At 36.1% G+C, this 135,014-nt stretch overlaps 3 protein-coding genes across 5 annotated transcripts; 1 reads left to right on the top strand and 2 right to left on the bottom strand.

Annotated features, from left to right (window-relative positions):
- Positions 1 to 51,383: 51,383 nt before the first annotated feature.
- LOC110731908 lies at positions 51,384 to 52,432 on the bottom strand. Its single transcript, XM_021911827.1, has 2 exons — positions 52,042 to 52,432; positions 51,384 to 51,940 (listed from the first exon to the last, which is right to left on the bottom strand). The coding sequence occupies exons 1-2, from the start codon at positions 52,430 to 52,432 to the stop codon at positions 51,384 to 51,386; spliced, it is 948 nt and encodes a 315-aa protein (XP_021767519.1).
- A 16,675-nt stretch (positions 52,433 to 69,107) lies between these two features.
- Positions 69,108 to 80,980, top strand: LOC110731839 (actin-related protein 2/3 complex subunit 1B-like). Its single transcript, XM_021911731.1, has 16 exons — positions 69,108 to 69,622; positions 70,378 to 70,503; positions 73,348 to 73,433; positions 74,125 to 74,201; positions 74,348 to 74,442; positions 75,400 to 75,469; positions 76,553 to 76,622; positions 77,598 to 77,671; positions 77,746 to 77,788; positions 78,806 to 78,887; positions 78,971 to 79,059; positions 79,160 to 79,245; positions 79,519 to 79,582; positions 80,243 to 80,346; positions 80,460 to 80,518; positions 80,619 to 80,980. Exons 2-16 carry the CDS (start codon positions 70,434 to 70,436, stop codon positions 80,678 to 80,680), a joined length of 1,131 nt encoding a protein of 376 aa, XP_021767423.1. The 5' UTR covers positions 69,108 to 69,622; positions 70,378 to 70,433; the 3' UTR covers positions 80,681 to 80,980.
- Positions 80,981 to 87,221: 6,241 nt separating this feature from the next.
- LOC110731841 lies at positions 87,222 to 97,287 on the bottom strand. Of its 3 annotated transcripts, XM_021911734.1 has the most exons (9): positions 96,992 to 97,287; positions 92,663 to 93,904; positions 89,291 to 89,506; positions 89,066 to 89,203; positions 88,813 to 88,891; positions 88,629 to 88,700; positions 88,455 to 88,530; positions 87,773 to 87,835; positions 87,222 to 87,704 (listed from the first exon to the last, which is right to left on the bottom strand). In XM_021911734.1, exons 3-9 carry the CDS (start codon positions 89,492 to 89,494, stop codon positions 87,635 to 87,637), a joined length of 702 nt encoding a protein of 233 aa, XP_021767426.1. In that variant the 5' UTR covers positions 89,495 to 89,506; positions 92,663 to 93,904; positions 96,992 to 97,287; the 3' UTR covers positions 87,222 to 87,634. The 3 variants fall into 3 exon arrangements, with proteins under 3 accessions (XP_021767426.1, XP_021767425.1, XP_021767424.1); XM_021911733.1 differs by lacking the exon at positions 92,663 to 93,904 and having other exon boundaries at positions 89,291 to 89,509; XM_021911732.1 differs by lacking the exon at positions 92,663 to 93,904 and having other exon boundaries at positions 96,992 to 97,282.
- Positions 97,288 to 135,014: the final 37,727 nt, after the last annotated feature.

Genomic DNA, 135,014 nt, shown 5'->3' on the forward strand with positions numbered 1-135,014 from the left:
GATGATGAGTACCTTTCACGTCGAATCATAATCGAATGAAACGAAAGTGTGAAAAGGTCAAGTGTTGCGGAAAGTTTTATTTCTTTTCTTTTCTCTTCTTTCTGTTTTTGAAAACTTTATTCTAAGAAAACAGCCAATCCAGTTTGGTTGGTCCATGATATGGGTCCAATAGTGGTGTAGTTGGATGGGGTTTTCAAAGACCTTTCCAACGATATATTATAAGCCCAATTCCGATGAATATTGAGGAATTTATGGCCAATTTATTAAAACTGGGCCCGGTTTGAGTTTTAAGTACGGCCCAATGATCTAGGGGAGGGCCTAATATGATTTATCATTCCTAATGTAATTAGGAATGGTTTTGGTCTTCTAGAACATTCTAGAAGGTCTTATCATTCTTAATTCAATTAGGATTCTTTAGAGTTTTAATCAAGATCAAATAGCATTTTCGACTGAAATTATATTATTTTATCTTCCAGTACGGTAAAATTATCAGATTTTCGAAAACGCGTTAAAAGCCGGTTTGGCGTCCAACCCCAGGCCTTGGCGCCTGGCGCTAGCCATTGGTCCTGGCGCCAATGAGCCAGGGCTGGCGCCAAGTTAGTTTTGCGGTCTTCAGACTCTGTTTTGATAAATTATCTTTTTTGGATGTTTTTCTCTATAAATATCGTATCAAAAACTCCGTTTTCATGGATTTACAATCATCATCATCAACAATCTCTTTATGAATTACCAATAATCAACTCTCTTCATTCACAAAATTATTCATCAAATCTCTTTATTCATCAATTCAATTCATTCATCAATTTTCAATAACAATAATTCTTAACATTCATTCATTCTTTCTTTTCTAAACTTTGCTTTTTCTACAAAATTCCGCATTCACAAGATCTAGAAACACCTAGCCATATTCGAAGTTGCCTTCGCCCTAGACGTGAAAGGTTTTAATTTCTGAGGGTTTGGTCCCAAATCTCTCTTTCAATTATTTAATTTAATTGTTTTGTTTATTATTTTCCTTGAAGTTACTAACGTGTGTATTTTGTAATTAGAAAGAGGTACGAGGCATCCAAGTAAGTACTTTAATTGATTAATTGATTTCATGATGTAGATATCATGCTTAGATTGTTATTTATGATTCCTAGTATCATGTCTAGGGTATCTTTGATATTAAGTATGATTAAAATTATGATGCTTCCTATGTTCTTCCTAATGATTATGATTATGATTATTTATTATTATTATTTATTATGTTGCTTGATATGTATATTATTTTATATTGTTATTGCTTGATCACCTTTTATTGCATGTTTAAAGGGAATTGGTATTTACAATCACGCTTAATAAGATAATTTAATAATCTTGTTAGGTTAATTGTGATTATAAATTCAATTGATCGCCAATAATAGTTTATTTGTGCATTAAATTCAACCAACATAGATTAAACAGGCTTAGGGTTGATCCTATTGATTGTATGTTAGTCAGAAAGCGCACATGAATACGATCAAAATAAAGTAGAGGCCTATTATTAGGGCAGGTTCAATCTCTTTTAGGTTTGATTTGTACCTTCATCCCCGAACCCTTATTTGGTTCATGACCTTATGGAGTTGATGATCTCTTGGATCGTTAAGGGGTGTAACCTTCACCTCGTGAACGGTTTACAAGTTCCTTAAAAACTTGTTGGCGACTCTTTTGCTCTATCTTCTTCCCTTTTGGACGCCACCTTACTTTAGTGTATGATCACAGTGGGGTTCAAGCTAGTGGGATTTTTAAAGGCTTGAAATTATTCCCTACAGACCCAGATCCGTTGGACCTGTCAGATCTGGATTCGGGTCTCCACTTTCTAGACCCGACGGATCCAGGTCGGATCTGGATCCTTGTTACGAAAACGGATCTGGATCCTAGTCCATCTGGACCCGGTCCAGATTCGACCCGTTACCATCCCTAAGTTGGAGTTCTAGAAAGAATTACGAGTCATACAACCTATAGATCTGTAGCCCCGAGTTTTATCTTTCATTTGACGTTGGTTTAGTTCAATTCAGAGTCATAGATAAAAAGTTATGACTAAAATACTACAACCTATCCAGTTTTAGTGCACATACGTGAAGTCTTAGCTTAGTCCTTAATTAAGTCTATTCACATAGTCTAGTCCTATGGTCATGACACGAGTCAAACATGTAACATACACTCACTAGCCTTAGCACACACTTTGTGTATATGTCATCATGACCATGTCTTAGGTTCATGCATTAGACGATTTTTCCGTCATTTGATTTGGGGGTACATTATACTCCTAATTTTTTCATATCTCTCCATCTACATCGTCTTTACACTCTCTACCTGATTTCTCCATACCTATCATTCTTCTATTTCTTCCATGATCTTTTCCCATTTATAGTATGTTGAATAGATCTTGAGTCAAAAAATTAACAATAAGTATCCCCGATTTTTCTTTCTACGGTACTTGGTCAAGGAGAGAAGGGAGATCAATCAAGGACAACACCTTTGTTAAAGTACTACTTTTTGAAAAAACCAATTAGTTGGAAAAGAAAAGCTAATAAGATAATGACGTCTTAGGAAGTAGTCAACAAATTTAGGAAGGACGTGTCCAACTTAACTGAATTGATGAATAGTATGGCTCTTCAAATCAATGACCTGTGAAGCAACAACAAATGGAGCTCATGCAAGAAAGCTTGAGCAAAATATCCAAAGATTATAGATTCTAGGGCATTAGATCACAAGGGGTCTTAGTGGATAAGGAACTTCTTCCGCAGAAGTTCAGTGCCAATGACATCCCTAAATTCAAGCCAACTGACAATCCTTACTTTCACTTAAGAGCTTTCGAGACTATAATGAACATTAAGGGAATTGATAGGAAGATTTTTCATTCTTTGTTCTCATTATCTTTAGAAACTGGTTGTCAACAACGGTTCTTTTCTCTTGAAAAACAGAAAACCTCTTCTTGGGATTCCATGATAAACTCTTTCATAGTTAGATATAAGTGCAACATTCAAGATGAAACAGACCATGGACAACTTGAGATGCTAAAGCAAAAAGAAAACGAAGAGTTTACTTCTTTCTTCAACAAATGGAGAGAAACTTTTGCTAATATGGTTAAGGTTCCGACTGAAACAGAGTATGTAGGGGTGTTCATCAAGAATCTTCAAGAAAAATATGCAAAACACTTAAAATACCAACACAACTTGAATACTTTCAAGGCTGTCTATAATATAGGCATTAACATTGAAGACGATCTTTTTAAAGATAATAATGCGAAAGGAAAGAAGAACGACCATCCTTTTTCTTCCTCCCCCATTAATGAAGCACATGCTACGAACACCTCTAAACAACAAATCCAAAGGTTGAAAAGAGTGTTCACTCCACTTGGTATGAGTTATGAGGCAACTTTTATCACAAAGGACTAGTCATGCCCATAGGACCCATCAAAGACCCTGTAGACACCCATTTGTGTCTCCCCAAAACCAAACCCAATGATGAGTACCTTTCGCGTCGAATCATAATCGAATGAAGCGAAAGTGTGGAAAGTTTAGTGTTGTGGATAGTTTTAATTTCTTTTCTCTTCTCTCTGTTTTTGAAAACTTATTTTAAGAAAACAGCCAATCCAGTTTGGTTGGTCCATGATATAGGTCCAATAGTAGTGTAGTTGGATGGGGCTTGCAAAGACCTTTCCAACGATATATTATAAGCCCAATTCCGATGAATATTGAGGAAGTTATGGCCAATTTACAAAATTGGGCCTGGTTTGAGCCTTATATGCGGCCCAATGATCTAGGGGAGGGGCTAATATGATTTATCATTCCTAATGCAATAAGGAATGGTTTTTGTCTTCTAGATTCTTCTAGAAGGTTCTTTTCATTCCTAATTCAATTAGCTTTGATAAATTGACTTTTGTTGACTTTTCAGAGTTTTAATTAAAATCAAAGAGCATTTTTGAGGAAAATATACTATTTTGTCCTCCAGTACGGCAAAACATATCTGATTTTCGAAAACGCGTCAAAAACAGGCTTGGCGCCTGACTCCAGGCATTGGCGCCACGAGCTAGGCTTGGCGCCTGGCGCCGATCTCATTTTGCATGCGCCAGACTCTGTTTTGTTTATTTTATCTTTTTTGGCTGATTTCTCTATAAATAATGTCGTAAAACTCCGTTTTCGATAACCAGAATTCATCAATTCTTATTTCAATTCACCGATTCTCATCAACATTCAATTATAATCACCTACAACCAGTTTTCATTCTCTAATTCTTTCTTAATTCATTCATCTCTCTCTTTTAAAATTAGTCTTTTTTATACAAAATTCCCCATTCACAAGATTTAGAAACACCTAGCCATATTCGAAGTTGCCTTTGCCATAGACATGAAAGGTTTAATTTCTGAGGGTTTGGTCCCAAATCTCTCTTTCAATTATTTAATTTAATTGTTTTGTTTTATTATTTTTCTTGAAGTTACTAACGTGTGTATTTTGTTATTAGAAAGAGGTACGAGGCATCAAAATAAGTACTTTAATAATTTTTATTGATGTTATGATGTAGAAATCATGTTTATATTGTTATTATGATATTCCTAGTATCATGTCTAGGGTAATTTTAATATTTAATATGATTGTTACGATGCTTCCTATGTTCTTCCTAATATTTATGATTGTTAGTATCATGTTAGGGTTAAAGCTTTGATTTTTATTGTTTAGTGACATGCTAGAGTTCGTTATTAATCTTGTTAGTATCATGCCTAGGATCTTGCTATTTTTATTATGCTTTAACATGATTATTATTATTTTTGATTATGATTATTATGATTATTATTATGATTATAATTATTATTTTGATTATTATTATTATTATTATTATCATGATTATTTATTATGTTGCTTGATATATTTTATTGTTATTGCTTGATCACGCCTTTTATGCATGTTTAAAGGGAATTCGTACTTGTAATCACGCTTAATAAGATAATTAATAATCTTGTTAGGGTTAATTTGATTATAATTCAAGTGATCGTCAATAATAGTTTTATTTGTGCATTATATTCAACCAACATAGATTAAACAGGTTTAGGGTTAATCCTATTGATTGTATGTTAATCAGAAAGCGCACATGAATACAATCAGAATAAAGTAGAGGCCTATTATTAGGGCAGGTTCAATCTCTTTTAGGTTGGATTTGTACCTTCATCCCCGAACCCTTATTTGGTTCAAGACCTTATGGAGTTGACGATCTCTTGGATCGTTAAGGGGTTTAACCTTCACCCTGTGAACGGTTTATAAGTTCCTAAAACTTGTTGGCGACTCTTTTGCTCTATTTTCTTCCCTTTTGGACGCCACCGTACTTTAGTGTATGATCACAGTGGAGTTCAAGCTAGGGGTTAACGCTTGAAATTTATTCCCTACAGTTTTTTGGCGACTCCACTGGGGAGGATTTCTATTTTAATTTCTGAATTTGTTTCGGTAATGATTTAGAATGAGTGGATGAGATTCAAAGCGTTCTAAGTATTTCATGTGCGTAATTTTGATTAACATTATTGTCATATGCATAAAAAAGATCTTATTGGAAAGACCATCCGTAATGAGTTAAAAACATAGGATTTTACACGTAGGAAACTTGAGAAATATCTTTTACAACTAGGACCGAAATAACACCGCGCAAAACTGGAAAATTTTATCGAGCACAGAAAGCTGTTGAGGCATGTGGGAAGTAGCGTCAGGGGCCAGAGCTTGGCGCCAGCATTTTAGTCGTAGCGCCAGACGCCAGTATTGGCGCCAGGCGCTACAGTTAAAAGCTGGCGCCAGTCTCTGTTTGCTGGCGCCAATTTCCCCCAATATCGAGCCAGAAATATGCATTCTAATTTCGACCGGTTTTTCGTATTGTTTGCTCGATCCTATTTCCTGATTGAATTTTTTTTCTCACTTTTCTGAAACCCATATGTGTTCTACATATGGACATAACCCTCTGGGAATTCATGCTCCATCTACCCGATTGAACGCTCCGTGCAACAAAGGGTACATCCGAGATGTTGAATTCACCTAACCATGGAAGCGAGTTTTTTTATAAAGCTCGCGGTGTCCTATCCACTCGCGCCAACCTTTCACGGTTAGGCTTCCGCGTGGTGCATCCGGAAAATTAGCCATGGACCCTCTATTGACTAATACATATCCCGAACTTTAGAGAACTAGAGCCATGGTTAGGTTGCAAACTCATTGCATCATATTGTGCCTACTTGACTAATTGTGCATTATTTGTTGTGCATACTCTGTGTGATTTTTCCTAACCGTTTGTTTGACTTGTGTTAAGACTAAATAAACTGATTAATGACTAAAGGACTTTGTTTAATTAATTAATTAATTAATTTGAGCTAATAAATAAACATAAAATCGAGTCATTGTTCCTTTAAGTCAACCCGGATTTTTATTCCCGTATACTGCACAAACGTCAACTTGTTTTGGTCATAACCGGAGTTCTAGGAAGAACTGCGAGTCGTATGACCTATGGATCTGTAGCTCCGAGTTGTATCTTTAATTTGGTGTTTGTTTCATTCAAATGAGAGTCACAAATAAAAAGTTATGACTAAAATACCACAATCTGTCCAGTTTAATGCATTTACGTGAAGTCTTAACTTAGTCTTTGCTTGAGTCTAGTCACATAGTCTAGCCACATGGTCATGACAAGAGTCTTAACATGTCACCTACAATCACTAGTCTTAGCACACACTTTGAGTACACATCACCACGACCATGTTTTAGGTTCATGCATGAGTCGATTTTTTCCGTCATTTAAGTTGGGAGTACATTCTATTCCTAATTCTTCATATCCCTCCACCTCCATCATCTTTTTCTTTTTTCACTTTCTATTCCAATCTTTCTTCACTTCCTCCTCCATTGCATGTTGAATAAAGTTTGAGTCAAATAATTAACAATAAATACCCCCAAATTCCTTTTCCATAGTACTTGGTCGAGGAGAGAAGGGCGATTAATCAAGGACAACCTCTTTATTCAGGTCTCGCTTTTTGATAAACCGATTCGTCAAAAGAGGAAGGCTAAGAAGATAATGGAAACTCAAGAAGAAGTCAATGATCTAAGGAACCAATTGGTTACCGTGACTGAGACACTGAAGCTACTCACACTCAAGATCAATGATCCCGTGAAGCAACAACAAATGAACCTCATGCAAGAAAGTCTAAGCAAGCTATCTAGTGACTATAAATTTCAAGGCATGAGTTCACAAGGGGTCTCGCTGGACAAGGAAATTCTTCCGCATAAGTTCAACACCACTGAAATCCCTAAATTCAAGGCAACAGATAACCCTTACTTCCATCTAAGAGCTTTCGAAACCATAATGAACATTAAGGGTATCGATAAGAAGGTTTTCCCCTCTTTGTTCCCACTATCTCTCGAAACCGTTTGTCAACAATGGTTCTTTTCTCTCGAGAAAGAGAAAACCTCTTCTTGGGAGTCGATAACAAACGCTTTCATAGATAGGTATAAGTGCAACATCTAAGACGAAACAGACCATAGACAACTTGAGATGTTAAAACAAAAGGAAAACGAAGGGTTCACGTCTTTCTTCAATAAATGGAGGGAAACTTCCGCTAATATGGTCAAGGCTCCTACCGAAGAAGAATCTGTGAGGATGTTTATCAAGAATCTCCAAGGGAAGTATTCAAGGCACTTAAAATACCAACACAACTTGAATACTTTCAAGGCTGTTTATAATATAGGCATCGACATTGAAGATGACCTTCTGAAAGATAATAGTGCGAGAGGAAAGAAGAACGACCATCCTTCTTCTTCCTCTCCCATTAATGAAGTACATGCTACGAACGCCTCTAAACCACGAATCCAAAGATCAAAAAGAGTGTTCACTCCACTTGGTGTGAGTTATGAAACAACTTTCGAGAAGCTACATCACAAAGGACTAGTCATGCCCATAGGGCCCATCAAAGATCCAGTTCCAGAAGCCAGGCCACCTAAGTGGGACCCTAACAAGCACTGCAAATATCACCAAGGAAAGGGTCATGACACTGAGGAGTGTTGGAAACTCAAAGAAGCTATTCAAGATCTGATCGATAACAATGAAACTTCCGAGATTCTAGCCATCGAAGATGACTAATTATCCTTCGATCCATCACTTCTTATCACACCTGTAGGAGAGCCCATGATCGAGATAGATTATATGACCTCTCTCGATGAAGTGGCCATAATTGAGGAGGATGAAAGTCTTTTCTTAGATAATACCAGGGAAGAATCGTCAAATCTAAAAGAGAACGTTCGAAAACTGCAAGATGTCGTTGCCATGCTCTTGAATGTTGTAGAAGGATTAGCAAATCGGGTGATGGCCATCGAAAAAAATTCTCGCCAAGAGTTTAATGAAGAACTCAATGCTCCTAATCCATGGGAAAAACGGACCATTGAAGGATACAAACCAATAGAAACGACTTACAATGAAGCTTTTGGCTGTCTACATGATCAAGGTCATATTCGCTCCATTGGTCCCAGTCAAGACCCTCCATCTGAAAAACGTTTTCCCAATTGGGATCCAAATTCCTATTGTCGATACCATAAAGGTCGCGGTCACACTACTGAAAAGTGCCTCGCCCTCAAGGATCGTGTTCAAGACTTCATTGATTCAAATCTCCTTCATGTTCCTCCGCGCGATAAGAAGGCCAAGATTAGTAACAATAGTAACAGTGGCTGTAAAGGGAAAAATAACGACTATCCTTCTTCTTCCGAAAACACCTACTCTAGTAATAGTGTTGGTACTTTCGACCTTAGTGAGATCCTAGCCATGGGTAATCGACTGAGAAAGGATTTCACCCCTATTGGAATTAGCTACGATAATGCTTTCGATCGACTCCATGCCAAAGGACTCATTACTCCCATTGGACCTATTCAGGATCCCCCACTTTAGAAAAGATTTCCTAGTTGGAATCCAAACGAACACTGCAAGTACCACCAAGGTAGGGGTCATGCTACTGAGAGCTTTTGGAAGCTAAAAGAGGCTATCCAACATTTGATTGATAATAACAAGCTTCCCATGCCTCCAGTTAACAAAAAGAGCGAGTGATGATAAAGAAAACAACACAAGACAGGAGGCGAGCTTCAACGACAAGATTTCGTGACCTCTTTTTTCTATTTCTTTTTTATTTACCCTTTTCCCCAATAAGTCTAGCATAGGCACCTTTTTATTCTCCTTAGATTTATTTTGTAGGATCATTATATATTTTCTTTTAATAAAAATGAGCATTTATTTCCTTACATATGATCATTTCATTATATTGCATTTAAAAAAAAAAAAAAACATGTCAAACTAAGCACAAGGTATACGAATGATTTAAGGCACCCCTTGTAGCCACATCATATTACCTTTAACCTTTCAATTTTACAATCCTTTCTTCATAAACCACTTTGAGCCTCGTCTAACGATAGACCCTTCATTTTTTTCAACCTACATCTACCTAACCTTGCGATGGGATAGTGTGCAACTTATGCAATTCTAAAAAGGCTTGAGTGATTCAAAAGATTAAAATAGCAAAAATAAGCACAAACAAAAAATAATAAAAGTGTACAAAAGGGCAAGTGTTCCAATGTTTTGATATGAAAATATCTTTGATATGAACACGTCTCAGATTGCGTCTCCTATCGAGTGCTTGGTACCGTGCCTGAGAAACATGAATGCCAAGTGAGTGATAGACCGCATGATCGGGATTGCCCACACTTATAAAAATAAAATAGATGCTAAAGCAAAAGATAAAAGAGAGCTAAAAAAGAGTAGAAACTCAAGCATAAAAATATAAAGATTCAAAAGCGAGGTTGCACACCTTGGGGGCTTATCGAGGGTCTTGAGCTTTTATCCCCTTCTTTTTCAAGCCTTTAGCCTAACCGCGTTACAACCCTTAAAAAGACCTTTTTGAGGTATACATACACTTGTGCGAGGTTCGGCTAGAGCTACATTCGGCCTGATTCCTAACGGATACGTAGGAAACCTCACATCGAGGTGCGGCTGTAATAAAAATGCATTCATATTCACATTCACACACTTACACCATTATCATATCAAGGGATCTCCTATGCTCATCCCTATTTACTTAGAGCTAGACTTGGGGGCTTGGTCCTTATATCATTAGCTTACCTAGCCTAAGAGTCACCACCATTTGACTCTTCTAACAAATAATATTTTCTCCACACACTTAGCTCTTGCGGCCTAGCTTTAGTGTCACTTTCACACACTGCACGCATACATGACCAAATATACTTCCCTTAGGAACCCTTTGTCATGAAATCATAACGATGAAGTATGCCTTGCCATATCAACATCGCTCATCAATCATAATTGTCATTGCATCACGAAGTACGAAGTGCTTAGCCTCCGTGCCTAAGTTACCCAAATACTTTCATCATGGAGTCAACCATTGAGATAGTCTAGGATGGATTAATCCTTGCACCTTGAGAGATAATATCAAACAACATTTGACTAAGCTCATTCAACATGCACCTTCAAAAACTTCGTTTCTTTCTTTTCGCGTCTTTCTTTTTCGGGAGAAAGTCGGTACCCTCCACAAAAATGACGGAAAATTTTTGCTTTTTTGCATTTTCGAGTCACTCGATCACATTACAATGCACACACGGGTCATGAGTCACACGTGTCATTTCGCTTCGAGTCGAGTCAACCTCGAGTCAATCACAGTGAGTCAAGTTTACACTTTGAGTCGTGTCAATGAGTCAAGCAACGTTAAACCTTAGGTCAACCCTAAGATAATTAAAGAGATTGACAAAATTCTATAGTCAAAATAAATACAAGTGCAACAGAATAGGGAGGACCCTATTTCAATTCTTGGCGCCAGAGATATTTCAGCAACGACAGAGCTCGAAGCCTCTTAGAAAGGTGATTTCGACCTCATACGGCAATTTCGGGTTCCTTGGTACGCTAGTTAGCCCCTATAAGAAATTTGACATGATTAAGTAGTCAGTTTGATTACAATTACAATAAGTGGTCGACCTGATGAACGATCGTCTCACTTAGCTTAAAGCGCCTAAGAATTGGCTCATCACGGAAACACAGACATACTGGTTTTAGCGGAAGAAAAGTTCAGGCGAGCTTTAGAGATCGACAAACGTTAGTCTTCGGAAATTTGACTTCAGAATATTATCGCAACAAACGTTCAAGTACCGAAGCTCTATTTTCCAGAGACGCGTGGGCATATTATTCAAGCTCTTTTGTTCAGAGACGCGTGAACATCTCTATCAAAGCTCTTTGCTCCAGAGACGCGTGGGCATATTATTAAAGCTCTTTTGTTCAGAGATGCGTGAACATCTCCATCAAAGCTCTTTGCTCCAGAGACGCGTGGGCATATTATTCAAGCTCTTTTGTTCAGAGACGCGTGAACATTTCCATAAAGCTCTTTTGTTCAGAGACGCGTGGACATATCATCAAAGATCTCCTATTTTCCTACAAGCTCTTTTGCTCAGAGACGCGTGGGAATCCTATTATCAAGCTCTTAGTTCAGAGACGTGTGGACACATCATTCAGAAGATCATATAAAAAAGAAGCTCTTTGTTCAGAGGCGCGTGAACATATCCGAAAAAAAAAGAAGCTCTTTGATCAGAGACGAGTGAACATCGAAACAGCAAGGTGGCGTTCCCTAGATTGTGGAGAGTTGTCCCAAACAACTGAGGATTGTTTCAAGAGAAGCAATCTTCGATAGTATTCCCTTGTATGTTGAATATTATCAAAGCGGAGGAGGATCGTTTCAGGCGAAGCAATCTTCCAAATTGGAAGCAGTTACAGGCGTAGCGGTTTTCAAGCAGGATGGCAATCTCTAGCTTGCAGGAGGTCATCAAAACAATCGGTTACTCTCAGAGACGTGTGCTCGACGATGCAAGATACGCATTTCTTAACTCTTTTATCTGTTTAACTAACGCTAGTTTTGCAGGTATCGGCGTTACAAGAATGATTTAGGATCGCAGAACATTCTGAATCATTCTCCGTCCCTATCGCTACTTTAGCTTTCGTTTTTTGAAACTTGCGTTTCTCCAAACTCAGTCAAAGTGGGGGCTTCTGTAGACACCCATTTGTGTCTCCCCAAAACCAAACCCAGTAATGAGTACCTTTCGCGTCGAATCATAATCGAATGAAGCGAAAGTGTGGAAAGTTAAGTGTTGCGGATAGTTTTAATTTCTTTTCTCTTCTCTCTGTTTTTGAAAAGTTATTTTAAGAAAACAGTCAATCCAGTTTGGTTGGTCCATGATATGGTCCAATAGTAGTGTAGTTGGATGGGTCTTGCAAAGACCTTTCCAACGATATATTATAAGCCCAATTTCGATGAATATTGAGGAAGTTATGGCCAATTTACCAAACTGGGCCCGGTTTGAGCCTTATATGCGGCCCAATGATCTAGGGGAGGGCCTAATATGATTTATCATTCCTAATGCAATTAGGAATGGTTTTAGTTTTCTAGATTCTTCTATAAGGTTCTTTTCAATCCTAATTCAATTAGCATTGATAAATTGACTTTTGTTGACTTTTCAGAGTTTTAATTAAAATCAAAGAGCATTTTTGAGGAAAAAATATATGATTTTATCCTCTAGTACGGCAAAACTTATCTGATTTTCAAAAACGCGTCAAAAACAGGCTTGGCGCCTGACTCCAAGCATTGGCGCCAGGAGCTAGGCTTGGCGCCTGGCGCCAATGGCCAATGGCTAGCGCCGATCTCGTTTTGCGTGCGTCAGACTCTGTTTTGTTTATTTTATCTTTTTTGGCTGATTTCTCTATAAATAATGTCGTAAAACTCCGTTTTCGATAACCAGAATTCATCAATTCTTATTTCAATTCACCGATTCTCATCAACATTCAATTATAATCACCTACAACCAGTTTTCATTCTCTAATTCTTTCTTAATCCATTCATCTCTCTTTTTTAAAATTAGTCTTTTTTATACAAAATTCCGCATTCACAAGATTTAGAAACACCTAGCCATATTCGAAGTTGCCTTCGCCATAGACATGAAAGGTTTAATTTCTGAGGGTTTGGTCCCAAATCTCTCTTTCAATTATTTAATTTAATTGTTTTGTTTTATTATTTTTCTTGAAGTTACTAACGTGTGTATTTTGTTATTAGGAAGAGGTACAAGGCATCAAAGTAAGTACTTTAATGATTTTTATTGATGTTATGATGTAGAAATCATGTTTATATTGTTATTATGATATTCCTAGTATCATGTCTAGGGTAAATTTAATATTTAATATGATTGTTACGATGCTTCCTATGTTCTTCCTAATATTTATGATTGTTAGTATCATGTTAGGGTTAAAGCTTTGATTTTTATTGTTTAGTGACATGCTAGGGTTCGTTATTAATCTTGTTAGTATCATGCCTAGGATCTTGCTATTTTTATTATGCTTTAACATGATTATTATTATTTTTTATTATGATTATTATGATTATTATTATGATTATAATTATTATTTTGATTATTATTATTATCATGATTATTTATTATGTTGCTTGATATATTTTATTGTTATTGCTTGATCACGCCTTTTATGCATGTTTAAAGGGAATTCGTACTTGTAATCACGCTTAATAAGATAATTAATAATCTTGTAAGGGTTAATTTGATTATAATTCAAGTGATCGTCAATAATAGTTTTATTTGTGCATTATATTCAACCAACATAGATTAAACAGGTTTAGGGTTAATCCTATTGATTGTATGTTAATCAGAAAGCGCACATGAATACAATCAGAATAAAGTAGAGGCCTATTATTAGGGCAGGTTCAATCTCTTTTAGGTTGGATTTGTACCTTCATCCCCGAACCCTTATTTGGTTCAAGACCTTATGGAGTTGACGATCTCTTGGATCGTTAAGGGGTTTAACCTTCACCCTGTGAACGGTTTATAAGTTCCTAAAACTTGTTGGCGACTCTTTTGCTCTATTTTCTTCCCTTTTGGACGCCACCGTACTTTAGTGTATGATCACAGTGGGGTTCAAGCTAGGGGTTAACGCTTGAAATTTATTCCCTACAGACCCGGTTCTAGAAGCTAGGCCACCTAAGTGGGATCCTAATTAACAGTGCAAGTATCACCAAGGAAAGGGTCATGACACTAAGGAGTGTTGGAAACTCAAAGAAGCTATTCAAGACCTGATCGATGACAATAAAACTTCCGAGATTCTAGCCATTGCAGAAGATCAAACATCCTTCGATCCTTCTCTCCTTATCACACTTGTAGGTGAGCCCATGATCGACATAGCTTATATAACCTCTATTGATAAAGTGGCCATGATTGAGGAGAATGAAAGAATCTTCTTCGATAATACTGGGGAAAATTTGTCTAGTCTAAAAGAAGACGTTCTAAAACTGCAAGATTTCATTGCGATGCTTTTGAATGTGGTAGAAGGACTAGAAAATCGGATGATGGTTATCGAAAAAAATTCTTACCAAGGATTTAATGAAGAACTCACTCAATGCTCTTAAGCCACGGGAAAAACAGGCCATTGAAGAATACACACCAATAGAAATGACTTATGATGAAGCTTTTGACTATCTTCATGATCAAGGTCTCATTCATCCCGTTGGCCCCATTCAAGATCCACCACCTGAGAAACGATCTCCCAATTGGGATCCAAACTCTTATTACAAATATCATAGAAGCCATGGTCACACCACCGAAAAGTGTTTTACCCTCAAGGATCTCATTGATTCAAATCACCTTCATGTTCCTTTGAGCAACAGGAAGACCAAGAATAGTAACAATAATAATAGTGGCTGGAAAGAAAAGAAGAACGACAATCCTTCTTCTTCCAAAACTACCCACTCAAACAACGTTAGCACGTTTAACTTGGATGAGGTCTTTGCCATGAACAAATGAGGGAAAAAGAGAAACTACACACCTATTGGCATAAGTTATGACACAGCATTCGATAGCATTCATTCTAAGGGTCTCATAACTCCTATTGGACCATTTGAAGATCCACCAGTCGAAAGGAGGACGGCTAGCTGGAACCTCAATGCACACTGAAAATACCATCAAGGTAGGGGTCATACTACTGAGAGTTGTTGGAAGCCAAGGGAGGCCATCCAATATTTGATTAATAATAACAAGTTTCCTATACCTCCAGCCGGCAAGAAGACCAAGTGATAATAAGAGCGCAAGATATGAGGCGAGCTTCAATGACCAGATTTCGTGACCTCTTTTTCTATCTTTTTTTTATTCCGTTCCCCAATAAGTCTAGCATAGGCACCTTTTATTTTCCTTAGATCTTTTTTGTAGCGGTTTTCCTTTTTACCTTTTAATAAAATGAGCATTTCTTTTCTTGCATATGATCATTTCATTACATTGCATTAAAAAAAATCCATGTCGAACTAAGAACAAGGTATACCAATGATTTGAGGCACCCCTTGTAGCCACATCATATCACCTTTAACCCTTCAAATATGCAATTCTTTCACCCTTCAAACATGCAATCCTTTCTTGATAAACCACTTTGAACCTCGTCTAACGATAGACCTTTCTTTCTTCGACCCACATTCTACCTAACCTTGGGATGGGATGGTGTGCAATTTATGCAATTTTCAAAGAATAAAAGCTTGAGTAATTTCAAAAAATTAAAATAAGCAAAAATGATAAAAGTGTATAAAAGGGAAAGTGTTCCAATGTCTTTGATATGAATATATCTTTGATAAGAACACATCTCATATTGCGCCTCTTATCGAGTGCTAAGTACCGTGTCTGAGAAACATGAATGCCAAATGAGTGATAGATCGCAAGATCGGGATTGCCCACACTTATCCCTTGGGGGCTAATCTAGGGTCTTGAGCCTTTATCCCTTTCTTCTTCCACGTTTAGCCTAACCACATTACAACCCTTAAAATACCTCTTTGAGGTATACACAAACTTGTGTGAGATTCGACTAGAGCAATGTTCGGCTTGATTCCTAACAGATACGTAGGCAACCTTACATTGGGGTGCGGCCGTAATAAAAATGCATTCATATTTACGTTCATAATTGATCATATCAAGGGATCTCCTATGCTCATCCCTATCCTTTTAGAGCTAGACTTGGGGGCTTGATCCCTACATCATTAACTTACATAGCCTAAGAGTCACCATCATTTGACTCTTCTTGAAATAATATCTTTCCATACATTTAGCCTTTGCGACCTAACTTTAGTATCACTTTCACACACATCACAAATACATGAAAAAATAATCCTACCTTTAGGAACCCTTTATCATGAAATCTTAACACAAACGTTGAAGCGTGCATGCCTTGTCATATCGAAATCACTCATCGGTGTAATTATCATTGCATCACAAAGTATGAAGTGCTTAGCCTCCGTGCCTAAGTTACCTGAATACTTTCATCATCAAGTCAACAATTTAGATAGCCTGGGATGAATTAATCCTTTCACTATGAGATACAACGTGGATGTATACATTTGACTAAGCTCATTCAACATACCATCCAACACTTTACTTCTTCCTTTTTGTGTCTTTCTTTTTCGGGAGAAAGTCAATACCCTCCATAAAAAATGACAGAAATTTTTTGCTTGCCTTTTTGCATTTTTGAGTCGCACAATAACATTATAATGCACACACGAGTCATGTACGTTGAGTCATGTCACCTCTTGCGTCTAACACATGTGTCAAAACACATTAAGTCACACAAGAGTCACACACGTGTTAAAACACATTGAGTTAACCTCAAGTCAGTCAATCACCTTAGGTCAACCCTAAGAAAAACACCAGCAAAGTCTTTTGCAATCTTTTGATTTTTACAGGATACAACCATTCCACAAAGCTCCTGTTCGCAGCCAACCGGACGATCTCAGAAAACATTCAAGTATCAAAGCTCTTTTGTTCAGAGACGCGTGGACATTCCTATCAAGCTCTTTTGATTAAAGACGCGTGGGCATCCTATTTAAGCTTTTTTGTTCAGAGACGTGTGGATCTATCAAAAATCTCTTTTACTCAGAGACGCGTGGGCATATCATTCAAAGCTCTTTGTTTAGAGACGCGTGGACATTTCTTTTCAAGCTCTTTTTCTCAAAGACGCGTGGGCATCCTATTAAAGCTCTTTTATTCAGAGACGCGTGGACATTTCTTCCAAAAGCTCCATTTTTCAGAGACGAGTGAACATCCCTCTAAAAGCTTCATTTTTCAAAGACGAGTGAACATCCCTATAAAAGCTCCATTATTTAGAGACGAGTGAACATTCCTAAAAAAGAAGCTCTTTTGTTCAGAGACGAGTGAACATCAACGGCGAATGTAGACACCCATTTGTGTCTCCCCACAACCAAACCCGGTGATGAATACCTTTCACGTCGAATCATAATCAAATGAAGTGAAAGTGTAGAAAGTCTAGTGTTGCGGTTAGTTTTTAATTCTTTTCTTTCTCTCTATTTTTGAAAACCTATTTTATGAAAATAGCCAATTCATTTTAGTTTGGTCAATAGAAAGGGTCCAATAATAGTGTAGTTGTATTGGGCTCTAGAAGAGCTTTCCAACGATATATTATAAGCCCGATTCCGATGAATAATGGGAAAGTTATGGCCAAATTACTAAACTGGGCCCGGTTTGATTTTTATATGCGGCCAAATGATCTAGGGGAGGGCCTATTATGATTTATCATTCCTAATGCAATTAGGATTGATTATAGTCTTCTAGAATCTTCTAGAAGGTTCTTTTGAATCCTAATGTGATTAGCATTGATAAATGAGTTTTAAGAGTTTTATTTAGAATAAAAGAGGTGTTTTAAAGGAAATTATAGTTTTACCCTTCGTACGCTTAAATTTTATCAAAATATGAAAACGCGTGGAAGAACTGGCTGCAGCACCACACTACAGGCTGTCGCCTAGCGACAGGCCTGGCGCTGCGGCGACACGTCTGTCGCTTGGCGACAGGGGCGTATGTGGCGAAAGCGTCGTGTTTTATTCTTTTCAAAACTCTGATTCTTTTTTATCATATTCCGGCTGATTTCCGTTATAAATAGCCTCCTAAAACCTCCGTTTTTAATCACCAACTCTCATCGAGAAATTCTTGATACTCTCTCTCTCTTTTCTAAACTAGCCTTTTCTCAAATACAAAATTCCGCATTCACAAGATCTAGACACACCTAGCCAAGTTCGAAGTTGCCTTTGCCCTAGATGTGAAAGGTTTGATCTCTGAGGGTTTGGTCCCAAATCTAGTCTAAACTTTCTTTAGATTTCTATTTCAATTATTTAATTTAATTGTTTTATTTTTTATATTTTCCTTGAAGTTACTAACATATGTATTTTGTTATTAGAAAGAGGTACGAGGCATTCAAGTAAGTGCTTTAATTGTTTTTAATTGATATTTTTATATAGAAATCATGCTTAGATTGTTATTTTGATTCCTAGTGTCATGTTAGAATGCTTTCCTTAGTATGATTTTTAGGGTGACAACAATAAGTTCCTAATATCAATTATGATTTCTATGATTCCTCCTATTTTCTTTCCTTATAGCATGTTAGTATCATGTTAGGGTTAAAGCTTTGATCTTTATTGTTTAGTGACATGATAGGGTTTGTTATTAATCTTGTTAGTATCATGCCTAGGATCTTGCTATTATTATGCTTTAACGTGATTATTTTAATTATGATTATTATTTTTATAATTACTATTGTTATTAATTATTATTGATTATTATTATGTTTCTTGATATATATTTATTCTTATTGCTTGATCACGCATTTTATGCATGTTTAAAGGGAATTTGTACTTATAATCACGCTTAATAAGATAATTAATCATCTTGTTTAGTGTTAATATGATTATAATTCAAGTGATCTCCAATAATAGTTATATTTGTGCATTAATATTCAACCAACATAGATTAAACAGGTTTAGGATAAACCTATTGATTGCATGTTAGTCAGAAAGTGCACATGAATACGAGTAGAATAAAGTAGAGGCTTATTATTAGGGCAGGTTCTTTCTCTTTTAGATTGAATTTTTACCTTCATCCCCGAACTTCCAGTCTTGGTTCCAGACCTATTAGAGTTGACGATCTCCTGGATCGTTAAGGGTTGTAACCTTCACCCTGTGAACGGTTTACAAGTTCCTAAAACTTGTTGGCGACTCTTTTGCTCTAGCTTCCTTCCCTTTGGACGCTACTTTACTTTAGTGTATGATCTCAGTGGGGTTCAATTTTGGAGTAATGCTTGAAATATTCCCTACAGCGACAAAGCACGCCACAACATCAACAACGGCAAGATGACGTTCCCTAGCTTGTGGAAGGTTGTCACGACAACAATGCAACAACAAAAATTGGTTACTCCAGAGAAGTGTGCTCGATGGTGTAAGATATGCGTTTCTTAACTCTTTAATCTGTTTAACTAACGCTAGTTTGCAGGTATCGGCGTTACAAGAATGATTTAAGATTGCAGAATGTTCTGAATTATTCTCCGTCCCTATCGCTACTTTGACTTTTGTTTTCGAAACTTGCGTTTCTCCAAACTCAGTCAAAGTGGGGGCTTTTGTAGACACCCAAATGTGTCTCCCAAAAACAAAACCCAGTGATGAATACCTTTCAAGTCATTTGATTATCGAACGAAGTAAAAGTGTGAAAGGTCTAGTAATATGGATGTTTTTATTAAAATATCTTCTTTCTGTTTTAAAAAATGTTTCTTCTTTCACTCTATTTATGAAAATGTCAAATCCAATTTGGTTTGTGAAGGTTCAATGGGCACTCAAGAGGGGGGGGGGTGAATTGAGTGTTAAGTAATCGTTGGCTAATTTTGCTTCTTTTCGGATTATGTGTGAGGAACCAGTTGTGCTGGTTCCCGTACGCAGCGGAATATAAATAAGCAATAAAGAAGACAACAAATTTAACGAAATAAAACAAAGCAATAAAGAACACAACAAATTTAACGAGGTTCAGCCAACTCAGGCCTACGTCCTCCTATCCTAAGTTCTTTATTAATCTACTCCGAAAAACAAAGACAAAGAACACTCTGCTGTTCCCTACTCCGGGAACCAGCAAACCCCACACTCTACTCCGAGTGTGCTCTCGACTTACACTCGTAAGCCCAATGTGTTTGAACTCACAAACACTCACCCAGCCTTTAACCCCTTTGTTAAAGACTCAATACAAGAATCAAGAACTCCCCTTTGATCTCACTTCTACGAAGCTAATTAAGAGAAAATATTTAAGTACTAGAATGCTCTTGTATATGACTTGATGAATGGGATTAGTGCTTAAGTATATGCTCTCAAATAATTGCTCTTTTGATTTCTGGAGAGGCACACGAAATATGTGAAATAAGATGAGTTTATATAAGCTTAGATTCCTAAAACCTAGTTTCCTTAAATCACACAATCTTAGAGAATAAGATATAATGTAATTTTAGGAAAGTTTTTATCTTATTTGATTTAATCACAAAGATAGAATCAATTAAGATAAATACTCCTAGTTTTTAGGTAACCAAGAATATTTCATCTTATTTCCAGCTGCACAAAATATTTTCAAGATAATCTTTTCGAAAAAATCTTTTTGTAAAATCTTTTTCCAAAACGGCAGCTCGAATACAGTGAACCTGGTTCCCCGACCTGGTTCCCTGAATTGAAACATGTTATGAAACCTGTTCCAACTTTGTACCAGATTTCATATCATACTTCAATATATTTTTAAGCACTTATATAACCCAAACATGCAAGCATACTACGGAGCATATTACATGAAAACCTAGATAACATATTAAAGCATAAATCGTCTTTTCTTCATGTAATCTTCAAGACTTGAATCTTCCTTGAATACTTCTATTATGAGCAAACAATCTTTCTTCGAAATATCTTCGAAAGGCTTCTATGCTCCAAGTCTTGGAATCAACTCAACTACTGCACATGTAACATGGTTAATGCACAATAAAGAGTATGTGACTGCTTTACCACGTAGCAACCATGGAAACAGTACATACTGGTTCCCTACCAGTACATAACACTTTTATCATATAACTGTTCCCTGTATAAAGACAAGTTAGTTCAATAAGAAAACTCATGTAAGTAATAACTTGTCTGGGGAAACAGTGTTCTATGTTAGCTGGTTCCCCCAACTGTATCGAACACTTTCAAGGACCTGTTTCCCTTAGCTGTTTGTCATCATTCAAAACTATCAATCAAAACCTAAGGGACTCAACAAATTCCCCCTTTTTGATGATGACAAACTCTTGAAGTTCTTGAACCTGTGGACATACTCAAAAAGAAAACCGTCAAAAACTTCAAGGACTCAAAACTCTTTGGAACAAGTCAGTTAGGCTAACTGGTTCCCTAAACAGAAAATAGAAAATACGAAATAAAAAGACTCAAACTGACTCAATCTAAACTAGCTAAACCTTAGGCTTCAACTTCAGACTACTTCCCCCTTTTGGCATCATTAAAAAGTATCCACAAGTAAAAGCAATGTGCACAAGTTAATGTGCTTATCCATACAATGGCATCAACCACCATTCAAGCATTATGCTGCAAAAAGAGATTAGTCAAACAGTTCATACCATAGCAGAGTTAGTAGTTCATACAAGCCAACAAAGTTCAACCAAAGAAGCCCAAATCCATCCAAAAAGAAAGTTCATGGAATGGAGAGAAGTAGACAGACCAACAAAATCAGTTATTTTAGAATAAACATGAGGGTGAGGAAACAAGAACAGAAACAGCATCACTCCTCATCATCATTCTCGTTCCCTTCCTCCTCCTCGAACTTTGCAACATCTTCTGTATTATCATCTGATTCCTCTTCATCCTTGTCACCATGCTCTGCTTAAACCAAAATCATTATATTGCTAAGCATATTCTTGTGATTCCCCAATCTGTTTCAAAACCACTTCCTGACCTGCTGGTTCCTCTATTTTTTTTTTTTTTTTTTTTTTTTTTTTTTTTTTTTTTTTTTATAAAACATGAGAGATATGTACTGATTCAGAATGTTCTCCTTGTTGCATAACGAGTGCAAAACTGTTCTCCTTGTTGCATAATGAGTGCAAAACTAGCATCACATCAATCAAGCAAAGAGGTTCTTGCTGGTACCCTTTTTCTCTTGGTTCCTGGAACAGCATCAATGGACTGTTCCTCCTGCACCTTCTCAGTGAACTTCTTTAATTGAGTTACTCTACTTCGTACCATGGTCTTAGCAATGGGTGTTTCCTCATAATAACCAACAATCTCTATTTCATCCTCTTCACTCTGAATTTTCTGAATTTCCTCCAACTTCGGGCTTAAGGACACTTATGCTTCCATCTGATGTTCCCCCTGAGACTGAGCTGGTTCCTTGAGTGAACAGTAACCAAATGAACAATGATGAATTTAAAGCATACGAGAGAGAGAAAGAGAATTTCGAGTGATGATGATTGATGATCTGCACAAAGGGTTAGTGTATATTTTTAACAATGAAGCACAAAGAGAGAAGAAGGAAAGAAAAGAGTTAGTTGAGCCAATAAAAAGCAACTGTAAAGGATATTTTTAAATTGAAATCAAAAATTTGGTAATTATCTTTTACCATAATTATCTCAACCAACTATAAATAAGGCATATGATATGTTTGCCTTTTATATGGGATTAAATAACTGAAATAAGATAAATTCCTTCCAAAAGGAAATATCTTATAGTAATCTTCCGAAAATAAAAGATATTATCGGATGACATATCAGAGCTGGTCTGCTGTTTCCCTTTGCTGGTACCTGTATAGAACCATGTCACGCTGTTTCTGGCAATTCAGCCTGATTTCACCTGTTTCTTACAACAATGATTCTCAATCCTTTTGAGATTTTGAACCATCTACACAACACTTGAAAGATATCAACATAAGTATGTACACACACTATACAAGAGAATACCATTCTAACCAATCATTGAAGGAAGTAATTGAAGCCAATACCTAAAGTCTAACTAGACCTAAAAGGACTCTTAACCTACAAAAAGACTCTCTACACAAAGGCTTTGTGAAGATATCAGCAATTTGATCTTCACTTTTACAAAACAACATCTCCACCAATCCTTTTTCCACATTGTCTCTTAAAAAATGGTGTCTTATTTCAATGTGTTTTGTCTTGGAGTGTTGCACAGGATTCTTTGAAATATTGATTGCACTAGTGTTATCACAGAAAATAGGAACACTTTTATAAATAACACCAAAATCTTTCAGCTGGTTCCTTATCCACAGTAGCTGGGAACAGCATGAAGCTGCAGCTATATATTCAGACTCTGCTGTGGATAGGGCCACTGAATTTTGCTTTTTAGAACCCCATGAAATTAGACAAGAGCCAAGAAAGTGTGCCATACCTGATGTGCTCTTTCTATCAACTAAGAAACCAGCATAATCTGCATCTGTGTATCCAATAAGATCAATGGTACTGCCTTTGGGGTACCACAATCCCAGATTTGCTGTTCCTACAAGATACCTAAGTATCCTTCTAACAGCCTTCAAGTGAGATTCCTTTGGATTGCTTTGAAACCTAGCACACAAACCAACAGAAAACACAATGTCAGGTCTACTAGCTGTTAGGTAAAGTAGAGAACCTATCATTCCTCTATAAAGAGAAGCTTCAACATCTTTTCCCTTAAGATCAGCATCTAATTTTGTAGATGGGGGAACAGGTGTATCATAAGCTTTGCTGTTCTCCATGCCGAATTTTTTCAGCAACTCTTTTAAGTACTTTTGTTGATGGATCATTATTCCATCATCCATTTGCTTAATCTGCAGCCCTAGGAAGAATCCTAGTTCTCCCATCATGCTCATTTCAAATTCACTCTGCATAAGATTAGCAAATTCATCACATAAAACCTGATTAGTAGCACCAAATAAAATATCATCAACATAAATTTGTACTACAATCAAGTGTTTCCCCCTGGTTCTTATGAACAAGGTCTTGTCTATTGTTCCCCTCTTGTAATCATTTGCCATCAAGAAATTGGACAATCTTTCATACCAAGCCCTCGGAGCTTGTTTCAACCCATATAATGCTTTGTCCAACTTGTACACATGTTGGGGGAACAGTGCATCTTCAAAACCAGGTGGCTGCTCCACATATACTTCTTCCTTTAAATATCCATTGAGGAAGGCAGTCTTTACATCCATCTGAAACAGCTTAAAATTCATGTGAGCAGCATAAGCAATTAAAATCCTAATAGCCTCTAGCCTAGCTACTGGTGCAAACGTCTCATCATAGTCAATTCCTTCTTGTTGATTGTACCCTTGCACCACTAGCCTTGCTTTGTTTCTGACTATAGTACCAAGGTCATCTAACTTGTTTCTAAAGACCCATCTAGTGCCAATGACTGATCTTTCCTTGGGACGGGGAACCAGGTGCCAAACCTGGTTCCTCTGAAACTGATTTAACTCATCTTGCATAGCTAGTACCCAATCAGGATCAGTCAATGCCATTTTATAGTCAGTAGGCTCTACATTAGACAAGAAAGAATAGAAAGCACAAAAGTTTTGAAAAACATTTGTTCTCGTTTGAATCCCCTTATTTATATCACTAATTATTTGATCAGTGGGATGAGAAGATTGATATCTATAACTTTTAAAATTAAGACTGTTTTGTGCTTTCTCATTAAGTTGGGAACCAGCATGTTCATGGATCTCTCCTTCTTCTGAGGAGCCAGGAGGATTCACATTCATGCTGTTTCCTCTATCATTACTTACCTCAGGTTCAGGGGTGGTACCTTCTTCTGTTCCCCCTGAACTCATTACCTGTCTATTATTTGAGGAACCATCAGGACTTGGTTCCCCTTCAGAGTCCTCATTATCTTCATTTTCTTCTCTAGGCACTTCATCATTATCATCTGGTGGAGTATTTGGTAGGCCTAGATCTGCTTGCACTTCATCCGTGGGACCAGTATACTGGTTCCCCGTGAAATCCATCAATCCAATCACTTCATCAGGTTGTACCTGCGCAATCTCAGAAGACATGTTAAATTCATCAAAAATGACATGGACACTCTCCTCAACACGAAGAGTCCTTTTATTAAAGACTCTATATGCTTTGCTGTGAGAAGAGTATCCAAGGAAGATTCCCTCATCACTTCTAGGATCAAATTTATCAAGCTGGTCCTTCCCATTATTATGCACATAGCATTTACATCCAAAGACACGAAAGTATGTGATGTTGGGCTTTCGACCTTTAAGAAGTTCATAGGGAGTCTTATTTAACTTTGGTCTAATGAGACCTCTATTCAATATATAGCAAGCAGTGTCAACAGCTTCTCCCCAAAAACTCTTTGGGAGACCACTCTCAATGAGCATCGTCCTCGCCATCTCCTCAAGAGTTCTATTCTTCCTTTCTACAACACCATTCTGTTGAGGTGTTCTAGGGGCTGAGAAGTTGTGATTAACTCCATGTTCCCTACAATAATCAATAAAGTTAGCATTTTCAAATTCAGTACCATGGTCTGATCTTACCGAGACCAGCTTGTGGGTGAGCTGGTTCTCCACTTGTTTCACCAATGTTACCCATTCTTCAAACGTTTCATCCTTTGTGTGTAACATCATTACCCAAGTGTACCTGGAATAATCATCAACCATAACACAGACATATCTATGACCTCTTCGACTTTGTACTCTCATGGGACCACACAAATCAATGTGTACAAGTTCGAAGGGTCTGCTGGTACTCAAAACAGTTTTAGACTTAAAAGAATTTTTGACCTGTTTCCCCCTTACACAATCAGAACAAACTTTATCAGCTTCATACTTAATGTTAGGAAGGCCTACAACTAAGTCACGTGTTTTAAGTTTGTTTAGAAGTGTTAGGCTAGCATGTCCAAACCTCTTATGCCAAATCCATTGATTATTGTCAGAAACAGCTCTCAAACAGATGGACTTGTCTTGAGAGATTTTATCTAAGAAGGTAATGTAAACATCATGCTTCCTGGTTCCCTCACATACAAGTTCTCCTGTTTGTGAGTTAACTATGTGACATAGGTTGGCTTGAAACTCAACTATATTACCTTTGTCACATAATTGAGAAATACTCAAGAGATTATGTTGCAAGCCTTCAACATAATAAACATCATCTATTGCGTTAGAAAGTGTCTTACCAACCTTACCTAAACCAGTGATGGTTCCCTTGTTGTTATCCCCAAAGGTGACACTTCCTCCATCAAAGGCCACTAGTGAAAGGAATTGATCTTTATCCCCGGACATGTGTCTTGAGCAACCACTGTCCAAATACCAATAGGTGTCTCCCTTCACTCTAGCCTGCAAGAGCAAATCAAACATTAGTTTTAGGAACCCAAACATACTTGGGTCCCTTTTCAACAACATTAACATCTTGTTGATCCTTTCTTCTCCACACATATTTTACACCCTTGCTGTTCTTATTAGCACTAATTTTCTTAGCTGGACATTCATGTATCTTATGTCCATTTTTACTACAATGAAAACACACATGCATTTCTTTAGTCATGACATACTTGCCTCGTTGATATTCTTTGATCCAGGTGGTTTCTCTGGGAGACCAGTTAGTCCTGGTTCTCTGTCTAGTATAACCAAGACCAACTTTTCCTCTGTTTCCTCTTGATGAAATCAGGTAATTTAAGGATTCTTGAGCATTCAATAATTTGTCCACATGTCTATGACTATCATTAAGTTCTTTTTCTCTGGTTTCAAGTGTTTTAGTTAACAATTCGTTTTTCTCTTTAAGAAAATCAAAGTTACTTTTTAAAGCTTCGAATTGTAGATTAAGTTTTGAAACCATAGAGTCAATAGACATGTCAACAATCACTGGTTGCTTGTCCTTTTTCAGTTGATTGATTTCCGCATGCAAATCACAAATATTACTTTCATACTTATCAATCGTATTACTGACATCTACACTGGTACCTGTAGGGGAAACAGTGAACTGTGCAGCTTTAAGTGAAGCAATTTCCTTGTGAGAGTTTTCCAGGTTGTAAGCCAATGTTTCAAAGGCCTTCAACAAGGAAGTTCTAGTACACGAATTTGCTTTACTTATAGCTACTGAAAAATCAAGAGTATCACTAGTGGTTGATAAGTCTCTAGGGAACCAGGAGGTCAGATCCTCTTCTCCATCAATTGGTTCAAACGATCTTTCCTTTTCTAGTTCCACTTTACACTTGTCCAATTCAACCTCTAGTTCTGCTACTTGATTTTTTAGTTCATAACAGACTCCTTCTAGATGATCACAACTAGCAATAGCAATATTACATTCACCACGTTTTTCTTTTAATTCTCTTTTGCAAGTTATGTATGTTTCACTTAGTTTATAGCATTCATCTAGTAAGGAATCAATACAAGCAAGCATATTTTCTCTATCATATTCATGCATATCTTCTCTAATTTGCTCTAAGCTTACCTTGCGTTCATGTAGTACATCCTTCTTTGCCATAAAGCATTTGTTGAATGTACTGGTTCCCCCTCTGGTTCCTGGACCAGTGCTGTTTTCCTTGATGTTTGTAAAGGCAGTTAGGCAAACATCTGAGTTGGGTGATCCTTCTTCCTCATCTGACCCTGAGTCAGAGTCTCCCCACATGGAAGCTATCATGGCATTCTTGTATGCTTGTTTATCTCCGGATTTAGACTGTTTGTCATTCCACTTAGGACAATCTCGAATAAGATGTCCTTTTTCTCCACACTTGAAACATCCTGTAGAAGAAGAATTAGAGTTAGATTTTTTATAGTTTTTAAAATGCTTACCTTTGAAATTCTTTCTTTGATCTCGAAGAGATCTCTCAAATCTTTTTGCAATCATGCTAATTTCATCTTCATCATCTTCTACTGTTCCCTTAAGCGCCATGCCTTTTGCTGGTTCCTTCTCAGACTTAGAGTCAATCAGCATCTCATGAGTCATAAGGGAACCAATCAGCTGTTCCAGAGACAAGGTAGACAGATCCTTTGCTTCATATACTGCTGTTACCTTGGCTGTCCATGCATCTGTTAAACTACGCAATAATTTTCTCACAAGATCCTCGTCAGATAAATTTTTACCAAGAGATCTAAGATCATTTACAATAGTCATAAACCTACGAAAGCAATCATTGATTTTTTCATTTTTATTCATGGCAAACAATTCATATTTAGACATGATTAAATCAATTTTAGACCGTTTTACCTCACTGGTTCCCTCAAACGCAAGTTCAAGGGTGTCCCATATCTCCTTAGCACTACTGCAGCCAGATATACGATTTGTTTCGGTCTCACCTATTGCTTGTTGTAGTATTGACATTGCCTTAGCATTCTTCTCCAGCAACTTGTAATCAGCAGTGACCAATTCGCTATCTTTCTTGGGAACCTGGTTCCCCTCAACATCTGTCTTGAGAATGATATTAGGACCATTTTTAACTACGAGCCAGCATTCATAATCAATACCCATGATAACATTCTGGATCCTGTTCTTCCACCAAGCATAATTATTTCCATTAAACTTGGGTGACTTGTTGTCATAACCGATTGCACTTAATTCTTGAGTACTCATTCTTAACTCCTCTAGATGTTACTCTTTCGAGAAGCTTAGGCTCTGATACCAATTGAAGGTTCAATGGGCACTCAAGAGGGGGGGGGGTGAATTGAGTGTTAAGTAATCGTTGGCTAATTTTGCTTCTTTTCGGATTATGTGTGAGGAACCAGTTGTGCTGGTTCCCGTACGCAGCGGAATATAAATAAGCAATAAAGAAGACAACAAATTTAACGAAATAAAACAAAGCAATAAAGAACACAACAAATTTAACGAGGTTCAGCCAACTCAGGCCTACGTCCTCCTATCCTAAGTTCTTTATTAATCTACTCCGAAAAACAAAGACAAAGAACACTCTGCTGTTCCCTACTCCGGGAACCAGCAAACCCCACACTCTACTCCGAGTGTGCTCTCGACTTACACTCGTAAGCCCAATGTGTTTGAACTCACAAACACTCACCCAGCCTTTAACCCCTTTGTTAAAGACTCAATACAAGAATCAAGAACTCCCCTTTGATCTCACTTCTACGAAGCTAATTAAGAGAAAATATTTAAGTACTAGAATGCTCTTGTATATGACTTGATGAATGGGATTAGTGCTTAAGTATATGCTCTCAAATAATTGCTCTTTTGATTTCTGGAGAGGCACACGAAATATGTGAAATAAGATGAGTTTATATAAGCTTAGATTCCTAAAACCTAGTTTCCTTAAATCACACAATCTTAGAGAATAAGATATAATGTAATTTTAGGAAAGTTTTTATCTTATTTGATTTAATCACAAAGATAGAATCAATTAAGATAAATACTCCTAGTTTTTAGGTAACCAAGAATATTTCATCTTATTTCCAGCTGCACAAAATATTTTCAAGATAATCTTTTCGAAAAAATCTTTTTGTAAAATCTTTTTCCAAAACGGCAGCTCGAATACAGTGAACCTGGTTCCCCGACCTGGTTCCCTGAATTGAAACATGTTATGAAACCTGTTCCAACTTTGTACCAGATTTCATATCATACTTCAATATATTTTTAAGCACTTATATAACCCAAACATGCAAGCATACTACGGAGCATATTACATGAAAACCTAGATAACATATTAAAGCATAAATCGTCTTTTCTTCATGTAATCTTCAAGACTTGAATCTTCCTTGAATACTTCTATTATGAGCAAACAATCTTTCTTCGAAATATCTTCGAAAGGCTTCTATGCTCCAAGTCTTGGAATCAACTCAACTACTGCACATGTAACATGGTTAATGCACAATAAAGAGTATGTGACTGCTTTACCACGTAGCAACCATGGAAACAGTACATACTGGTTCCCTACCAGTACATAACACTTTTATCATATAACTGTTCCCTGTATAAAGACAAGTTAGTTCAATAAGAAAACTCATGTAAGTAATAACTTGTCTGGGGAAACAGTGTTCTATGTTAGCTGGTTCCCCCAACTGTATCGAACACTTTCAAGGACCTGTTTCCCTTAGCTGTTTGTCATCATTCAAAACTATCAATCAAAACCTAAGGGACTCAACAGTTTGGTCCTTGATAAGGGTCCAATAATGGTGTATTTGGATTAGGCTCGAAAATACCTTTCCAACAATATATTATAAGCCCAATTCCGATGAATAATGAGGAAGTTATGGCTAAAATACTAAATTGGGCTCAACCGGATTTTACCTATGGCCCAATGATCATGTGGAGGGTCCAAAGGTTTAATACTATTCCTAAACTAATTAGGATTTATTAAAATCTTCTATGAGTTTCTAAAAGATCTTAATTGTCCTTTTTGAAAAGATAAAATCAAAGAATTTGAAATTCAATAAAACTTTCCTTTTTTTAAGTCCTGATTCTATTCAAATTTAAAGATGTTCAAAGAAAGTCTTATATTATATTTCTGCCTAATATATTTATCCAAATCTTATATGGTTGCATAGATCTTGAAATTATCTTTCCATTGATATATTATAATATTAATTCCGAGCTATAACGAAAAAGATATGAAAGAAATACGAAACTCTACAAAACTGACACCCTTCTAATATTTCGGCCATATCTTTTTATCTATTAAATATTTTAATTTGATTATAATTGTGTTGGAAATTAGACTTCAAGATATTTCCAAAGACATATTATATGACTTATTTGGAATTTTGGATCAAAAGATATGATAAAACAAAATCCACAAAAAAAAAAACAGTCCCAGCGCCAAACGACAGGTTTGTCGCCTAACGCTGATACCTGTCACCTGGCGCTGCTCCTGTCGTCCGGCGCTAACTCTTGTCGTTGACGACAGGAGGTCTTTTATTCCAAATAGGACTCGAATTGTTTTCTATCATATCCCGAGCTATTTTTTCGATAAATAGGGGTCGTAATTCCCCTTTTTAATCATTCACAATCATCATCTCTCTCTATTCTCTCTCTAAAAGCTAGAAACTTTCTCTCTATCTATTCTTATTCTAAACCTTCCCTCTCTAAAAATTCCTCATACATTAGTTCTAGACATACCTAGCCAAGTTCGAAGTTGCCTTCTCCCTAGACGTGAAAGGTTTAATATTTCTGAGGGTTTGGTCCCAAATTTCTATTTCAATTATTTAATTTAATTGTTTGATTTATTATTTTCTTTGAAGTTACTAACATGTGTATTTTATTATTAGAAAAAGGTACAAGGCATCGAAGTAAGAAATTTAATTACTTTATTGATTTTTTGATATAGAAATCATGCTTAGATTATTTTGTTGATTCTTAGTATCATGTTAGGATGTTTTATTACTTCCTAGTATCATGTTTAGGGTTAACTAATATTTTTGATATTATGTATGTTTATGATGCTTCCTACTTATTTCCTAATATCATGATAGTGTCATGTTAGGGCTATTTGATCTTCAATGTTTAGTGACATGGTAGGGTTTGTTATTAATCTTGTTAGTAACATGCATAGGATCTCGCTATTATTATACTTTATTGTTAACATGATTATTATGATGATTGTTATTATGTTGCTTGATATTATATTTATTATTATTGTTATTGCTTGATCACGCCTTTTATGCATGTTTAAAGGGAATCATGCTTAATAAGATAATTAATAATCTTGTTTAGGCTAATATGATTATAATTCAAGTGATCGCTAATAATAGTTTTGTTTGTGCATTAGTATTCAACCAACATAGATTAAACAGGTTTAGAGCATGTTAGTCAGAAAGCACACATGAATACGAGAAGAATAAAGTAGAGGCCTATTTTTAGGGCAAGTTCAATCTCTTTTAGGTTGGATTTGTACCTTCATCCCCGAACTTCCAGTCATGGTTCCAGACCTATTAGAGTTAACGATCTCATGGATCGTTAAGGGGTGTAACCTTCACCCTATGAACGGTTTACAAGTTCCTAAAACTTGTTGGTGACTCTTTTACTCTAGCTTCTTTCCCTTTGGACGCCACCATGCTTAAGTGTATGATCACAGTGGGGTTCAAGTGTCGGATGCTTAAAATATTCCCTACATACTTTTTGGCCGATTTACTTCCTGATTGAGTTTTTCCCTCTTTTCTAAAACCCATATGTGTTCTACATATGGTCATAACCCCCTGGGAATTCACTCTCCATCACCCAATAGAACGCTCATTGCAACGAAGGGTACATCCGAGATTGTGAATTCACCAAACCTTGGAAGCAAGTTTATCTTGCGGGGTCTCATCCATACGCGTCAACCCTTCCAAAGGTAAGACTTTCGCGCGATGCATCTAGACCCATAAACATGGACCCTTTTTTACTACCCTAATCCTTGAACTTTAGAGAACTAGAGCCATGGTTAGGTTGCAAACTCATTGCATCATGATGTGACTATTTGACTACTTGTGCATTATTTACTTGTGCATATTTATATGGGATTAAACTAACCATTTGGTTTGACTTGTAATTATAAATATGCTTAAATAAACTAACCAATGATAAAGGACTTTGCTTAATTAATTTATTAATTAATTTGAGCAAATAAATATGTCTAAAATCAAGTCATAGTTCCTTCGAGTCAACCCGGATTTTTATTCCCATATACTGCACAAGCGTCAACTTGTTTTGGTCATAACCGAAGTCCTAGAAAGAATTACGAGTCGTAAAGTCTGTGGATCTTTAGCATGAGTGTTATCATTCATTTAGCGTTGGTTTTGTCCAATTCGGAGTCACAAATAAAAAGTTATGACTGAAATACCACATTATGTCCAGTTTATTGTATATAGATGAAGTCTTAACTTAGTCTTTGTATGAGTCTAATCACATGTCTAGTCACATGGTCATGACACGAGTCTACTATAAAGAATATTTCAAGCATTACCCCTACCTTGAACCCCACTGTGATCTTACACTAAAGTACGGTGGCGTCCAAAGGGAAAGAAGATAGAGCAAAAGAGTCGCCAACAAGTTTAAGGAACTTGTAAACCGTTCACGAGGTGAAGGCTACACCCCTTAACGATCCAGGAGATCGTCAACTCTAATAGGTATGGAACCATGAGTGGTAGTTCGGGGATGAAGGTACAAATCCAACCTAAAAGAGATTGAACCTACTCTAATAATAGGCCTCTACTTTATTCTGATTGTATTCATGTGCACTTTCTGACTAACATTCAATCAATAGGTTAACCCTAAACCTGTTTATCTATGTTGGTTGAATATTAATGCACAAATAAAACTATTATTGGCGATCACTTGAATTATAACCAAATTAACCCTAAACAAGATTATTAATTATCTTATTAAGCGTGATTACAAGTACCAATTCCTTTTAAACATGCATAAAAGGTGTGATCAAACAATAACAATAAAATATAATCAAGCAACATAATTATCATCAATAATAAAAATAATCATAATAATAATAATCATAATAATAATTCAAATTAATAATGATAATCATCATCATAATCCAAATGATCATAATCATAATAATAATTCAAATTAATAATGATAATCATCATCATAATCCAAATAATCATAATCATCAAAATAATAGTCATGTTAAAGCATAATTTAAATAGCAAGATCCTAGACATGATACTAACAAGATTAATAACAAACCCTAGAATGTCACTAAACAATAAAAATCAAAGCTTAGCCCTAACATGATACTAACATGAATATTAGGAAGAAAATAAAAAGCATCGCAGGAATCATGATTGATATAAGAAAATCACCCTAAATATCATACTAAATAAAACATCCTAACATGATACTAGGAATCAAAATACCCTAACATGACACTAGGAATCATAACAACAACCTAGACATGATTTCTAAAAACCATAAAATCAATCAATCAATTAAAGAACTTACTTAGATGCCTCGTACCTCTAACAAAATACACACGTTAGTAACTTCAAGGAAAATAATAATTAAAACAATTAAATAAAATAATTGAAATAAAGATTTGGGACCAAACCCTCAAAAATTAAAACCTTTCACGTCTAGGGCGAAGGCAACTTCGAACAATGTTAGGTATGTCTAGTGCTAATGTATGAGGAATTGTGTTTGTAAAAATCTAGGCTTAGAAAGGGAGAGAGAATCAAGAATTTCTTGATGAGAGTTGGTGATTGAAAAAGAATTAGAGAATTGATTGAGAGAATTGATGGAGAATTGATGATTGAAAACAGAACTTTAAGAGGCTATTTATAGAGAAAATCAGTCGGATGGATAAAAAAACGAATCAGAGTTTCAATGAGAATAAAACTTGATTAGCGCCAGACGCTGGACATTAGCGTCAGGAGCTGAAGGTTAGCGCTAGGCGCTAATGCTTAGCGTCAGGCGCTAATAATCAGTTTCATGCGTTTTGTTTTTATCATATCTTTTGATACAGAAGTCCAAATAAGGAATATAATATGTAGTTGGAATGCTCTTAAATTCTACTTTACAACCTAGTTAAAATAAGATTAAAATCTTTTGTAGATAAAAATATATGGCCGAAATAGTGGAAGGGTGTCAGTTTTGGATAGAGTTTCATGTCTCATTCATATCTTTTCCGTTATAACTCGGATTTAATATTATAATATATCATTGGAAAGATAATTTCAAGATCTATCCAACCACATGAAATTAAATAAAGATTATGAGGCACGAAAAAAAAATCTTAATATATTCCACTTCGTACAAAACAAGGATTCTAAAAAGGAGTAGTTTTATTCAATTTCAAACTCTTCAAAACATAATTATCAATCCTAACTCCATTAGGATTTAAAAGAACCTTCTAGAGTATTCTAGAAGAATATAATCAATCCTAATAGCTTTAGGAATGATAATTAATAATAGGCCCTCCTCTAGATCATTGGACTGCATATAAAAACCAAATCGGGCCTAGTTTAGTATTTTGGCCATAACTTCCTCATTATTCATCGGAATTGGGCTTATAATATATTGTTGGAAAGCTCTTTTCAACCCCATCCAATTACACCATTATTGGACCCTTATCATGGAACAAACTAAACTGGAATGCACGTTTTTCAAAGATAGGGTAAGAAAAGAAATATTTTCAAAAACAGAAAGAAGAGATATTTTAATAAAAACATCCTCATCACTAAACTTTTCACGCTTTTGCTTTGTTCGATAATTAAATGACGTGAAAGGTATTGATCACTGGGTTTGGTTTTGGGGGGACACATTTGGGTGTCTACACTTACACTCACTAGTCTTAGCACACACTTTGTATATACTTCCTTCACACCATGACCATCGTGTACTGTCTTAGGTCCATACATGAGTCATCCTTTCCGTCATTTGAGTTGGGGGTCCACTCTATTCCTAAACTCTTCTATATCTCTCCATCTACATCTTCTTTCCACTCTCCACATGCTTTCTTCATACATATCATTCCTCTCATTCTTCCATGATCTTTCCTCATACATGCATGTTGAATTGAGTTTGAGTCAAATGATTAACAATAAGTATCCATAAATTCCCTTTCTACAGCAATTGGTCGAGAAAGGAAGGGCGATTAATAAAGGACAACACACACCTTCATTCAAGTACTACTCTTTGATAAACGAACTGACCCCCCCAAAGAAAGAAAGCTAAGAATATGGCTACCCAACAAGAAGTTGATGAGTTGAGGCAAAACATAAAAAATAAAAAAAAAGGTTGAGGCAAAACATGAATAATATAATCTAACTGAGATATAAAGACTCTTGTTCTTCAAGTCAACGATCCAAGCAAGTAACATCGAAATTTTTAACAATAAATTAGCAACATCAAAATCCCAAAATCAACACCAAAACATAATAAAAATCACGTCTTTAAAACAATAAATCAATAGAATAAATTTTAGGATTAAAGAAGTTTATATATATATATATATATATATATATATATATATATATATATATATATATAATTTTTTTTGTATAAAGTGGGGGGGACAGCTGTCCCCCCTTATACCCACCTAGCTCCGCCAGTGCCGGCGGTCGCTGATGGTGGTGGTGGTGCCGGTGGCCGGCCGTGCCAAAAAGAGGGAGAAGGAGAGAGGAGATGCGTGGGTTTTTAGGCGAAAAGAAGAGGAAAAATAAAGAAAAATAAAGGAAAAAGGAGAGAGAGAAAATAAAGAGAAAACCTAATCTAACAATTATGAAATTGTGTGGTAAAATCTTGAGATTTTAAGCTATTTATACTCTCCTTTTAAAATTAAAACTCATATTTACAACTTTGTCATTACTAATTCCAAATCCCTTACCATTGTCCCTTTGGGCCAATTTTTTGGGCCCCTAAATTCCCAATAATTTAGTCCACCTTTTTAAATAGGTTGAACCAATCAAAAATACTTTTATTGCCTCAATTCATGATACATTTTATTTACACACACTTATGATTTATTCAAATAAATAATATTTTTTTAATAAATAATTTCATTTTAATAAATAAAATAATTATATATAAAAAAAATATAGTTAATATACGGAGTATTACACTAATGGTGATTGATGTTATAAGGGGGGACAATGTTGAAAAGGAAAAGGTAGATTAGAATTATTTACATGATTGAATTAACATATTCATCAATCTTCCGACTTGTTAAAAACAAATAGGTATTTAGGTTTGGCTTGTTCAAATATAATCAAAATTATAACTTATTTTTGGCAAATCCTTTATGTTGAATTATTTTTAACCATTTTCCTATATTTTATATATTAATTTACATATATTTTAGGAATATGTTGAAAATGACAAGGTTGAATTGAGCATGATGTTATATTGCACCAACCTATATGATGTTTTCACAATTGTCAAATTTAATACAGGTGCTTTTATTGAGGAAATAGTTTACAGGAGTTTTTTGCTCACTTCCCTAACAAAATGGTTAGTATCATTAAAATCTCTCTATTCTATTGTATTTTAAATTTACCAAATTAATTTGGAAAATTCTCAATGGTAAACCTTAACTTATTACTTTTCTCAGTGGTAAACACTACTTTTTTAAAATATCTATCGTAAACCTCAATTTATATTGCTAAGCTAATGGTAAAATTATTGACATAATTAGGCAATTTATACTCTAACCCTAGTTAACTATACAGGTAATGATTGATTTAACCTTAATACACATTTTCCTCCAACTGTAAATACCCATTTCCCTCTTAAATCGATTCCCCTAATTTTCCCCCAATTTTCCCCCTTTTATGAACCCTAATTTTTCAATTCCAATTACTTTGTCGAATTTGTGCAAATCCCCAATTGAATGAGCATGAAAACTTCGCGTTCTTCTGACTCCTCTTTGAAACCAGTAACCGTGGAAGATAGGATAGGTTGGGGGAAGCTTATTCGATGTCAGTGTGTTACCCCCAAAATCGCTGTTGTGAAGGTCTCAGAGACTGCAAAGAATCCTCGAAGATTATTCTTCAAGTGCAGGAGTTGTGATTTCTTTGCTTGGGTGAAGGAAGAGGACATAATTGACATGGTGCTACTGAATTTGGGGCTGAACAAGGTGGTGTTGTTGCTGTTATTGGGAGGCTTGATGAATTGGTTAATTTCATCAAAGTGATTGTGACAGTAGCTCTTATTATGTATTTCATTTTGTTTTACGTTGCGATGTAATCACTAGGTGATAAAAGGGGTTTAGCAGCGGTTCAAACCCGGTCTAAGGCACCGGTTTGAACCACTGCCTATGTGGGGGGTGCCAAAAACCCAATTTTTGGCACCGGTTCAAAACCGGTGCCATAGGGTCAAATAGGCACCGGTTTACCGGTGCTATATGCCCAATTAGGCACCAGTTAACCGGTGCCTTTAACTGCTCTCCCGCCAATTTTTTTTTTGGTGGTAGCTATTTTAGGCACCGGTTGGTGCCTAACCGGTGCCTATTCACCATTTTTTTTTTTGTTTTTTTTTTCCAATTTTCGTTCAATAATATTTTTTAAAAAAAAAACTTATTTCCAGCAATAATAATAACCTGTAAATCCAAAAATTATATTAAATATAATAATTAATAATAATATTATTATTATACTAATAATAATAATATTATTAATTATTATATTTAATATAATGTTAAAAAGAAGAATTCAATTATATATATAGATATAAATATTTCCAAACGCAATTCCAAAAAAAAAAGTTGCTTACATATACAAATAATAGTAAGTAAATATGTAATGAATAATAAGTTATATACTTCAAAAGTTAACATAAATAATTTACAATTACAATGCCATTTACATGTTGAAAGTGATAAAAGACACCAACATGTCACGAACTTCATTAAGCTCCTTGATTGTCAACGGACCATCCTTTTGGACCTTGAAAAACTTGAAATACAAAAATATTATGTTAAAATTAATTAATTAGGCAAAACAATATGTATTTTATCAAATATTACCTATATGACTTCTATGTAGCCCATTTCCTACATTACTTATCAAATGAACTATTTCTTTCTCATAACATGTCAATGTTGGGTAGTTGTATGTGTGTAAGCCCTAAAATTATATAGGAGAGCATTTTATTAATGTTTATGACGCTTTTTACTCAAAATGGCCCGAATATGGCCTATATGACTTTACTTTGCCCATTTCCTACATTTCTTATTAAATGAACTTTATTTATCTCATAACATGTCAATATTATCTAGTTATAGGTGTATAAGGAAAGAAATCACATCAAAAGAGCATATTAACACAAAATGGCCCAAATATGGCCCATATGACTTCTATTCAACCCATTTTCTACTTTTCTTGTGAAATGGCCTTTTTGTTTCTCATAACATGCCATTGTTGGGTAATATTAGGTTTCTAAGGCTAAAAATCACATCAATATAGCATTTCAATAAGTTTTAGGACTTACCTCATTAAGCTGTTGAGTGTCCGTGCAATGAGTCACAATGTCAAGCATGAATCTCATCACATACAAAGGACAATCAAGTCCATTCTCTTGTTGTGCGCACTAGCATATGACAAACAAATCACATCAGTGAAACATGCAAAGGAAATGAGAAAATATTTACTAACATAGATTTTCAAGATAATCACAATATCATGTAAATTACCAATGGTGACTTCCATGTTGGACCCTTTGGAGCACGACAATGTAGCTTCTTCATAACACTGTAGTAAAAAAAAAGTACATTCAAATTTGATTAGTCTTATGATTACTAAATTAGTTATTATTAGCAATAATCATCACTAGGTTGCTATATATATTTACTTTTGCAATATAGACTTCACGAACCACTTCTCCGATGATCGAGCTGAATCAAGGTGATAAATTGTGTTAGTGGAATTACAAATCACCATGAGGCTCCAATGCTCCCTACATAAGTTCACAATAGACAAGCAAATTAATATTTAGGATTCAACATATAATGAGGCCAAATCGATTGAATTTGACATGGTTAGACTTACTCTCTATAACATGGGGCGAATATGAACTTGTCTCCCGCACGCGGTGATTCCCTGATACTCTTTTCAACATAGTACAACATGTCATGGGGGTTGCCTATGATTCTAGTAGTGGATAACTACTCGGGGCATAACCACCCAACTTTACAAGGAGAATCAGTGTCAGTTAAGTGCTCCTGTAGTGCTCTGCGTGCATGAACATTGAATAATTAATTAGATGTAGGATAATCACCATCAATTTGAATAACTTGAAAAAAGTATAGATTATGTGGGCATTGAAGTACCTCATGAATGTTTGAATGAGGGAAATGTTAAGCTTTGCACCACGTAGAAATTCCTTCACATCTTCTTTGTTGATCCATGCAAGTGCATCCTCATCATAGTGGAACATTGCCTTAGGAAGTGCAACTTCCATGGGATCCACCAAATGACAAGCACGGTTGTGAAGAAAGGCCATGTCAGCAGAGAGCGATTGAAGAACAATGTCTTCAACAAGTGGAGTAGGTGGCATGGGTGAACCTTTTGAAGAGTGCAACTTCGACGCTTGTTCACTCTTGGACCGTTGTTCACTTAGATTCTTCTTAGGTTGATCAATTCTTTTAGGCTTCTCCACCCTCTTTCTCTTTGAAGTTTTGCTTCCATTCTAAATCTGAAATAGTTTGAGAAAGAATAAGTTTATAAGTTGAGAAATGAAGAAAATGGCTTTATTTTGATAAAATGGGCCCAAAAAAATTAGAACTTTGCTTCTTTTATGCAATTTCAACTCACAATCACTTATACATATGTAATTATGATATGTTTTGAGAATTTATAAGTTTATTAGTTGAGAAATGAAGAAAATAGGCAAGTGAGTAGCCATTTCGGCTCAAAATGGCTTTATTTTGATGAATTGGACCCAAAACCTTAGAACTTGGCTATTTTTATGAAATTTAAAATGACAAACACTTATAAATATGTGATTATGAGTTTTTTTGAGATGCAAGGAGTTTATAAGTTGAGAAATGAAGAAAATAGGCAAGTGAGTAGTCATTTCGGCTCGAAGTGGCTTTATTTTGATGAAATGCGCCAAAAAAATTAGAACTTTGCTTCTTTTATGCAATTTCAACTCACAATCACTTATACATATTTAATTATGATATGTTTTGAGAATGTATAAGTTTATTAGTTGAGAAATAAAGAAAATAGGCAAGCCATTTCGGCTCAAATGACCTTGATTTTGATGAATTGGACCCAAAACCTTAGAACTTGGCGGTTTTTATGTAATTTCAAATGACTAACACTTGTAAATATGTGATTATGAGTTGTTTTGAGATGTAAGGAGTTTATAAGTTGAGAAATGAAGAAAATAGGCAAGTGAGTAGCCATTTCGGCTCGAAGTGGCTTTATTTTGATAAAATGCGCCAAAAAAATTAGAACTTTGCTTCTTTTATGCAATTTCAACTCACAATCACTTATACGTATGTAATTATGATATGGTTTGAGAATGTTTGAGTTTATTAGTTGAGAAATAAAGAAAATAGGCAAGTAAGTAGCCATTTCGGCTCAAATGACCTTGATTTTGATGAATTGGACCCAAAACCTTAGAACTTGGTGATTTTTATGTAATTTGAAATGACAACCACTTATAAATATGTCATTATGAGTTTTTTTGAGATGCAAGGAGTTTATAAGTTGAGAAATGAAGAAAATAGGCAAGTGAGAAGCCATTTCGGCTCAAAATGGCTTTATATATTTTAAATTGCTTAAAAAAAAATTTAAAAATATGCAACTTCCGCCGCCCCCGCTGCCGGAACAGCGAAGGCAGCCCGCGCCAAGGCCACAGCAGCCCCGGCAGCCGCATGCCAAGGCTGTAGCAGCCACGGCAGGTGGCTGCCAATCTGCTGCAGCCTCGGCAACAGCCTGCCTGGGCTGCTGCAGCCTCGGCAAGTGCAGCAGCCATGGCAGCCGCCTGTCGAGGCTGCAGCAGCCCAGGTAGGTGCAGCAGCCATGGCAGCCGCCTATCGAGGCAGCAGCAGCCCAGACAAGCTGCTGCTGAGGCTGCAGCAGACTGGCAGCCACCTGCCGTGGCTGCTACAGCCTTGGCATGCGGCTGCCGGGGCTGCTGTGGCCTCGGCGCAGGTTGCCTTCACTGTTCCGGCAGCGGGGGCGGCTCCCTCGGGTGTCCCGGGGCGGCGGAACTTGCATATTTTTTTAAAAAAAAAAATTGTGCAATTTTAAATCAACTTGGCGGACCTTGCATATTGTAAAAAAAAAAAAAAAAAAATTGGCGGTTTTATTTTCAGAGTGCCTAACGGTTTAACACTTACAAAAATTGAGAACTAAATAATTTACCTCCTTATTAATCAACTTCACCCATGCACGTGGTCAATCAACGAAGCTACCTACAACTTGCCAAAGCATTGTAATTCCAACCTCCTCTATCAGTACGGGTAGTGGGATGTCTTCGAACCCCGCAACCACTGAATCGATCCCAACCGAGTAATGATGTGGCCCTGCCATATCACCCGTCGTCAGTTGGGCACTACCATACGCCACCCAACTCAACGCCGTACTATTTGCATGCCCCGGGGCTAGAAGTGCACACCGAGTGTCTTCCTACACAAGTATTTATATAAAAAGAAGATAGTTAAATAGGACTTTTACAACAGCATAGATAATATAACAAAATTCATTAAGGTAGAGGGTTACAAATCACCTCTAACTCTGGAAATTCATGCGGTGTTGGATTTTCAAGCTCCCTCGAGTCCGCATGTGTAGGAGTAGGAACCTGCAACAGTACATCAATCATTGCACCTCAAATCTCAATTAACTCAGTATTTTAAAATTTTTAATAACCCAATTGATATTACCTCAGGTGGCACATCTTCACCACGTATCTCATCTCCTCCATGTCTATCACCTTCTCCTTGTCCTTTTGGTTCAGAACATGAGTCGACCGGGGTACTCGTGAGGAATGGCAAAGTCAGTAAGTTCATCAGCTTCGCCCAAGCATTCAATTCACCAACTAACTCGTTGCGTACTTGTTCCTTAATTGATGTCACCTTGGCATCCAACTCCCCCGGTGAGTTAACACTGGCTCGAGATCTACCCAATTTTGTGTATTCGAGACCCATCACCTTATTCCATCCAAGCAATGACCCTCCCGAACCTACTACTCGTCTTGGATGGTATGGCCTTCCCAAAGCAATGGTGAAAGGGTCATTCTCCACACTTGGTTCAAATTTGCCCTCCACCATCTCTTGAGTGTGCTCAAGCTATAGCATAAGGAAAAATGAGGTCAGTAAAACAGTTAATGGTTTGTACAGGGATTTAGATGCAAAAGTGACTTAATTTCAACAATTCATAGGTAATTTACAAGCTTATCCGCTAGTTTTTTGGCTTCCGGACCCTTGATGACCCATTTTTCGGTTTCCTTATCAAACGTATGGAGAGAACAAAAGAAACCACCGACACGACTCACCAATGTAGTGATCGTGGAACTAGAGGGTTCCTTCGATGCCACTAGAAGCGCTTTAGGGTATAAACCCGAAACGACCCACTCAGGTCTCTTTTCACCAAAAGTCTTAGGACCCATACGATGGACGTATTCCTTCTTTTCTGCATTCGCTTTATTTTGCTCTCGAAGTTCCTACAAAACAAAAAATGTTAGTCTCATTGCTACAAAAAGTGTCAAGCTATTATTCAATTGAGATCAGATTTACACAAACTTACAATGGCTTTCTTTTGAGTCTTCGTTGTAACGAACTCTTCCCAATCATCTTTTGACACGGTCGGCCATATTTGCCACGGGAAACGGTCATCCTCATCAGCATTCTTCTTCTTTGTTTTCTTCTTCTTCTTGTAGATCCACCAATTAGTCAACTTGGTCTTAAAGCCTCTGAATCTTTCCGCTAATAAAGATTCAAACACCCTTCTCTTCTCGGGATCATTAGGAATAGAAAACAGCCTCTGCAAGCACAAATTAAAACCGATTATTAGTTTCTATTTAGTAACAACCATAAGGTTAAGGTATCTTAAATTGTCTAAATGTGCCAAAAACACACTTACCCTTGTATCATCCCAAAATGTTTGAATCAAACCCGGAGGTACTTGCCGCATTACAAGTGTAATGGGGATTTTTCGCGAACATATGTCAACTTGATTAGCATATTGTCGACCCCATTTGGGCCCGGGTTGGCCTTTGTTGTCATACTCTAAGACCATGGGACCGTCCGGTTTCTTAAAGCTTCTCGTCGGACCCCTTCTTTTTCTTTGAGCCGGTGCCTTTTCCCCCCCTCCACCACCTGTGTTGTTTTCATCTTGTCCTTGGCCTTGACTTTCAGGAGTCGGGTTCTCACCAACAATCTCACGTGTTGTATTTACAATAGGCGGTGCACGTTTAGCTGAGATTTCAAAATCGTCAAGCCTACGCTCGAACTCATCTTGAGCCTGATCCTCTGGCTCACCCAAGTCATCCTCCTTATTCACATCATAAGGCACATCATCATCGTCCTCGTCCTCATCCTCGTACTCGTCCTCATACTCATCATCGTCAATGTCCTCTCCCAAATGAGGATCATGATCGTCCGCCATGAGATATAAGCACCTGTCAAAGCAATCATAAAACAATATTAGTTTATAGTAAAGTATATGCATGATAGTTATTATGGTTAAGTAGAAGCTATTTAAGCCATTTTCACCTACTTATTATGGTCCTATAACCTTGTATATGCATGATAATGAGTACAAAATGGCAATTTCAATCTACAAACATGTTAAATATAATGAAAATAGGTTGTTAGAATGAATAAATGTTAGTTCATACACAAAACAAAGGAGTTGGGTTAAGTAGAAGATATTTAAACCATTTTCACCTACTTATGGTCCTATAACCTTGTATATGCATGATAATGAGTACACTTAGGCAATTTCAAACTATAAACATGTTAAATATATTGAATATAGGTTGTTAGAATGAATAAATGTTAGTTCATACACAAAACAAAAGAATTGGGTTAAGTAGAAGCTATTTAAGCCAATTTCACCTCCTTATGGTCCTATAACCTTGTATATGCATGATAATGAGTACACTTAGGCAATTTCAAACTACAAATATGTCATTTTTGCCTACTTATGCTCCTATATACATGATAACTAAACTATATTTGCAATGAAACCATTACTAACTTTTAATCAAACTACCTCATTCTGAAATTCCTTCGTTGTGGTCTGATCGCATATAACCTGCTTCGTTGTCTATGTCATTTAGTACAACACGTCTAGGAACAGTGAAAGGTGCTGAATCATCAAACGCATCATATTCTTCCTCATCCTCAACATCTCCAATGCCTAGGATTCTTCTTTTGCCAGCTAGCACTATAGACCATTTTGAATCCATTGGGTTAGTTACGTAGAACACTTGCTTAGCTTGAGATGCAAGGATAAATGGTTCTGCACTATCATTCAAGTGGCCAAGATCTACAAGAGTAAAGTCCTCATATTTGACGTTACGCCTGATATTATCAACCCACTTACACTTGAAAAGAGCAACCGTGAAGTCACAATAATCAAGCTCCCATATTTCTTGAATTCTACCATAGTATGACAACTCTGCATCGACAGGTGATTTATCCTTAGAACTTGCAAACTTCCTTGACGATGCCACAAGAGTTACACCACTGTTTTGGGTGGAGGAAGATTTCAAATCACGACCCTCGGTCCAAAAAGTGTACCCATTGATGTCATATCCCTCAAATGAACGGACATCATCCCTAGGACCGTACGCAAGTCACCGTACTGTATTGGTCACATTAGTATCATTCAATCCACTCATTACTCGATCACGAAACCACTTATTATGCAACTGCATAAGTGCCCTTTCACCTTTGGATGGAAATTCGTCACGCAAACTAGCCATGTGATCGTCTAAATATGGGTGCACATCTGAAACATGGTGCAACACGTAAAGGTGTGCTTGTAAGAACTGATCTCGGTCTGGTGACATTCGTTTCGACCCAATTGTGCCATGACCATCAAGTCTACCTTCATTTCGAGAAGTAGGAAGACCAATAGGTTGAGCAAGGGCTATGTAGTCCGCCACAAAGTTACCTATCTCCTCACCCACGATCCCTTGCATCATACTTCCTTCAGGGTGAGCCCGGTTCCGTACTTTATCTTGTAATGTACCCTTGTGTCTTTCAAAAGGGTAGCACCACCTCATGAACAATGGACCACACAACTTAATCTCACTCACCAAATGAAGAACCAGATGAACCATTATGTCAAAAAATGAGGGTGGAAAATACATCTCAAATTTGCACAAAGTCACAACCACATCTGCTTGCAAAGCATCTAGTGTACAAGGATCAAGAACTTTGCTACAAATTGTATTGAAAAACGAACAAAGGCTTGTAATCGCTTCCCTCACGTGTTTTGGTAGAATACCACGGATTGCAATCGGTAGGAATACTTGCATCATAATGTGACAATCATGGGATTTCATACTTGTCAGCTTCAATTCTCCATTTAAGGTTACAAATCTTTTCATGTTAGATGAGTACCCTGATGGAACCTTAATGTCGTACAGACATGCACAAAACATACGTTTCTCTACCCTTGACAATGTATAGCAAGCCGGGGGTAAATAATTCTTTTCATCCTTCCCTTTACTCTTAACTTTCTTCTTTGACGCATCTTTGGCCTTTCCCTTTCCCTTGCTCTTCTCCTTCCCTTTTTTCGAAACAATTTCATCTTCTATTCTCGGCTCCTTCCCCTTTCTAACCTTTTCTTGAGGCCACAATTTTGGACGAATCCCCATCTCTTTCAAATCTAACCGTGCACCCTTTCCGTCCTTCGTTTTGCCTGGGATATTCATAAGCGTCCCCAAAAGAGCATCACACACATTCTTCTCTATATGCATCACATCAAGACAATGTATAACGTCATGTTCTCTCCAGTACGGAAGCTTCCAAAAGATTGATTCTTTCTTAAACAGAGCAGCTGAGACCACAGTTTTTTCTGATTTTCCAAACACCGTTCGTATCCCTTTCACCCGAGCACTAATCTCAGCACCAGTCAATGGTCTAGGCGCAGTATCTTCTTCCATGGTTCCATCGAAAGCCTTTTTCTGCCTACGGTACGGGTGATCACGCCTAAGGAACCTTCGAGTCCGTAGGTAGACATCTTTGTGAGAATGAGTCAGGTATACGCTTTATGTGTCATCAATACATATGGGGCATGCTTTTTTCCCTTTGACCTTGTACCCACACAAGTTTCCATATGCATGGAAGTCATTCATGGTCCACATAAGGGCTGCACGTAATGTGAACATCTCGTTCTGATGAGCATCGAAAACAGAAACCCCTTCATCCCACATCTTTCTCAAGTCGTCAATAAGCGGCGCAAGGTAAACATCTATGTCGTTTTCAGGTTGCTTAGGACCAGTTATTAGCAATGAAAGCATTACATACTTACGTTTCATGCACAGCCAAGGAGGCAAATTATAAATCACTAAAAGTACCGGCCATGTACTGTGTTGGGTACTAAGAGTACCAAATGGATTCATCCCGTCCGTGCACAACCCAAGCCTTAAATTTCTGACTTCATTACCAAATTCCTCAAACTTCAAATCAATGTTCTTCCACTGTGGAGAGTCAACTAGATGCTTCAGCCGTCTGTTTTTCTTTCTTCCCTCTGCATGCCACCTCAAGTTTTTAGCATCTTTTGGTATTGAGAACAGACGCTTAAACCTTGGAATAATGGGAAGATACCACAACACCTTAGCAGGAGGTCCCTCCGTGCCAGGATTGCAACTCATTCGCTTATACCGCGACCGCTTGCATCGTGGACACTCCTACAGTTGTTCATACTCATTTCGATACAAAATACAGTCATTAGGACATGCATGTATCTTCTTATACTCCAAACCAAAGGGACACATGAGCTTCTTTGCGTAATAGTAAGACTTCGGAATTTCATTCCCATCAGGAAACATATCACTTAATGCGGTTAACAAAGAAGTAAAACTGATGTCCGTCCACCCATGCTTCGACTTAATGTTGAAAAGTGTTAGCACGGCCGATAGTTTGGAGTATTTTTTGCACCCGGGATACAAAGGCTTTTTGGAAGCCTCCGATAATAACTCAAACACTTCACCTCCAACATCATGCAACATCTCATCCACTTGTTCATCCTCGACCTCATCCGCCTGATCATCATCGGCTCCATCCTCACCATTATCAACAATATAGTCATCATTCTCGTATTCCTCGTCCACATGAATCTCATTGCTTCTAACACGCACATCATTCTGATCAAGATCCCCACTGTACTCTCCACTTTCTCTGTGCCAAATCCACACATGGTATAATTGCCTAAACCCACGACATAATACATTATCTCTAATGATTTCAACACTATCGACCACATTCACATTATTACAATCAACACAAGGACAATAAAGGCCTTTGCCACCCAGTTTGCGTTGATAAGCTAAATCCCTCTCACAAAACTCTTGAACCCCATTCCAAAATTCCAATGTATCGCGTCTACCACACATCCAACCACGATCCTTCTCCATTTAGTAAATTGTCTCTAAACATATATAGCACCATATAATTTATAATGTGTAAGTGCTACATATTTTATGTAAATCAAATTCAAGTACAAAACGTGAATATACCATTCATATAGTGAAAAAATGCATGTTTCCAAAGGGTCCTTATCACTCCAACCTAACCCATCCTTAAATGTCTACTCTCACTAGTGAATGTATGTCAACTTTCCAATTTTAAGGAAAATCCGGCATCATTTCCCCCTAGTTCTCCAAGTACACGATGTAGATAATTAATTACCCACATATGTACCCAGAGAACATAGTGAGGAAATGGTAAGCCAAGATGTTCCTTAAAATCGAAAAGAAAACATACATTCACCACCTAAGTGAGAGTACACATTCAAGAACAGTCCCAACCGGGGACTATTCAAGACTTTCTCCTAATGAGAAAGCCTTGAACGGGTATCTAGGCATATGATGATGCAAGTATTCTATATATTGTTGTATTTATTTGCAATTAAACAATACACAAGTTGCAATTTCATGAATAAACTTTTATTAAATGGATAAATAGAAAGAAATATAGCTAAGTAAAGTTTATAAGCCATACCAATATAGCAACTACCCACTTGAGCTCAATATGTAGTCCTCAAGCTAATTAAACTCGTGCTTCAATTCACATATGAATCTATATATTAAAAAAACAAAAAACAAAAATTAGGTTAAATATTATGTATGTACTTCTCATAACATGTCAATTCACTAATTTATTTCTAAGCTAAAACACATCATTCATCGAACTAACAATTGCTAAACTATGTATCCACTACTTAAATTTGTTCAAAATTCATTTTTATTATTCAAAATTGCTAAACTAAAAAGGTTACTAATCTCTAATTTTTTTCATTTTATTTATTCAAAATTGCTAAACTAAAAAGGTTACTAATCTCTAACTATTATACCAAACCAAAATTCAACTAATTAAGTAACAAGGCTAATATTCTCTACTTTATTCAAAATTACACATCAAAACAAATTAAATTAACCATTAAAACATACTAATATCCAACTAAATGAGTAACAAGGTTACTAATTTCTAATATTTTCACAATTTTCCAATAAAAAAAACCAATTATTGAAACAAATTGAAGTAAAATTATATTCTAACCTAAATTTTAATTTGCCTAACAATTCTTTAACATGCAAAACAAATTAATATAAGTTCATAAATGGGAAATTATTGAGAATAAAAAAAAATTATACCTAAAACACTCAAATTGAGATTTTAGTGGTCAGTGGTGCGGTGGTCAGTGGTGCGGTGGTGCGGCGGCAACCTTCAGCAGGGCGGTGGTGCAGCGTCGACCTTCAGGGCAGTGGCGCAGGAAACGAAGAGATGAGGTCGGCGTAGAGGGGGTTGAGCTGAGGGGAGAAACACCACGGCAGGGGAGAAAGAAAATGCCAGGGGAGAAAGTGAAGGCCAGGGGTGGCGGCGGTGATGGTGGCTGGCGACTGTTGCGGCAAGAGTGCAGGTGAGGTGAGGGGTTTCGAGAATGGAACAGTGAAGAGAACGAATAGAGCAGTGACTTGAAGCAGCGAAAATGAATGAAAGAGAAAGAGAAGGAAGAAGGAAAGAGGCGGGTTTTTTTTTTTTTGAATTAGGCACCGGTTCATTTGGCACCGGTTCAAACCGGTGCCTTTTACATTTTTGGCACCGGTTCAGGCCAAACCGGTGCCTTTTCTCTTGTTCTAAAATCCCGCCCATTTCTAGATCGGTTTTGGCCACTGGTTTGGCCTGAACCGGTGCCATATGGGGGCTGCCTAATGCAATTTTTCTACTAGTGAATGTAGTTTGGTTATGGTTATGTTTGAAGAAGGAATGTAATGTATCCATTTATTAATGAATAAGATTCCCATTTCTATCAATGGTTGTTTGATCTGTGTCCAAAATAGCATTGCTTGAACAACATATTCATATACTTCAAAGACCAAAATAGCATTGAAGGAATGTAAGGCATAACAAGTAGCACATATATTCCATATACTTCAAAGACCATAACTATCACATATCAAACAATTCTGTCCAAAATAGCATTGCATTAAGACTAATACATGTCCAAAAAAGATACCACAGTGCCACTATCATCTAATACATGCTCAAAAAAAAAACTAGACTATTGAGATGAATATGACATGATCAAACAGGTTGTGATGCTGAAACTCTTGTTCTTGCCTTCTTAGTCCTAGGGGACATCCTTATGGGCTGTGAGGAATTAGCATCAGTTGTAGGGTCTGGTTGGCTTGCTAAAACCCCTTTTGACTTCCTATTTGTTTGCTTCTTGGCCTGAGCACCTGATTCATGACCCAATGCAGCCTTCTCCTTCACAGTCAAGCCACCTTGGCAAGTTTGTGAGTTATGCCCAAACTTTTGGCATTTACTACATCTGACAGTCCTAGATCTCTTGCCTTTAGCTTGCTCTCCTTCTTCTCTTCTTCTGTTTCTAGCAGGCCTTCCAATCCCTCTTGCCATAGCTGGTGGGGCTAATTCTGGGTACTGAGTTTCAGGCCACTGTTCTACATCAGGTACAGCCTTGATAGAGCTTCCATAAGTGAGCTTGTACCTTCTGATTGAGTACCACTCACTGATGTACTGTCTGGGGTCATCATTAGCATGTAGTATGGCCCTCATTGCATGTTTGCAGGGCAGGCCTGACAGTTGCTATGCATTACAGGCACAAGTCAATTCCTTAAGGCTCACAGGAAGAACTGACTTGCCATCCAAAGCCTCATACTCACCCTCTCCAGATTTTAGGCACTTGCAACTCCTTGACTCATGGATTATCACTTGCATCCTTTTCAGGATGTTAGGACAGATATCATCCACCCATCCCTCACAATTCTCCCTTCTTGTTGCCATCCTCACCATTGTTAGCCTCCTAATTCCTGCAATGAGTTCATAGAACAAGTACATAACTGGAATGAAATTCAATGAGAAAATTAACCTTCTTGAATTGTAACAAGTACCTTCAAGGAGAGTCAACACTGGTCTGTATCTATCAACTCCTAAAGTGGAATTGAAGCTTTCCAAAAAGTTAGACTTGTTTGTGTCACATTTGATTGCTGGATTGAATGCATGTTTTGACCAAGTTGATTGTGGTCCAACTTTTGATAGCCATACAAGTGCATTCTTATTAGCTTTTTTTAGGCCTTCCATTGCTTTTTTGAATGTAAATGGGTTGTAAGCCCCAGCTGCTTTCCAAAATAGTTGGAACATCAAAAGTCCAGGGAAGGGAACTGTACTTTAAAATTCTTCACCAAATGCTTACAACAATACCTTCTTCCCACTTTTGGCCACAACTCATTCAAGGCAACATCAATACCCTGAACATCAAACATGAACCAGTGTTAGGACAGATGTCAAATTCTTATTTTAATAATGAACAAAATAGGACAATCAACAATTAAGAAACTCATACCTTTTGCCTATCAGACATTATGCACCATGCATCACCCCTGCCTGAGTCTTTTGGAGCATTCTTGAGGTGCCAAATGAAAAATTTCTAGCTATCACTGTCTTCTTTTCCCACTATTGCCCATGCTATTGGAAATATCTCATTATTTCCATCTAAGGCAACTGCAAAGAGTAACACTCCCCCATAATTACCCTTCAGATGAGCCCCATCTACTCCAATTAAGCTTCTACATCCAGCTGTCAACCCATCTAAACAAGCCTTGAAGCATATGAAATTGCTACTGAACTGAATTGGCCTCTCTGGACTTGGTTTTCTCCATGCACAGTAAGAAACAGAGCCTGGGTTTAATTCCTTGAGTACATCACAGTATGTGGGCAAATCCTTGTATGACACATCATGGCCACCATGAATGTCAATCAATGCTTGTGTTCTGACCCTGTACAAGGTGCTGAGAGCCATCTGAACTCCATATCTCTGAAATAGCAAATCATTCAGAGACTTGGCAGGGATATCATTATTTGCCCTGATGTCTTCCAACAACATTCTCTTAGCCCATCTAACATTCACCATGTTATTTCTGGAGTCCAGCCCTTGACATGTATGTTCTGGGTTGTGAATGGTTTTGATGGCCCATGTTATACCATCTGCAAGAACCGATGCATGTAACTTCCAGCCACAATGCACATCTGAACATCTAGCACCATACCTTAAGTTGCTAGCATAGTCCACAATCACAGCAACCCACATTGGATGCAATAATCTCTAACAACATCCCTAAGATGTTGCTTATCAGTGAACAACTGCCACTCTTTAAGCACAATCTTCCCAAATCCCTCATCTTTGTACACTTCACCATTGTTATATAACCTGGTCAAGTAATTATCTTCATCGTTCTCACACTCAAAATCAAGATCCTCAAATGGATCATAACTATCTTCAATCTTAGGCACATCATCATCTTTCTCAAATATCTCTTCTTCTTCAACACTCTCATCATCTGTCTCAGGTTCCATGTAATCATCTGGGTTGTATGTGTCATCTGCATCATCACCCTCACCATCCTCATCATTTAGCAAAAGCAAACTTCCATTCTCATTGTCCTCTCCTAAATTAATAGACACTTCTCTCCCTCCCATATTATTCACATCACTTTCCCCTCCACTAGTGCTTGTGTTGATCACAATGCCTCTCCTTATAGCAGTGATCCTAGGAAGTCTTCTCCTGTTATATTTATATTAACTTGTGCGCCAAAAAATTGAGAATGAGACAATTTTAGTTGTATTTTTTAAACTTCTTTTTTTATTTGGCTTGTTTACAAGAGTATTAAAACTTATTTTTGCTTTATTTATACCAATGTTAATTTATATTATTATTATTTGAATTTATCTCATCCTTTTGTGTTTGAAAATGAATTAGTATTTTGAACAAAACAAACCTGGCCAATTAAGTGTCAAATATGTCGATATAGATAATGTTAATGATTATTTTTATTGTTAAGTTTACGAGTTTAGATATTGGTTTTTTATTAACTCAAATTTATTTTTATTGTTCAAATATATTGAACAAAATTGCTATTTCCTTATCTATAGGGTAGCTAACTAGCTACAACCACATATTTGTTTCTTTTATCAGTGGCTTTCAGTTTGTCATATATAAAGGTGGATTTAATTTTAAAACAACGGGGTTAATTAGCTCAATTTATCTTTAACTAAAATTATTTTTAAAATATTTATAAAATGAAATTTATTTAGCATTGAATTATTTAATATGAGAATCATAACATGCAAATTTTAAATAATGTATTAATACACATATTAAATGAGTAATTTCACGTAATTTGTTAATGTTTAAATAATTTTAATATTATTTGTTTGTATTAATTTTTCAATTATTATTAATAAATCAAAATTGTGCTCATAATTATTTTCATAACAAAATACATTGTCGTTTCTCATTAAATTATATTTGTTTTGTATGTCATTTGAAAAATGCATTTAAATACTTTTTTTTTTAATATTACCTTTGTCAACTGTTATTTGCAACAAATGGGATAGCATGGTCTCTAAGGCAAAAGTTTATAAACATGATTATTGAAATATAAGGGCATTACTTAAGTATTAATCCAATTTTTTTTTTTAAATCTACAAGGGAAATTCTCTTTGGTAACACTGTCTTTTTTCATTTTCTCAGTGGTGAATTGCGAAAAATCTTATTATCGCTGGTAAACCTAAATTATTGATTACCAAAGAGAATATCTATTTTAACATAAATCCTCTAACCATGGTTAATATAAAACCCAAACCCCTCACCACCTCACCTAGCCACCAGAACGCAGCAGCACCACTGCCGGCGACTAGACGCCCAACCCATGGCCGGCGACGCCTAGCCTCCCCCATCCCGAACAACGACGCCCAGCCTCCCCCGCCCCACCTCCTCTCTTTCACCCTACTGTAATATTCATTTGTAGAAAACTGCTGCAATGTTTAGAACTAGACCCACCTTCGCTTTCAATCGCAAGCAACGAATTGTCGAAGTGTAAATCTGCTGGAATTCGCTTGATCACGTAATCGCATCTGGAATTTGTTTGATCGGTGAAGGATCCTCTTTGATCGCGCGTTATCCCGACAAAATTACGCCCAAATTCGTGACCTAGTTGGAAAATCCTACTCCTTTTTAAAGCAAAATATCGGTTCTTTCTACTTGCCCTACCAAATTGTAACAGATTCTAAAGGTTTTGCAGCGATTAAGGTTGATGATGGTGAGATTAATTTGTTGGAAGAAATGTTGGTGATGATTTAGGGTTATGCTTTGGATTTAGCTAATTTTTCTGGTGGTTTAGGACTTTAGGGTGGAGTTTAGGGTTTCCGATTAGGCGAACAAGGGTGGGGGGTCGTCGGGGAGGGGGGGAAGAGAGGAGGTGGGGTGGGGGAGGACTTGCGTCTCCGGCTAGGGGTGGCCCCTGGCCGCCAGCAGGGTAAGTGGGGTGGGGAAGTTGTTTGGTTGCGATCTAGGTGGTGGTGGCTGCTATCGGTTCAGGGGGGGAGGCCGACACGCCAGCAAAAGGGGGTTGGGCGCCAGCGTGGGTAGGGGACTGGGGGCGGAGAGTGGTGGCTGGTTGGTGGGGGAACGGTGGCTTTTTTTATTTTTGTTTACAAAAATAATTTTTTTTTAAGTAAAATAATAATAATAAAATAAATGAATAAACTAACTATAGTTAAATATTTAACTATAATTTATCATTGATGTCATGGTTAGCTTAATATAAAAAAATTCAAGTTTACCACTGATAATAAGAATTTTCATAATTTACCACTGAGAAAATTAAAAAATATAGTGTTACCAAAGAGAATTTCCCAATCTACAATTATCAGAAACAAACTACCCAACCCAAAACCAAGAATCACCACCACCAACACCAAAAAAACCCATAGCCCACCAAAAACCACTATTGGCGCTTGAAACCCAAAACCCACTGATAAACACCCGACCACCGAAAACCACCAGCACAACACCTAGAACCCACAAATTAAACCACCACCACCACAAAACTCAAAACCCACCAATTAATCCACTACCACCACGAAAGCTAGATGTAATCCCCCATATTTTTCTAATATAAGTATTTATTATTTATACAATATTTTATTTTTAGTTTTATAAGTATGGATTATTTGATGTAAAAGCAATATAATTTTCTTTATTAATAAGTTAAAACTACTAAGTTTTTATTAGAATTATAGGTCTTTCCTTAACTTAGTGGCCCAAATACTTAATTCTTACCCAAACCCAAATTACCCAAAACTCACTCCTAATAAAACTAGGAGAATAAAACCTAAATAAAACACACACACAAAAAAAAACCCTCACCTCTCTTTCACGTGAAAAAAAAAAAAAAAAACTTATACTCCTTCTCCTCCCTCAATTCTCACGGCAAAGCAAAGCAAAAAAAAAAAAAAAAAAAAAAAAAAAAAAAAAAAAAAAAACCTCAAGCTGCCTGACGCCTCCCTGCCGCCGCCTGCAACCACCACCGGCCACCAGCCGACACCCTTTGTTGCTGCCCGTTCGCCCCTCTTCTCTCTCTCTCTTCCTTAATTTTTTTATTGTTTTATTATCTCCATTAAATTGCTTAAAGATTCAGCCTTTAATTAAATTTTGTTTTAAATTATATTATTATGGTTTGATAGTATGTTTAAATTATAAAAGATTATAAATTTATGAGTTTTAGCATGTTGTAGACACCCATTTGTGTCTCCCCAAAACCAAACCCGGTGATGAGTGCCTTTCACGTCGAATCATAATCGAATGAAACGAAAGTGTGGAAAGGTCTAGTGTTGCGGAAAGTTTTATTTCTTTTCTCTTCTCTCTGTTTTGAAAACTTTATTTTGAGAAAACAGTCAATCCATTTTGGTTGGTCCATGATATGGGTCCAATAATGGTATAGTTGGATGGGGTTTGCAAATACCTTTCCAACGATATATTATAAGCCCAATTCCGATGAATATTGAGGAATTTATGGCCAATTTACTAAACTGGGTCCGGTTTGAGTTTTAAGTACGGCCTAATGATCTAGAGGAGGGCCTAATATAATTTATCATTCCTAATGCAATTAGGAATGATTTTAGTCTTTTAGAACATTCTAGAAGGTTCTTTTCATTCTTAATTCAATTAGGACTCTTCAGAGTTTTAATTAGATCAAATAGCATTTTCGATTGAAATTATATTATTTTATCTTCCAGTACGGTAAGTTTATCAGATTTTTGAAAACGCGTTGAAATCCAATTTGGCGTCCAACCCCAGGCCTTGGCGCCTGGAATCAGGATTGGCGCAAGACGCCAGCCATTGGCGCCTGGCGCTAGCCACTGGTCCTGGCGCCAATTAGGCAGGGCTGGCGACAAGGTGGTTTTGTGGTCTTCAGACTCTGTTTTGTTAAATTATCTTTTTTTGATGATTTTCTCTATAAATATCGTATCAAAAACTCCGTTTTCATTCACCAACTATCTTCATCATCTACATCTATCGTTCACCAATTCTCTTTATTCTTAAGTCTTCATCAACTCTCATCAAGATTTTCTTGATTATTCTCTCTCTCTTTTCTAAACTAGCCTTTTCTCAAATAAATAATTCCGCATTCGCAAGATCTAGAAACACCTAGCCATATTCGAAGTTGCCTTCGCCCTAGACGTGAAAGGTTTTAATTTTTGAGGGTTTGGTCCCAAATCTCTATTTCAATTATTGCTTTGATTATTATTTTCCTTGAAGTTACTAACGTGTGTATTTTGTTATTAGAAAGAGGTACGAGGCATCCAAGTAAGTGCTTTAATTGATTAATTGATATTATGATGTAGAAGTCATGCTTAGATTGTTATTTTGATTCCTAGTATCATGTCTAGGGTATCTTTAATATCAAGTATGATTAAAAGTACGATGCTTCCTATATTCTTCCTAATATTTATGATTGTTAGTATCATGTTAGGGCTAAAGATTTGATTTTTGTTGCTTAGCGACATGCTAGGGTTTGTTATTAATCTTGTTAGTATCATGCCTAGGATCTTGCTATGCTTTAACATGATCATGATTATGATTGATATTATTATTATTAATGATGTTGATTATTTATTATGTTGCTTGATTATGTATTATTTATTGCTTGATCACACCTTTTATTGCATGTTTAAAGGGAATTTGTATTTGCAATCACGCTATTTAATAATCTTGTTAGGTTAACTTTGATTATAATTCAAGTGATCGCCAATAATAGTTTATGTGTGCATTAAATTCAACCAACATAGATTAAACAGGTTTAGGGTTAATCCTATTGATTGTATGTTAGTCAGAAAGCGCACATGAATACGAGCAGAATAAAGTAGAGACCTATTATTAGGGCAAGTTCAATCTCTTTTAGGTTGGATTTGTACCATCATCCCCGAACCCTATTTTGGTTCATGACCTTATGGAGTTGCTGATCTCTTGGATCGTTAAGGGGTGTAACCTTCACCTCGTGAACGGTTTACAAGTTCCTTAAAAACTTGTTGGCGACTCTTTTGCTCTATCTTCTTCCCTTTTGGACGCCACCGTACTTTAGTGTATGATCACAGTGGGGTTCAAGCTAGTGGGATTTTTAAAGGCTTGAAACTATTCCCTACACATATTTAATTTATTATATAAAATTTCATATTATATATGTTGTACAATTTAGGGTTTAAACCTTGATTTTTCATGTTTTAAGGTTTGATAACGTACGAATCAAGTTACCTAATTATTCTATGTTTACACTACATCAAAGTATGATTATTTTGATTATATATTAATTTTTAGATTATATATTTTGTGAAATTTGAGTTTTATGTTGTTTATTGAAGGGTTTTAAGGTTTTAATGTGTCATATACTATTCTAACTATTGAATTATGAATGTAGATCTTTAAAAGTTTGAAATTTATAATTTAAATTATTTTTCAGATTTTATATAATCTGATTTTCATTAGTTTTGAGCCAAAAATAAAGTTTTAGAATGCTTCTATATGTTTTAAACAACTATTTATGCAATATGATAAGTATAGATTATTGGAATTGCAAAAACTATTAATAAAACAAATTTTCAGCAAATGTTAGTAAGTTAAACTTGCTGTAATTTTATATTATACGCTATATTTTCATGATTTTAACATATAAACTTATAGTTGGGATGTTATACTATCATTATTAAGTAAAGGGAACAATTTAAAAGCTTTATTTTGATGATTTAAGAGGTTTTAAAGTAGTTTAGTATTGCTATAAATTTATTTGCTTGGGTATTGATTTATTTCTCATTGTTTGGTTTAGGAGAGGACTTTGCAGAAGGCGACTTCTAGTTTTAAAGTGGCCAACCGGATTGTTTACATAAGGTACGTACAAGTTACGAAACCTTGCTTGTAGGTGCATGTTTAAGGACGGATCGAGAACTTAGTATCATGCATAGGAATGACTGGTTAAATTGTTTGGTTATACATTGTGAATTTCATGTGATGTGCACTATTTTATATTGCAAGTATTATTTGTGATCTAATTATGCAAGGTGCGCTTAGAGGCAATGGTATATGATTGGTGTAAAGATTAATTTATTACTCATTCATGATTATGAAATAGGATGAGTAAAGGAAGAATTCAAGTCTTATAAGACGAGGTTAAGGTTTTGGGGTGCCTTATGCATTCAAGGTGTTTATACACCGAGGTAGTAAAGGAATAAATAATAAATGTTGTTTGTCACTAATAAATCAAGAATTGAAATTGGAAACTTACCTTGTTTGATTGAATTGTGTTTGGAATATTTGTATTGTTATGCATATGAGTCATCACTAAGTCTAAACCAGTAAATCACGTAAAGTGCAAGATGGATTAGCAATAAAACTCTGGATTGGTGCACATCTGGAGTAATGACAATCAGGGGTTAGGGTACGTGGGGTATTAGCCATGCACTTTTATCGAGGCCGTCTGATCTACGAGTCTTCTATTTCAAATATTTTTTTTAAAAAAACTAGGAGTAGTTAGGTGAGATCTCGTACTAACTACGGTCACAGAGTCGCGCCCCGTGGTCGTTGTATGTTTATTGATGTTTCCGAAAGGAGCCATGGGGTTTTTCTTTTATTGATATTCCAAATGGGACATGGGTTGGATAACCTTGTCTATTGCTAAATCCAATGAAATAAATAAATGAGTTAGTTATTATTAACTAGTGAAGTCTTAATGTAACACCCTAGAAATTCCTTTCCTTAAAATACCTCTTTTACCCTTTTAAAAATACGAAATAGGAATATTTAAGATATTACCGCCACCGTAAAAACGGCTAAGGCAACTATCAAATATACACAGCGGAAGACTTAAAATCAAAACCATTCAAAATAAGTCAACTTAAAAGTCAACAAACGAAAGTAAAGTTTAAAACCAAAACAAACGAAGTCAATTAAAATCAAACTACAACTTGAGACCATTAAAGGCCCTTATTCAAACCAAACCAAATCCAAATCCTTGCGTTAGTCCACATATAAAATAACACCATAAATACTCAATGCATAAAACACATCGTAAACTAATAGAAACTGGCATGATTCGCTCTTCACTCATGCCTCATCATGAATCTGCTTCAATACCTGAAAAGCTTATCTCTACTTGCTTCCACTAATCTCCATTAAAAATGGGTCATCATAGGGCCAAGATAAAGACATGGCCAAAACACACAAACACACACAATCAGCAAAGCTGAGTACATAAGCATAATTAAACACACTAACATGCTTTCACCTATCAACACACACACTTACCTCCATGCACCTGTTTACAAGCACACACAACATTCAATAAGACTCATTATCTAGACACTAAATAATTTATTTAGCATTGATTACGCAACAAACGGGTTTCCAACTCTACCTCCCCCAAATAAATTGAGGCTAACTGACACGGGAGCTAACCGTGCCAGCGACAAAACCACACATAGGTGGCGGAATTCCTGCGCATAATAATAAATAAAAAGGAATGTACAACGTCCTATACTCTATTAGAAGTTATGGTTAAATATAAAACTCCATAACTCCCCCCATATGTCCATACTCAAGGTATATACGTTCCAAGAGTTTTGGTGCGTAATCTCTTTCACTTTTTGTTATTTACATATTATTAGACTTGGTGATGACTCTCAAAGCATAATGGTTCAATCAACAACAATTATTCAATCAACAAACATACCAATTTAATTCTTGAATATTTAGTGACAACATAATATTTAATGTTGAACCCTTTTTAATTCTAGCTCAGTGTCAAAGACACCTTAAACGCATAAAGCGCCAAAAATCCTATTCCTCGGTGTTAAAAACACCTTAAGTGCACAAAGGCACCAACATACAATTTATTCCTCGTGTACATAGACACTTATATAGCTCCTTCCTCATGCTTAAAGCATCAATAAAAATTATATGAACCATAATAAAATTCCTTTTCGATATTCTAAGCCAAATTAAACATGTAGTTTAATTAAACATGCACTCTAACATGCCCTAAATAAAAGTGTAGTCCATATAATAGTGCCAAAAATATAATTTTCCAATCCATAAACCATCACAAATAATTCATGCTTCACAATTCAATCACCAACACCAATAATTCACAATTCCATACATAAACCTTAGCATGATACTACTTGTAATTGATTGAAGTCAAGCCTAGCATGATACTACATCACCAAAATATGCTAAGTACGCGAACGTACCTTGAGTACGATCTTAAAATCGCCACGACTAATAGAAATTGCTTACTTCAAAGTCTCCTACACATTAAAGTCATAATAGAGTATTAAAATCCATTCTAATCAAATTTTCAGCAATATATACTATTATAAAACCCCTCATAATTTAATTAAAATAAGCTGAAATTATATTTAAAACACCATACTTAAGTCTCAATTAATGGGTAATTGAAATTTCTTCAAGAATCATAATATTAAGTGCTCTACATAAGATTCCAGCACTTTATGTTAATTAAAACTTGCTCTAAATTAGTCTTAAAACACTTTAATCAAAGATCTAAACCATAAAACATCATACTCTTTCAATAATTCATAAATCAAGAACCTAGGGTTTCAAAAATTGGGGCTTTTAATTAAAATCAAAATCTGAAAATTAATCAACATAATTATAATAATCAAACATCAAAATTAAATCCCACAACTCATAATTTACAATTAGATTAAATCATAGATTAAATTAGAGCAAGAAAGATTAGATTTTTAAGTTTTTTTTTTCGAAAACAGAGACTACCGACAGCAGGCTGGCGCCACTGCCGGCTGCTGCGAGCACTGGTGGTTGCCGCTGCAGCCAGCAGAGTGGCTTGTGGTCGGCGGCCCACCGGTGGTGATGGTTTCCGGTGGTGGTGGTGGTCCGAAAACAAAAGGGAAAGGGGAAGGAGAAAGAAAAAGAGAGAAGAAAAATAAGGAGAAAAGGGAGAGAAATTTACCTTGGGTTTTCTCCACTCTAGGAAAAGTTGATTTGCCTCATAAGAGGGATATTTATACCCCTTCTCTACCATACTACCACCCCTTTTACCCTAAACTTTCCTCTTTTAGTTTTTCCCAATGCCTTCCCTAATAAAACTTGTTAAAATCATACTTTCCTAAAATAAAACCCCTACTTTTATAAAATAAATAATTAAACAAACTTTCCTTTAGTAAAAATATTTCCAAACTTACATAGGATAAATAATTAAAATACCATAATTAAAATATTAAAATTATTTAAATACCTTTATAAAATACATATTTTAAAAAAAATACGTACAAATAAACGGGGTATTACACTTAATAATTTGATGGTTAGTCATGTGTTCGTTGAGTCTATAATTTAATGATGCTTATGCTTGATTATTAGTAGCATGCCAGGTATTTCTTAATTTATTTCGCAGCTTTTATGTACTCAGCTTTGCTGATTGCGTGCTTTTGTGTGTGTCTTTCTTTGTGTAGACACCTAAAAATGTCTCCCAAAAACCAAACCCGATGATGAACAACCTTTCACCGCCATTATTGGTCGGGTTGAGTATTTAATCTTGGAGTGCTTAAATCCATATTTCCATTTCATAAACCAACCCAGCTTCTAGCCCATTTCCCCAAACCATAACTTATTATCCTCTTTTCGTGCCTTTAAACCCAAAATCATTCATTTCGTGTCCTTTAAAATCATTCATTTCGTGTCCTTTTTATAAAAACATTTAATCCAGTTTATTTTGGTCCATAATATGGGTCCAATGATTAAATAGTTGGATGGGGCTTTAAAAGAGCTTTCCAACGAATATTATAAGCCCAAATCCGAGTTATAACGAATAAATTATGGCCAAAATATTAAACTGAGTCCAAACCGAACCTAAGCCCACCTTACCTACGACCCAATTATCATATGGAGGGTCCAAATTATTTAATCCCATTCCTAAACCAATTAGGATTAATTGGAAGCTTCTATAAGTTTCTAAAAGATCTTAATTATCCGATTTGGAAAGATAAGATTAAAGAGTTTGAAATTGAATAAAACTTTTCTTTTTGAAAATCCTATTTCTATCCCAATTGAAAGACATTCAAAGATAGACAGATATTATTTTCGTGTCTCATAGTTTTTATCCAAATTTTATATGGTTGGATAGCCCTTGAAATTATCTTTCCAGTGATATATTATAATATCAATTCCGAGCTATAACGGAAAAGATATTAATAAAATATCAAACTCTATCCAAAACTGCCACCATCTCACTATTTCGGCCATATATTTTAATATACAAAATATTTTAATCTGATTCTAATAGGGTTAGAAATTAGACTTCAAGATCTTTCCAACAATATCTTATTTATCTTATTCCAATTTATGGATCAAAAGATATGATAAAAACAAAAACCGCAAAAACTGCTGTCTATCGCAAGGGTTTTATCCGAATCGAATTTTTATCTTTTCTTGATTCTTCGACCCTCTGTTTTCCTTATAAATAGAGGTCATATCACCCCTTTTCAATCATCAAAAAGCTTGATCATCAAATAATTCTCTTCTTCTTCTTTAGCCTAAACACTAGCCTCCTTATTCTTCCATAATACTTCCCCTAAACACTACAAGGAGTCCACACAATACCCAAAGATCTATACTTAAACCAAGGCGTGAAAGGTATAATTGACTGAGGGTTTGGACCAAATGAAATCTACCTTTATTTAATTTAATTTTCATTTGATTTATATTTTTATTGAAGTTACTAACAACTTATTCATGATGTAGCAATTCAAGGAAACGCGGAAAGTGAGTAATTAATTCACTTAATTACTCTTATTATTTTATATTGCTAGTATCATGATTATGTTAATTTATTTTTGATTTGACTAACGCTATTATTGTTGAATTTCTTCCAATATTAATGCTTATTCTATTTATATTTATTGATCACCATTTTGCATGTTTAAAGGGAATATGTAATTGAAAATCACACCTAATAAGATAATTTGGACAACCGGCTTAGGTTCCTTTTTAATCTTATTGTTAATTGAAGTGATCACAATATTTTAGAATTATATGTTGCATTAATATTTAACCAATTTAGCCTAATAATAGATTGGAGTGAATTGAATCTTTCTTTGCATGCTTTTGAGATCGCAAGAATCATTTTTCACTATAAGAATCGAGTAGAGGCCAATATGGGCGAATGTGACTCCATGACTCACTTCGTACCATCATCCCCGATCCTCCTTTCGTGGTTCCGAACCATATGGAATTAGTAATCTCATAGATTATGAATGGGGTGTAACCTTCACGGGTCAATCGTTGTTGCCTTCGTTGTCCCTTATTCGTGGTTGCCTTTTATGAACCGTGAACGGTTTACAAGTTCCTTAAAAACTTTTTGGCAGCTCCCTACTTTGCTTTGTCCCTAATCGTATTATGTCAATTCCCACTTCCTATAAGGGCCAAGCATATTCACAACATGCTTTAACGTAGGCGCACTTCAAATGACCTTGTGACGATCCAATTTTTACACTTGTAATATTGGGGAGCAGATTAACTACAGGTTCTTACACATGCATCATCTGTTTCTAGATGGTGGGATCTTGAGTGGAGAGTTGGTTACTTTTATTATTTTTATTGCTATTTACATTTAAAGTTATTTAAACTCAACTTTACTTTCATACTATTTCTATTGGTTTAAGTTTTGAATAAGGGCCTTAAGGGTTCCAAGTTGTAAGATTTAATTTAGTTTTGGTTTTTGGTTTTGAAACTTATATATGTTTGATTTAGTTTTCCCGCTGCTATTTTCTGAAAAAGCCTTCATATCTGGACAGAAGATGGGGGAGATGAAGGAAGAATGAGATCTTGATTCTTGAAGATGAAAGAGGACTGAGGAAGAGTGAGATTTTGATGATGAAGGAGGAGAGAGAAATTTGATGATGAAGATGAATGTTGAGATATTTGATTTTTTTTTTTTGAGGTCAAATTTTTTTTTTCGGAAATTTCACCAAATGCCCCTGAGTTATTTTTTTAATTTATTCACGAAATACCCATAACAATTTTCAAATTCACCATATACCCTTGAATTTAACAAAAATGTCACCAAACGCCCTTAATGACTAACGACAGTTAAGTCTGTTTGTCATTAGGGTTAATTATGCCATGTGGAAGTGTGTTATTGGTTATTATTGAAATTTATTAAATAATAATTATAAAAAAAGTAAAAAAAAATTAATAAATAATAAAACACCAGTTTTCAACAAAAAAAAAAAAAAAAAAAAAAAAACCACCTCTAACCCCTACCACCATCAGCCACCTTAACCTAGCCACCTCCTTACATCACGCAACCTGAGCCCCTTCGCCGGCAACCCAAGTCCCCTCCCCACGTCGCCCCGCCCACCTTACCTAAAAATCGACACCTTGAAACGACCCTAAAACCCCAAGATCAAAACCCTAAAAATCAAAATCAAGGGTTTCGATTTTGGGGTTCTTTTTTTTACTTTGAGGTTCAGCGTTGTGGTTCAGGGGGTGGAGACGGCAAGGGGAGGGGCGGGTTGGGTTCTCCGGTGCGCGATGGTAGTTTGGACGCCGGTGGTGAGGAGGGGAAGGGTTTTCGAGGGAGAGAGAAAGTGGTTTTAGGATACGCAGATTGTTGGGAGTCCGGTTCGGGATGGCGTCGGCGCTGGTTCAGGCGAAATCCGCACCCACCATCCTCGGCACCTTAATTAAACCCAAAAATCTAAATCCCCAAATCGAAACCCTAGATTTCGATTTTGGGGTTTTCGATTTTGAGGTTTTGGCGTGGTGGTTCAGGGAGGGGGAGGGGCGATTTCGGTTCACCGACGCAGGGAGGGGTTCTTGGACGCCAGCGGTCACGCCGGCACCGGCGCGGGGGTGGATGTCGTTGGTCGGCTGCCAGGAGGAAGGAAGGTGGCTGGGTTTTTTTTTATTTTTAAGTTATTAGTTTTTTTATTATTAATTATAATTATCTTATATTAATTAATAAAATTTAAAAATTAAAAGAAAACCAATCCTAGCATGCTACATGGCATATTTAGTCTTAATGATTAACGGAGGTTAACGCCGTTAGTCATTATGGCGTTTTGTGACATTTTTTTGTTAAACTCAAGGGTATATGGTGAATTTAAAATTTTTTATGGGTATTTCGTGAATAAAAAAAAAACTCAAGGGCATTTGGTGAAATTTCCGTTTTTTTTTTTTTTTTTTTTTTTTTTTTTGTAAGATTAGACGAGTTAAGTTGGTTATAATAGAGTATGGTTAGTGAAATGATTAAGGGAGTAAGTTGGTTAAGTGAGGGCATTTTGTTCATTTCTTACAAAAAAACTTTCTAAAAGAGGAAAAAAATCGTTTGTTGCACATAATAGGTAACACCCGTTTATGGCAAATGTTGCAAATAACTGTTAACGGAGGAAGTAATTCATATAATTAAATTTATTTTATTTAATTCCAGTTAATTTTCATAATTTTAACATACTTATGAAAGATGTTAGATTCGTCACTGGTCACATATTGGAGCTCTTGGCTTTAACTTGAGTGTTTTTATCTATTTTTCTTTGGTATATTTCTTAATGTTAGGTTTGATTATTATTACTTGAATTTATTTATTTTGTATTTTTTTCATGATTAAATGATCTTGATCTTTAAGTTTATTTTCGGGAGTTGTCTACCTTTATTCAAGAAATCTTTGTGCACCATTTCTCGCGGTGCACAGTGTTTACAATTCAGCGATTTTGTATACTTTTTGATAATTATTTCATAGATTTTTTTTAAAATATCTTTATTTCTATTATTTTTTTAATAGTAATGTAATGCTTTTTTTTTTTGTTGCAGTTGGAATTAAAATGAATGTGCCCAAATGGTTTTAATAAGCAGGTTAGTTGCATTTTTTTAATAAGCTGGTAAACTATTTTTTGGTTATTATTCGAAGTAGTAGCTTAAGGAAATAATATTTTTAGTAGTTGTTTTTTTGGAAAAAAACTGGTAAAACTAAGAACATTTTCTATGAAGAAGTTTAAAAACTAAGCACAACTTCCTCTCTGCAATTTAACTTTAAATGGTTTAGAAAGATAAATTAAAGGTTAATTTGCCGGACTAAATTAGATTTTTCAGTTATCATTAACACTCAAAAAATAAGTTATACATATGGTTGTTTAAATTTCTTCAACATGTATTGCTGCGTAAATTGAATCTCATGTTTGATTATTATTACTTCAATTTATTTTTGTTACATTTTTTTCCATGATTAAATGATTTTGATCTTTAAGTTTGTTTTTGAGAGTTGTCTACCTTTATTCAAGGAATCTCTGTGCACCAATTCTGGTGCACAGTGTTTACAATTTTGTATAATTTCTGGTAATTATTTCATAGATTTTCTAATTTTCTTTATTTCTAGTATTTTTTTAATAGTAATTTAATTTTTTTTTTTCTGTTTGCAGTTGGAATTCAAATGAGTATGCCCAAATAGTTTTGATGAGCAGGTTAGTTATGTTTTTTTAATAAGTTGTTACACTATTTTTTGTTTATTACTCGAATTAGTAGCTTAAGGAAATAACAATTTTAGTAGTTGTATTTTATGGGAAAAGCCAGTAAAACAAAGTACTTTTTTTGTGAGGAAGTCCAAAAATAAGAATGCTGATGGTTGTAGTTTTTCTTCTAAGCTACCAAAGCTACTACCATCATTGAACACTGGTATAATGTAGTTTTTTTCTTTCAATTTAATTTCAGCTCTTTGGTGTTTGTGGGTTTTTTTTTTTCCTTTTCCTTTTCCTGAGTGTTTGTGTTGCTAATGTGGGTGATTTTCTTTTACATTTTAGTGGGTATGATTGTTGAATGTATGATGTTTTACTTCTTTCTAATATTGTTGATAATGTTATTTTTAGGAAAAATTGACAAAAACAATCCCAACTTTCCCTCATTCGCTCAAAATAATCCCAACTTTTGATTATTTTTTAATAATCCGAACTTTAATAGCAATTTGCTTCCGATGGTCCCAACCGGTAATTTAACTTATTATAACAGGTCAAATAACACATGTCGGCATGTAATTGGTTTAAAAATTAAAAAAATTCCAAAAATAATTAAATTAAAAAAAAAACCACCACCTCATCCTCCACCAGCCCAACCACCCTATCCGATGCTCTCCGCCCCTGCCCACCTACCGCGTTCAGACCCCTTCCCTTTAGCCGATGTCGGCGTCAAGGCCCGCCCCTACCCTTGTGCCGCCCTCTAAACCACCATTACCACAATCCCGAAACCCCTCTCCCTCTCCCTCCCCCGCAAACCCCCATCGTAAAAGCCCTCAACTGATCGTAAAATCAGCTACAATCATCCGAAAGAAGAGCAAGAAATATCTAGGATTTATACTTGAATTGCAAAAGAAGCCGCCATTGATGGATGAAGCTCGAGGTATGAAAGAATCCCCATTGATGGATGAAGCTCGAGGTATGAAAATCGAGCTATTTGTTAATATCGACATCTCGCCATTGTTGGTTATGGTGGTTTAGGGGGCGACGCAAGGGTACCGCGAGGGCAGCGCGGCATCACCGATGCGAGGGAAGGGGGTCTGGGCGATGAGGGCTGGGCAGGGAAGGTGGCTGACTGGGGTAGAGGCTGGCAGGGAAGGTGGATGGTAGTGGTGGGTTTATTTCTTTAATTTTTTTTTGAAACCATTATTAACTTGATTAATTTTATTAATTAATAGGAAAATTTGCAAATTGCGGCCATTTAAAGTTCGTATTTTGCAAATTGCAGCCATTTAAATGTTTTCTTGCAAATTGCAGCCCAAAAGTTCGTATAAATTGTAAATTGCAGCCCGATTCAACTTTTTCATCGGTTTACATATTGAAAAATCTTCGGTTAAGGTTTTAGGGGTCATTTTAGTCTTTAGGGGCCCGAATTGAGCTCGGAATTAGCAAAAAAATAACGTAAGTATCTCGTTTTGCGTAACAAAAATGTATCGATTTGTGGGAAACTGTAAATATGAGACACTTACGTTATTTTTTTTGTTAATTCCGAGCTCAATTTGGGCCCCTAAGACCTAAAATGACCCCTAAAACCTTAACCGAAGATTTTTCAACATGTAAACCGATGAAAAAATTGAATCAGGCTGCAATTTATAATTTATACGAACTTTTGGGCTGCAATTTGCAAAAAAAATTTAAATGGCTGCAATTTGCAAAATACGAACTTTAAATGGCTGCAATTTGCAAATTTTCCTAATTAATAACTAATAGTTAAGTGTAAATTAGTACTTTTTTTTACTGTAAATTATTATTTTTTTTTAAAAAAATTACCTTTTCAACCAGTTACTGGTCACTTAGGACCATTGAGAATAAATTCACACTAAAGTTCGGATTATTAAAAAATAATCCAAAGTTGGGATTATTTTAGGCGAATGAGGAAAAATTGGGATTATTCTAGTCAATTTTTCCTTATTTTTATTCTTACTATTTTTTGTTGTTGAATATAAATACTTGTTTTGCTTCTAATCCCTTGATGTCTCTTTATCTTAGTTTTTCATAACAAGGAAAATTGTTGGTTGTGCGATTAAATGGCTTTACTTGATCTGTTCGAATAGTGATAGTATTAGAATTTTGAGAAACTTTTTCTATTCAAACTTTTGGAGGCATTACTTTGTCTTCTTTATTTGGTGTTTCTGTCTAAGTGGGTACTATCACTATTGATGCAATGAGATTCATAACTTACCTTGTTTTATCTTCCTACACCACAGATTATTTTTGTCGGAAATTGGCATAAATAAATGTAAATATCAACTAACTTGCTATATTAGAGCATCTATTGCTCAATACTATGGATTTTAACTTCAAAAGTCATTCTAATAAACATGATTCTGGTGTACGATGTTATTATGTGTCTAGGAAATTCCTCTCTCTTCAAAAAGGAAAAAAAAAAATTGTACCATGGCATATAAACAAGGAAAAAAAAGTAATTGGGGAGAACTATCGTAATCAACGTTGTAGAAACATGTGCTGAATTTTTTTCTTGTCACGAAGAGAAGCTTTCTCGCAGTCGAAATTTGTGCAACCTCCTCAGCCTCCTTAGCAAACCCCCTCCTTGGTGAAGCCTTCAAAAACATGTCCCACCCCTATTTATTACTTGTTTCCTCTTTTGGCATGTCAACATAGTCCTTCTCTGAGAGTCCCATGACTCTATAAGCAAAGCAAAAGTAAGGAAGACGCTCATACTATATTTCACCTTCACTTTGTTACCACTCTTTTCTTTCATCCATTGATAACGTCGAAGGGGTTTATGAACATCAATCATCATTTGAACTCGACGATAACGGTTAAGCCCTAGTAAGTCCTCCTCCAATTCCATCAGTTCTCCAAGATTGACAGTTAGGGTTTTTAAATCATCATTTGATCTGCAATTAAAAGGCAAATTGCAGACCCTATTCCAGAATTGAAAAGCATATAAATTTGGTGCGATAACCCTACTTACAATGTTATTCGAAGGTGCCCATACCTTTATCATTGTTCGCTTGAAAGCCTCCACGTTATATGGTCCGCTCGACAATAGCTTCCCCACCAACAATAACGTTTCACATTAGTACCTCCTAAGTCCACTAGATTGTTCTCATCATCTTTTAGGCAAATAGATGAGCACTTAATTGCTAGGTCGTCGACCATGGTCGAAGATTAGTCGTCAATTCACGAAGCTATCGCTTTTCTTTCAAAGGAGATAACCCTTTCTTTTGAGGGAGTTTTTTCTACATATATTTGACTAATTAAGTAATTCTTATTAACTCCTTCCAAATATATATATATATATATATATATATATATATATCCAAATTTTTCTTAATGTACAAATTACAAAAATGATTTTATATAAACCGTCTATTGAACAAATTCTAACTAGTAAATGTACTTAGCGATAAAAAATTATGTCTTATACAATGGTCTGAATTGAATTTTTATTCTAATCTAATTTGATTTTTGTTTTGATTCTAAAGTAAATAAAAATAAGGCGAATTAACGGAACGAGGAAACTCGATAAGACATCTCTTTTGGCTTTCATCGGTACCTAACATCGGGTGATCATCTCCCAGTTTCCAGATCTGAAGGATTCCCGGCGAGATCTGATTTCCTAATAAGAGTAGAAGAAATGACGGCTGTTTCTGTTCATAAGTTTGCTCAGTGTATCACTTGTCATGCCTGGAGTCCTGACCATTCAAGTAGTTTCTCTCTTCATACATTTCTTTTGGATTTTGTTACGTTTTCATTTCAATGTTATTGGTTTTGGGTGAATTTGATCTTAATTTTGCCTGCATTGGTTGTGGATCAAACTATTCTTAATTGGGTTTTTATGATTTTTCATATTCACAAGTGTTAGCAAATTGGGCGTTAAATTTGATTTCATTTCATTTATTTTGATGTGCCCATTTTGTTTATTGGTAATGTAATTGAGTAATTAAACAAAAGATCATATTTTTTTGGTGGGGATAAATGAAAATTCTGCAATGTATTTTTAAATTAAAGAGGAGATCAGTGAATTAAAAGGTTTGATAAATAAATTATCATTTCATGAAATATAATTTAAATTTTGAAGGTATCAGCTTTATAAGCAATTTGGCACCCAGAATCCCAGATGAAATTTGTCCTGAAACCCTTTTAATAAGAGTGAAACAAATGTAATTCTTGGAGAATTTCTGGCATTTGTTCATGGGTTTGATCAAATGCTGATTTGGTTTGTGTTGAAATCTTAGTCCTGTGAGCTATAGCAAGTGTATTATCATCTTTTGGAGGGTAGATTCTGGCTTTTGTGTAAAGTGTTGTTTTAACTTGAAGCCTTATTTACTGTTAAACTATACCTGTTCAATTGCTGACTATGCTTGCTTCGGGGATCAGATTTAGGTGTAGGTGGTGTTTTTCTCTATTGTCTAGCCTATTGACTGGGCTGAGTAGAATTACTCAACACGAGTAGGAGCTAGTGACCTACACAAGGAACTGATTTGCAGACTGTTTAAGAGAGAGCTAAAACATTGGCTGTCACAGAAGAGGGAATTGTTACATTTGTTCTACTTTTTGGGTTTATGACCTTTATGTCCTCTCTTGGGAATGACCCATTGACCCTTTATACTAGAACAGCTAAACTCTTGGTGACAATTGTATTAAGCTTTATGAAAATTTAGGACTATGATTCTAGTAACTTGCTTCAATACTGTAACACTTGTGTTTTCTGTGAGTGCTTCATCAACTGTCCAGTCAACTATTCCATCTATGACACCAACATGAAACACCCCTGAATTCTGTGTCATTTGAGCTTACAAAAAAAGAAGGTTTTTGGTAAGGTGTGTTGTTCTTGCTTCTTCTTTATGTCCCAACTGGTAGTCGAGAGTAGTGGTGATTCCACTGAGAAGGGCTAGCTTATTTTACTTTTAAAGCAGCTTGTCAATTTCCACTACCATAGTGATAATGGTTCTCTGCGATTTTCCTTAAATGTATTCCTGGCTAGGCAATTGATCATTTGTTTTTTTTTTTTTTTTTTTTTTTTTTTTTTTTTTTTTTTTTTTTTGTTATTATGTGGATAAAATATCTTAGTGCTTGTTTGGTTGACGTATGAATACATGATTAGTTGAGTACCCTAGGGAAAAAATATATGTTGACGTATGAATACATGATTAGTCGAGTACCCTAGGAAAAAAATATAGGAAAAAATATAAGCAATTACGTAGGAAGTGGAACTTTTGAGGAGTGTTACTTCATGTGTCAACTAAATCGAGGAAGTTGCTGGCTGATCTCCCTCTAGGTAAGTGGAACTACATTGTGAAATAGAACTTTATATGAAGGTTAAACTTCCTATATGTAATTAAACAGCAACTTAATGTAAAGCCTACATTTGAGCAGCTGTTTTTCCAAATGTCCTTTGTTAGTCTAGGTGAGCCACACTAATTGCAAGGGTTAGGGTTTAGGTTGGAATTTTCATACAACCTTGTAATTTTATGACTTTTGATAACCATTAGTCAATCAAGTGCTATTATTTGCTTTATAGTTTACCATCTGTATTATATCCAATTCATTGTTTGTTTGCCAGCTTTTAAATAAAGACTAGTGTGTAGCCCGGGCGATGCGCCGGGTTGCTAGTTTGTACTTGTTTTGTTTGCTAATCAAGTTCGATTGTTTCGATAGTAAGTGTTGTTGGTTTCAAGTTTAAGTCTTGCTATAAACATTTTTTAGCTGTCAAACTCAATCATTACATACTAGAAACAAATAATATAATTAGACACAAATTAACTTGCCTAAGTTAAGTAAAATTTTGTTGGATAAATAAACATAATCAGTAAATGGCTAAGATGGTAAGACTTGTAACTAATGACTCAATTCTTGTTATAAGCATTTTTTAGATGCAACCTAATACATGTTGTGAAGGTGACATGTAATGTTTATAGTGACTTGTGGCACATATTGCTGACATGTCGAGCTTAAAAAAGGTGAAACGTGGAACATATTCTGCTTTAGGAACGCTTTTTAAAAGTATAGAAGTATAGATATAGATGTTTGCTGTGATGCACGAGAGCAATTGTGTAGTAGGTCCATATAAACACTGTCATTTAGCTCATAGTCATTGCTGGGAGGGGAGGGGGGCTCTAGACAAAAGTTGCAATAGTTGCATGCCTAAATGGCTTCTCCTGAGATATTTGTATTGTTAAGAACTTTGTTAGGGAAAGCTGAAACACTGAAGATTTATACTCACTCAATTCACAGAAAGCTGATAAATGCACTTTATAATCCCTTGGATCCAAGAAATATCTACTTTTTAAATGGTTTATCGCAGAATCTTTTACTCTTATAGTGCAAGTGACCTTCACATTTCCATGTCCCCAGACTGAGAACTTGGCACCTTTTATAGGGATATAGAGGATACTGCTGAATAGGCTTGTGCTGTATTAATAGTTCCATTGGTCCACAATCGTGTTATATACAAGCTCTATTATGTTGCTGCCTCTTATAATTCCATTGTTTTTTTTTTATACAACCAAGTAAGAGCCAAACTTGTTTTTTTTTTTTTTTCCTCCTAGTGATTGCTGTATGCCCAAATACTGAAGAAGTCCACATATATCAATCATCGGCCGACAAATGGGAAAAAATACATGTCCTTCAAAAGGTATGATGATGTAGGGCTTTTTTTTCCCTATGGAATTGATATTCTCATTTTATGTTTAGTTCTGTACTTCTGTCATGTCCTTCAAAAGGTATGATGATGTAGGGTTCCTTTTTTTCTTTTGTTTTTTTTCCCGGTGGAATTGATATTGATATTCTCATTTTATGTTTAGTTCTGTGACTTCTGTCTTGCAGAATTAATAGGTTAATTTTGGAACAAATTTTCCACTTGTTGATTTAGTATTTGATGAGGGACATGGAGTGCCATATAAAACTGTTGCAAATACATGTTTTGGTGTTGATTTTATTAGGACTTCAAGTTTTCTAAGTTTTGATGGAACTTATTTGTCTATGTTTTTGTTCCTTTTTTTCAAAAAAAAAAAAAAAAAAAAAAAAAAAAAAAAAAAAAAAAAAAAAACAAAATCATTGTGCGCTGATTCTTCTTTAAAATCTTTACTGAACTAATGAAGAATCATCTAGAAGTCTAGAACTATCACTGTATGCAAATTTTCTGTTGGATGTAGTGGATGGCAATTAATTTTAAAAGTAAAGATGTCCTTCGATGGTGAAATTAAATATGAATAAATGAAATGAGTTTTGATGTTCACAATTGGCTCATAATAATTTCTGAATTGGTTACTCGGCAGTGTTTAGCTGACTTAATTTTGAAATTGTCATGTTTTCTTTTGTTGTAGCATGATCAAGTTGTATGCGGTATAGACTGGAGCTCAAACATGAACAAAATCGTGACTGTTTCTCATGATCGAAATTCGTGAGTTATTTTTGGTCTTGAATGTGGTTTTCACATTCTAATGGAGTTTTCTAAGTGCTTTGATGGCCAAACTAGATTTGCCCTTATGGTTGAGATGAATTCTTTTTGTTTGACATTTTTTTACTTTAATTGCTCTTTATTTTCAGGTATGTTTGGCACCATGAAGGAGGTGAATGGGTTCCAACACTAGTTATTCTAAGACTAAACCGTGCTGCCCTATGTGTGCAATGGAGTCCGAAAGGTATCTTAATTTATCACCTTTTTCCTTTGGTAGTTTAGGGTTTAACCATATTTGAATTGGGCTCAATATTAAGGAATCTAAATAAAACTACTAATAAAAAATTGGCATCTTAATCATACCAATGTAGTCTCTTTTTGAATCTTTAGTTAAGGCTTAAGGGTATTATCAAGGATTCAAGGGTATGGGAAAGTTCTGAAGTTTAGATTACCAAATTTAAAAAATGGCCTTTTTTTTTGTAGGGGGTTGGGAGGGGGGTTAACTCAAGAAAGTAATGTAACTATAATTCGTGTATGCATGTTATTAATTCTTGTTTCACTATCCGTGATCATTAACCAAGATAGTATTCTTTGTGGATGATCACATGTCATTAATTTTTGGTTTATGCATTTTATCCTTTTGAAAATATGGCCATGATTTTGTTTTTACAGTTGTTGCAATTAGTGGTTATTGTATTTCATCCATATGACATTATACATGTTTCCTTGAGTGTGCATGCCTTAAGTCTATGCAAACAAATCTATAGTTTTCATTAAGCAAGTAGTATTTTTGGCTTTCAATCCCTTCTTAGATCCTATCTATGTCCTCTGGCATAACCTAAGTATCTTTCATGTCTCAAACATATCAACTTTTCCAATCATTACTTTTAACTATAATTTTTAACCTAGGCAAGTAAAAATAAGGTGAAGAGGAACACACTTTAGCTAGGCTTTGTGTTTGATTTTATCAAATTTCTATATTACTTTGGACAGATATGAAATATGTCCTCAATGAATAGACAAGTTTTTTATTTATTTATTCGACTACCTTTGATCATATATTTTTGCATGTGGACTTTAATGGCCTTTTCCATGTATCTCCGTTTATGGTATCTTTATCTCATGGATTATCCCTATAGGAGACGCACATTCTTAAAGAGGACATCCCAAACTTGTATAAATTTACATACTCTTGTTTCAGAAAACAAGTTTGCTGTTGGTAGTGGAGCTAAGACAGTTTGCATATGCTACTACGAGCAAGAAAACAACTGGTAAGTAAACGGCATGTAGCGATCCACTAGGACCTATTTTTGCTTTCTTATTCATTTGTGGCTATGATGAGCCCAGTTTTCCTGTGGGGTTTTCTTATCTCTGAATTTCTCGCACCGATGTGTTTTATATAAATACTTGCTGACAGTTTTTGTTTGCCTTAGTTGGAGTTGAAAATATTAAGGTCTAAACAATTTTTATAGGCTGTTGATGGCTTTAATTATCAGTGGATATGGATTTTTGTAGTGTTCCATGTGTGGCAAGGAATGGAAATGAACTTGTCACAAAAAAAAAAAAAAAAAAGGGGGGGGGGGGGGGGAAGGAAATGAAACAATTTAGAAATTTGAGATGGTAAATTACAAATAAGTTAGTGATCTCACCTGTGATTATAACAGCTTAGAAATGTTAGGTAACTGTAATCAATAAGTCTTAATTTTGCTATATACAAATTTTCCTATGTAAATTCCAATAAATTATCATATTCTGCTTAGCTATGTATGGTGATTGGTGAATCTCAAATCTTAATGCTCAATTAGCAGTTGAGATTTGGGAAGATGGATTTATATGGTATACCTCTCTGTGACATCACCTGGAAGCAGGATAGTAGAAGTTAGATAGAGAAAGAACCAGCATGCATATCTTGAATTTTGAACTCTTTTACATTTGAAATTACTTGGTTGTCAAATAAGACGGTTTGATATGCTCCTTTTTTTGAATTCTACTGCTTCAAATGTTTACATTCTGAAATGGTGCAGAAATTGAGTGACAGTAAATTAAGCATTTGTGGAAAAAAAATTCTACACTATTGCCCTTGGGGTGCGGAAGGGTAGTAGGACTTGATCATGTATCTTAGTAGATTTTTTGCATGCCAAACATAAAAAATTGGTTAATTTTCCAATTTTTACTTTTGAAAGGTGGTTACCAATTCTATTATGTTATTTCTATTTGGATTGTTTGTGTTGACAAGGCAAAGAAAAGCATGTATATTTGTTCTATTTGTTACATTCAAGTAGCTTGATCTTTTGTATGTTTGGCTGCCATGGCTGGATCCATCAATGATAAGTGCTGTCTTATATACTGCTCAGGTGGGTCAGTAAACTTATAAGGAAAAAGCACAACTCTTCTGTGACAAGTGTTGCCTGGCATCCCAATAATGTGAGGTTTTTTTTTTTTTTCGATCCTCTTTATGCTTTATTATATGTTAGTGGCTGCTATCACCTTTCTTATTGCAAATTGCTGAAATTCTACTGCTGTAATTTCTGGGTTTCCCTGTTATGTTCTCGTTAGTTACCTACTTTACCTCTGCATGACATGTGTAATCAAGTGCTATGGTTATCTTATTTCTATATTTTGTGTTGCACTTATTGGCAAGAGTAATAAAAAACAGAGCTGGCTACAAATCTTCAGTAATTTTCCAATTTAATATCCTGTGGACTGAGGCTACAGCCAGATTTATCTTTATAACCACTACTCTCTATATTCAGCATCTTGTCTGCAACATATTCTTGTTCTGTTCAGTTTGTGTGCTAGTTAGCCTAGATCTTTATAAATATTTCATAATTAGAAGAGCTGCAAATTTTCAAAGCTAATATAGGTTCTACATTGAGTACTGCCTTCTCTGTGACTTGATGATGGAGATATGTAGTAACAAGGAAGATATCGGTGTTCTTGTACCAAAATGGGAGAGGATATTTAAAGGAAGAAGAGAGCTAATGGAATTAGGGGACTCTACAGGAAGAAGAAAATGGGACAGTTTAGAGGAAGAAAATAGAGAATAGAAGATCCTTAAAAAGGGGGAAATTTCTATGGTATTACCTTAGAAATAAGGCTTTTATTTTATTTTTTTTAAAAGTTTGAAATAGAGAATGATGACAAAGGTCATTGTAGCATTAGAGTAATTAGACTCATTTTACTACTCTGAAGTAAAAATACTATCACAATAAGTTTATTGAGATCCCCCGGAGACACCCATCCCCTAAGCTGTGAAATAAAAGAAATCTTCTGAGCTTTTTAAAACTGGTTACCTTTGTGTATATGTATATGTATATGTATCATCATTTTCCAACTATTGGAATTGAAGTAGTTTGTTACATCTGACAAGTCATTTCCTATTTGCTAATTTTATAATAGATTCTTTTGGCAACAACGTCAACAGATGGAAAATGCAGAATATTTTCCACTTTTATCAAGGGTGTTGATACAAGGTATTACCATGCTTATTGACTTAATAAAAATATCTACCTGTACCTTTCTTCATTTCTTGTTGTATTGTTTTCAGGAATTCTGAAGCTGGCTCTTCATCTGATACAAAATTTGGAGAGGTCCTTGATCTATTCTTCTATTTTTTTTTTTTTTATTAATTTTTTCCCCTAATTGTGTTCTCTGTCATTATTTAATTCTGTTGCTTTTGCAATTAAAATATATTTCTTGACCATGGATTCTGACACTGTTCAATACTGGAGTAGAATACTGAAATATGGACTAATTTGAGATGATATAGTGATGTGAAGAGTAGTCTCTGAGTTAAACTGACATAAGCAGACAGATTTAGTGATGCTGAACTTAAGGGAAAGATGTTTTTAAAATAACATTAAATTGGAATTACAGAAGATTGAAGATAAATGTCAAGTATTCAATGACTTGACGCTCTCTCAAAGCTAACTAATAAAGCTAAAATAACAACTCAATATTTTCCATGGATTTTTCTTTCCTACTCTCATTGAGTAAATCTGATTCCTCCCCCTCTAACTAACCTGCTATCTTTCTTCTCAAGATACTACGAATAAAATTATGTAGGCATACCTATAATTTTCTTCCCATAGACTGGTTATTACAGAATTTTCTTTATTGTTATACACCTTAATCGTGAGGCAAAGGCCTCAACACCCTGAACTGTTGCTCGGGTGCACCCAGCACCCCAAACTTCGACTAGTAGTTGGCTCACCATCAACTATGAACTGGGGTGCAACGCGTGCCATTAATGGGTTTCCAAATTAATGACACACCAGCAACTTTCCAAATAGCAGTATAGAGACATTATTTCCCAATTTCCACGTTATTTGTGAAATATGACCAGTCTCATAGCATGGTTCAAAATGCGGTTTCGGTCGCGTTGATTTGGTAATGGAATTGATGTGTTTATCGTGGATCTTATCGTGATTGTCGCGTAAGAATTTAAAATTATATTTATGTTTTAAACTATGTATTTTACAATGATTTTTCTCATAAATTTTAAAAATCTTATATTCTTATACAAATAGCTGTATTTCCCGTTTTAGTACTCTGTATTTCTGCTAGTGCTGACAACAGGTATTTCCATATCACTCCTCTTTTTGCAGCAAATTCTACAGCTTGATCTTTCATATTCATGGGCATTTGGTGTAAAGTGGTCTCCTAGTGGCAACACTCTAGCTTATGTTGGTAAGAATTTTTTTAGTAATCACATGTTATTCTAGAAACTCATTTTTCTTAACAAGGTCTTTCATTTTTATGTGGATCTTCAGGTCATAACTCAATGATATACTTTGTTGATGATGTTGGTCCGTCACCTTTGGCACAAAGTGTCGCATTCCGCGATTTGCCTCTCCGTGATGTGGGTCAGCATCCTCTCTCATCAACTTCACTAGAAAACTGCTGCTTCATTACTTTTAACTTCAAACTCATATCTGATTTTATGTGCATTTATCTTGCAGGTCTATTTTGTGTCTGAAAAGATGGTCATAGGTGTGGGATTTGACTGCAATCCTATGGTTTTTGCTGCAGATGAAAGTGGGTTGTGGTAATAATAACTTGCTTGTTTTGCTGGTCTGACAAATTGAATCGATGTGTTATGTTTATGCCTTAATCTAGAGTTTACAATTGAGGTCATGTAATGGATTGCTGTTATAATAATCATACTCTACATAATTTTGTTAGAAGTAGATTTTGTTGCTGGCCTTTCAGTTCCTGCTTCACGAGTGGATTGTAAAATTTAATCTGTATTTTAATATACAAGTGCACATCTTTTTCTTTCTCTTTACATAGATGAACATTTTACTTTTCTCTCTTGCAGGAGCTTTATTAGATTTCTTGGTCAAAAGCAGACAACTCCAACGAATGCAAGGGCTGGTTCTCAGGTACATTCTAGTGCCTATAGTTTTTGGCATGCTAAGATATTTCACAATTTTTCTGTGACTGGGTTTGTCTTTGATACCCACATTGTCTACTTAGAGCACTTAGAAGGGTAGGAGTTGGGTCTATATTTAAGATTTTTTTCCGTTTTAGGTCTTTACTTATAAGAAGCTTTCATTTCTGTTATGGTATTACTGCATAGCAAGTTAATGTGCACAGCTTGTACTTTAGACAATCAAATCCAGTTATTTGCTAGAAAGATTGCTTTATAGGGTGGGATTTTAAGTTTGGATGGCTTGTTTGGTTACTGACAATTAATATTGGTAAAGAAAATGGATGTGTACTGACAATACATGTAAAATCTTTGTGTCTGTGGTAATGCAATTTCATCCCCAAACTTGAATTGTTTTCATAATTGCCCATTACCACCCAATACAAATGGTAATGGATAGTAATGAAAATTTGTGAGATATTTTGAGGTGAAATAGCAATACCATGGGAATAGTAATGGATGTTATTTTACAAATTTATATATACAAATTCATTTCCATATCATAATTTATCACGATTTCCAAAGGTTTTATGAGCAGTTATTGTTACAATTTTATACAGCTCAAATTGCTGATGATAGCTTCAAGTTTAATGCAAAAATATTACTGTTTCAGATTTCAGGAGCATTTGGAAAACTATATGGTCATTCAAAGTACAACAATGTCGATAATGGCAATGATTCTTACTCGAGTGGATGTGCTCATGATAACTGCATTACGTATGGCCTTACCTACCAATTAGATTATTCTTTTTTTTTTTTATTTATAGACTAATCTTTTGCTCGAAGTTATACATATAGGCATATAGCTAATATGGTTGACTTGAATTCAGCTGCATTGTGCCATTGAAAAAGGGAAGAGACTCAAAAGTGACGCGCTTCAGTACTTCAGGTACACAAAGCTTGTTATCTTAAGTTGGTTAATTGTTGTTGAAAGTTTCGAGGTAGATAAGGCTGCTAATGCTTTTTTTTTTACTTGCATCTAATTCTAGGACTTGATGGTAAGGTGGTTATTTGGGATTTGGAAGGCCAAGACCTGGCAGACTATTACTGAAACAGACAGAAGATTTTGGGTCTTGTGAGGACGCTAATGAGTTTGGAGCTTATAGAACTATTATCTGTAAATCAGATCTTTTCTCAGGTAAAGAAGCTGATTTCCCAGCTGCTGCATCCAGTGACAGGAACAGAATATCTCTGTAATTGATGCAGATTTCGGGTATATGAGAAGTACGGAGTAGATATAGTTATACTGTTTGAAAGTATATTTGTAGGTCCAAAAGAAAAACATTCTTGTTTTGATGATGCTGTTACTTTTCCTTCATATGAAATACATTCTCGGTGTTGTTGTTACTTATTATCCTTCATATAAAAATATTTTATGTCAAAATTAGTAAAAGGCGTGTTATTGCTGCTGTAGTGCAATAAAATCCCTATAGCTGTAGTTGTTTAGAAGCGTTTTAGGGATATAAACATTGTGACCAAGACAATCTGCTGTTTTCGCTGTTTGGTAAGAGCGGCTTCAGTTAGTGGAAAGCCTTCAAACTAGCAATTTGGAATCGTAGAGTTGAGCAGCATTTGGAGAGGTTGGCTGATTGGAATTGCAATTGACCTTTTTACCCCTTCTCCATACAACCATTGCAAAGAAAGTTGCTCTGTGCTCCACTGCTCCATATTGCATACTTAAATTTGTTGTCAAATAATACTCTGAATTAAATTTTGTTTTAAAAATGACACCTTAATGAAATAATGACATATTTCGATCAAAAATGAAGTTTTTAGGAATTGATTTTCATCTTTCCACCAAGTTTGGTCACAATGGAGCTTGTGAGAGCCACCTAATGTATAGATAAATCAAATCATTTCTAGTTTTCTACTTTAATTCTACCCCCCCCCCCCCTCATTCAATGGAGGGTATGGAGGGAAAATGAAAGTCAAACATTGAGAAATTGATTTTTTTGGTAGGGATTCGTCATTAAGGTGTATCAAACTATCAATTATATGAACAAGAAAAAAAGAGGGGACAATCATGGGGAAAAAAACACCCATGAGTCAATTAGGTGTGCCTAGGAGTGTTAACGAGCCAAGCCTACTCGTGAAATATTCGATGCTCGGATCGGTCAAAGCTCGGCTCGAGAGGGCTCGACTCGAGTCTGAGTTCGGCTCGATATCTTAACAAGCCAAGCCTAAGCCACCCATGGCTCGGCTCAAAAGCTTATGAACAAGCTCGAATATTTTTTTATACATAAATAATTTTTTATAAGTTTAGCTAAAATACACACCGTGTGCCAAACCAAAAAATATGGATCACAATGGTGGGCTTTTGTAAAGATGCCCATGGAAAATATGAAAATGCACTGTGAATGTCAATTGGTCTTACATGAATCCTTGTGCATCTAGGATACATGCAACACCAGTTCAATAAAGAAGCAGCCCGGTTGCTAAACTCGCCCAAATGCCTCAAAACGAAAACGCAACCCAACTCAAACCTTCACTTCCCAAACGCGACCCACTCCACATCCATATTATGGTTTTCAATTTTATTTTTTCCAAAAAAAAAAACCGTTTTTACTTCTCAATAATTTTTCAAAAATAAAATTCTGCAATTAATTCCTTTGATTTTCTCTCTCCAAACTCCATTCTCTATCCTCTAAACGATTTTACTTCACTAAAAATTGAAAAATCAACAATGGATATACGAGAAGAAATGCAAAATCAAAAGGATTGTCCTGAAAAAGGTAAATTTTCTCTGATTTTTGTCCGAATTTATGTAAATTTTTATGAATATCACTAACTTTCTTCGTTAATTTTCGTCTGCATCTTTCGATACTCTGTTCGAATTTTTTGTTTCATAATCATATTAGGAAACTAATGCTTATATTCATATTTTGAATGATTATGTTCACTTTCTAAAATGCATATATTCATATTTTGTATGCCTATGTTCACTCTCTGAAAATCTAATGTTCACATTTAAGGGAACCTATATGTTCATATCTTGCATGATTATTTTCTTTTTTAGGAATTTATATATTCACATTTTATTTGAATATGTACATATTTTAATACTTATAATGCATATGTTTCATAATCATATTATTTTTTACTTCTTCAATTTTTATGTTCATAATTAAATGTCTTATATTCATAATAATATTTTACATGTTCATAGATAATTTCCAATACTCATGATATAAATATGTGTTGTGCATGAAATGTTCTCATCAAGTATGTTTATGCATATTTTCTCTTTTTAAAGTGCATATGTTCATATTTTTTTACGCATATGTTCACCTTTTAAATGCTTATTTTAATTTACTTTAAGGAAACCAATGCTTACGTTCATATATTGAATTGTTATGTTTACATTCTGAAATGCATATGTTCATATTTTTTATGCCTATGTTCACTTTCTGAAAAGCTAATGTTCACATTCAAAGGAACCTATGCATATGTTCATATTTTGCATGTTTATGTTCATTGATAAAATAAAATGCAGAAAATCAGATGAACTTCATACACAGATGAAATTGATCGAAGCTAACAAAATTCAACTCATATGAATTCAAAAACCAGATAAAACACAATCAATTCCAATGTATTAATGATCTCTTCGGAAAGAACAACCAAATACATATTGTAAGGAACAAATTCAATTGTAAAATTGAATATAAACGAGGAAAAAAAACAGAGGAAGGAGAAATTGAAGAAGGAAGGAGAAAAAACAGAGAAGAATTTGTCCAAAAAAACAACAGAGAAGAAAATATAGTAATGAAAATTTTAATGAAAAACTTTGATGAGAATTAGGAAAGAAAGGAGAAGAGAGAGAATTGGGAAAAAGGAAACCAAAAATTAGGCGGGAAGAAACGTTAGAAGAGGAACTCATAATATGAGTGGGCTGCGTTTCAAGGAGAAAACTTAGGTTATTTTTATATGTATGTATGTTTTTCAATAGTTGAAACTACGAAGTTATTTTTTCATGACTATTGAGGTGATTGAAGCTGTGAATACTGAAAACTTATAAGATAAAAAAAGAGTGAGGGTGGAATTTGGAAGAAGATGGACTTTTGTTAGGTATATACATGAATATTGTGAGATTTCATATCATATTAGTTTAAGTTATGTATTTTAAGTTTAAGAGATAAAAAGACTATTTTTATTATACTTCATATGTTTTTGTAATGTATACTAATTAATTCAACTTTATTTTATCATTGTGGAAATGAAACACTTCATTTTGTACAAGTTACGGAATACATAAAGACTTTAACATTATGTCATACATTTAATTTATTTTTTTAATATTAAAAAGGTAAGGAAAGTGACATATGGCATATGAGTGAGTTGTGAGGACATGTGGCATATGAGTAAGTTGTGAGGACACGTACGTGGCATAAGAATTATTGTGGTTTGTTTTTAAATACTAATACTAACTATAGACTATAGATAATTAGATATCATGCGTTTTGCACTGTTGCACCTATTCTATATGCATGAATATGCATGTAAGAATATGCGCTGTGAATGTCTCATTAATACTTCGTAGTTGGCCCTTCATAGTTAAGTCCTATTCTCTTAAATAAATATGATCCGTACAAAGTTTTAATCCATGGACAATGATAATTAAGTGGAAAATTTGTTAGAAAAAACCTTTTAAAAGCACCATAAGAAAAACCACCACGTTCATTTTTTTTTTTGCAAGAGGAAATCTATTTCCTTAATTACCCTTTAATTAACTAAATTAGACTCTAATTTCCTCTCAAATCTTCTAATTAACCTCTAATCCACCAAATTGCTAAATAATTAGATTTAATATATATGATAATAGTGGTTAGTTGGAGAGGAGCAAAAGGGATTCAAGGGTATTAGTAAAATCTGATAATGAATATTTCGAGGGGTTGAGAAATAATTGATTATGTTTAAATTTTTAGTAAGGAATTAAGGATGAGGTTGTAAACTTGACTATTTTCCATGCTAATAATTGCTACTGTATAAGGTAAAATAACAGTGTTGCAACTATTTCATGATCGCTAAAATTGAAAACCGATTGGGTTTTTCTAAGCTATACCCCTAGGGTATTTGAGTTTCTAAGGTGTACCCATGTTTTTTCAAGTTTCTAAGCTGTGCCCTTCAACTCCTAATCAATACTAAAATGTACCCTTATTAGTTGTTTAAAAGTTATTTGAGAGTGTGATTTCGTGGCTTCAGTTTCCATTATTAGGGTTGCGGTGGCTAAGATTTTCTTTCTCCTACCATTTCCTTACCTTTTATCACCTTTCTATTAAATTTATAGTTAACTTTAGGTGACGTGGAAGTCCCAAGGAGGGTACCATTCATTAATGGTAGTGAGTTGAGGGGCACAACTTAGAAACTTGAAAAAGCATGGGTACACCTTAGAAACTCGAATACCTTAGGGGTATAGCTTAGAAAAACCCAAACCGATTTTAACATAAACAAAAACGAATAAAGGATATCTCTCAAGGTCTCTAGAGTGATCATAGTTTACAATAATTTCGTTATAAAATGAGTAGTTTTCTTTCTGTTATCACTCCACCAATCTATTAAATGGGGCTATCTTTGGTTAAATTCATAATTATATGACAATACTTCAAGTAGTATACATGAAAAATATTTCCTAAGGGAGAGGGAAAAAAAAAGGTATGATGTGAATGTGGATTTTTGTAAGAAAATGATAATGAACAAAATTGTTTTTTTTAAAAAAAAATTGAGATCTAAAACCTAAGCTCTGATACCATGTTAGATTTCGAAAAAAACTCCTCAAGATTGGAGTGTGTACCATTGATTCAATATATAGAGTTTACAATCGCCAGACCTAATCACGCTAGGAAACCTAATCTGCGACAAATATTATCCTAAATATATTATCTATCAAAAATCTTCTTAATGCATGAGGTGTTGTGGAATCCCAGAAGCATTCCCAATTCAAAAATTCAAAAACTTCCTATCTATCACCTATACAGTACTCTGATAGAACAGAAGTTCTAAAAAACTAATTGTTTTCCTTTTCTCTTCTCTTGTATTTGTATTTGTATTTGTATATAAAGTTTAAACACATTATTTGTATTTAGGCTTTGTGGTTGTTCTGTTTGTCTCAAATTCATCCAGAAAAATCATTCAAACTTTTTTTTAAAAAAAGTTTAAACACATTATTTGTATGGTTTAGACATTACATGCCCTTGAAAGATCGTATGGATTCATCTGGGGCAGACAAGCTTAGTCAGATCTCGGTTTCAAATGCAACAAGGCGAAGACTGTCGGGATCTGGACCTTAAAGAAAAAACATTCCACTCTGATAGGATATAAATGGAGAAAACAATTTCTATCTTGTTTTTATATAATAAGGTTATGGGGATAACAAGAATCGACATTTAGGAAATAATATACGAAGTATAAGCTTTAATCCCCCTTCCCCTAGCGGGAAACTGTAACTACAAAATAAATTGTTGCAGGGGTTAAATTATTTTACTTTTATTATTTTGCATTTGTAACTAAGATTGATTTGGAATTTTGGAGTGTGTTTTTAATTAGTCCAGTAAGTAACATACATGGATCCTTTTTTCGCTACAAAATATCAGTTGGCAGTCTTAGAGCCCCAATTATGCTCTTAGAATGCAGACATTTCATTAAGAGGATTGAATTCAAACTCGCGAGAATTTAAAATGTTGGAGTAGCTTTGAAGATCAAATACAAAATCATCAGCAAAAAAAAATAGGTGATTGAACACCTCAGTTCTTTACTGAACTTATTAATCATGTACTAGCAAAAGCATCCTGAGACATTCATGCTGAAGAGAGATTATATTATCATAATCATAATGGCTACAATCATGCTCCTTGAACTTATGAATCATAAACGATTATAACAGAGAAAAGGCGTTGGTATAAATGTTTAAACATTTACTGCCCAAATACACATTTAACAATTAATGAGACAATTTTTTGCTTAGTCTCTCTTTATTTATTCAAATCATGCATTTTTTTAAAGTAAAAGTGTATACTAATAATCCCAACTATTTGGGATGTACTTGAGTCCCAAGTAATGCATATTTGTCCGCTTGGTTTTTTTAAACTCAACTCTTCTAATATCCTCACAACTTCACAAGTCCAAGTAAATATTGGAAATTTTAAATAAGAGATGTATAGGGATTGGACAATTTGTAGATACACAGATTTTACTAAAACTGAGTTTTTTTGTCAAGTTTAAATATCTAAAATTTATGGGCATTGACAGTTTTGACACATACCATAACTAGTCTCTGAAACTAGTAATCAGCAATAAGGCCTGGTGATATTATACAGTAAAACAGATTCAGTTCCCTAGCCTAATGAGTGATGAGACTATATAACGTCGGATTTAAACTAGGTGCTGAAAATGCACATCCAAAACGAATAACGTTAGATGTGTTCATGAATTATGTGCAAGGCAAAGTAACAAACGCATACAAAGTATAAACGACACATAATACCTCGACCAATGAGCAATAAATATAACAATTTCCCCAAAACTTGCAGAGGGATCACACAAAACCCTCCTTGACAATTCTGCAGATGATACATAAGAACACACCATTAACTCTTGCTAGTTTAAAATAAGTATATAAATTCAAAAGTGTGAAGATCTTATGATCCACAAATAAAACACCACAAATTCAATGAACAAGATATGGAAAATAATCCTAAAAATTGATCAGCCAAAAGTAGCTCAAGGCTTCAGATTATGCTGGATTGATTATTCCATCACTAAGGGTAGATGGTCCAGATTTAAAATGTTGTACATACAACAGAACTGCACAGCGCAGATTAATACTGTGTGCCTATGCAAATATACAGAAAAAGAGACAGGTCCTGCTCAGATTTGGCAGTGCTGGAAGTTTAATAAGATCACCTCAGTCAAAGACTCAAAGTTGCTTGAATGGTAACGTTCTTGGTACATGTTTGGCAGAGGCGGGAAGGCATTGCTTGTACGTTCATCACTTCCCCAATTAATCAGCTTACTTAGTCCCTTTTGAGTATGAATTTGAATTAGGGCCCATCCCTCGAGAAATTTGAGGCCTCGAGATACTAAAATCACAAGACAAGATCAAAGTATGTTCTTGGAAGTGTAACCAACATTGGTAGAGTCAACCTACCTGTTACTTCTTGGTTGCTGTACAGCTCCTTTTCGTATAGCTGCCCGGTTCTTCATCTCTGCACTGTTAGAGAAGCCACAGAAGAAAGCAAAATGTCAAACCGTCAGGGTCTTTGAGAAATGCCAAGTTAATAATTCCTGAAGTTTTTTGAAGTGGAGCATGCCAATTACCAATGAGGATATAGGGTAAGCAAATTTGACATTAGGATATTGAAACAATATAGTCATTTCTAAACAAGTTGATAAACTAAACTTGTCCAAACCATAAATAAACATATTGCTTAAAAGTTTGGTAATAGTGTAGTATTTAGATAGCTCTGCTCACATTCAGGTTAGAAATTATCACACAGATGCTGAATTCCTTCATAAGCTGTTTAATACTGAATCCAATAAATGAAAAACAAAAAATTCCATCCTGTTGAGATAGAGTTTGGGGAGGTGCACATGTATGTAGCTTTTCCCCTACTAGTCAGATACTACAAAAATGATACTATAATATTTTGGAGAGACCCACCGCCCAAGGAATCTTTTTTACAGAAGGCAAGTGTAGTTTTAAGAACTTTGACAAACAGCTCTATAAACTTCGTAGAAAGGACAACAGAAAGTCCATCATCATCACCAAAAATAATTGGCAAAACGTGAAATTGAAAAGTGAAATGCATTCAATTTTTTTAGATGAATACCTGTTAAAGTGTTCAGCTTTTGCCTTCTTCAGAATGCTGCTCTTTGCATTGGAATAGGCGCTTGATTCTCCAAATGCTACATGTAAGCATCATATCATATGGTAAGAGAATAAACAATAGTAGACTATAAGAGTTGCATGATCATTTTGGGCCCCACAAAAACAACAAAGATACCTCTGCAAAAAGTCCGTCTCTTAGACGAGGGGGGAACCTTTGAACAAAACTGGATTTGACGAGTTTGCTTTCCTACAGTAAGAAAAAAAAAAAAATAAATAAATTCAGAAAACCCATTTGAGCTAATACCTCCATATAGAATAAATAAACAAAATAAATAGCTTGAGTATTAGAGGAAACTTACGGGCACTTTCATTCTTTAATCTTTGTGCTAGTCGCTCTACTGATACATTTACAGCCTCATTTACTTCCTTCAATTTCGCCTGCAAGGAAAAGCCTTGTTTAAAACTGAACAATAAACAAGTACCATTCAAGCATTTAGATTGATTACACAAGACCACACTTAAAGCCTTTTCCAAAAGGGGTAAACCAAACATAGTAGCAAGTAATAGAACATAAAGCGTCTGCCTGATAAAGCACACCAGATAGTCAATTACCTGATACAGTTGTCTCCAATTAAATGTCACGTTATACTTTTTCATCCTCGCCTCTACCACTTTAACACTCTCAGCAAAAAATTTTGCCTCATAAAATTTCTTCCAAAGTTTATCAGTAATTGGACTAAGATCCCTCTCCTACATTAGTTCAAAACAATACTAGACTTAAGATAAAATAGAGTAAAGATATCAATGCACAGAGGCCAAAGAGATGGTTCAACTTACAGCTGTAGCATTTTCAATATGCATCAACTGCTCCACAGTACAATGGGGCAAGATGCGCTCTAGAAGATGTGAATCTAATGGAGCAATATTACCAATGTATCTAATGTTATCTATTGCTGTTTGAACACATAAATCAACCAGAGATGGAACTTCCACATTCCCAATTTTTTGTTTATCAGAAAAGTGAATATACCCCGATCTCATGTCTTCAAAGTCCTGCTGGACCCAAATAATTAGAAAACAAACAGTTAGAAAATCCTGAACAGAATCTCAGACACTAAAAAATTTAATCTTTTTCACACTACCTCAGTTACCTCTAAAACTTAAGAATATTTATGTTCCAGCTACTTTACTCCATTAATAACACTAGCACAGCAGAAGCATGAGGCAAAAGAATCATCCTTTCGATGAAGTTAGAGGGTGATAGAGAGCAAGTACCCCACAAGTGGGAACATAGATGGTCTGCTAACGTAAATGTTTTCGACATAGGGAGGGAGAGGGGAATATGCAGTAATAGGAAGAAAAGCCAGAACTGAGGAAGCATATCCATCATTAAGCACAAGACACAATCCAGAAGTCGAATTTTTAATTCAAATTCTAAGCCAGAATTTTGAGGATTGAGAGTTTGAGACAAATACTTGTATATACATCAACCACTAATCTGTTCTGCTTTATCATCTTTTCTTCCTCTGGGGAATAAGTCAGTAACAGAACGGAAGATCAGTAGCCAATATTCATTTTGAGCTTTTATTGCATACCACAAAAAATTTATCTTGACCCCATCCCACCATATCCATTTCATCCTAAAATTTAACAATTGTCTGATGGCTTTTCATCATAAAATAAGATGGTGGTTTATAGGGATCACATTTCTCTAGGTAAACTTAGAGAGCCATAAATTTATAAAAGAAGCTTCCAAATCGAGAAGAATGAAGAAAAAAGAGGATTGTGAAGGCAAAAAAAAGTTTGGAGGAAAAGAGTAGATCGAAGAGAGAGAGAGAGAACAGACGTGAAACTTCTTTACCAACGACGACCACCGATCTGATGCCAGAAACCACCAGTTAGTCTCACAGACATAATACCAACCACCACCAAAATCTGTCAATTTACTTCCCAATCGCGAACTAGGGTATCTAATAATTAGGGCCTTTCATATTGGGGTAATATCATTAACATTCAGGTAATAAATAAAGGGCTTTTGCTTGAATCTGTCAATTAAAAGACTAACAATTAAATTGAAGATTAGTTCACAATATTCTTCCTAATCTTCATGTAATCCTTTTTAGGATGTCTGTATCCTATTACTCAAAATGGAAGTTTTCTACACACAAACCACGTGTTGTAAAACCTTCCTAAGACAATTAAATTAATATGGAGGAGTGGAAACATCCTCAAAAGTTAAATCATTTCTTTCTAGCAAAAAACACCATTGCTTGCTAGCTAAGCACACCACAAGATCATCAATTTATCATCACTGCATTTCACCAAAGCAATACTGAATCCTCAAAAACCACTTCTAAGTGTACCCAATATCAGTGTATAAGTTTTAGACTAAAGCAAAAGAACAGGAATGAAATTCCATTAACATAGAGATCAAATACAACATTGTGTTGTAATGAAGCCTGGGATACATGCTCTAGCAAAAGGGCAAGACAAGCAATTGCTTTACAAAATTGCAACTTCACAGCACATCACATTAAGATTATGAAATTACATGGGCAACCATCAATCACACATGGGCTTTCTAGAAGACTATTTATGAATTGAAAGGAGTAGAACCATAATTTCTGATGGTAAATAGCCAACTTTTACAAAAGGTATTAAATATTATACCTCATTTTTTTTAGACCCACTCATTATAGTTACAGAAAACTTCAAAAAAAAAAAAAAAACAAAACAAAACAAAACAAAACAAAAATAGATAAGTAGATGTAAGAAAATGTAAGAGATAGAGCAAAAAGGTTGAAGGTGTAAGACAAAGTAAGAATGAGAGTGCAAAAAGGATGGTTAGGTTTAAGAAAGAGTGGTAAATGTAGTGAACAAAGGTGTAATATTGCAAAGAAAGGTAAGTTGGTAAAGATAGTGAGTAGGAAAAAAAAACTATAAAGTGAGTAGAACAAATAAATTAAAAACAAAATAATTATGACTACAATTAGGCTATGTTTAGTTCACCTTATTTTTATGATTACATTTAGTATATATATATATATATATATCAAATGAAGTCTTGTAGCATTAATGTGTATTTTCCAAATATATAATTTTCATAATATTTTTTCATTAAAGAATTTAATACTACGTATTTAACAGTAAAAAAATAACACATAAGCAATAAAGTATGATCTGAAATAAGTAATGAACAAAACATAATGTTAGCTAGCTAATTATGAGATCCAATTGCATATTTATATAAACGAATTACTATAATAATTAAACTCAACTTGTTTTTTTAACCTACTTAACATTTTTTTCATCAAAGGTAATTAGGTTTTTTACGTAACTTATTCACAAATACACAATCATATATGTAGCATTAAGATTACATTGTATGGTAGTTCTAGAGTAATTTACAAACCAGCTATATTAATAAGTAAATTTTAAAAAGCCGAACACGAGCAAATTACATAATAAAACGGAATCAAAAACAAAATATCCTTTCACAATATATTAATTACAAGCTTTAATATGGATAAATTGACACCATGAGTCCCAACTATGAACGGCTTTCTTTAAAATGTCCCAACTATTGATTAACTCGTAGGAACCTAACTTTTGAGAGGTCTTTCTCAATATAGTCCTTAACATATTATTAACCAATTAATAGAGCCATGTGTCTTGTTTTCGTTAAGCGTAATTAGAAAAAATCAATCCTCTACCACTCTAAACACTCACCCCTCTTGTTACACCATCTTCATGTTACTTTAAAAACAGACCACTAAAAACTCAACACGTGACAATTTCTACTTTACCCGATCATTGTAAGCTAGGGATTGTTCTAATAAGAACACCCCTAAAGTTGGGAATGTCATGAGTTGATCAATAGTTGGGACCATTTAAAGAAGAACGTCCATATTTGGGATTGGTAATGTCATTTTTTCCTTAATTATTCATCAAAAGAACAACACTTGTTAATGAAACAATATATAACTTACATGGATTAAAAATATGATCCATAATTAGAAAGTAATACTACTAAAACATTTAAAAAAGCATAGCATTTAACTCAACAACAATAACACTACCAATAATAATAAAGTATAATAATTCATTTGCAACTATTATAGCTTTGGAACCTAAAATTATAAATCAACAGCCGTGAAACTAAATTAAATATGATATAGTAAGACAAAATAAAGGTTGAATAACCAAAACCTCTTAATTCTTCTTTGTGAGATAGGACTGTAGCATATCTCACTTAACCTTCATTGATTCCAACTTTACTCGTCTTCAAATTAAACATTTTTTCCATCCAATTGGATTTGCTTTTCCCCTCTTTCATAGGTTCATGCCATAACCCCTCACATCGATACTGTTTTAAGAATCCCCCCCCAAATTTATAGCAATTTGTACTAGTGTTGATGACAACCCTCGATTGCCTCTTCATTGCAAAGCCTTAGCTTTCTTCACACCACTAGAAGAAGGTAGACCACCAAAAGTACCAATGGTTACTACGTTCACATCATCTTCATCCCTCTCCTTTTTTTCCACAACAACCACTTTGAAGCAATCCCAAAGTTCCTTTTCAATAGAAAATGCATCGTAATTTCCTAAACATTTTCGTGTACAATATTTTTTTAACGGGCAATAAAAAATATGATATGCAAAGTCCAAATTGTCACTTCATTCTCTTCATGGTAACAAACCCATTTGATAGTGTGCTTTTTCAAGAGGCAAAGGCTCTACTCCCCATGATGCATGATGCTTCTTCCAATTATGTTAATTCAAGAGGTGCCACTTTGATACCTGAGGTGCATGGGAGGAGTGTAAGACACACTGGAGATAAACACTTTGTTTGTAGCTAGGTATAAGAGCTTCACTCTCTCTCTTTTATTAGCTCTACTTAGATGATGCACATTTTGTTGTTAATATGGTGGTGGTGGTGGTGGTGGTATGGGCTTGTAGGGATAGTTGTAAGACAATATCAACTCCATTGCTAAAGCTTCATTGAGTAACAATTGACACGCTACTTTGTGAGGAAAAATCGTGATCTTGGAAATTTGGTTGAGGATTTGTTGTGAAGTGATTTGTTATGGAAGAATTTGTTGAAAATTATATAAATTCCCACTCATCATTCAAAGAAACCTATTTTTTCGTGTATGAGAGGTGAAAGAATAAAAATTTGTGAAATCTCTCTACCAATTGTGCCACCATATGTTTTAAAGCATCCCAAACAGACCTTGAAACAAATAAAGCTCGAACTCACTTGTGCCCCCCTTGACCTTGGTTGTCATGTCGCATCGATGCAAATACTGCTTGTCGCGAAAAGCCAAGAGTGCTCATCAAGCTTGGCGCTAGACTGTGTTGCTCCTTGTCTTGCTTGCGCCCTTGTTGCCAATAGACAAAAGCACACCACACGAATCGTTTAATGGGCTATGAGCCTATGATAGCTATAACCTTGATCATTTCCAAAAGAAGATAGTAAAGATCCATTCGAAAGATAATAAAATGAGAATAGAAACAAAATTAATGTCGGCCCATTAAAAAGTGGACAACATTTTTTGAAGTTGGCAAAGCTCATTCAGAGAGCGCCTTGATGCGCTTAACTTTAATCTCTATAAATCCATAGCGCGCATTTATGCACATAACGCATCCCAATCTTCAACTTCAAATTATCATGCTTAGCACACTATAACAAGTTTTAGAGCGTAGCATTCCTAAGCTACACCCAAAGACTTGTTTTAGTAGGCATTGATTAAAAACAAATTAATTAATTTATTGGTTTTCAAACTAAAAGACATTTAATACCAACTCATGATATAAATGATATAATGAGAAGACTTGATATAATGGGTGGAGTACCATGAAATGAATGAGTCCCACCAAATTATAAAACTCCTCCATGAATGGATCCACTTCATGAAGCAATTCTTTGGTTCAATATTAATAACGGATGAGAAGAGAGGATAAGTAAAGGAAAAGAAAGGAAAGAGAAAAAATTCTTATTCCAAATACAATTGGGTCAACAATACCATACGGGTCTTAAATCTTAATCATATTGGGTCTACCAATATAATATGAGTATTTTTCGTACCCTATATTCAAATAAAATTGCCCCCACATACTCATTTAGATAAAATATTGTAAAACTACCACTTTTATGTACTTTTCTCATCAAAACCCCATCATATACATACATACACCTCTCCTTTATCATTGCTCCCAAATAGAATGGGTCAAGGCTAATTGAGACAAAGAAAGAAGTTCACATTGCCCTCCTCCTTAGACATATCTCATTAGAAATGTAATACATCATAGTGTGAATGGGCAAAACATGCAATTTTGTAGTTGTTAAAGACTTAGTTTTAGGGACATATAAATACTTTGATAAATCTTAAGAATCCTATTCTATTCAAGGAGAAAGGCTGAGAAATGGAGTAACATTGCTCATTACAAAGAGATTAAGAAGTACTTCAACCTTAGCACAAGGAATTGTAAAGGAGACTTGACTTCCTGTAAAAAATGGCTTTTATTCTTGACTCACTTCATACTTTAATGAGTTTAAGCAATATTAATACTCTATCCGTTAAGAAAATGCTCAAGCTGATTTTCCACTCTACTTATCATGAGTTTCTTGAACTCTTTTAGAGAAAATTTACATACTTTTTAAGATATCATTCATGAATAACACTCTCGCACATAATCTTTTCCGATGATTTAACCTTAAGTTTCAGTCTAAAAACATGAAAAGAATTGGTTGGAAAAGCACGTTATAACTTTAGTCGGCATGGAAGTAGGCTACCAAATACAAAAGGGAGGAAAAAAGCATAAAGTTTTTAATAAAACTACAAATATTAAAAGGATTACTTTAGTTTGTAGGGGAGTAGGCTAACAAAATGGGTGAAAAAAATCATAATTTTTAAATAAAATAAGAATGTAAAAGGATAAAAGGTGAAACACATCACGCATTCCCATTTGAAAACTAAAGAGAGAGAGAGAGAGGGGGGGGGGAAATCGCGAAGAAAAATAGTTAAACAGAGTTTGAAACTTTACTATCCCACGTCAACTTACATGGATATGGATATGGATATGACATCAATAGCTAGGTTAAAGGCAACCTGGATTCTTTATAGAGGCTAGAAATTAGTCAATCATTAAGCTCACTACGAGATTTAGCATATACACGCATGAATATGGATATGCCACAAACAACTAGGCTCCTTGGGAGCTAGCATATGATTCAATGCTTAAATTTTAGTTTTGGTTTTGGAATTGAGGTTTTCAAGTGAACAAGGATATTAAACTAATTCAACCTGAGAAATGAAAAATAAGATGGAAGCAAGATGGTGGGAAATGCATGAACAGCAAGACATGACTCAAACAACAAAACAAGATCTCTAAGACAGAAAGGGAAAAAAAAAATGAAAGTTATCTAATAAAACAAGTTCCCTAATGAATTAAATTAAATGAGTTATCCTAATGACTATGAAGTATAAAAATGATCAGAACTTGTGTTTTAAAATAATAATTGAATCAACATTGCTCTGCTAATTGGTTACTAACACAAACATTATAATTAGACTAAATGGGAAAAAAAAACCATGAGTTGACTAGAGATTAGAAGCATAGAAATACCCATATAATGCAGTACCCAACGCCTGAATCTATGCGTCAGCTGTTCAGATAAGATCGACAACTGGGGCAATGTTGATTAAGTGCCATATATAATTTCAAAAAAATACACATGGAGAATGCTTCTAATGGAAGCTGAATGAACCGATTCATGAAACGAAGACGTAATATGGGAGGAAGACAAGATTCCCTCGTACAATTCAGAAAAAATGTAAACAATGCAGGTGAAGGCTTTCCAAGTAAAAGATTCAAAATTTACACCCATGTAATTATAAATCATGTAGCTTTTTCCACATTAAGAAAAAATGTGTAGGCATCAAGTCATCTTCTTTCGACAATTCAAGTACAAAATTACAAATCCAAATGCACCATCCTTCAATTGCATCATGAAGTACCCAATTCAAATAGAATTTTGCCCAATATTCCTCTGAACCAAATTGTGTTGATGTCTTAAACAAAGTTAACAATATCAACAAGCTTAAATTGGACTCATAAATGTTCTAGGCCTCTAGCATCTACTAAGGTCCAGGCATAGAGTAAAATGGCTTGTGATCACAAAAAACCAGGGAAACACAAAGATGCAAATTTGATTGAATCATCAAATTAGCACCCATCATTTATTTTCCTGATAACCACCCATCATTTATTTTCGATTACAGAATATCAACGTAAATTGGGGAAAAATTGTAGCAAAAAAAAAAAAAAGATTGATCATCATAAACTTTTGAAACTTCAGTAATTGTAACCAATTGTTCAATTATCAACCTTAACAACTGTTCAATTAACAACCTTAGAAGAACCCTAAGTTGATTATACTGACAATCAGAAAAACGATAAACCCTAGATTGGTGAGATTGATATTCGATGATCAATCAAAAAAGGAAAAAAAAAATATTAACACACACATTGTACCTGAGATGCTGCTTCAATGGAGGAGAGAAATCCCAGAAGCCGGTTGAATGTAGGATTCAGAGCACGCGCTACAATGGAGAATTTACCGGACGCGCTTCGATGGAGGAGAGAGAGGGTGCAATGTAAAAGAGAAAAACTTCAAAAGAAAAAAAAATAGAGAAAATATAGGAAGCCGATTAATGACACGTATACACAAGCAGTTATGTCAACCGTCAGATTTATAAATTCCTACTTTTTAAAAAGATGATTTATGATTTTATTTTTTTTATTGACGAGATGATTTATGATTAGTGACCCGTTATATATTCACCTTAAAAAAATAGGGAAATTCTCATTGGTACACCCGTAGTTTTGACTTTTTCCATTGATACACTCTAAAGTTTTTGTCTTCCCATCGGTACACCCATGGTTTAGTCTTTTTCCCAATCGTGACTAACACCGTTAAAAAGTATTTCATTAAGTTAAAATAATTAAGGAAAAGATTATAATACTTCTTTTAAATATCTTATGTCTCGATTTGCGTGTCGAAAATTGTTCGATTAAATTTTTGGGAGTCCTAGTCGTTAAAGATCCAAATTAACCTCGAAATTAACAAAAAAAAATAACCACAAATGTCTCAAATGCGTGTCAAAAAATGTCTCGATTTGCGTGTCATTATTTTTTTTTGTGATAATAATTGTTCGCTTAAAGTTTTAGGAGTCATTTTGATCCTCTACGGATCTAAATCGAACTCGAAATTGTCAAAAAAATTAACAAAAATATCTCATTTTGCACGTCATGATATTTCTTTTTTGTTTTGTCATGACACGCAAAACGAGACATTTTCGTTATTTTTTTTACAATTTCGAGTTCGATTTAGGCCCTTAAGGGCTCAAAATGACCCCTAAAACATTAACCGAACAATTACTATCACAAAAAAGTAATGGCATGCAAACCGAGATATTTTTGACACGCACATGAGACATTTGCGCTATTTTTTTTTGCTAATTTCGAGGTTTAGATCTTTAAAGACTAACATGACTTCCAAAACTTTAACCGAATAATTTTCGACACGCAAATCGAGACATTAGATATTTAAAAGGGTTATTATAGTCTTTTCCTTAATTATTTTAACTTAATGAAATACTTTTTAACGGTGTTAGTCACGGTTGGGAAAAAGACTAAACCTTGGGTGTACCGACGGGAAGGCAAAATTTTTGGAGTGTATCAATGGGAAAAGTCAAAACCACGGGTGTACCAATGGGAATTTCCCAAAAAAATAAGAGCAAGATTAGCCCTGTTTGTCAAATCAAATTTTATATTAAATTTAGCTAAATGAAGTTCGTGAGATGCACAATTTGTTTGAATTTTTAAAAATATATTTTTTTTATGTAAGTGGTAAAATATATTACATATTTCAATCAAATTCATAATATTAAAAGATAATATTTTATATTTAATTAATTTAAACTTAAAAATCTCATTTGACAATTTTGCTTACATGGCATTTGAATTTTTTTTTTTTTATAAAAATAAGGGATATCACTAGTACCCTCAAATATTTGACTTTTATCAATGGTGCACCTCATTAAGTTTTCATTATCAGCGGTGCCCCTAACATTTTCACCTAATTGCTACAGTGATCATTAGGTCATTAAAACGTTTAGTAAACGTTAAGTTGGGGTTTTTGGCTGGTTTAATGGGTTTGGGAGATGTAAATACTGAAATGCCTCTATCCCAAAAACTCCCTCCAAAATTCTGTTTCTTTTTCCCTCCCTTTTTTTCGATTTTTCCCTCTTTCCTCTGTCTCCTATTTAAACTCTCTGCTTCTTTAGAATTCCCCTCTTCTATTCTCTTCATTCCTCTTTTGAACGCATACACTTCAATGGCTTCTTCTGGCAGGGATGCATCTTCAAGGAGCATAAGTTGTGAAGGTTCATTGTTCAGAGGCATGAACTGCAATTGCCAACCACCAAGATATGCAGACATTAGGTTTTCGAACTCAATATCGAATCCTAGAAGACCCTATTATAAGTGTAGGCTCTGTGAGTTCTTTATGTGGGTAAGGGAAGACCAAATTGTAAGGGACATTGGAGGGAGGCAAGGAGATGCAACATCTTTACATGCATTAAGGGTTGAATTTGCAGAGTTTATGCACAAGACTGATGAATTTGCTGATTTTATGTACATTGTGGTGAAATTAGTTGTGGTTATGTATTTGGTATTGCTTTTAATTACTTTGAAATAGATGAACTTAGTTATTGTCGTGTAATTGTTAAACTCTAATGTACTTGGTGTTTAATTTTGGAATAAAGACATGGGGTTATTTGTTTATTTGTGTATATTACATCAAATTATTTGCATAGTTAACAGCAGCAAATTGCAAGAATGAAACAAATACATTACAAATGCGTACTTTGCAAAAAAAAAAAAAAAAAAAAAAAAAAAAAAAAAAAACTTAATCATAAGTAATTGATGCCAAATAAGAAAGGTCAAACATTTGCACAAAACTTGCTCCAAAAAACAACTTAATCATAGTTTTAAGTTGATGGCTAATAAGTAAGATCAACATAATTGTTCCCATCCAAAAACAACTTAATCATAGCTTTAACAGAATTGTTCCCATCCAAAAAGTAATTAGTTCCCTAAGATTGTCACTATGCCTAAAACTAGCAGAACAAGACAGTTTAGGCTAGCATGCTTCATGGCTGTGATTGAGACAAGTCTTGAGGTTGGCTGGACATTTGAGATGTTCAGATCTCTGTTGCAGCTCCAGCAGCTCTGGACTGAGCAGCAGCCTCCTTGGCAGCCTTCAATATGCACACTATTGGGAGCAGGAAGACCATCTTGCACAGTACTATGAGGCTCAGCTTCAGTATGCACAGCATTACTAGCCTGATTAGTGCATTTCAACCTTAGTTTCCTCCTAGGCTTCAGCTTGGCTCTCTCACTATGAACCTGATACTGAACTTTATAATTGGGTGAGGCTGGTTCGGTTGTAGCAAGCTATGATTGGGGTTCATTTTTAAGAGGGGGTGGTACATCACCTAGTTCAGCAAGTATTGTGGCAGTCTCACCATTTATCTCATACACTGTAGCTCTAGGTACATAGTTTGGGTCATTTATACCAAATAATTCACTAAATAAAATCGAAGTTGAGTACTGTAGACACCCATTTATGTCTCCCCCAAACCAAACCCGGTGATGAGTACCTTTCGCGTCGAATCATAATCGAATGAAGTGAAAGTGTGGAAAGTTTAGTGTTGCGGATAGTTTTAATTTCTTTTCTCTTCTCTCTATTTTTGAAAACTTATTTTAAGAAAACAGTCAATCCAGTTTGGTTGGTCCATGATATGGGTCCAATAGTAGTGTAGTTGGATGGGGCTTGACAAGAGCTTTCCAACGATATATTATAAGCCCAATTCCGATGAATATTGAGGAAGTTATGGCCAATTTACTAAACTGGGCCCGGTTTGAGCTTTATATGCGGCCCAATGATCTAGGGGAGGGCCTAATATGATTTATCATTCCTAACGCAATTAGGAATGGTTTTAGTCTTCTAGATTCTTCTAGAAGGTTCTTTTCATTCCTAATTCAATTAGCATTGATAAATTGACTTTTGTTGACTTTTCAGAGTTTTAATTAAAATCAAAGAGCATTTTTGAGGGAAATACGATTTTATCCTCCTGTACGTCAATTTTTATCTGATTTTAAGAAAACGCGTGAATTTCAAGGTCAGCGCCAAACACCAGCTGTAGCGCCTAGCGCTGCGCTTGCCTTGGCGCCTGGCGCCAGGGTTAGCGTTTGGCGCCAACAGCCAGCGTTGGCGCCAACCTTGTTTCATGTGCGCCAGACTCTATTTTGATATTTTTATCTTTTTGGCTGATTTTATCTATAAATAACGTCGTAAAAACTCCGTTTTCATTTCACCTACAACCAGTTTTCATCTATGATCATTCACCAACTCTCATCGAGATTCTTTTGATTACTCTCTCTTTCTCTCTCTTTCTAAACTAGCTTTTACATACAAAATTCCGCATTCATTTGATCTAGAAACACCTAGCCATATTCGAAGTTGCCTTCGCCCTAGACGTGAAAGAAAGAGGTACGAGGCATCAAAGTAAGTAATTTAATGGTTTAATTGTTATTATGATGTAGAGTTCATGCTTAGGTCGTTATTTTAATTCCTAGTATCATGTCTAGGGTAACTTTAATATCAAGTATGATCGTTATGATGCCTTATATGTTCTTCCTAATATTTATGATTGTTAGTATCATGTTAGGGTTAAAGCTTTGATTTTTATGCTTAGTGACATTCTAGGGTTTGTTATTAATCTTGTTAGTATCATGCCTAGGATCTTGCTATTTTTATTATGCTTTAACATGAACATGTTTATTTCTATGATTATAATTAATTATGATGATTATAATTTTATGATTGTTACAATTATTATTATAATATTTATTATAATTGTTATTATGATTATGATTATTATTATGTTGCTTGATGATTATTTATTGCTTGATCACACCTTTTATGCATGTTTAAAGGGAATTGGTACTTGTAATCACGCTTAATAAGATAATTAATAATCTTGTTAGAGTTAATTTTGATTATAATTCGAGTGATCGCCAATAATAGTTTATTTGTGCATTAAATTCAACCAACATAGATAAACAGGTTTAGGGTTAATCCTATTGATTGTATGTTAGTCAGAAAGCACACATGAATACGATCAGAATGAAGTAGAGGCCTATTATTAGGGCAGGTTCAATCTCTTTTAGGTTGGATTTGTACCTTCATCCCTGAACCCTTATTCAGTTCAAGACCTTATGGAGTTAACGATCTCTTGGATCGTTAAGGGGTGTAACCTTCACCCTGTGAACGGTTTACAAGTTCCTAAAACTTGTTGGCGACTCTTTTGCTCTATCTTCTTTCCCTTTGGACGCCACCGTACTTTAGTGTATGATCACAGTGGGGTTCAAGCTAGGGGATTAACGCTTGAAATTATTCCCTACAAGTACTAACCTTAATCCGCAATTTGTCAAAGCAATTCTCCACAATTTCTGCTTCAATTAGGGTTTCTATCGAGCTTCGAAACAGGGGAGTGGGCAAAGAAGTTGAACGATCAAATTTTTTTGGCTTTTTTTTGTGATAAATGAAAGGGAAATTATCACTGGTACACTCGAGGTTTTGGCTTTTATATTTGGTACACCTCCTTAAATTTTGATTATCAGCGGTACACTCATAATTAGCAACTAATTACTACAGTAACTAAAACGTTAGTTAAGGGATCTAAGGTCATTTTAAGTCGAAAAAGATGAAAAGACCCCAATGCCCTCCCACTTATTCTCCCTCCAACCTTTCCCTCCAACATTTCCCTCCTTATTTGTGCAAAAAAAACACAATTCCCACCACACTTACACTTATAAATACATGCTCTGCTTCATGCTTTCTCCTTCAATTTTTTTTTTTCCCTTTCTTACTTTTCCTTTCAATCAAATCAGCAATGGCTTCCTCGTCTTCCACAAGGTCTATTTCAAGCAACATATTTGTAAGAGGTGTGTGGGTTAAAAGCATTACCTGCAACTGTAATCCTCCAAGAAGTGCGGACATGAGGTTCTCAAACTCAGCAGCAAATCCAGGAAGGCCCTATTATAAGTGCAACCTTTGTGGATTTTTCTTGTGCGTTAGTGATGAACACATAGTGAGGGATGTTGGTGGCAGACCTGGTAACATGTCAGAAGCAGCACATGTGCAACATTTAAGGGCAGAGTTCAGTGAGTTCATGAAGAAGACAGATGAATTTGCTGATTTTGTCCATATGGTTGTTAAGATTGCAGTTGTTATGTATTTTGTCTTATTGGTTGTTGTTTTGAAATAGATCCAGGTTAAGAGTGGGTGTATCAGTTGCAATGGGAAATTAGTTATGTAATCTAATTCGTATTGATATAAATAAAAGTGTTTAATTTATGTTCTTTTCCGTGTTTCTGTAATTATTAGTACTCAATGGTTCAACAACATAAATAAGGTACCAAAATTAGGCAAAATGACATAAATTAGAGAAAATCCATATATTAACTGTTATAGCAAAAAAAACAACCCAAGCATTTGATGGTTACAACAAAGGTACTCAATGTATTTTGTTCAAAACAAGTACACATTTTCACCAAAAAAAATCCTAACCAATTTCTGTTCAAACAAACTTAAACTTATGCATCAGTTATAGACAAAAAAACCAAAAGAAAATCTGCATATCTCCCTTGACTCAGCTCTGAGATTGAGACAGGTCTTGTGGCTGACTTGATAGCTGTGAACTGCTGAGCTCAGTTGCACCAGAACCTTCAGCTTGTGATTTTGATCTAGCAGCTTTGGCAGCATTTGTCTGATCTCTAACTCTTGGGTTTTTTATCACAAGTGCTTCTCCAGCCTTGAGCTCTTTCCCAGTCAACCCACCTTTGCAAGTTGCCTTGTTATGTCCAAAACAGCCACAACTTGAGCATTTCACAGTCCTTGACCTTTTGCTTGGCTGGTCCTCTCCTTGTTCCCTTTTCCTATTTATGCTTGGTCTGCCCACCCCCCTTTTCATCTTTGGTGGGTGGACATGTTGAGGGTTCTCAGCAGCAGATTCAGGCCACTGAGCAAGGTCTGGTATGGGGAATATGCAGTGACTGTAAACCTTCTTGTATGTCTGTGCAGAATACCAGGAGCTGACATACTTGTGAGGATTCACTTTTGCATGAGTCATTGCTCTAATGGCATGTCTGCAAGGTATGCCAGTTAATTGCCATGCTCCACATGAGCAAATCTTGGAATTCAGGCTTAGAGGGAACTGTGATTTCCCCTCATGAATCTCATATTCACCAGGACTTGACTGGAAAGCTCTACAAGTTGCCACAGCTTTGCTAATCTCTCTGACCAATTTTGCTATCTTGGGTCAGAGCTCATCATCACTCAAAGCCATTGTAGCTTCATGTCTTGAAGCCATTCTGACCATGCACACTCTCCTGATACCTATGACAGCATTAACAATGAATTTAGGAATTTAATCTTGCAAGTGTGAAAATGAAGTAAGCTTGATCATCATTACCTTCTAGTAAAGTCAATACTGGCCAACATCTGTCAGCTCCAAGTGTTGAGTTAAAACTCTCAACAAAGTTTGAAGTGTTGGAGTCATTGCACACATTTGGATCAAATTTGTGCTTACTCCACTTGGACTGATGGCCTAAATATGCAAACCATTTCATGACATCCTCACCACCTTCTTTTGGAAGTCTCTCCATAGCCTTTCTGAATGTGAACTTGTTGGTAGCATTGCAAGCTCTCCAGAATAGGATGTACATAAGTGGACCTGGGAAAGACTTCTTGTAATTCCTACTTAAGTGTCTGCAACAATATCTTATTTTAGCTTCAGGCCATACACTTTTCAATGCCACATCAACACCCTACAACAACACAATTTTAAAAGTTATGCCATGTATTTGTAATTTAATATATCAATCAGAAACTGAAACAAAGTAAATATATACAAACCTTTTGCCTGTCAGAAATAATTGTCCAATCTTTTCTCCCTGAATCTTTGACTATGTTGTTAATGTGCCAGAAAAAATGACTCCAAGTATCTTTGTCTTCACTACTTACAATTGCATATGCAACTGGGTAAATCTCATTGTTTGGATCCAAGGCCACAACAGACAGTAAAACTCCACCATAATTACCCTTCAGATGAGCACTATCAACTCCAATCAATGGCCTACATCCTGCAAGAAAACCTTGGAACTGTCCAGCAAATGAGATGAATATGCTGCTGAATAAGTTGACTCTTGGAATGCTTTCACTCTCATGCCATGCAACAAAAGCCTTTGATCCAGGATTGGTGTTCATTATGACTTCAGCATATCTAGGCAGATGACTGTAGGACTCATCATGTCCTCCAAATATCTCCTGAACAACAAATCTCTTCAATCTATACAAGGTGGCTTGCTTCAAGTAAATGCCAAACCTCTGAAATAGAAGCTCATTTAGGGCCTTCCCTGGGATATCTGGGGTAGCCTTTATGTCTTCCATAACCTTAGGTGCAGCCCCTCTTACTGTACAGATTGGATTGTACATCTCTAAGCCCCTACATTTATGGACATCTGGCCATATCTTTTTAATAGCCCATGTCTTACCATCAGGCAGCCTACTAGCATGCAGCCTCCACTCACAACATTGTGCCAAGCAAGTGACTGTGTACCTCGTGCTGTCTGCAGCTACAACAGCTATTGCAAAGCCTTCCTGCACTACATAATCTTTCAAGGTCTCTCTCAAATGTCCCTTGTCAATGAATATCATCCAAGGCCTAAGCACTATCTTCCCAAATTTGACTTCTTCATACATCTCTCCCTGCTTATAAAGCTTATCCATGTAATTATCATCATCAGAATCATCAATGAAAGCTGACCAAAAGATAGGTTCCCAGTTGTCTTCTATATGTGGAACATTTCCTAATTCAATCAACTCATCCTCAGGGACATCACCATCTGAAATTATCTCTCCATCTGAGTCTTCACCAGAGTCATCACCAACATCAAAGTCATCATCAACAGAATCATCACCACCAGGATCATCCTCAGAATCATCACCAGAACCTTCAGGACCACCACCAGAACCACCCAAACCATATGTCACCCTCCTTCTAGCACTAGGTGCACCACTCTCCCCTATCTTAATAAGGTCTGAACCCTGTTTAGGCACTCTACCTTTCTGACCAGCCCACAAACCCTTCCTAAATTGAGTAGTCTTGGAAATTTTCCTAGCAAATAGGTTAGGGTCAGTGATTATATGTGATGGTTGGCTGTTTGGACTTGATCTAGGTAGGGGGGTGATGTGTTTAGTTAGGCCTTGGGCAGATGAAAACCTAGGACTCCTTCTCAAAGGTAACTCTTTGAAGACAGTGTGTGGTGAAATTGGGGAAGGTGGTAACTTCTCACTCCCATGCCCAACTGAAACTAAATGTATAGGTGTGCCCTTACCCTTACCCCTTCCCTTTTCCTTACCCTTGACCTTACCTACAGCAGAATTATCACCTTTCCCCCTACCCTTGCCCTTACCCTTTGATGCTGCACTTTTAGCCTCTGCCTTCTCAAAAGCCTTCCTACCCTTGGTATATTCCTTACTAGACATGTCCACACCACTATCCTCAACTTCATTTTGCAAATCAACAGCAGTTACAGTTGGATCATAATTAAACTCTGGAGGGAACATGTCACCTACAATGGGGTCAGTAGGAATATCATCTAGTGATGGGTCTGTAGGCATAGCATCTACATCTTTGGTTTCCTGAAATTTCTTGACCAATCTCCTCCAAGGTTTCAGTTTGGCCAAAGGTTCTTTTGAAGGTTGCTCAGGATTTGTTTCAAGCAGAGGCTGCTGAATATTTGTTTGAATCAGAGGCTGGTCAATCACAGGTTCTTCACTACTAGGTCTAATTATGTGGCTCATCACTAGTGGAGGTGACTCTGGTTCATTCACATGTGGAGATGGAGGTGGGGGTGGGGGTGGATGTGGAGGTGATTCTGGTTCTTCCATAGGAGGTGCTTGGTTAGCTTGTTCTGCCTCTACATTTCTTCTCCTAAACTCAGACACTAAGTCATTCATGTAACTAGATCTCAATGGGTTTGTTCCAACTAAAATTTCAAATACATTAGCAGTAGGAAATGTCCTAAACATCCTCTGTATACCCCATCATCATCAATAGGCCAATGCTTGCCCCTATATGCATATGCAAAAATAGGGTTCACTATCACTACACCTTTCTTTTGCAGCCTATCTTCAAACTCAATGATTAAATCCATCAAATTACAAAGATCACGATCAACTTCAATATCAATAATATGAACCTTATACCTAAATCTAAACACAACCTTGTCATCCATTCTGCAAAATTAGGTAAAAAAACCACATTTCAATACTCCAACTTTAATTCAACAACCCATGCAACAACAAATAAGAAAGAATCTGACTTAGGGTTACCTATCAAACACACAAGATACATATATGTACTCAAAACACACCCAAATCGAATTATTTGTGCAAAAAATTCAACAATAAAACAACTACAACTAATCACAAGATTTTGCTGCATAATTTAAACCATAATTCGCAAACAATTGTACATCAACACCATAATTCAACCATTTAACCAAAACATTCATACACTACCAAAACAAAGCGATATTCATAAAAACAAAGGCTAAAATACAAACTAACCTTCAGCTTTCGACAATAAAGTGCAGATTATGCTACAATGTTCTTCAAATCGCACGTCGTTTACCCACCTCAGCATACGAAAAACAGGGGAGAGAGTGAGAGGAAGAAGATGAACGAGTTTCAGAATTTGGGAGTGATAAATATTAGGTAGTTGTGATTTGAAAGGGGGGTTTAATGTTTGTGGGGTAGGGGGGCAAATTAGTCATTTTATGTTAAGGGGGTTAAACCTAAAAATTAGGCAAATTAACGTTTTAGTTACTGTAGTAATTAGTTGCTAATTATGAGTGTACCGCTGATAATAAAAATTTAAGGAGGTGTACCAAAGATAAAAGCCAAAACCTTGAGTGTACCAGTGATAATTTCCCTAAATGAAATTAGTTGGGCTTGGAGGGAGAGTTAATAACTGGGGGAGTGGGGGCATTTTTGTCAACTCAATTACTGACCTATTCCTTAAAAAATACCCTAAGTTAACATTTAGTTAACGTTTTAATCACATTATGATCACTGTAGCAATTAGGTGAAAATATTAGAGGCACTGCTGATAATGAAAACTTAATGAGGTGCACCATTGATAAAAGTCAAATATTTGAGGGTACCAGTGATAAAATCCCAAAAATTAATAATATCTTATTTTATTGGCTATAATTAAAATTTATTATCCTACGTGATGCGCTAAAAAATTAATTCCTACGTGGCTCGGTGTAGACACCCATTTGTGTCTCCCCAAAACCAAACCCGGTGATGAGTACCTTTCACGTCGAATCATAATCGAATGAAGCGAAAGTGTGGAAAGGTCTAGTGTTGCGGAAAGTTTTAATTCTTTTCTCTTCTCTTTGTTTTTGAAAACTTTAATTTAAGAAAACAGCCGATCCAGTTTGGTTGGTCCATGATATGGGTCCAATAGTGGTGTAGTTGGATGGGGGTTTGCAAAGACCTTTCCAACGATATATTATAAGCCCAATTCCGATGAATATTGAGGAATTTATGGCCAATTTACTAAACTGGGCCCGGTTTGAGCTTTAAGTACGGCCCAATGATCTAGGGGAGGGCCTAATATGATTTACCATTCCTAATGTAATTAGGAATGGTTTTGGTCTTCTAGAACATTCTAGAAGGTCTTATCATTCTTAATTCAATTAGGATTCTTCAGAATTTTAATCAAGATCAAATAGCATTTTCGACTGAAATTATATTATTTTATCTTCCAGTACGAGAATTTTATCAGAATTTCGAAAACGCGTTGAAATCCAAATTGGCGTCCAACCCCAGGCCTTGGCGCCTGGAATCAGGATTGGCGCCAGACGCCAGCCAGTGGCGCCTGGCGCTAGCCACTGGTCCTGGCGCCAATGAGCCAGGGCTGGCGCCAAGATGGGTTTATGGTCTTCAGACTCTGTTTTGATAAATTATCTTTTTTGGATGATTTTCTCTATAAATATCGTATCAAAAAAACTCCGTTTTCATTCACGAATTCTCCTTATTCTTAAGTCTTCATCAACTATCTTCATCAACTACATCTATCATTCATCAATTCTCTCTATTCTTAAGTCTTCATCAACTCTCAATCATTCATCAAATTCTTTGAATTCATTCATCTCTTCATTCATTCTCTCTTTTCTAAACTTTGGTTTTCATACAAAATTCCGCATTCACAAGGTCTTAAAACACCTAGCCGTATTCGAAGTTGCCTTCGCCCTAGACGTGAAAGGTTTTAATTTCTGAGGGTTTGGACCCAAATCTCTCTTTCAATTATTTAATTTAATTGCTTTGTTTATTATTTTCCTTGAAGTTACTAACGTGTATACTTTGTAATTAGAAAGAGGTACGAGGCATCCAAGTAAGTACTTTAATGGTTTAATTGATATTATGATGTAGATATCATGCTTAGATTGTTATTTTGATTCCTAGTATCATGTCTAGGGTATCTTTAATATTAAGTATGATTAAAAGTATGATGCTTCCTATACTCTTCCTAATATTTATGATTATTATGATTATGATTGATTATTGATTATTGATTATTTATTATGTTGCTTGATATGCATATTATTTTATTTGTTATTGCTTGATCACCTTTTATTGCATGTTTAAAGGGAATTGGGATTTGCAATCACGCTTAATAAGATAATTAATAATCTTGTTTAGGGTTAATTGTGATTATAATTCAAGTGATCACCAATAATAGTTTATTTGTGCATTAATATTCAACCAATATAGATTAAATAGGTTTAGGGTTAATCCTATTGATTGTATGTTAGTCAGAAAGCGCACATGAATACGAGCAGAATAAAGTAGAGGCCTATTATTAGGGCAGGTTCAATCTCTTTTAGGTTGGATTTTTACCTTCATCCCCGAACCCTTATTTGGTTCATGACCTTATGGAGTTGGCGATCTCTTGGATCGTTAAGGGGTGTAACCTTCACCTCGTGAACGGTTTACAAGTTCCTTAAAAACTTGTTGGCGACTCTTTTGCTCTATCTTCTTCCCTTTTGGACGCCACCGTACTTTAGTGTATGATCACAGTGGGGTTCAAGTTAGTGGGATTTTTAAAGGCTTTAAATTATTCCCTACAGTTTTTGGCGACTCCACTGGGGAGGATTTCTATTTTAATTCCTGAATTTGTTTCGGCAATGATTTAGAATGAGTGGATGAGACTCGAAAAGTTCTAAGTATTTCATGTGCGTAATTTTGATTAACATTATTGTCATATGCATAAAAAGGTTCTCATTGGAAAGACCATCCGTAATGAGTCAAAACATAGGATTTTTACACGTAGGAAACTTGAGAAATGTCTTTCACAACTAGGACTGAAATAACACCATGCGAAACTGGATGATTTTATTGAGCACAGAAAGCTGCTGAGGCATGTGGGAAGTAGCGTCAGGGGCCAGAGCTTGGCGCCAAACCTTTAGCCGTAGCGCCAGACGCCAATATTGGCGCCAGGCGCTACAGTTAAAAGTTGGCGCCAGTCTCTGTTTGCTGGCGCCAATTTCCCCCAATACCGAGCCAGAAATATGCGTTCTAATTTCGACCGGTTTTTCGTATTGTTTACTCGATCCTGCTTCCTGATTGAATTTTTTCTCACTTTTCTGAAACCCATATGTGTTCTACATATGGACATAACCCTTTGGGAATTCATGCCTCTATCTACCCGATTGAACGCTCCTGGCAGCAAAGGGTACATCTGAGAAGTTGAGTTCACCAAACCATGGAAGTGAGTTTTTTCTAAAAACTCGCGGTGTCCTATCCACACGCGTTAACCCTTCACGGTTAGGCTTCTACGCGGTGCATCTGGACAATTAACCATGGACCCTATTTGACTAAACCATATCCTGAACTTTAGAGAACTAGAGCCATGGTTAGGTTGCGAACTCATTGCATCATATTGTGCCTACTTGACTAATTGTGCATTAATTGTTATGCATATATATTCTATGTTCTCTTAACCGTTTGTTGATTTGTGTTGAGATTAAAATTAATGACTTAAAGAACTTTGCCTAATTAATTAATTAATTTGAGTCAATAAAGTTTTTTTTTAATCGGAATTGACCTAGTACAACTTTAGGAATACCCCAGTTGACTAATAATATCGAAAACAGTCCCAGACCGAGGCTCCAGTATTGGTGCCAAAATCTGGGCTGTAGCGCCACTGTATGGTGTGTAGCGCCAGACATTTACTAAAAAGTCTGGCGCCAACCACCATATTGTGACGCCAGTCCTGTCGCTTGGCCGACAGTTTGGATTATTTGTTGAGTCATCACCTAATGTCTAATTAACCAGTTTGCTAATTAATTCGGTTATTTCCGCTGTCAATAACACCTTGTCGAGTCATTAATCGAGTCTTGGTCACATAGTCTAGCCACATGGTCATGACATGAGTCTTAACATGTCACCTACACTCACTAGTCTTAGCACACACTTTGAGTACACATAACCATGGCCATGTCTTAGGTTCATGCATGAGTCGGTCTTTTCCGTCATTTGAGTTGGGGTACATTCTACTCCTAATCCTTCATATCCCTCCATCTAAATCTTTCTTCACATTCTTCCATCTTTCTTCACCTCCTCCATCCATTGCATGTTGAATAAAGTTTGAGACAAATAATTAACAATAAGTATTCCCAAATTCCTTTCCCATAGTACTTGGTCGAGGAGTGAAGGGCGATTAATCAAGGACAACTTCTTTATTCAAGTCTCGCTTTTTGATAAACCGATTCGTCAAAAGAGGAAGGCTAAAAAGATAATGGCAACTCAAGAAGAAGTCAATGAGCTTAGGAACCAATTGGTTACCATGCCTGAAACACTGAAGCTCCTCACACTTAAGGTTGATGATCCCGTGAAGCAACAACGGATGGATCTCATGCATGAGAGTCTAAGCAAGCTATCTAGTGACTATAAATTTCAAGACATGAGTTCGCAAGGGGTCTTGCTGGACAAAGAACTTCTTCCGCATAAGTTCAACGCCACTGACATCCCTAAATTCAAGGCAACAGATAACCATTACTTCCATCTAAGAGCTTTTGAAACTATAATGACCATTAAGGGTATTGATAAGAAGGTCTTCCCTTCTCTATTCCCACTATCTCTTGAAACCGTTTGCCAACAATGGTTCTTCTCCCTTGACAAGGAGAAAACCTCTACCTGGGAATCGATAGCAAACGCTTTCGTTGATAGGTACAAGTGCAATATCCAAGTTGAAACCGATCATAGACAACTTGAGATGCTAAGACAAAAAGAAAATGAAGTCTTTACTTCTTTCTTTAATAAGTGGAGGGAAACTTCCGCTAAGATGATTAAAGTCCCCACCGAAAAGGAATCTGTGAGGATGTTTATCAAGAATCTCCAAGAAAAGTATTCGAAGCACCTAAAATATCAACACAATTTGAATACTTTCAAGGCCGTTTATGACATCGGAATTGAAATCAAAGATGACCTTGCAAAGCAAAAAGCTACTAACAATAGTAACCACGGTGGCTGGAAAGGAAAGAAGAACGATAATCCTTCTTCTTCCGAAAACGCCCACTCTAGTAACAATGTTAGTACCTTTGATCTCAGTGAAGTTTTAGCCATAGATAACCAAGGATCTAAGAAGCAACTAAGGAAAGACTTCACCCCCATTGGGATGAGTTACGATATTGCCTTCGATCGACTCCATGCCAAAGGACTCATTACTCCCATTGGACCTATTCAAGATCCCGCACCTGAAAAGAGATTGCCTAGTTGGAATCCAGACGAACACTGCAAGTACCATCATGGTAGGGGTCATACTACTGAGAGTTGTTGGAAGCTAAAGGAGGCTATCCAACATTTGATTGATAACAACAAGCTTCCCATACCTCTAGTTAACAAGAAAAGCGAGTAATGATAAGGGAAGAAACACAAGACAAAGGCGAGCTTCAACGACAAGATTTCATGGCCTCTTTTTTTTTTCTATTTCTTTTTCATCTTTTCTTTCCCCAATAAGTCTAGCATAGGCACCTTTTCTTTTCCTTTAGATTATTTTTGTAGTTTTTCTTTCTTTTCCTTTTTTTTTTTAATAAAATGAGCATTTATTTCCTTATATATAATCATTTCATTATATTGCATCAAATATAAAAATAAAAAAAAATATAAAATATAAAAATAAAAAAAACCATGTCGAATTAAGCACAAGGTATACCAATGATTTGAGGCACCCCTTGTAGCCACATCATATCTCCTTTCACCTTTCAATTTACACATCCTTTCTTCATAAACCACTTTGAGCCTCGTCTAACGATAGACCCTTCTTTTTTCAACCTACATCTACCTAACCTTGGGATGGGATGGGATGGCGTGCAACTTATGCAATTCTAAAGAAAGCTTGAGCAAATTCAAAAGATAGCAAAAGCAAAAAATAAATAAATAAAAGTGTACAAAAGGGTAAGTGTTCCAATGTCTTTGATATGAAAGTATCTTCGATAAGAACACGTCTCAGATTGCGTCTCTTATCGAGTGCTCGGTACCGTGCCTGAGAAACATGAATGCCAAGTGAGTGATAGACCGCATGATCAGGATTGCCCACACTTATAAAAATAAAATAAATGCTAAAGCAAAAAGAGCTAAAAAGAGTAGAAACTCAAGCATAAAATACAAAGATTCAAAAGCGAGGTTGCACACCTTGGGGGCTTATCTAGGGTCTTGAGCCTTTATCCCCTTCTTCTTTAAACCTTTAGCCTAACCACGTTACAACCCTTAAAAAGACCTTTTTTGAGGTATACACTCTTGTGCGAGGTTCGACTAGAGCTACGTTCGGCCTGATTCCTAACGGATACGTAGGCAACCTCACATCGAGGTGCGGCCGTAATAAACATGCATTCATATTCACATTCACACACTTGCACCATGATCATATCAAGGTATTCCCTATGCTCATCCCTATTCGTTTAGAGCTAGACTTGGTGGCTTGGTCCTTACATTATTAGCTTACCTAGCCTAAGAGTCACCACCATTTGACTCTTTTCAATATATTTTTCCACACACTTAGCTCTTGCGGCCTAACTTTAGTGTCACTATCACACACATCACGCATACATGACCAAATATATTTCCCTTAGGAACCCTTTGTCATGAAATCTTAACATAACGATGAAGCATGCCTTGTCACATCACTCATCACTCATAATTGTCATTACATAGAAGTATGAAGTGCTTAGCCTCCGTGCCTAAGTTACCCAAATACTTTCATTATGGAGTCAACTATTGAGATAGCCTAGGATGGATTAATCCTTGAACTTTGAGAGATAGTATCAGACAACATTTGACTAAGCTCATTCAACATGCATCTTCAGACTTTCGATTCTTTTTCACGTCTTTCTTTTTCGGGAGAAAGTCGGTACCCTCCACAAAAATGACGGAAAATTCTTGCTTTTTTGCATTTTTCGAGTCGCACGATCACATTACAATGCACACACGAGTCATGTACACATTGAGTCATGTCGTGTCATATCACTTTGATTTGAGTCTAACACATGTGTCATTACACTTTGAGCCGAGTCAACCTCGAGTCAGTCAAACATATCGAGTCAAGTTTATACCTTGAGTCGTGTCTAGTCAATGAGTCAAGCAACGTTAGGCCTTAGGTCAACCCTAAGATGATTAAAGAGATTGGCAAAGTTCTATAGTCAAAATAAATACAGGTGCAGCAGAACAGGGAAGACCCTATCGCAGCGTTCGCGACGAACAAAGCAAGAAATAAAACGGAAAATTTAATTTAAAGGAGAATTCGTGCTGGCGCTAGTCCCTAGGCATTGGCGTCACTTTCTGTGCTTGGCGCCATACGCCAATTCCAGCGCCTGGCGCTAATTCCATATGTTTGGCGCTGATTGATTTTCAGCGACGCCAAAGCAGCCAGCCACCTGTTGGGGTTGTGCTAGCCTTCTGCAATATATTTTTGGGTTCCTTGGTACGCCAGCTAGCCCCTATAAGAAATATTGACATGATTAAGTAGTCAGTTTGATTACAATTGCAATAAGTGATCGACCTGATGAAAGATCGTCTCACTTAGCTTAAAGCGCCTAGACATTGGCTCAAAAGCAGAAAAGGCACTGACGTATAGGTTCAAAGCAACGAAAGCGCCGACGTACAGGCATAGCGGAAGCAAAGTTCGAGCGAGCTTTAAAGATCGACAAGTGTTGGTCTTCGGTAATTTTCTTTGGAATATTATCGCAACAACTAAGGATGACTTCAAGTAAAGTTATTTTCGACGGCATTCGCTAAGATTGTGGAGGTTGTCACCAAAGATTTGAGAAGATAGCACGAGATGGGCGGTCTTCGACGGCATTCGCTAAGATTGTGGAGGTTGTCACCAAAGATTTGAGAAGATAGCACGAGATGGGCGGTCTTCGACAGCATTCGCTAAGATTGTGGAGGTTGTCACCCGAGATTTGAGAAGATAGCACGAGATGGGAAGTCTTCGACGACTTTTGCTATGATTGGAAAGGTTGTCATTATGATTCAAGAAAAGGCTCAAGATGTAGCAACATTGATCGACGGCGTTCCCTAGATTGTGGAAGATCGTCAAAATAAACAGCAAGGTGGCGTTCCCTAGCTTGTGGAAAGTTGTCACAAACAACTGAAGGTAATTTCAGGGCGAAATTGTCTTCGATCATAGTTCCTGAGGCATGGAAGATGATCATAATGCGGATGAGAATTATTTCAAGAGAAATAATTTTCGATGATATTCCCTTGGACGTGGAATATTATCACAGCGGAGAAGGTGGTTTCAGGCGAAGCAATCTTCTAATTGGAAGCAGTTACAAGGCGTAGCGGTTTTCAGGCAGGATGGCATTCTCTAGCTTGCAGGAGGTCGTCAAAACAACAACAACAATTGGTTACTTTCAGAGACGTGTGCTCGACGGTGCAAGATACGCGTTTCTTAACTCTTCTATCTGTTTAACTAATGCTAGTTTTGCAGGTATCGGCGTTATAAGATTGATTTAGGATCGCAGAACGTTCTGAATCATTCTCCGTCCCTATCGATACTCTGGATTTCGTTTTCGAAACTTGCGTTTCTCCAAACTCAGTCAAAGTGGGGGCTTCTGTAGACACCCATTTGTGTCTCCCCAAAACCAAACCCGGTGATGAGTACCTTTCACGTCAAATCATAATCGAATGAAGCGAAAGTGTGGAAAGGTCTAGTGTTGCGGAAAGTTTTAATTCTTTTCTCTTCTCTCTGTTTTTGAAAACTTTAATTTAAGAAAACAGCCGATCCAGTTTGGTTGGTCCATGATATGGGTCCAATAGTGGTGTAGTTGGATGGGAGTTTGCAAAGACCTTTCCAACGATATATTATAAGCCCAATTCCGATGAATACTGAGGAATTTATGGCCAATTTACTAAACTGGGCCCGGTTTGAGCTTTAAGTACGACCCAATGATCTAGGGGAGTGCCTAATATGATTTACCATTCCTAATGTAATTAGGAATGGTTTTGGTCTTCTAGAACATTCTAGAAGGTCTTATCATTCTTAATTCAATTAGGATTCTTCAGAATTTTAGTCAAGATCAAATAGCATTTTCGACTGAAATTATATTATTTTATCTTCCAGTACGAGAATTTTATCAGAATTTCGAAAACGCGTTGAAATCCAAATTGGCGTCCAACCCCAGGCCTTGGCGCCTGGAATCAGGATTGGCGCCAGACGCCAGCCATTGGCGCCTGGCGCTAGCCACTGGTCCTGGCGCCAATGAGCCAGGGCTGGCGCCAAGATGGGTTTGTGGTCTTCAGACTCTGTTTTGATAAATTATCTTTTTTGGATGATTTTCTCTATAAATATCGTATCAAAAAAACTCCGTTTTCATTCATGAATTCTCCTTATTCTTAAGTCTTCATCAACTATCTTCATCAACTACATCTATCATTCATCAATTCTCTCTATTCTTAAGTCTTCATCAACTCTCAATCATTCATCAAATTCTTTGAATTCATTCATCTCTTCATTCATTCTCTCTTTTCTAAACTTTGGTTTTCATACAAAATTCCGCATTCACAAGGTCTTGAAACACCTAGCCGTATTCGAAGTTGCCTTCGCCCTGGACGTGAAAGGTTTTAATTTCTGAGGGTTTGGACCCAAATCTCTCTTTCAATTATTTAATTTAATTGCTTTGTTTATTATTTTCCTTGAAGTTACTAACGTGTATATTTTGTAATTAGAAAGAGGTACGAGGCATCCAAGTAAGTACTTTAATGGTTTAATTGATATTATGATGTAGATATCATGCTTAGATTGTTATTTTGATTCCTAGTATCATGTCTAGGGTATCTTTAATATTAAGTATGATTAAAAGTATGATGCTTCCTATACTCTTCCTAATATTTATGATTATTATGATTATGATTGATTATTGATTATTGATTATTTATTATGTTGCTTGATATGCATATTATTTATTTGTTATTGCTTGATCACCTTTTATTGCATGTTTAAAGGGAATTGGGATTTGCAATCACGCTTAATAAGATAATTAATAATCTTGTTTAGGGTTAATTGTGATTATAATTCAAGTGATCACCAATAATAGTTTATTTGCGCATTAATATTCAACCAACATAGATTAAACAGGTTTAGGGTTAATCCTATTGATTGTACGTTAGTCAGGAAGCGCACATGAATACGAGCAGAATAAAGTAGAGGCCTATTATTAGGGCAGGTTCAATCTCTTTTAGGTTGGATTTTTACCTTCATCCCCGAACCCTTATTTGGTTCATGACCTTATGGAGTTGGCGATCTCTTGGATCGTTAAGGGGTGTAACCTTTGATGAGTGACATTTATGTCACTCTTAGGGGTAGTATTTAGGTCTTTTTCCTCTTATTTTTCTTAGGTTTTTCCACCTCATTATCCTCTTATGGCTTCTTTTTGTGTTGATGAAAAGTAATGCTTATTTTGATAATCTTTATGCATTATTTTATCATCCCATGCTCTCGTGAACTTTGGTATCTTCTGCAGGTTCCGTGACGGTCCTATGCACGGTGGGAGGCCCCTTGGCCAAGTATGGAAGCCATGGACAAAGGCAAGAGGAGCAAAAGGGAAGGAGAGGAAGCAAGAAAAGGAAGTGCAAGAGGAGGTGTGGCCGAACCTCTGAAAGGTCCGGTCGAACCTTGGTGTGGTCAAACTTTTGAAAAGTTTGACCGAACCTCCAGGGTGCAGTGAAGGCAGTGTCAAACCAGTTTTCAGCAATTTTGCAGGAGAGGTCGAACCTCAAAAGTTCGACCAAACAAGGATCAGGGAGGTTCGACCGAACCTACACAGGGTTCGACCGAACCTACCCTGAGTCCGACCGAACCTACCCAGAGTTCGGTCGGACCTTTTCCCGATCTCAGCTAATTTTGTACGGACTATTTAAGGTCCTTTTGAGATCGTTTAAAAAAAGAAGGAGAAGGAGGACAGTAGCCTAGTTTTCAGAAACCTCTCTTAGTTTGAAACATTCCTTAGGATTAATTTAGATTAGTTTTCATCAAATCAAATCATTGTATTAGTGAAATTCAAGAATTATTCTCAAAGTTTGGCAATTTGTATTCAACATTTGAAGCTTCAATTAGTAATTTCTCCAACCTTCTTCCTTTTAATTTCAGATTTTATTTGGTATTTGCATGTTATTTAAATCTTCTTAGTTCTTGGTAATTTGTTATTGGATGATAGTTATTTCAATTGTTAACCACTTTTCCCCAATTATTGAAGTATTTAGAACCCTAATTCTTGATTGCATGTTGATAAACATGAGTTGTGAGTAGTTTTCTTGCTAGGGGTTGGGTGAAGCTCGACCTTTTGGGTTAACTATGCAAATGTGGGAGAAGCATTGATGTTTGTATTGCAATTAAATTGATTATATGAGATTGCTTGTTAGTTCCTCATGATAGGTTTAGCTACCCTTGACTAAGGAGCTTGATAGTATGATATGCCTAATTTGACATGGAAGTGTAAATTGAGTACGTCATTACTTATTGTAATTTGATTATGTATCATCTATTGCTAAACTAATGAGGAATCTAAGTTTAGTAGTGTGAGTTGTTTTCTAATTGCGTGAGGTTGATTTTACATATAGTCCTTGCTATATCTTGTCTATTTTACTCCCCGTTTGCCTATTTGCCTTGGTTGAGTGGATCTCATTCCCTAGTATCTTTAATTCATTGATTTAGAACCATAGTTTGTTTGTCTTCTTGACGAACCCCAATTCACCAATTGACTTCGAGTTAGCTTAAGTGTAAAGATCTTTGGCAATCATATCCTGTTCCTTGTGGACCGAACTCTTACTTGTCATTATGCTTGGTTTATAAGGTGTTTGTTAATAAATGTGTTTGATTGAGTGTGGAATGTACGACCGTTCTAACGCCCATCAAAATGGCGCCGTTGCCGGGGAACGGTGTTGTTGATAGCTAATTGATTACTTGAGTCTAGTTCACCATAAAAAAATTTCAAAAAGATTGTCTCTTTTTGGCTACACTTGTAGCCTTGGTACTAATTGCGTTTGTTGAGAGTGTATGCGCAGAACTCATAACAGGATCTTGGTACCTTACGATCCCGAGATTGAGCAAACTTATAGAAGGAGAAAAAGAGCCGGTTCTAGGCCGTTTACTACTCCCCCAGCTAGAGAGACCAATTTCGAGGAGGATCGAGATCAAATGGGTGACGCGGAACCACCACTTCAAAGACCTTTAAAGGAGTTGGGAACTCCGGGAGCTTATAGAGCTTCAAGCGGCATTGCTCCACCCGTTACTCAAGCCAATGACTTCGAGATTCGGCCCGCAATGATTAATTTGATTGAAAGGAGGCAATATAGTGGAGCAAAACATGAGAGCCCTCTTGCACACTTGAACGAGTTCGAAAAATATTGTAACACGATCAAGGTAAATGGGGTAACTCAAGAGTTTGTGAGACTAAAGTTGTTTCCTTTTTCTTTGATAGGAAGAGCTCTTGAATGGCTTGAGAAGGAGGTGAGGCCTAACTCCTTGAGAACTTGGGACGAGGTCACCACGGCTTTCTTAGGAAGATTCTATTCCCAAAAGAAGACGGTCGAGGCAAGAGCTTTTATCCAAGGTTTCCGTCAAAAAGCTAGTGAAACCATTTATGAAGCATGGGAACGATACAAGGAATATCAAAGGGAGTGCCCTCATCATGGAATTCCGTCATATCAAGTGCTTCAAATTTTCTATGGGTGCTTGAGCCCACAAGGAAAGACTAGCTTGGATGCAGGAGCGGGTGGCCCAATTATGAACAAGACGGAGGAGCAAGTCATAGAGATAATTGAGGATGTGGTGAGGCACCACATGGATTGGCAAGAAGGAGAGAGAGATTCTCTAAACAAGGGAGGAAATGCGGTTTACTCCGTTGATCACCTTAATGCCATCAACAATTTGACCTCCCAAATCGCCAACCTTGGAAAGGAGATGACGTCCATTAAGGCAAAACTAGAGACCTCTAGTTCAACACAAGAGCATCCCTCCCAATCTAAGGGGAGAGGTATGAATTCTAACTCTTCTCCCTCTACTTCTAATAACATGCCTCATGGATGTTTGTTTTGTGAAAATTGTGGGTCTTATGACCATGATACCTCTTCTTGTAATTATGATTTCCAACCCCAACCCCAATACGAAGATGGTAATGAAAATGAAAATGAACAAGTCAATGCCTTGTCTTATGATAATAGACATAGGAATGACAATCAAAGATACTTACCACCAAATAGAAGAGAACAAGGGGGGAATTCCTATAACCAAAGAGGAAATGATTACGATTACCATAATCAAAATCAATGGGGAAGTAGGAACCAAAGGGACCAAAATCCCCAAGGTAACTACAACCCACAAGGTGGTTATGGTAACCATAATCATAATAATCAAGGAAACTATGGGAATCAAGGGCAATTCCACCAAGGGGGAAACTCTAATAATCGGAACAATTGGAACAACAATAATAATAGAGTTTCTTCTAATCAAAATACGTCCAATTCGAATGCTAGAGGTAATAGGGCTTCCCAAGACAACCACTATGCACAAGCACCACATAGTAGGTCTAGCTTGGAGGAAATTATGGAAAATCAAACTAAAATTTTCAATTCTTTCATGGCCTCAAGTGAAAAGAAATTTAGTGAAGTAATGACCCATAACAAAATGCTTGAAACACAAATTTCTCAATTGGCCAATGCTTTAAAAGAGGGAGCTAGCACTTCTAAACTTCCACCCCAAGGACTTGACCCCAAGAAACCGGTGAATGCTATATCAACTAGTAGTGGGAAAGTGTTGGAAGAGAGTGTCCCTAAGGAAAACAATGAGAAAGTGAACATGAGTGAGCCTCCCTTTAAAAGTGATTTTGAACAAGAGAGAGAGCAAAACCATGAGAATGAAAAGGAGAAAGAATGTGAGAAAGAAAAAGAATTTAAGAAAGAGAGAAGAGAAAAAGAGAGTGAAAAAGAAACCAAACAATTGCAAAGACTTCCATATCCCCATAAATTTGTGAGACACAAATCAGATGTGCAATTCGGAAAATTCCTTGAAACATTGAAGCAAATTCACCTTTCAATCCCTTTTACCGATGCTATCAAGCAAATGCCTAACTATGCTAGGTTTTTAAAAGATATTTTGAGTGGAAGGAGTAAGTGTGATGTGGTGGAAACGGTGAATCTCACCGAGAATTGTAGTGCTATTATCATGAATAAGATGCCACCAAAGTTAAAAGATCCCGGTAACTTTTCTATCCCATGTGCAATATACAAGATGCAAATTGATAATGCTTTGTGTGACCTAGGGGCTAGTGTTAGCCTAATGCCATACTCGGTATACCAAAGACTTGGGATAGGGGAACTTCTACCCACCAACATCACCCTACAATTGGCCGATAGCTCTATTAAATTCCCAAAGGGTAAGGTAGAGGATGTTCCTATAAGGGTGGGGAAGTTTGTAATCCCGATGGATTTTGTTGTGTTAGAGATGGATGAAGATGTTAACATTCCAATAATTCTAGGAAGACCTTTTCTTGCTACTTCGGGTGCTTTAATAGATGTTCAAAGTGCTAAAATTTCACTAAAGGTAGGAGATGAGGTGATAGAATTTGATTTGAATGAGAGCATGAAATATCCAAGCTCTAGTCTTGATAATTGCATGATGATTGATACTATTGATTCTATTGTAACTTCTATGCATGAGCACTTGCTCACTACTAACGATGCCCTTGAGAATGTCCTTTTGAACAAGGAAAAGATAGGTGACCAAAGCAAAGAGATGGCATTGTATGAAGAGATGCTTGAAGGAAGTACGGAATCAAGCAATGAGCAAGTGTGCATGGGAATCACAACACATGATGCATTAGAAGTAGCTATCTCAACAGAAGGTAAGGGTGTTCCAATGGTAGAGTTGAAACCTCTACCATCACACCTAAGGTATGAGTTTCTGGGCCCCAATTCAACTTTTCCGGTTATTGTGAATTCTTCTTTGAACGAGTGCCAAACTCAAATGTTATGTGGTGTTTTGAGAGATCACCAAGGTGCTTTAGGCTATACCATAGATAACCTCAAAGGTATTAGCCCCGCTTTATGTATGCACCACATAACACTTGAGGAGGGTGCTAAGCCTTCCATTGAGAGGCAAAGGAAACTCAATCCTCAAATGGGGGAGGTGGTGAAGAAGGAAATCACCAAACTCCTTGATTCCGGCATCATCTTCCCCATTTCGAGTTCTAGATGGGTTTCCCCCGTTCATGTGGTCCCTAAAAAGGGAGGAATGACCGTAGTTGAAAATGAGAATGGTAATCTCATTTCAACTAGAACGGTGACTGGTTGGAGGATGTGCATAGACTATAGACGTCTAAATGCATCCACCAACAAGGATCATTTTCCTCTCCCTTTTATCGACCAAATGCTTGAAAGACTAACCAAGCACAAGTATTATTGCTTTCTTGATGGTTATTCGGGTTTCTTTCAAATCCCTATAAACCCGGATGACCAAGAGAAAACAACTTTTACTTGTCCCTATGGAACTTTTGCATACAGGAGGATGCCCTTCGGGCTTTGCAACGCACCGGCAACCTTCCAAAGATGCATGATGAGTATTTTTGGGGACATGCTTGAAGCCGAAATGGAAGTTTTCATGGATGATTTCTCGGTAAGGGGCCTTTCGTTCGAGGATTGTTTGTCCAACTTGGGCAAGTGCTTGACAAGATGTGAGAAGGTCAATTTGGTTTTGAATTGGGAGAAATGCCACTTTATGGTGGAAGAGGGAATTATCCTTGGTCACAAGATTTCAAACAAAGGGATTGAGGTTGACAAGGCCAAAGTTGAAGTGATAGAAAAGCTTCCCCCACCAATCAATGTGAGAGGAGTAAGGTCATTTTTGGGGCATGCCGGGTTCTATAGGAGATTCATCAAGGATTTCTCACAAATTGCTAGACCCCTAAATGCTCTTCTTCATAAAGATGCCATCTTTATTTTTGATGAAGAGTGTCTTCAAGCTTTCAACAAATTAAAGGAGGCTTTAATCTCAACTCCAATTGTGCAAGGGCCAAGATGGGATTTGCCATTTGAGCTTATGTGCGATGCAAGTGATGTTGCGATTGGAGGAGTATTGGGGCAAAGGGTAGAGAAGAGGCTTCACGTGATTTACTACATGTCTAAGACCTTGAATGAAGCTCAACGGAACTACACCACAACAGAGAAAGAATTTCTTGCCGTGGTTCATGCTTTTGAGAAGTTTTGGAACTACCTCATTGGTTCCAAAACTATTGTCTACACTGATCATGCGGCTATTAGGTACCTTGTGGCAAAGAAAGAGTCCAAGCCTCGTCTTCTTCGTTGGGTGCTATCACTTCAACAATTCGATGTAGAGATTCGGGACAAAAAGGGGGCCGAAAATGTGGTTGCGGATCATCTATCCCAGTTAGAGAACGTGCAAGATAATGACGATGGGGTCCCAATTTGTGATGAGTTAAAAGATGATGTGCTTTACTTGTTGGCCGAGAAAGATCTTCCTTGGTTTGCGGATTTGGTGAACTATTTGGCTTGTGGGGAGTTTCCTCCAAATGCTTCAAGGAACCAGAAGAAGAAGTTGAAAAGGGAAGCAAGGCATTACATATGGGATGATCCGATCCTTTTCAAAAGAGGAGTAGATGGTTTACTCCGTAGATGTGTGCCAAATGATGAAGTGAAGAGCGTTTTGAAGATGTGCCACTCCGATCCTTGTGGAGGGCACATGGGTGCCAACAAAACAGCCTTCAAAGTATTACAAAGCGGGTTATGGTGGCCTCATATCTTCAAAGATTCACGGGGATTTGTGAAAACATGTGACTCTTGCCAAAGAACCGGTAATGTTTCGAAGAGAAATGAAATGCCTCAACAACCGATTCTTAAACTTGAGGTGTTTGATGTGTGGGGCATTGATTTCATGGGACCTTTTCCCTCATCTAATGGAAATCAATACATCCTTGTGGCGGTTGATTATGTTTCTAAATGGGTTGAAGCCATTGCCTCCCTAACTAATGACCACAAGGTAGTGATGAAGATGTTCAAAAAGGTGATATTTCCAAGATTTGGGATCCCTAGAGCAGTGGTTAGCGATAATGGTTCTCATTTTATTCATAATGTGTTTCAAAAGATGCTGAGAAAGAATGGGGTCCATCAACGCTTTGGCACGACTTATCACCCACAAACAAGTGGGCAAACGGAGGTTTCCAATCGCCAAATCAAGGTAATTCTTGAGAAAACAGTGGCTAGGAATAGGAAAGATTGGTCAGACAAGCTAGATGATGCCCTTTGGGCCTATAGAACCGCTTTCAAAACCCCCATCGGCACTACCCCCTACCGGCTTGTATATGGTAAGTCTTGTCACCTTCCGGTTGAACTTGAACACCGTGCTCAATGGGCTATCAAAAAGATCAACTTTGATTTGGCGAGTGCGGGGGAACAAAGGTGGCTAGACTTGCATGAGTTAGAGGAACTACGGATGGATGCTTATGATTGTGCAAGCTTGTACAAAACCCGGTCAAAGGAGTGGCATGACCGGCAAATTGAAAAGAAGACCTTCAATGTTGGAGATAAGGTGTTGCTTTACAATTCAAGGATGAAACTGTTTCCCGGAAAGCTCATGTCAAGGTGGAGTGGTCCATTCACCGTTAAGGAGGTGTTCCCCCATGGAGCAGTTGAGCTAAATGATTTGGATGGATCGAGGTCATTCAAGGTCAATGGGCATCGCCTCAAGCTTTATTATGTGGATGCTCATGTAGGTTTGATTGAGTCAATGCAATGCAATCTCATCTCTTGAGTGTGTGAAGTACGTCAAGCTAGTGACGTTAAAGAAGCGCTTCCGGGAGGCAACCCGAGTTTCTAACCCTCCTCTATTCTATTTGCTTGATGTTTTCTTTTCTTCTTTCACAACTTTGGATTGATGGTTTTGCGTGTATTTGGTTTGTGTTGGTATTCTTGTTTGTCTTGCCTTAAAAAGGAATGCATTTTCCATATACCTTAGGCATGATTGTGTTGTATTTTAGTGTGTCTTGAGGGGAAGTTTTGTGCAAATTTTCAGATAGAGGGATTTAGGGGTGTTCGACCAAACTGCAACAAGGTTCGGCCGAACTTTGCAAAAGTTTGACCGAACCACCCAAGAGTTCGGCCGCTCCTCCCCTAGAACTCAAAATGGGCTAAAAACTGTCGAATTCTGGAAAATCAAAAAGTTCGACCGAACTTTTCATAAGTTTGGTCGAACCTATGCTGGTCCGACCGAACCCCCAGAAAGTTCGGCCGCTCCTGTTCTGGAAATCAAATTAGGCTGAATTCTGGCAGTTTCTGGAAAATCCAAAAGTTCGACCGAACTTTTTAAAAGTTTGGTCGAACTTATTATGGTCCGACCGAACCTCATAAGGTCCGACCGAACCTTTTTCGAGCTTGCCCAGAATTAATAGACTTGAGCCGCTGCTTTCTCACTCTTACTTCTTACATTCGGCTCTCCCTCTCCCTTTTCTTCTCCTTCTCACCCTAATACTCCATAGTCACCCCTCCTTCAACCTCAAATATCCATAAAAATCACTCCTATCTTTTTCCCTCCTCACTTCATTAACATCCACTACTCAATTCCTACAATCTCCTTAAATTTTCCCCAATTTCTAGGGTTTGAGTGACTTGAAACTTCTTGATTTGTACTTACTTCCAATCAATTGTGGTATGGTTATTCTAGCTTTTGCAAGCTCATTTCTTCAATTTCTCTTTGTTTTACCATGTTTTACATGTTCAAGTATGATATGTGGTATAATTGATATTGTTAGTCATGGCTTGTTTGATTTAAGTGGTTAATGGGATTTCCTTGTTGTAATTGGTTGGTTGTTGTTAGTAGAACTTGTTTCATGATGAATATGCATGTATGACTTGGGTTTTTCATGATTTCAATTTGTTTGCTTGAATGTGTTAATCTTTCACTAGGTTGTTCATGCTACATTTTGATTGAGAAATTCTTGAGTTGGATGGAATTTTGTGTCTATTACTCATTGTTCTCGGTTTGATTTCGATGAGTTTTGAGTGGATTTCATGAATTTTAGGGGACGTCATGCCCAATTTTGCCTAGGTTTTCTTAGGATTTGCATTCGATTGCCATAGGATTTTTAGCTCATGCCTTGGTTTATAAGTGTCCATTAATGCCTTGAATTGTATTGTTGCTACCGTCTACATCTATTTCACAACTCATGGCTTTTACTCTCATTGCACACACTTTTAATCTCGACGAGCTTCTTGTGCCCCCCTTTTGGCTTGAATCTTCCTAATGTTAATTCTTGGCGATTTTTGTAGATTCACAATGCATCTTTTAGGCAAAAGCAAGTCCAAGAGGAAGAGGACGGGTGAATCTTCATCGTCAAATTTTCCTCCTCCACCCGGCATCTATGATCATGGCATCATCGCTCCAAACAAACACTTTTGGGATGTCTATAAAACCCTCATAGACCGTCCCATACGATCTACAAGGTTCTTCTGCGGGAACACCTTAAGAAAGCTTGGCATCATGGATGAAGTAGTCCGGCTCGCACAAAACTTTGGTTGGGGCGAGTTCATTGACCTCCACGCTCACACCTATGAGCGCGTCACATTGGAGTTCCTTGCTTCCCTCCGCAAGGAAGTCATTGAAGAAGATGATGAAGGGAATGAATCTCAAATTATTCTTCACTTTCGTATGTTCAACGAAGACCATTCCCTAACCGAGAGTGAGCTCAATGAGATCTTCCATTGGCAAGCAACCGGGATGCATCGACCTTCCGATATGACCTCAATGTGTCGCATTCCCTATAATGAACAAGAATGGTGGCAGAGCATCTCCACCAAGCCCATCTTTCGCACTAACACCGCAAAGGTCAACAACATCATCCATATTGCTTTGAGATACTTTGCCCGGCTCCTTCAGTATGCCGTATTCTTCAAGGCAAACCTCGGCTCTATGGTGAAAGATGAGGTAGCTTGCCTTTTCTTGGCCGACAATCCTCAGCGTTTAAAGTTCATATGCTCCACCACTTTTATCTCGAGATTGTTGGACACTCGAGATGGGCGGCTTGGTGATGAGATACACATGGGGGGCATGATCACCCTCATTGCCCTTTCTTTGAATGGTGGAGCTTACAAGGACCAAATTGATTTGCTCCCCCATGTGCTCCAAAACAAAGAAGAAGAGGCCGTCGGCTACCCTCCTTATGCTCTTTCTATTGTTGCTCTCCGCAACCAACGCTTCATCAACTACTCCACCCAGAATCGCAAATTTATCCTCTTGGTAGATAATGGAGAAGAATGGTGTGTCCTCCCGGATCCTCCTCACACTTCGGTAGACCCTTCCAACCCGCTAAGGTGGAAGATTGCGCGAAAATTCATCCCCGATGAATTAAGGAAAAAACAAGCCCGCGGTGCAATCCCTCACCCTCAACCGGTCTACCAAGTGGAGCATCCCTTTCCCCCCCCCCTAGTGGGGGAGGTGAGACATCTTCTTCTTCTTCCTCTTCTCCTTTTGATATGAGTGCCCTGCGTAGTACCCTCGATGGTATTCGTTTTGATAATCAGGCTTCTATTGAACAATGGGGGTACTACGCAAGGATGAACTATGATAGTCTTGTGCAAGCGGGCGTTCAAACGCCCTATGTTAACTATCCCTACCACCCGCCTCAAGAGGGTCCAGTTCCACATTGGGACTCCTATGACCCTAACAACCCCTCCCCCAACACCTATGCTTATTGGGAAGGTCCTATCGACCCATCCCAATGTGTTGGTACCCCACCATACAACCCTTATCGGCCGGGTGGGTGTGACTACGCCTATGATCCGGCAAGTCCATCAACCCCGAATCCTTTTGATGGTGGTTGGGGTACACAAGGGTGGCCCTATGAGCACTTTAACCAACCTTTCCATCCATCCATGGATCGCCCGGGGTTTGATTTCATGAACCCTCCTAAGGAACGGGAGGATAGAAACCCCCAATGAGGGTTCTCTCCCTCCCTTTTTCCCCCCCCGGACTTTCATGCCTATTCCTTTTGCTCGAGACGTGCAAAAGACTAGCGTGGGGGAGGATGTTCCTTTTGGTTGAAGTGTACATAGGAGGGTAGTGTGGTAGGATGGTAGCTTGTGCATATGGAGAACCATCACGGATAATGAATTTATTGTAGTTAGAGATGATTTTTGGTTGGTAATATTCTTATGATGATGATGTTATGAACCATTAAAAAAAAAAATATTTTTGAAGTTGTTTTTCCCTCTTCTCTCTTGATCCCATAATCCAAATCCCAAAATCCAAATCTCAAAATCCAAATCCCAAAATCCAAATCTCAAAATCCAAATCCCAAAATCCAAATCCCTTAATCCAAATTTTGTAGATAGCTTTTTGTCAATCATTTTCTTTTGTTTATAATTCTAGTCTTTTCCTTTTGTTCACTAACTTTTCTTTGTATAGTTGTAGTGTTTCTTTTCTTTTGGCTCACTTTCCTTGTAGCTTGAAAACGGAAGCACAAAATGATGGGATAAGGAGCAACTCAAGCTCCGGAAACCTTGGTGAGATCGCAATTTTGCCTTGTGTTCTATTTCAAGCAGCATTTGGTGAGATCTTTCCCTACTTTCCTTTATTTTTCTTTGTGTGCATAGTTAGTTTAGACTAGAATGGAGTTGATTGTTCGAGGTTGTTTGCATTTGATTCCTCGGAATCTGGTGATCGTTGGTATTGATGCCGAACGATCTTTGTTTGTCGATTGAGAATTATATGTTTACTAGCCTCTTATCTCTCTTGTACTCCTTGCATCAAAAAAAAAATCGAAAAATGTGAAAAAAAAAAAAGAAAAAGATTTTCCTTTTTATTCATGGCAAACCACGAAAAGCTTAGTTGTTTCATTTTCATTTCGAGCATAATAATGTTGACTCGTGTGTTTGAATGCTTTGCTTCTTGAGTGTTATAAGTTTTCATGCTTCAGGATTGCCATTGGTTGACTCTGGGACATGTTCATGCTAAGGTAGTTGTTCTAGAACTCGTTAGGCCCATCGAACCCAAATTCACTTGTTTGTGGTAAGAAGGTGTTGCTCTCATTAGGGGATTTGAAGCCCTAGAGATGGTTTTTGTAACCCGATGTGAGCTTTATTGTTCAAGCCTCCAACATTACTTGTATTAGCGGCGTGAGATCCTCACCAAGGCATGCTTAGATCTAGAACTTGGCGTCTGGCTCCCGAGATCGAGACCGAACTAACCTACGAATGACAAAGGCATTCTTCATTCGGTGACTATTTTTGTTTTCTAATATTAGTTTTTTTTTTTTTCTTTTGTATTTTTGGGTTGCATTTGCCCTTACCATGTTGAATCTTCCCCTCCTTGATTATAGCACATTGCAAGCCCATGGCCCTTTTGTTTTACTTTCACCCTTAGAATCGTGAAGCTCAAGCCATGAGGGCTTATTGTAGTTTTGATTTGAAATTTGGAAGGGAATGGTTCTACTTGGAAAGTGAAGCAGTGTTTTTGTGAATATATGTTCAAGAAAAGCAAATGTAAATCCTAGAAAAAGCCTTTGAAGCTAAAAAAAAAAAAAAAAAAAAAAAGAGAATGTGACAAACGAAGAGTTGATGAATGAAGATGTAAGAGGAAAGCGAAAGCTCAAAAGTGTTTGGAATTATAGTTCAAGATTGTGGCAACGTAGTTTGAAAATTGGTTGATGATTGATTTTGAAAAAGAGGCTTGATCACCCTTTGCTTCACGGTTAGGCTAAGCACCAATTTCCAAATTCCTCCACACCCTTACCCCCTAGCCATCGTTATAACCCTTTCAATGCCCTGTTGACCTAGGTTGGTTGAGTCACTAATCGGTGGAGGGAGCTGGAACTCAAGCATATGGAGAAGGCATGACTTGGTGAGATGTCGGGTTCCCCTATTTTGCAGTGTTTTATCTTTGTTCCGGCTCCTTCGAGGAGTCATTTGATGCTATCTCCAAGGGCGGATTTGAATCTAGATGAGGGAACGCGGTAAGATTGTATGGAATGCGGGGGGAGTGGTGCATGTTTGAGTTCTCTATGCTTAGCATAACTTATCCTTCAATCAACTTTCGACATCCCCTTGCATGCTCACTTCTACTACTCAGAAAGTTTGACACTCATTCATGTTTGTTATCTCCAAAAGCTCGATTTGGCTATGATTTGTGTTGGATTTGTTGTTTCTCTGTCCCTTGTTTTTGGTTTGTCTTGAACGCAATTTTGTAAGAGTTGTGGGGTATGCTCTCTGGAAACCCTCACGAGATCACAACTCGTCCTCATCGGCGACCTTGGGGTTTAAATGGCTTGTTGCTTTTGCTAAAAGCAATTTCGGTTTTTCTTTTGTTCCTTGCATGTTTGAATAACTAATTCTTTCTCCCTTGTTCTTTTTCCTTTGCTTTGCTCGAGGGCGAGCAAAGGCTTAGCGTGGGGGAGTTTGATGAGTGACATTTATGTCACTCTTAGGGGTAGTATTTAGGTCTTTTTCCTCTTATTTTTCTTAGGTTTTTCCACCTCATTATCCTCTTATGGCTTCTTTTTGTGTTGATGAAAAGTAATGCTTATTTTGATAATCTTTATGCATTATTTTATCATCCCCATGCTCTCGTGAACTTTGGTATCTTCTGCAGGTTCCGTGACGGTCCTATGCACGGTGGGAGGCCCCTTGGCCAAGTATGGAAGCCATGGACAAAGGCAAGAGGAGCAAAAGGGAAGGAGAGGAAGCAAGAAAAGGAAGTGCAAGAGGAGGTGTGGCCGAACCTCTGAAAGGTCCGGTCGAACCTTGGTGTGGTCAAACTTTTGAAAAGTTTGACCGAACCTCCAGGGTGCAGTGAAGGCAGTGTCAAACCAGTTTTCAGCAATTTTGCAGGAGAGGTCGAACCTCAAAAGTTCGACCAAACAAGGATCAGGGAGGTTCGACCGAACCTACACAGGGTTCGACCGAACCTACCCTGAGTCCGACCGAACCTACCCAGAGTTCGGTCGGACCTTTTCCCGATCTCAGCCAATTTTGTACGGACTATTTAAGGTCCTTTTGAGATCGTTTAAAAAAAGAAGGAGAAGGAGGACAGTAGCCTATTTTTCAAAAACCTCTCTTAGTTTGAAACATTCCTTAGGATTAATTTAGATTAGTTTTCATCAAATCAAATCATTGTATTAGTGAAATTCAAGAATTATTCTCAAAGTTTGGCAATTTGTATTCAACATTTGAAGCTTCAATTAGTAATTTCTCCAACCTTCTTCCTTTTAATTTCAGATTTTATTTGGTATTTGCATGTTATTTAAATCTTCTTAGTTCTTGGTAATTTGTTATTGGATGATAGTTATTTCAATTGTTAACCACTTTTCCCCAATTATTGAAGTATTTAGAACCCTAATTCTTGATTGCATGTTGATAAACATGAGTTGTGAGTAGTTTTCTTGCTAGGGGTTGGGTGAAGCTCGACCTTTTGGGTTAACTATGCAAATGTGGGAGAAGCATTGATGTTTGTATTGCAATTAAATTGATTATATGAGATTGCTTGTTAGTTCCTCATGATAGGTTTAGCTACCCTTGACTAAGGAGCTTGATAGTATGATATGCCTAATTTGACATGGAAGTGTAAATTGAGTACGTCATTACTTATTGTAATTTGATTATGTATCATCTATTGCTAAACTAATGAGGAATCTAAGTTTAGTAGTGTGAGTTGTTTTCTAATTGCATGAGGTTGATTTTACATATAGTCCTTGCTATATCTTGTCTATTTTACTCCCCGTTTGCCTATTTGCCTTGGTTGAGTGGATCTCATTCCCTAGTATCTTTAATTCATTGATTTAGAACCATAGTTTGTTTGTCTTCTTGACGAACCCCAATTCACCAATTGACTTCGAGTTAGCTTAAGTGTAAAGATCTTTGGCAATCATATCCTGTTCCTTGTGGACCGAACTCTTACTTGTCATTATGCTTGGTTTGTAAGGTGTTTGTTAATAAATGTGTTTGATTGAGTGTGGAATGTACGACCGTTCTAACGCCCATCAACCTTCACCTCGTGAACGGTTTACAAGTTCTTTAAAAACTTGTTGGCGACTCTTTTGCTCTATCTTCTTCCCTTTTGGACGCCACCGTACTTTAGTGTATGATCACAGTGGGGTTCAAGTTAGTGGGATTTTTAAAGGCTTGAAATTATTCCCTACATTCGGTAAAACTTCGGGAAAAAAACCCCTTTATATATATATATACTAGATGAAGCCCGTGCGATGCACGTTTTGTTTGAAGTTTTAAAAATATTTTTTTTTATGTATGTGCTAAAATTGGCTAATATTTAGATACCACGTTCACATCATCTTCATCCTCCTCCTTTTTTTTCCACAACAACCACTTTTTTTTGAATTTTTTAAATTAATTTTATACAACACACACACACACACATTCCTGATATCAAAAGATAATATTTTATATTTAATTAATTTAAAGTGGGAAATCTCATTCGCCAATTTTTCTTACGTGTCATTTAAATTATTTAATTCTAAAAGAAATTAATAATCTCGTATTTAATTGGCTACCACTAAAATGTATATCCTACATGGCGCGTTGAAAAAATTAAATACTACGTGTGTCTCTAAAAACTCGGGAAAAAACTTCCCTTTACACACATATATAAATATAAATATAAATATATAAATATATAAATATATATATATATATATATATATATATATTAGATTATTTCTAACAATTTTTTATTATGTTAAGACTCTTTAATACTTATTTAGACTTATCTCTTCCTTCCTCAAACTTATTTTAGATTTCTTTAAAACCTTAATCAATTTTTTTCCTTTTCACATATATATATTTCAATATATATTTTTTTAAATACATATATATTTTAGATATGAATATTCACATTGGTGTTACAAATTTCTAATCCAATTTAGATGTTATAGTTGAATTATAATAGCGAAATAGATCAAGTAGAAAAATCAATTATAATGGAACTAAATACATGAAATCTATGTAAATTTAAATACATTAAAATCAAAATCTAGTAAATTTATTTTTAAATATATTAAAATCAAAATATATATATGTAAATTTCTTTTTAAATACATGGAATTAAATGATTTAAAATTGCTTGAAAATTAAAAATTGCACATATTGCGTTAAAATAGTTGTAAATGTAAAATAAAATTTACTAACGTAAAATTGATCAATTATATAGTTGTAAATGTAAAACATTTTTTTAAACAACGTACATACACTTTTTTTTAAAAGAAATTTACATAAATTTTGATTTTAATGTATTTATAAAAAATAAAGGTTTTTTTTAAAAAAAAAATGAAAACACTACATTCTGATGTATATATAGAGAAAACATTGTGTATAGAGTGTAGAGTTGAGTCTTGAGTTTTCAAGACTCCACTTCAGATTTTGTTAAGACTCATGCAGCTTCTTAAATGCATAAAAAAACATATATAGTCTTGTCTTAAGACCAAAAACTTTAAAAATTATGATGTCATCCTAAGTCCTAAGACTTAGAGCTAATCTTGCTCTAATATTCAGTAAAATAATTTCAGTTTATAAAAATAATTTCATGGCATGATCACATTTACAGAACAGAACTGATTGGAGCTGAACTGAATTGAACTGAACTGAAATGAATATTTTATGAAAGAAGGAAATAGGGAGCTAAACTGAACTGAACAAAACTGATTTGAGCTGAACTGAACTAAACTGAATTGAACTGGACTGAAATTAAGCTGAAGTGAACAGACCCTCAGTTTAGCAAAAATAAGGTGAAGTGAATGGAGCCTAAGTAGTTATGGCTTGTAATTCGAGAAGAATTATTATCCATGGCCTTTATGCTTAGGAAATTTTCTAAAAACCACCTCTAAATACACCACTTTTCTAAATAACCACCTTTTTAACAAAAAAACAGTAGGAATCACCACCCATCCTTCCCTAATTCCAGCCTGTTTTTCGATTTAGAGCCCCCATGTCACGACCATGTTGGTCAAAATAATAAATTTTTAAGAAAATTATAATAAAATAAAAATTTTAAAAAAAATCCCAACCCCATCGGAAACAACCTTCTAGACTAACCCTGTAACACCCTAGAAATTCCTTCCCTTTAAAATACCTATTTTTTCCTTTTTAAAAATACGAAAAAGGAAAATCTAAGATATTACTACCACCGTGAAAACGGCTAAGGCAAATATCAAAGACATGCAGCGGAAGACCATCTATAAAACCATTCAAAACAAGTCGACTTAAAAGTCAAAACCAAGCGAAAGTAAAGTCAAATGAAGTCAACCAACAACTTGGAACTATTGTAGGCCCTTATTAAACCCAAGAAATACTGAAAAGAGTGAAAACCTTTACGTTAGTCTCATAAGCATACCAACAAGGTTGGCTCAAGTGGTAAGCAACTTGATGTCGCTTAAGGGAGCTCTCGGGTTTGAGCCTCATCGTATGCATAAACTCTTGTTGGGAGACTCACCCACCATAAGTTAGGTGTGTTACCCGAGTCAGATTCGGATGTAGTCGCAGCTAAGCTCCGGTGAACCGGGTGGGAAACCTTAAAAAAAAGTCTTATAAGATAATAAAATAGATAATATTCAAAGCAATTAAAGCACGCCATATTCCTATGGAAACTAAGCATGGTTCGCTCTTCACTCATGTCCATCATGAATATGCTTCATCTCCTGAAAAGCTGATCTTTACTTGTCCCCACTACTCACCATTAGAAATAGGTCCTCGTAGAGCCAAGATAAAGACAAGGTCAAACAAACATACAAACACTCAATCAACAATGTTGAGTACATAAGTGTAAATATAACACACTAACATGGT

Source organism: Chenopodium quinoa, unplaced genomic scaffold (genome assembly GCF_001683475.1).
Source record: "Chenopodium quinoa cultivar QQ74 unplaced genomic scaffold, ASM168347v1, whole genome shotgun sequence".
NCBI lineage: Eukaryota > Viridiplantae > Streptophyta > Magnoliopsida > Caryophyllales > Amaranthaceae > Chenopodium > Chenopodium quinoa.

What these genes read in the sequence shown, in the direction of transcription:
- LOC110731841 (XM_021911733.1), bottom strand. Translation starts at nt 89,494, where the DNA reads ATGAGATCGGGGTATATTCACTTTTCTGATAAACAAAAAATTGGGAAT. An exon ending in ATATTGAAAATGCTACAGCT is followed by an intron (nt 89,204 to 89,290) that starts GTAAGTTGAACC and finishes GAACTAATGTAG; the next exon opens with GAGAGGGATCTTAGTCCAAT. An exon ending in ATTGGAGACAACTGTATCAG is followed by an intron (nt 88,892 to 89,065) that starts GTAATTGACTAT and finishes TTTTCCTTGCAG; the next exon opens with GCGAAATTGAAGGAAGTAAA.
- LOC110731839 (XM_021911731.1), top strand. Translation starts at nt 70,434, where the DNA reads ATGACGGCTGTTTCTGTTCATAAGTTTGCTCAGTGTATCACTTGTCAT. An exon ending in ATGCAAGGGCTGGTTCTCAG is followed by an intron (nt 79,583 to 80,242) that starts GTACATTCTAGT and finishes TTACTGTTTCAG; the next exon opens with ATTTCAGGAGCATTTGGAAA. An exon ending in GCTCATGATAACTGCATTAC is followed by an intron (nt 80,347 to 80,459) that starts GTATGGCCTTAC and finishes ACTTGAATTCAG; the next exon opens with CTGCATTGTGCCATTGAAAA.
- LOC110731908 (XM_021911827.1), bottom strand. Translation starts at nt 52,432, where the DNA reads ATGGGAGGGAGAGAAGTGTCTATTAATTTAGGAGAGGACAATGAGAAT. An exon ending in TAGAGATTATTGCATCCAAT is followed by an intron (nt 51,941 to 52,041) that starts GTGGGTTGCTGT and finishes CGGTTCTTGCAG; the next exon opens with ATGGTATAACATGGGCCATC.